Source organism: Choloepus didactylus, chromosome 5, assembly GCF_015220235.1.
Source record: "Choloepus didactylus isolate mChoDid1 chromosome 5, mChoDid1.pri, whole genome shotgun sequence".
Lineage (NCBI taxonomy): Eukaryota > Metazoa > Chordata > Mammalia > Pilosa > Megalonychidae > Choloepus > Choloepus didactylus.
The window spans coordinates 14,836,937-14,981,115 of record NC_051311.1 but is presented as its reverse complement, the minus strand read 5'-3'; the positions used below and the strand labels follow the sequence as shown (position 1 = coordinate 14,981,115).

Sequence of the window (144,179 nt, the reverse complement as noted above, 5' to 3'; positions counted from 1 at the left end):
ACACAGAGTTATCTAGAACGCTACTTCCTGAAAGAGGATACTGTATGCATAGGTTCTTCTCCCTCCTTTATATGTTAATGCGTGATGCGAAGCTCAACTTCTTGATGGACAATTTCTTCCAATGCAGTTTAAGTTCCCAGGAAGTGGACTCAGGACACTGACGTGGACTAACCAAAATCCTGATGACCTGAATCAAGATTTTTTGCGTTTTTTCCTTCTTTCAGAAACTAATGAGTTTCTGCTTTGGACTTTGGCAACAGGAAGCTCTGGGTTCTGGGACCATAATTTATCCGGGATAATTGCACTCAGGGTCTAGACACTGGCTTGCTTCCTAGATCCGGTAGGTGTGAAGCCAACGCTGTGATTTTATTACCTTTTTTGAACACTTCTGGACTTTTTAAAAGCAGGGCTTATGAGAGGTGAGTTCAACTTCTGGGGTCCAGAATGAACGACACCCTTACAGAGGAGGACAGCCCAAACCCACCTGCCGAGCAAGCCTCACTCTACTCATGTATGGAGGACACTCTGGTGATGCTGAGCAAAAACAGACAGTAGAAAAGAGGAGGAATATTGAACTTTAATTTCTTTGGATTTTTAATTCACAAGGTCAAGAACTGGTATTGTATCTTTTGGACATTAACTTAAGAATTTTGGACTTTGCTCTCTTTGGGATTCAATCTTCAAATGTTAATTTCTCAGGAGGAAAATCCATAACAGAAGAGGGGTGATATTGAAATTTGAAGCAACTTTATATTATTGGAATTTTAGGATTAAATGCAAACACATTAATGGCATATCTTAACTTCATTGAAAGACTTCTGACAAGATGGCTGGACATAACTGGAGTTGGAAAATAGAAGAGGAAGGAAATTTTCTTTTCAGCCTTGATGACAGATTGGCATAAAGAAAGAATTTATCGATTTAAAACATTTCAGACCAAATCTAAAGACGGAACCCAATTTTATTAATTTTACCCAGCTAGCACAATCTTAAAATCAAAATCCGATACAGAGATAGCAGATACAAATATATATGACAAAATTCTGTTCATGTTAGCAACAAAACTAATTGTGGACTGAGAACCCAAATGCAAACAATTATGAAATATCATTAAAAGACATTAAACAAGGCCTAAATAAATGGAAAGCCTCCCATGCTACTGGTGGAAAGACAATAACATAAGATGCAATCCAATCAGAATTCCATTAGATATTTTTTAATTAGTCAAATCACTTTGAATTTCTTGTTTAAAAACACATACACAAGAATTGCCAAAATTGTTTTTTTTTAAGAAAAAAATAGAGACTATTAAGATTTACTATGAAGGTACTATAAACAAAACAGTGTAGCACTGGCAGAGGAATAAAAAACTGAAGAGTTCAGAAACAGATCCGTGTATACATGGGATGGAATTTCAGAGCACAGCTGTATTTCACTTCACCAGGGGAAACGGCCATCTGCTTTATTGATGGCATTGTCATGATATACTATCAGAAGAAAGCAAACTGAGATCCCAACCTCACACAACATGCAAAAAATGCATTTCAGGTGTATTAAAATCCTTGATCTTTTTAATGGTAAATATTTTAAAAGAAAATTTAAGACATATTTCATAACCTTTTGGAGGTATAAGCATTTAGGAAACCCAGAATCCAGGAAGAGTCGACTAACCTAAAAATTAAAAACCTCTGATTGTCAAAGAAAATAAAGGACAAAGTTAAAAGACAGTCAACAATGTGGGAGAAAACATTTTTAACATGTGTGAACAACCAAGTGTTACTGGTAATGTTACCGAACTTCTACAAATTCATACAAAAAATAACAAACCTAATGCAATGAGGGGCATGAATGGGCTTTATGAAAGGACCATACACATATAAAGATATGCTCAACCTTGCACGTGGACATGCAAATAAAAATAACGAGATATCATTTTATGTCCACCAGACTGGCAAAAGAAAAAAAAAAAGAAGGGAAAAAGCACCCCATGATCACAGAAGTGTGGGGAAGGCACTTTCATCTATGGCTGTTGGGATTGAGACTTGTCAATACACTTTTTGAAAATAATATGGTAATATTTATTAAAATGTCTAATGTGTGAACTTGTAAATACTCTTAGCTCAGCAGTGGTAACTGTAGGAGTCCATCTTCAGACATCATGGCACCATTTGTAAATTTGTATGTGTCCGACAACTTATTGCGATAAAGTATTTAATAGAAAAGAAATAGAAATTACCCGAATGCCCATCAGTAAACAGCAGGGCCACCCCATGGAGCCATCCGCACCCACAGAAAACAATGCCAGGTTTTCAGCGACACAGACTTTTTCTCTCAACGTGGTGGCCGCTCCCAAGATCATGCCTCTAAGACCTGGCGAGATTTTGCTCTTTGTCCAGAAATTCCCTTGACGTGGCGGCGCTGGCTGAGCTTCAGATAGGATAGTATTACGGAAAAATCGTGTTTGTGATCTCGCATTTAGTAGCAAAACAGGTGTGCCTCTTGGGGGCCACCCACACGGTGCTGCTTATGTATTTAACGGGGTCACGGCTTTCGCCCCTCGCCCCCAAAGGGGAGGAGGAAATAGCGTCATCCTCCTCCCACGTCGTTTGCGGCCAACTGGCTCCACCGAGTGTTGCCCCCAGACTCTCAGAAATCTGGCTGCTTGCATGGAACCACGTTAAAAAGGGTTTTAAAATGATTTAAGAAAACCCTAGGGGGAGAGGGGGATAAAAAATATCGCAGTATGAGTTTTTCAATAGCATCTTGAACTTCTGACTCCGTGAAATACTGTCTTTGGACCATTAATGGAAGTCACATTTCCACGCAGCCTCGGCCCGAGCCCCGACGGGGCGGGCAGCTGTGCGCACCGAGCTTGGGCTCTGCGCTCTGCGCTCTGCGCTCTGCGCTCCGCGTGGCCTTCTGGGTCCTCTTGGTTTTGAAGACAACTCCTGGGGCTCCCACCGCTTGGGTGACATTCCCCGGGCCCACCGGACGCCCGGGGCTCCCACTCGGCTCTCACCGGTTTGGGGGACTGAGGAGTCCAACACCAGCACCCCGGAACAGTTGTCCTACAAATTACAGTTCTGCGAGGCCGAAAGGGAATTAGACACTTTAGAAGTCACCGGTTTCTAGGCTGGAAGAGATTTTAGCGTTGTTGTTGTTGTTGTTTAATCCACCCTCATTTACAGACGAAACGGAAATACGAATTCAGGAAAGACTTACTTTAAGCTTCTGATGGTCACTGAAGGCCGGGGGCTCCCCGCAGGCCGGCGCTTCTCTGAGTGTGTCTGTGGACATTTCCCTTCATATCGCCTAGGGAACTCGTTAAAAATGCAGATTTCGCAGAGACTGCAATGCAGTGGGTGCAGAAGGGGACCCAGAAACCTGGATTTTCAAGGCTTCCCGGTGATGCTTGTATTCTCTACAACGAAAGAACGAAAGAACAATTGCACTGGGGCTCAGTCCCCCTAGGGGAGGCGCCTCTTCTCAAGGCCGCGGGGGCTGGGGGCGCATGCAGCTGAGATTTGGAAACGAAGCCCCGGAGCCGTTCCAGACCTTGCCACTGAAAGGCCGAGCTTTTCTTCCTGACCCTTTAAGGGGCTGTGACTTCCAGTACTGCTAGAAGAAAGCTGATGCTTGGTCTCATTCTGTGCCCAAACACGCAAGTCAGTTATTCTGTCATGTGGAGAGTTATTTGTCTCCTTGGGGCGAGGAGATTTGATTCTTTGTACTTGGTGCGCTTTCTGCTGTCGGGTTTCTGCGTTCCTCTGGGTGTGGTTGGCTGGCATCCGGCAAGGGGTGGAAAGGGCAAGGCTGGAATGGCTGATGTTCTTGCTGACGAGAAGTGGCTCTTATATTCTGAATCTGGTGAGAAATATGGCCCTCCTTCCCAGGAATATGTAAAGACAAAAAATTTCCATGAATTCCTGAAGATGAAGGGACCTCCTGAACTCAAAACTAAGAACACTTGCTAGAGAAACTCTCCTACTTTAATTGACTCTGTACTCACCAAAGGTATATGTTACTGGACCTAGTGGATATTTAAAATAGCTAATTTTCAAGCAGGCAGTGTTTGGGGTAGAAGCCACAAATTTTGCAAAATGCTGATAATTATTGGAGCTGGGCGATGGTTGTACAAGAGCTCATTAATCTATTTTCTCATGGGTATGAAAATTTCCATAGTAAAAAGGAAAAAAAATCAAAATAAAATAATTTTCTTCCATCCAATGCGCGTTTGGGTCATGGTTATTGAGAGAATTGGGGATGCCAGCTGCATGCCAAAGAGGACTAATTGAGTTGCAGTGATACAATGCAATTTCCAAATTTTGCAGTCCTAAAAATTCCTGTTTTATACACCAAACATCAGGTTTCCACTGTTAATTTATAACCTCTTCTGTTTTCCCTGGGGGACTTACATCAGTCAACTATTGCCAGAATAATACTGCGTGACCAGCCACCCCCGTGCAAGGTAGTGTAAAAAAATAAACTTTTATTCAGGAGCAGGTGCCTGCAGGTCAGCTGGGGCAGGTTTGCTTCAGACTGTGGGCTGGTTGGGCAGCTCCAAATGATTTCAGCTGCTCAGGTGTGTTCCAGGTGTTTCTTGTTTTTCTAGGATTGTTGAGCTACCCAGGGTACGTTCTTTTCATGACAGGGACAGGGGCTCAAGAGAGCAAGCCTCTGTTTGCATCTTGTCTGCTAACATCTGGTTGGACCAAGTAAGTCACGTGGCGGAACCCAAAGATGGGGAAGAGAAGTGCATTCTGCCTTTAGTAGGAGGAGCCACTAGGTCATGTGGCAAAGGGAATGGATGCAGAGTGTCCAATCATCTATTCGGTAACAAAAGTGACTCCCCCCCCTCCTGCCATGGGCATTGAGGCCTTCCCAGCCCCCGTTTCAGGCAGGTATCCCTGCAGAGGGGTGCAACCCAGATGCCCCCCACTGGCTTCCCTTGGCTTTGATGGGCCCATTTCCAAACCAGGCATCAAATCTCCTAAGATTATGATGTCAGGGACTGAATGGTCGTAATATATAAAATCCAAAAAGCTGTTAAATTGGATCCAGACATCTAACGGATAAGTAGGCACATTAGTAGGGTGTATGGATATGGACGGAAACACGCCCGGTCTGTGTTATCAGGAAGCTGTATAATTCTGAATGGAAAATTACCCTCCCTTAACAGAGATTGGTGGGAAATCGATTTTCTCCTCCAGTAAAACTGCTTTTCTAAAAGGCCACATGGGGAAAGGGCCCACAACTTTAAACCCAGAACTAATGTGAAAGGTCACTATGTTTTTATTTGCTTTTACATTCTGCCCCAGTTAATGAAAAGATTTTGAGTCACTAGGAGGCGATAGTCCAGAACTCCTCAGGGGGGAAAAGAAAAGCAACAATTTCTCTTTTGAGACTTGGTGTTGCTGGCTTCCATGGCTGGTCAATTATTAGCTTTCATTTAGATGGGACAGGCATCTGGGGTAAAGTGTAGAAAGTTACCAGTTCCTTCTGAAGAGGTCACTTACATCTCGTTTGTCTTATCCATTTAGGGAAAGGTGTGTTGGATTGATTATATAAAAATGGCCCCAATTCTCCACGGATCCCTCACTGTTTGATTGTCTCTTGGCTGAAGCACCTCCTCCCACCAAGACATGGTAGTGTATTTCCAGCCCCTGAAGCCTGGGCTGATCCTAGGATCGTTTTGGCTAATAGAACGCTGTGGAGGTGAGGATGGCTTGTGTGGCTCCACTTTCGGAGTACCCTGCCCAGCCACCAGGCCACCAAGCCCAGGACACGACCATTGGCACAGAGACGGCTCTTGCCTGCCAGCCCCCAGCCGACCATGTGAGCCTGGCCGGAAGCTGCCAGGCCTGCCCAGATCAGCGGAGCTGCCCGATTGACCCGTAGCACTTGTGAGCAAGAATAAATGTTTACTGTTCTATGCCACCGAGGTAGTTTTGTAATGAATAAGGGTTTCAAGGGAGTGAGGGAGCTCATTAAGAAGTGAACCTGCTGAACTGGGGGAATGAGTCTCTTTTCTTGGTGGGATTAGGTAGAGAAAGGCCCAAAGGGGAAGATGCAGTAGAATGAAAATGGATTAATTAATTTTAGCATGCCTCTGGATTGCTTAATGACTATATTTTGCTGAATTAGACCATTTATTCCACAGTATTTTACAAATACCATATTATGTTGTATTATATTGTATATTAAGTTATGTAGTATTATATTTTGTTATGTATTATATTTTACATTACATTATATTTTTACTAAACTAAATCATATCATATTATATTACATTACAGTTGGAAGTGCTGTTGAAGGGGCACATTGAATTTAGGGAAGGGTGGTGAAATGGAGAGGATTGCCTTAAAGCCAAAGCCTTTGAACTATCTCATTCAGATCCACTGTTCCATCTTCAAGAGATACGTAAGAAGACTCAGGAGCACTCTTTCAACCAATTCTTGGTCCTTGAGAGCCTCCTTTGTGGGAGCCACAGCTCAGCGTGGCAGGGTGTGGTACAGGTTCCCTATTCTTGATGGGCTGTTCTAAGTCGGCCTTGGGTAAGTTGATGGGCTTTGCCTTCTGAAACGATGGGAAGTCAAACAAAAGACTGAGCTATCTCCTCCACGAGGAATAATTCCAAATGCCAGTCAACTTCTCTAGCTCCCTTTGATAATGGAAACAGGTGGGTCTGAAAGTGGGGTTGCAAGCATCAGCTGGTGAGAAGTTTCCTCGGGGTTTCCCACATGGAAGGGATGAGGTGCCATTGGGCAGCCCACTGACACCGCCTCGTCTCCAGGTGTGACTCTGAAGTGACACCAGGACTACGGTGGCCAACCCCCGGGCTCATTCCTTGTATGATCCCTCAACAGTCAGGTGGCTGGTTTTTGCAGTGTTGGCTCAGCCCATGAACTCCCTACCACTGCTCTAAGGTTGGAAGAGTTCTGCTAAACATCTTCCCAGAGCACCAGAACCTTCCTGGAGTCACTCTTTTCTTGCTAATCCAAAGCTTTCTGTTTTGATGCCTTAAAGTGAGTGACAGCAGAAGAAAGGGGCACAGTTTATTTTAATGCTGCTGAATCTAATGATGAGTAATCGGTTCCACAGGTTCTGTTTGCATTGACCTTCTTCCCCGTGGAGCTTTGAGGAAATTCCATTACTATTGATCCCCTCCAGTTTTAAGACTATGATGATACTGTTCCCATTCACAAGGGAAAGGGTTTTGTACTACAATTCCACACTCTGGATTGTGTGAATACATATTTATAGGCATATCTTTGTTGTCCTTGCAAAGTTCTCAATGCAGTTAAAATGATTTGTGAAAGTTTTTCCTAAATCCCCTCCAGATGTGTCAAACAGCATATTGTAAATTGAACTTTTCTTTTTTCGGTTTTTGTTTGCTGGTATTTGGTTTTAATATGCCAAGCACTTTGGATTATACAAAAGAGATTACTACAGAAAAGGTTTGTTCTCTCTCTCTTTTTTTCCTCCTCTTCCAAAGAACTCTTTTTAAATGTCAGCAGTCAAAAGCTTCCTGTGTTATTCTCTGGACTGCCCCCCACAACATTCAAACCTTTGTCTGGGCCAGAAGAGGAGTCGCGGGGGCTCCCCCCAGGCTGGCAGCCAGCTTTCAAAGTCTTCCCCTTCCAACCGAAGAAATAAATTAAAGCTGACACTTGGAGTGTGTGTAAGTCTGCTGCCTTCAGGTTTGTGCTCTGCATGAGCTTATTTATTTTTGCTCCACTGCAAAAAGATTTATGACCCCTAATTATGAATTCTGACACTCTTGTGCTACATGGATGCACTTAGATTGGTTTTCACTTTCTAATGGCTTTGAAAAGCTTTCCCTTTCGACTATAAACCCTCCAGGGCAACAGGGGTCCCTTTTGGAAAGAGGGTCTGGCCAGTTCCGCAGCGCCTAGGAAGGCTGTGCACGCACGGCGAGGGCTTGGGTGGGGCCTGGGGATGGATGGATGGATGGATGGATGGATGGATGGATGGATAGTAACCTTGGGCACAGCTTTATTTACTCTTTCTTGGCCCTTTTTCCCTTCCAGAGAATTGAAGTGAATATATAAAAATGTGTTTCTAAATAAAAACTGGCAGGCAGTGTCAGCCTGGAAATAACTTTTTCAAGATATCTCAGGAAAACAAGGGTTCTTCATTATTCAAAGTTTTTAAGAGATAAGAGTTGATGGCTGATTTGGCTGGGATTGGGTTGTTGGCGCAGCAAGTGAAAAATTACATTGAATTTGCAGAAACAGAAAAACCGACTTGACAGAGATTGTCAATTCATCCAAACAGACACAGGAAGGTGTGGGATCCTTATGTTTTCCCCACCTAAATTCACAGCTCACAGCTCTTTCTTCATAGTTAAGCAAGAAGAGGGATCAGGCTGATAGATGTCTTAGAAATTGGATGCTGCCCAGACCCCGTGGGAGGCAGAGGGCTGTAAATGAGGGTCTTGACCATCATCTAAAAAGCCAGCCCTGTTCTGGAACCTGAGCGGGATTCCTAGCCTCTTTCTGCTCCCAGATCCACGCCCCCGCAACCCAGCCTCCATTTCACACCCTCTGGGCATGTGCATTTGGTTCTTGGAGCTGGGTGTGGGGGTGCTGTGGACCCGGAGCCTTGCGCCTCACCCTGGAGAGCAGGCACCCCCGGGTGGGGGGCAGGCAGCAATGTGCCAAGTCATGGTAAGACCTCCTGCAGGGTCGGAATTCTTTTTTTCCAGAAGACTCTGTAGCAGAAGAGAAATCATTTAATTGGTAAAATATTTAAAGCACAGTTCTTGCCATGGGTCATGTCCCCCATAAAAGACAGGCTCAAGTCTTAATTTGCATTTCTGTGGGTAAGAACTCTTTTGTAAAAAGGGCCTTTGGAGATGCCATTGTTAGGTAGGATGTGGACTCATTTGTGATTAGCATCTTTGAAAGTCCTATTTAGATGAGATCAAATTGAATCAGGATGGGCCTTAGTTCATATGGTTGAAGTCCTGATAAGGAGAGGAAATCCAGACAGACATACAGACGACTGGGCAGGAAAAGGAGAAGACGTGCGACAGGGGCAGAGATGTGAGCCAAGGAACCCCAAGGATGGCAGCCAGCCAGCACCAGGGTGCTGCAGGCTCCAGGAGAAAGCATGGCCTAACGAGACCATGGTTTTGGACTTCTATCCTCCAAAACTGTGACACAATAAATTTCCATTGTTTAAGCCAACCCATTGTGCGGTATTTGTCATAGCGGCCCTGGCAAACTAAGACAATTATAATTTTTAAACTTTAAAACAAACCTAGGAATATTATGGAACAGGAAATAACATAGACATAACATTTGACATAAAATATGACTGTCCAATGTACAGGCTGAATTTCCAGGGAGTCTCCATCACTCGCCCTTGTGTTAGAATCCTTTGGTGATTAAGTCTGAGGAGCACTGGTTTCTAGCACTTTCTATGGTTGTCCCTCTACCCCTCCATCTGCTGGATGAACAGCATTAAAATAGATTTTCTTGCTGAAGAAAATAAGTGGAATTTATTGGTAAATTCAGCCTTGCAGGAGAGTGGCAAATCAAACAACCCCAACTAAGGAAGCCACCTTTTTCCACCTCCTCTTCCCAAATTTACCATCCTAAGTTACTGTCAAGCCACAATGGGAGCACTCTTAAAAGCCTGACTCAGTGGTCTGGTTTCCCTGAGGAGGCTCCAACCACTTCTGCATAACTGGCCCCAAAGACCCCACACTGTGAAGGGCTGTCTGGAAGACCCAACTAACCACTCCAGGAAACTTGCTGCTGTGATGTTCAATCCATGAACCAGAACACCCCTAGTCTTCATTACCCAGACCCATAAATCCCTCTACACAAGAGTCGGTGATCTTTGTAAAATGAGAACTAAATCATGCCACAGCCTTTCTTGCTTAAACCTCTCGGATGATTTCCCATGAACTCAGAACGAAGTGCAGACTCCTTGCCACGGCCTCCCTCACCCCCTGCGGTCTGCCCGCCTGTCTTTCCAGCCCCGTCTCCCGCCTCTGTCACCGTATTCCACTAAGCATCAGCCACAGTGGTTTTCTTCTTCCACGAATGTGCCCAGCTCACTTTGATCTGGGGGAGTATGCATGGCCTGGAATGTTCTATCACTGAGATTTTTGCTTCGCCGGCCACTTCCTGCCATCCTGGTCTCTGTTCAAACTTCACCACCATGTGCGGTGCCCTGACAATGCCACCTGACCACCTGCTACCTTCTCCCTGTGCTGCCCTCAGGAGCCCATCACCTTCTACTTGCTTCATGGAACTTTCCAGTATCTGAAGTGACTGTTCACTTAATTGTGTGCTTTGACATTGCCCAACCCATGGAATTAAATGACAAGGAGAGTGGAGAAGGCCTTTCTGCCTCATTCTACACAATATCCCCAGGCCTGGCAGTGCTCCTGATACACAGAAGGAGCCGAATAAACATTTGCCGAATAAACATTTGCCAAATGAATGAATGAGTGAATGAATGAGTGAGCCGGGCATTGTGCCAGTGGCCGAGGATCAATGGGGAGCAAAGACGGACCCCCTTCTGCCTTCATGAGGCTTTCAGACTGGCAGAGGAGGCAGAAATCGCAGGGCCACCCCACACCCCATTAGCCCTGATCCCCACCACCTCAGAACGTGGCCTCGCTTGGAAATAGGGTCATCACGGATGGAAATAGGTGAGTTCAGATGAGGTCCTACTGGAGCAGGGTGGGCCCTTCATCCATCGTGACTGGTGTCCTTACGAGAAGGGGCACAGACTGACAGACAGGCGGACAGAGAAGATGGGCATATGACAAGGGAGGCAGATGCACCTACAAGTCAAGGAACCCCGGGGCCACCAGAAACCAGCAGAGACGGGGCACAGATGCTCCCCTGCGAGTCTCAGAGGCTGCCTGGCCCTGCTGACACCTTAATTTTGGACCTCTGTCCCCTAGAACTGTGAGAGAATAAATTTCTGTTGTTCTAGGCCACCCAGTTTGTGGAGTTTTTGTTATAGGAGCACTAAGGAACTGACACATGCTGGGGGCGTCATAATGGGTTTACCTGTTCTAGTTCGAGGGTCCAGGAGGTGTCTCTGGGAAGGTGAACCTTGCAGATGCAATCTGAAAGATGAAAGAGAATTTTTATAATTTAGTGTTAATTTGGCAATTAGCCTGGCTCCAAGAAGATAACAGTGAGAGAAGGAAATCAGTTGAGAGTGGGTGGCTCCCCAGAAAAGCTGCTGGGCCCCTCCAGACCCACTGGACTTCATTGACACCAGCCACTTTACACATGAATTCACCACCTTCCTTTTTATGTCCTACTTTCTCTCCTTTTTTTCCCTCCGAAAAGTGTATCTCACTTAAAAAACGCTGCTCATGACGTACACTGATTTTTTTCAACCTAGGTTTGCTTCTTCCCTCCTCCCCGAATGCTTATGTTTCCAACATTGATAGTTGAAAAAAAAAAAGTCTCTTCCTGCACACTTTGGTCTTTCCTAGTTGTCACAGGGCGGTGAGTCCATGCATGATGAGTGCAGCTGAGGTGATCTTCCTTCCTTCCAAAGTGGGCCTTGCCGCTTTCTGCGGTAGCTGCTCCCACCCCCATCACCCCACACAGCTTTAGTCTGCAGGGGGCTGCCGGGCAAGGGGCCAGACCAGGGCTCAGCAGTGCGGTTTTCAGAACTTAAAGTGGACAAATCAGAACCCCACCAGGCTCTGCCAGGTACGTTTCTGATTCTCCTTAGGGAATTTCTTCTGCTTGCTTCCTCCTTATTTAAACCAGCTTCTGTATAGGGTGCTTGCAAGAGCCACCTGTGGCCCAGCAGTTGCGCTACACCTTTTCACCTTCCCCATCACAGAGCTGGTTGAAAGCAGTAAAATTCAGGGTTGCCTAAAGACTCACTGGCTGCTTGAGGTTTCAGATGCTCCCCCCTGGGAAAAGCCAGTCATTCCACAAGGCACTGCAAGGCTCTGCTCCTGGAGGGCGGGTCTTCTTTTAAGCTGGGTCTCTACCTCAAAGCAAATAAAGCACGGGGTGACCGTCTAGGAAAACTGCCCATCCTTGTCTTCCTTGCCTTGACATATGTTTCAAGGAAAGTACTTCCTGTCCCTAATCAGGTAGAAACTTCAGTTATGGGCAGTTAGACAAGGCCAAGTTCTCTAGACAAAGAGTTCAAGCTCCAGCTCCTGGACCAGATGCCTGTGTTGCTTATTTGTTTCTCACATCCCTGCTTTGTCAGCTGCCACCCTCCAGGGACACTGGAGGCAGGGTACCCATCCAAGGTGACTGCTGTAGCAGGGCCCAGCACAGCTCTCTGCCACTGAGCAACCATCTGCCTCTGAAATAGAGTGGTCCTTTCGGTGCTAGGGGGCTGTGAGCTAGATGCTGACTTCTTCAAGTAAGTGATGCGAGGGCAACGATGTTGTTTTAAAGCCATTTGAAGGCCTGCAAACTTTGAAGAAGTGATGAAACATGAAGTTGATCTGTAAAAGCACACATTTTCAGATAAAAGTTTACATCTTTGTAGAGAGTGATAATCACAAGCAAAAAGATCCCATTTTTGTGGGTACATGCAATTGGGAGTCAAGAAGAAAAAATATTCTGGGATGAAAGTTTTCCTTATATATGCTTTTAAGTAAGGCTTGTTTTGTGCTTTAGGTAAAACTTGAGATGGAAAGGAAGACATATACAGGGAAACAAAAAATTTATAGGAAGGTTTTTGGAAGGGAAGCATTTTAAAGACAGATGGATGCAATTTGGGACTTGTTTTTTGGAGACTGTTTTTTAATTCTTTGACCTGAAATTGTGCTTCAAATTTTTGCAGGATAAAGAAGCTTTTGGTGCTTGTTGTATAATGTCCTGTTAAGAATTCGGCATTCATTTTCTTGAGAAATATATGTGGTCTGATAGAATAAGAATATTTCTTTCCCTTCCAGTTTCACGCTGAGAGAATCTGAATTCAATAGGAGAAGAAAGCTATAGTGTTCACCCTTTAGGTGACAGCTGGCTTTTAAACAATTGCGTCTCAGATAAGAACTGAAGGCACAAATAAATAGGAAGTAAAAGATGATGCACTTTCTTTAAACCTTTGGCTCAAAATGAAGTTAAAGTCATAGGATTAGGGATAAATCCCCAATTCCCCATTTTACAAATTTATAAAATGGTGGAAATCAGGTATTTCTGAACAATTCCGTCCCCACTTTTAATGGATTAAAAAAATTGCGCTGAAGTTCTCCCACATGCTCGATTTCTCAATGTATGTTTCTTGTTAGATGTACTCAGTATGTTTTAGCTTTTGCTTGTTAAAGTTATTTACATGGCTTAAGGTCAAATGGCATTGTTTCACATTTTGCTTGACGGAAACATCACCAGACTCCATCGTCTTTATAGCAAAAGATCAGTTTCAGTGAGGTGGTAGAGAACTTCACTTCTAATAATGTCTGCTTAGCAGTACACTGGCCAGGCATTTGCATCTTCTGGAGAAGATATAAAGTCATGAGATCTGTATCTGGAGTTTTGACGTGGTGGTTCCCGATCTTAGCCAGGCTGGTTTGCACATTGTCCTGTTAGCAGAGCAGCGAGGGAGAAGGTCAAGTGTGGTATTCTTTCCAATGGAGGCAATGGAGCAGTGGGTTTGCTTGCTAGAGGATTGTGTAAGAAACTGAGATGTCTGGAGGTCATCGATGGTAACTGGAGGAGAAAAATTGAACTGAGCAGGCTGCTTCCAGTTAATGAGGCTCCTCCAAAAGATTATTTACAAGCCCCAGAGTCCAGCTCTGGTAGAGCTGAGTTTTACGGAGTTGGAGAAAAGTTGTAAAATAAGCTTAAATCAGCCCATCCAACATTTGAAAGACCAAGGGGGCGGGGGAGAGGGGAAGGGGAGAAGGAGAAAAGCGGGAGAAGAAAGAGGACTTGTTCCAAATGCTGCCTAATTTATTTTTTTCCTCTTTGTCTTCATCTCCTTGGCTCTCATTTCTTTCCCCGAGTTTGCAAGTGGAGCAAACGGGGAGAAATGGCCAAGATGGTAGCCATCTCTGCTCCTCTGGTAGCAAAGCTTTCAGACTTAGGCGGCCATTTCCCTTGGATCATGGATGCCCAGAGTCACATTCTATTAGCTCAGCAGCACGTGCAAAATTATAACTGTAAACCCAGAAATGTGCTGTGGAATTTTCTCCAGCTCTCTTAACGAGCTTTGCAAAGCTCCTCTGTCAAGGAGAGTGGGGAATGTGTAATTTCAAACACATTTTTAATAGTTTCTCTTGGCGCTCTCCGAAGAACAGGGAGGCAGGCTGATGCAGCCGTAGGAGAGGCAGCAACTTTACAAGAGCAAGTTAAACAAATCACCCAGGTGCTGGTAGCACTTTGGAAAGCTCCAGGAGCTGCCTGGGAAACCGTGGATCATCAGGCAGACATCAGCCTGGGTGCGTGGTTCTAGAAGTCAAACCGCTGGCGCACGGGGCAGGCAGAAATCACGCTCAGTTGCATCTGCTTTGGAAAGTCCTTTTCCGTCTATAACAAAGCAGGATTTTGAGAAACAGAGGGAAGAAGTAGCAAGAGTAGAAATGGTAGCAGGTGCCAGACCACCAATTCTGGGAACGAGCTCTTGGGTCGCGGCTGTAGGGGCTGATAGATGCCTGACATACCTGAACATATTGGACACGTCAAAGCAAAGAGGACTCCAGAAGGCCCCGGGGCCAGCGGGAGACACGTGTGACCCTCAAGCTTCTCTTTCTTGAGAACTTAAAACAGACATCCATCAAGACACCAAGAACTGACAAAAAAGCCTTACACCCAGGGCAAAAACTGGCATGTGATATAAGAAGGCTATGTCCAAAGACAAAATAAACAAACAAACAAACAAAATAAAATGAAAGAATGCTATGTCCTCCTACTTTCTCTTTATCCACCAGTACATAGTTTCTTAGCTGAAAATCAGAATTCATGGTAAGCCAGTGGGTCAGAATATTTGAAATCAGGACTATTTGGGGAAATCTGTGGTTGTGGTGACTGAAATACAGGTTCAATTCTATGTGTTGACTAAAGTAACTACGGTTTTCAAATTGGGAAATTCTCCCTTTTTGAAAAAAAAGTTTTTCTCTATTTTTTTATCCTATACCTGATAATGAAGACGTCATCTCCTCATGATCAATTTCAATGTGTTTTGCTGGTGTTCGGGAAGAGAGGAGTCAGATGATTGAATCACGGGGCTAAAAAAGAGGTGAGAATCATGTTTTCACCCCTTTGTTTTACCGAGGAGGAGACTGGGGTTCCAAGAGACAACAGGATCAGCGGCTGAGAAACCGGGAGCTTCCACTCCCACGTCCAGGCTGATGCCCCACTTCCCTGGCCCTCGACGTGTCTGCTTCATCTGGGACAGCTCCGCCTTGAGGAGTCTGTTCCCAGCCATGTCCCCTTCCCGGGCTCAGTGTCTCCCGCAGGACACAGTGCCATTTCTCCCTATATCCCCAAACCTTTCCCAGCATTGCAGCCCAAGTGGGATCCTTGGGAAGGAAAATGCTAAGTGGGCCCTGGCTCCAGTACAAGTCAGCTAATCACGGTGAGCGGCTGGTAGGAGCCTCGAGAAAGCACGAGCTCTCTCTGCAAGCCTCCTGCCGTCCCTCTGCTTTCCAGAGCCTTGAGGGTGTCCTCCCAGCCTTCTCCAGGTCATCTCTTCCTTCCCCAACAAAAACATCTGCTTGTTTCAAAACTGAAGTTTTCATGCATTTCAACTCACGCAGGAATGTAGAAAAGCTGTTCTGAAAAACATCGCTCCCTATTTCCCCCTCCACCTCCCGCCAAACCAGTTGGGCAGGAATGAACAACTGTTGTTATAAATCTCCACTCTGTCTTCTTCACCAGCCCGAGAAGGTACAAAACAGAGTGTTTCATGGGACCAGGCAGACGGATTAAATAAGACCTGACCAATGCGGTGGGTTAGCGGATGCCAACGCCCCTGTCCCTCCGCCCCACCCCCTCCTCTCTTTCTTCCAGACAATTTCTGGGACTACTGGCAAGAGGAGGGAATGTCAGGGTTCTCTGTGTTCACAACAAATTCTTCTGTGTCCTTAAGTGGAAAACTATTTTACGACATGGCAGAGCAACTGCTTGTTCTCTGAGTGATTCACAAAGAAAACGCAGCAACCTAATGATGTGTGTCTTTGCCAAGAACGAGGCAGGGAAAGGGATGAAAAAGTGACCCAGAATCAAAAAGCTCAGAGGAACTTGGGAAGTCATTTATGGTGCCGGGTTGTTTTTCCTCCAAGAACGCAGAACTTCTCCGCTGTGGACTGTGCAACCCTCCTCAACTGCTACCCATGAGCTCAAATCCAGTGAGTAGTGACCCTTGCCCATGGGGTGAAACACCCTTTCCCAAACCCCATGTGCAAACCCCCCTGTCCACGGAGGCTTTGCTTTAATGTTTTATTCCCTATTCACTATTTCCTAGGCAGGTTCAGATTCCCCACGACTGTCTGTTTTAGCTCCTACACCTAGAGGGCAGGGACTGGGTTTCTGTTCAGTCTCCCTGTAATTAGACTTATAAATAAAGGCTCCTTAGTCTCCCATTGAATCAGAGGATATGCAGACAAGAGGCCTGCAGAATGAGCTAGCTCAGTTTCCCACAATCTGCAGGATTTCTTCTTGGAAAATACCTGTCAGCAGATGACTCTAACCTGGTCTGGCCACGACAGAATGCTCATGATTTCCCAAGGCATCTTATGCCATTGTTAGACAGCTGTAATCGCTGGGAAGTTCTTCCTTCTATGGAACAAACCCTGCCTCCCTGTCACTCCTGAGCCCCCTGCCCCCTTCAACAACTCCCTCCTCTTTTTGATAGAAAGTCTTTTAAATATTTGAAGAGAGCACTTGCATTTTCCCACACTTTCTTTTCCAAGCTACACATCCATCTTTTTTTTCAGTCATTTCTCATGGTTTCCGGGACCACCCTTGTCAAGTCTTCCTCCTCTGCATACATTCTAGCTATTTTTAATCCCCAGATCTTTTTCCATATAAACTTATGCCTACCTGGGTATCCTCCATCCCATTCTTCTATGATTTATTTTTGGAGACGAAATGCAAGACTTCACATGTCTTCCCTGTTGAGTTTTGTTCTGTCAGTTTTAGCCAGTGTTTGAGACTGTTGACAGCATTTTGAGTCTTGAGTCTCTCATCTATGGTACTGCAAAATCTCTTGAAGTTTTTTACTTGCAGGGTTCCTAGAAGTCACTGATAAAAAGGCTAAAGTTCAGAAACAACTCTCTAGATGTTATCAGTCCACTCATCATGCTGTGGATTAATTGTTCAACCAAGTTTGAATTCAGCTAGCCTTGTTATTATCATGTATTTAACCCTATCCTATAAAAATTGTGTTGGCTATTTTGTCTCATGGTTTGCTGAAATCATTGTGTAGCGTGTCCTCTGCAGTCCCCTCATCTGCCAACCTGGAGAAGCTGTCAAAGCGTCTGAAGAGTCCCTCCAAGGGCACCTGCCCTGCCAGCTCATAGAGCAGCTTTGTTTTGTACACATGTTCTCTTGGACTGATTCAAGCAGCTGTGTTTATTGCTGGCATCCTCCTCGGTTTCCCATTGGGGGCCTCTTTTCTTCTCTTTTTGGGGTACCCAGGTGCCTTTCTTTGACTGCGCTCCCAATCAAAAAATTCACCTGAGTCATCCCCTTAGGGTCGGTCCTGCTAGGGGATGGGCCTCAGCACTCCTGCCAAGCTAACATGGGCATTTTCATGGTATCTGTGGTGGTTTGGAACTATATGTACCCCAGAAAATCATGTTCTTAAGCTAATCCATCCCTGTGGGTGTGAACCATTCTAAGTAGGACCTTTTGATGAGGTTATTTCAGTTAAGGTGTGGCCCAGGGTGGGTCTTAATCCTCTCACTGGAGTCCATTATCAGAGAATGAAACTCAGACAAAGAGAGAGGAAGTCAGGGAAGCGAGGAGCTGAAAGCAACGAAACCCAGAAGAGAAGGGAGAGACCAGCAGATGCCGCCATGCGCCTTGCCATGTGGCAGAGGAACCAAGGATCGCTGGCAGCCGGTCTTTGGGAAGAAAGCATCGCCTTGATGATGGCTTAATGGAGACATTTTTCTCAGCCTCAAAACTGTAAGCTAATAAATCCCCATTGTTAAGCCAACTCATTTTAAGGTATCTGCTTCCAGCAGTCTAGAAACTAAAGCAGGGTGAGTTCGGTCCTGGTCACTGGTGGGTCCCCATTCCCTGGGGGGGCTGCTTACCCTGTACCTCCCCTTGACCATTGCTGAGGCCTTTGGGAACTCTCCATGTGCATCCAACCCTCCAACCCCACAGGCACTCCCGCTATACAAAGGGAGCCCTCAGCGCTCTCAGCTCCTTTAAGCAGGATTGAAAATGGCCTCTCTTTTGCCTCCAAAGCCATGTTCTAACCCAGGATAACCCAAGTTAGACCAGCTGAGGTTTCCAGATCTCCCCATCTCTTTCCCCTCTCCTTTCCCAATGCTCTGCAATCCACGGTGATTTTAGAAGCATCTCCTTTAGCAGCCCAGGGGAGCCTTCCTTCCTTCCCTCACTCATTCCTTTAGGGGAGAGTCATTAGGCATCTACTGTGTACCTGCCTGAGACACTGGGGGTTCAGAGGCGAGTAACATTGGCAGACCCCACTCCAGGGGTAAGACAAGTGCTCGATGCATACAAACAACAGTGTGACAGGGGATTCACAGGAAGGACAGGGGGATAACCCAGCCAAGAGGTCAGGGCATGATGTGGGAGGTAAGCTAGGCAGGGCACTGCACACCCAGAAGCCGGCCATCCCTGGGGACCAGGCCCTGATTCATGGCCCCCAAACTGGTCTGAACTCCCCCCAAGGGTGAGCTCTCCATCTGCACCTTGGAGACAAAATCTCACAGGGTCTCGTTTCACAGCCCACCCCTATTTAAATTCTGGGGCTGTCACAGCCTTTGTTTATCTACAGAATATTTACCTAGCTGTGGGATCATTTATTTTTCATCGGAAAAACGTCTGCTGTGCTTCCCTCTTATTGCTGGAGCTGCCAGTTCACCCCGCCGCGTCTCCCCTTCCTCTTCAAAACACCAGCTTTGCCCAGAAGTGCCCTGAAGTCGCCTGTTATAATTAGAATTTCTGACTGTTCTGTCCCAAGGGCATTGGATTTAAAACTAGGTTTGGGAAATGTGTTTTTGATGTGCATAACCGAGGCTCCATTTATATGGCCCGGCAGGATCAGTGGGATGCACTGTGCTTCTGACCCCTCCTCTGGGGTGCGGGGTGCCTGGCCTGCCTCGTGGCACTCTGTTCCCTGCGATCTGCAGAGTCTGGCCAGAGAGAAGAAAAGAAGAGCAAAGCAATTATAATTACATGTGCAGCTCTGCTTCTGGCTGTGACCACCCCATGTGTAAAACTCTCCTCTCCTCCGCCTTGTCCCAGCCTCAGCGCCTTCTCCCTAAACAGATGAGGGTCTGTGTGCAGCCATCTCCGTCACCCTGCAAGGCACCCCTTCATTTCATGTTCCCAGGGCATTCCAGGGCTTTTCCCTCCACAAACACCTTGAATGGGAGCGAGAGGCTTTGCACAGTGACCCCGAGTTGGAGCGCCTCAGAATGGGTCTGCAAACGTGGAAAATTTCCCTTTTGCATTCTCCCTAAACATTTGACAAGAATTAGTGGTTCCCCCAAGGGAACCAATTTCACATATTGAAAGCAAACTTTTTTCCTTCTTATATTCTCTCTCTCTCTCAGTCTAGGATTCAAAAGGAACGATTTCCTCTGAAATGAAGCCACTTGCGCGCCAAGTGCTGTGGTAAACAGTGCCTGCTAGAAGGTTTAAATTAGGGGGCTGCGGGCTGCTGTTCGTGTTTACTGTTCTGAATGTGTTTCAGGCCTGTCACAACTCATATCCTACCGTGGCACCGAGTCCTTGGGAAAGGCAAAACCTGCTTTCCTTGGAAAAATAATAAAACGTGGAGCCGGATTCTTTAAAATGGCTTCTGTTTCACAATTCACATTGAGTTTTCTGTCAGGAAATGATTACCCATTAGGCCTATAAGGTGGAGGAATGGGGGGTTGGCGAGAGGAGGGGGCAGGACGGAAGTGGGGATCAGGGAAGGCTGAATTCCTGGGGTGCCCCTGGCCTGGGCCCAGGCCTCGCTGACATCGTCCACCCCTTGGCCTGGGTGACAGGGCCCGTCGAGGCCCGGGGCAGGCCCTCAGCACACCAGGCAGCAGCTGCTGGGCACTGTCTGCCCGTCGCAGGGTCCATCGTGCTGTCCTGGCACTGCCACACATCCGTGCCGAGGCCAAGCAGCCACTGGACGTCAGCAGCCAGGGTCATCAGGACCACAGGGATGGGCCACAGAAACCCCACACGTCCCGGGCCCGGCGGCTCCAGGAAAACAAACATGGAAATGGGGCCGGGACCCCCGGAATGGGGGCTTGGGGGAGACTGTGCAGGGCAGTGCAGCCATAAATCTGCAAGCCTGGGCAATGTGTGTTTCAAACTGGTAATTCTCGGACCCAGGGTATTTTGTAGCATGTTTTCAAACTTCACCCAAAGGGTGGAGAGCTCAAGCACACAATTGGAATTTTCATTGGAAACACATGCACAATTAGCAAAAATGAAAGCGTAACTGAGAACAAGGGAGCACGCACTGCACCTAAGCCATTAGCAAGTTTGTTCCTGTTGATGTGCTCCATTGCAGGGCCCATAAGCACAAAATACTAAAGCCGCGGAGGTGGTAGAAGTCCAGAAGGTTTTCCAAGATGCTCATCAGTGGCAGGGTTTCCAGATTCATGTTATGGCAGGAGGGAAGGAGGGAGGGCCAGACTTTTAAAATTTTAACACCCTGTGATTCCCAAGTTATCCAGCTTGGAAAAGGGATTTAAAGAGACATTATTCATTTTATTTTAAAACTTTTTTTCTAATATACATACAGAGAAGTGTACCTGTCAGCTCGACAGATTTACTCAGCTGTATTCTTAGCACTGAGATTGTGCAAAGGAAGGTCAGAAGCTCCTTCCGGGAGCGACCCCTCCACCCCCTTATTCCTTGCACTTTAAACTCTGTTTTTCTTGTGATCCACTAAAGATGACAGTGATTTATCCTGGGCCAGCCCTTCAGGGCAAAGCAAGTCACATCAGAGGAGAACCGCAGGTGCCGTGTCCTCCCTCATTGGCAGGAGAGGCTGCGCTGACCGGGCCACACCTCCATCCTCTCGGAGTCCCTGAGACCACCGATTCTTCAGGGTCTGGCTCTGAGAGCTTCTCCCCCGAATCTCTCCAGGTGTCCACCTCCTCGAGTTCAGCGTCCCTGGCATTTGTTCATGCACCAATGTTACATGGCCTGAAGACTTTCCACCCAGGATCTCTGTTTTCAGGGAACTAGCTCTCGAGGGGAGGAAGCCAGGTCAGCGGTGTGGGGAGGTCCCCACCAAGTCAAGAGGAAGGGGCACAGCTTGGTCTGAGGAGCTCAGGGAAGGCTTCCTGGAAGAAGCGGCATCCCAGCAGGGACCTACAGGAGGAATTACAGGCTGTCCAGAGGAAGGGGTTGTTGGTAAGGAGAATGGAATCCAAGGCAGTGAAGACCACATATGGGAAAACAGGAAAGGGGTGGGAGGTGAGGCTGGAGAGACTAGCTGCGATCAATCGTGAGGATGCTTTGTGGTCTGGTGACTTTATGTCCGGGTTTACCCTCGGAGAGTCTCTATTTACACCTGTTGTCTCCACATAACTCCTCCCCTCCTTCCCTTCCGGTGGTGACTCTTTTAAACAACGAACTATATGGCCATCCTACTCGTGCCATGCCAAGGAATTTGTACTTAATCCTCAGGGTCTAAGAGCCAGTGAAGGGCTTTGAGAAGGGAAGAAACATAATCACATGTGCATCTTAGACAGATAACTTGGCTGTGGTAGGAGAATGAAGGGAGCATTACTGGAAGCAAGAGATATTCCAGGAGAATATCGCATTAATCCAAGGTAGAGACGAGAGTGGCCAGGGTGAAGATACTGACGGTGGTGATGGATGGGTTCAAGCTAGATGAGAAATATTAAGAGGGAGGAATCACAAGAATTTGTGATTCTTCTAATTTCTAGGCTGCCTTCCAATTTTCAAATCTGGGTTCTGCTGGTAGGCCAGTGCCCAGGCTCCAGGAGCACAGAGCTCTTGCAGGAGCTGGAAGAAGGAATGAGAGCAGGCACCGGTGGGTGTCTCTGTCTCTGGACACAGAGACGTCTTGTGATCAGCTGGGACCCGGCTGGGGCCCCGGTTGAGGCTAAGGTCAGGGCTGGGGCAGGGTTGTGCTGGCTTGGGCGGGACAGACAGCTCGGTAGCAAGGGGATTCTTTGCAGAGACAGTGCCCTTTGGTTGGGGGTAGGTTCACAACCTGTGGGGTTGAAGAATGTTCCAGACTTGTGAATTACATTTTAAAAAATGTTTTATCAACACCTCTAAAAGAGTATAAACCCCAGGCAATGCCGCACGTGTTTTCCATGTGCGTTGTGCCTACAGAAAGTAACCAAACAACTCTGTATTGTTGAACTTGTCAGAATATAATAAAAACATCCACTAATTACTTCAGCGTACAGCCTCCTGCACATTCTTTCCTGATCACCGGGAGCAGGTCCCCACAGCTCAATGACTTGGCTTTACTGTGTTTCTTGGACAATGGCAAGAGCTGATCTTTCACTGTGAGCTTCTCTCTTTTTTGGAAGCTTTTTTCTCATCACAGGAATAGTTACTAACTATACCAAGAAGAACGCAGTGCTGGGAAAAGAACCACACGAAGACATTCATGAAATGCGAATGGATGTTCATATTGGAGTGCTGATTTTTGCCAGAAGGTTAAACTCGAGCAAATGAATGGATTTTTCTAGGCTGCTGGCTTCCCAGGCTAAGGAAGATAGAGGTGAGCCCAAGAATCCCCAGTATGTGCTTGCTGTGTAGGTTGCTTGTTTTATCTCTGAGAGGCCAGCAGTGGTGACAAAACAAAGTTTAAGAGGCCTTGAGCCCAGGAGGAGAAATAAAGAGGTTTTCAAAATGCACAAAGAAAAGCATTATTTCTCTTTTGCTCTTTTTTATGTTTCTCATATCCTTTTAAGAATCTGCACAGTCTGGGATAAAGGGAAAAAAAAATGGAAGTAAAAGTGGTGAAAAGAAATAGTAAGTTCTCAAATACAGAGAATACATAATTATTTAAATGGATATAAGAGAGCCATGATGAAGAGACTGTAAATGTTAGTATTTGGTTCTTAAAAGAAATATAGTAAGTCCCATTTACTATTCAGAAGTCCAAATTTCTAAAACAGATTTTTTTGTTACTGTTATTAATGGGAAGAGGAGGTGGAAATGGGTTATGATGGGAGTTTATTCACATTGCAAAAAAATTCTTTACTTTGCAAAATGATTCACTGAAAGCTTCCTTTAAATAACAACTCTGCTAATGCATTTATTTTACTAAAAAATGCATTTTAAACATTAAAAATTCATTTTAGAAATAAAGTGTGTGTTATGCAGTAGAAAAGTAGGCATTTAAAAATAAAAACAGATTGGGGTGAATATTAAAATAAACTTGCATTCCTTGAATAAATTCTTACTGTGCAAGCTGAGAGTGGGAGGGGAGAGTCAATTGGTGAGGAGGGGGAACCTGAAGAGGAAAATTAGGTAGGATTGGGGGAGGGGGCATGAAGTTACATTTAAAATCAAACATAGAAGTAATGAATGGATTTCAAGCTCAAGATGGCAATTTAGGCATGCAAGTAATTTCCCTTCTCTTCCAAATTTCTATTTCAATGAGCAAATTAATATATAACAGAGAGAAATCTGAATCAGTATTTACCTGGTTCTTACAAAAGCAAGTATGCCAGTTAAAAAAGAGGAGTGGCCCTGATAACTTTTGGTTGCCACTCCTGGGCAGATTGATAAAGGTCACTAAAAAGGTAATGTAAATGTAAAAAGTGAATTACTACTGAATGAAAGCTGGGTATTTAGAAAGATATCATTTGCAATAGATTGGCATGTTCTGTATTATGCTGAATTTTCACTGGACCTGTGATGTCATTTTACTGTACTGTTCGCATGTCATCTCTTTGGTGTCTTTTTTGTGCACAAGTTATTATGAAGATTAGATTGTGTTATCACTATGCTTTGTGTATATCCAGATAGTCCACACAAAGGCTGTAGATATTGAACATTATTTTTGTTGTTCTGTTATAAAGTGTTCAAGTTACCAGTTTCAATAAAGAATTGGTTACAAACACACACACACACTAACGTTAATGTAATATATAAATAATAACGCTAGCAATTTGCATCTAAAAGCTTAGATTATTTCAGCAGCAATTGGGAGTCAGGGGATATGAAGCAAAGGACTGTTCACTGTCTTGTCTTACCTGGGGGAGGTAGTCAATAGATGTGGCTTCTTGCTTGAGTGTAACAAAGAATTTAGGCTCAAATATTATTGAAAGGTACTCTGCTATAGAACAGACATAGGAACATAGAGAGATTTAAAAAATAATAGCAGATATCATGACAGTAGGGGGAAAAAGGCCTTTATATTGGTGCTTTCAACATACAGAGAAAATTTGGGGGTAAGACGGAAACTTGAATGCATATGCAAATTTTTGGTGTTGGCAAAGCATGAAATCCAGAAAAGATCTGTCCCTTTTTTAGCATCACGTGTTAACGAGTCTTTGGAGGTGAAATTAGGTAGGGATGGAGGGCTAAAATGTTGCTTATGCAAAAGTAAATGTCCACGGTGAGAAAGAAGGTATCTTAACCTAAGAAAACATTTCAGTGGAGAGTGTGGCCTTGTGAGAAATCTGTAATGTCAGAATGATCAAAGAACTTTCAAGAAGAGATTTGCCTTGTTTGATTTTATGTTTCTTCTGTAGCTGTATTCACAATTTCTTCATCACCTCAAATCTTCAGTCAAAGCTCTTCAGAAGGTTTGGAGTGGTGAAGAGGTTCAGGGCACGTAAAGGAAAGGGGAAGAGAGAACAAGTGTGGGACAGAATGAAGCTGTGGGAAGTGAGGCTAGAGGCATTGAGGGTGGAAGACCTGAGAATGCAGAAGGAAACTCACCATGAAAACCTAAGCCCCTATCAACTTGTCAAAATCCTGGAGAGGACGCTGGATTTCTCACTCATTGTGGTAGAGAAGGTGAATCGTTTTTGCTTTGTTTTTAGAAGTCAAAGAACCATATGACATCTGGGGTATAGAAAGTCTATACTATTAGATTAAAAATGTATAACTAAAAGTAAAATGAAAAATAGCAACCAAGTATTAAATAAGAGAAGTTAGATCAAATAAAGCAGTTTTCACATTAAATGTGAATACACCTCCTATTAAATGACAAAAAGTCAGAGACCTGAACTTCATGACAGGATGTAGTAGCCCAATGCTCTCACTGTGATAACCAGAAGAACCCAGGAAATTTCCAAAATCATATGTTTAAAGACATAGGAGATCTGTGGAAACAGAAAGAACTGGATGATTTGGCCTTCCAGAGTGGGGGGCCTTCTGAGGTGAATCGACAATTACCAGCTGTTTTCTTCCTGGTGCCCATTTGCCAACTGGGGCATAGACAGATCAAGCTTGGCCCAAGCAGAGGGAATCTACTTGGGAAAGAGAAAACAGTGAGGCTTTTGGTGATGATATAGGGCTGACACAACATTGGGAACTTGAGGAGACTCAAAAGTGTGGTTGGATTTCCCTAAAGGGCATTTTCTAACTCCTGGGACCATGAGCAAGAGGCTGGGGCATTTGACAAAGGGCTTCTAAAAGGAACTGTGAAATCTCCAGTAGTATCATGATGCTTAGTAGAACATGTCCCACTAGCAGGCAAAGGCCTGTCTCAAACCCAAAGTTAATCTATCCCCCCAAATTTGCCAGATTTTAAAAGTGTAGTGGCAAGAGGGGGGTATAAGGAGACTAATCTCAAAACCTCCAAAGGGAAAAGTGGAATCCCCCACCAGTTTTTAAGTCTGAGGAGGCAGAGACCTACCAGACTCACAATCAAAAGCTGAGGAAAGCCATATGAAGAACAGGGACCACATAGAGGTGAATTGACTAAAACTACCACCTTGAACCAGTTCAATCCATGATTGGATTAAAATGATCAGCCCCTTGCTCTATTGGTCTAACAGAGAAGAGGGAGGAACCTTCACTGATTGAAGGTATGTAACATTTGGAGTCTAGATGGTTCTATTCTCAATTTCTGGCATAAAATTACAAAAGATAGCCATTCAAAGTGACAGGAAAATGTGACCAGTAATCAAGAGAAATAGACAATAAGGAAGAGTTAGTTCATGAAGATAACTATGATTAAAATGTTAAAGACAATAAAGAAAAATATTGTGAAATGCATGAAATAATACAGAATTATATACACACACACACACACACACAAACACACACATGTACCTGGTATATAAAGAAGAATCAAATGAATCTTCCAGAACAGAAGAAGACAATGTCTGAAATTAAAAGCTCATTTGATAAATCTTAACAGTAGTATGGAATATAGCAGAATTTGGAATTAGTTTACTCAAACATGAGCCAATAGAAAATATCCACACTGAAGTGAGAAAAAAGAATGGAAAAACAGAGTGGAGCATAAGAGACACACGGAACAACATGTTCAAAAGCTCTAACGTAAGTGTCACTGGAGTCTCAGAAGGAGGGACGAGAAAGAAAGAGACAGAAGCAACATTTGAAATAATGGCTGGGAATTTCCAAAGATGAATGGCATCAACCCACAGATTCCAGAAGCTTGGTGAAACTAAGGTAGGGTAAATACAAAATAAAAACATTTTTATTTATTTATATATAAAAGTATTCAAATTGCTGAAATTCAAAGTCAAAGAGAAAAACCTTAAAACAGAAGGGAAAAATAAGACATAATACCTTCAAAGGCACAACAGTTAGAATGGCAGCTATCCTTTAAGTGGAAACTATGGAAACTGGAAGGCAAGGGAATCATATATTTAAAGTGCCGAAAGGGGGAAAATACCTATAAACCTAACTATATCCAGTAAAAGTATCCTTCAAAAATTATGGATAAATAACAAAGCCAAGAGAAATCATTGCCAACAGGAAATGCATTACAAGAAATAATAAATGGAGTTTTTTATGCTGAAAGAAAATAGCTCCCAAAGGAAGAACAAAATTTTTGGAAGGAATGAAAAATACCAGAAAGGATACATATGTGTAAATGTAAAAGATATTGACTGATTAAATCAACAATATTTATGATGATTTCTGGAGTTTATAAGATATGTAGAGAAAAAATAAATGACAACAAAAGCACAAAGTTCAAGAGGGGATAAATAGAGTTAAACTGCAGAAAAGTTCTTGAGTTATTCAGGAAGTGATAAAAATACAACTTAGAGTAAACTGCAATAAGTAAAAAATGTATGTTTAAAGTTTAGGATAAGCACTACTAACTACCAAAAATAAATATGACAAACAGAAAACAGAAAATAGACTTTTAGTCAATAACATATCACCAATTACATTAAATGAACACCAGACTAAAAACTCAAATTAAAGCAAAATATTGTCCTACCAGATTAAAAAAAGAAACCAACTATATGCTGTTTACAAGAGACATACTTTAAATATCATGCTGTTTACCAGAGACATTCTTTATTTATAAGGACACATGAGGATGGAAAAATAAAAGGGAAAAAGATATGCCATGTAAATACTAACCAAAAGATCACTAAAATAGCTATATTAATATCAAACCACAGGATTTGAGGCAAGAAATGTTAATAGAGACAGAGGGATTTTCATAATGACAAAAGAACCAATTCATCAAGAAGATATAACAATTTTAAATTTGTTTACACCTATTAACACGGCTATAAAACATTTAAAGCAAAAGTTGATAGAACTAAAAGTAGAAATGGTAACCCATAATTAAAATTGTGAATTTTAATACACCATTCTCAGTAACTGATGGTAATTGATGGTAATAAGCAGAGAAAAAAATCAATAAGATACAGATTTGAATCTAATGGACACGTATAGAACATTATACCCAACAATTGCAGAATACACATTCAAATGTGCATGGAACATTTACCAAAATAGACTAGAAGCTGGGTCACAGAGTAAGTCTGAAAAAATTTCAAAGGACCCAGGACATACAGAAAATATTCTTTGACCACAGTAGAATAAAACTTTCATATTGATAAAAGAAAGATAAGCAGAAGACCCCCAGCTTCAGTAACACATAGATCAAAAAAGAAATCACAGCAGAAGTGAGGAGATATTTTCAACTGAATAATAATAAAAATTAATAATAATACTATGACACATCAAAACTTGTGGAATGCAACTTCTGACCAAAGAGAAATTTATAGTTTTGAGTGAATATGTTAGAAAAAGAAAAATTGAAGATGAATGACTTAAGCTTCCTTCTTAAGAAACTAGAAAATGAAAAGCAAATAAAAGTCAAACTAGAAGGAAGGAAATAATAAAGCCAAAACAGAAATCAGTGATGCAGAAAGTAAAGAATAAGAGACACAAAATTTAACAAATTTAATTGAAAATGCCTACTTGACCAAAAGAGGGAAAAAAAGGAAGGTAACAAGCTGAGGTCACAGTGGCTGAGACATCCCAAATAGAGTTGAGAGGCTATCCTGGAGGTTTCTTTTATGCAAGCTCCAGCTAGACATCCAAAACGGCCACAGTACACCATGCCCTTACCAAAAGTAGTCCCCAAATACCTAGGTCCCTACCTGAGATTCTATAAAAGATTCACTCACTAAGTTTTATATTTCAGAAACTTAAATCCACCCGAGTGTTCCTATGCCAGACAAGTCCTAAAACCCAGAGGCAACAGCTTCTTTAAGATCAGCTATCAGATGCAGCCCTTGCCCCATACTGTTGACACTCCTTTTCAATATGAAAAGTTAGGGTGCTCACTGTTTAGACACCCCTAAAGTTGGAGAAAGAGATTAAGTGTGAGGAAAGGGTAGAAACAAACAAGGTAAGATTTAACAAGGGTCTATGAATACTGAACTTTGTATGATTCTAGATTTTTTTTGGATGCTGGGGTGTTGGAATGGCTGGAGGGGGTGGGTGACATGGTGGAACTGAAGCCTATAGCATCCCTTGGGACTTGCTCTATAGCTGCTCATTGAATTGTGCCTTGAAGGTCTCCACCTTTCTGTTCATACCTTGTATTGCATAATAAGGAAAAAACTGACTGTGGAACTGTAACCTTTAACAGTTTTTGAAATGACCTCTATGACTACTTGTTGAGCTGTACATCGAGAGATGACACCTTTCTGTATCTTGTATTTTACAATAACAGAAATGGCTGAAGTTGTGGAACTTTGACCCATGACATACTTTGAAATTTTCTCTCTACTTGTGAAATCATACTTTGAAAGTTATTGCTTTTATGTATATATGCTAAAATTCACAATAAAAAAAGGAAAAAAATACACTATTCATAATAGCCAAAAATGGAAACAACCTAATGTCCATCAATGATAGAATGGATAAATAAATTATGGTTTATTCTTACAGTAGAATATGATAGAGCAATGAATAAGAATGGCATTCTGCTACATGCAGCACATGGATTAATTTCACAGACATAATGTTGAACAAAATAAGCCATGGAAAACAGTATATGCTGTGTGATTCCATTTAATGAAATTCAAAATCAGGCAAAACGAAGGTATAGCAATACAAGTTAGATCAATGTTTGTTTTGGGGGGTATCGAAAAGGAGGGTTGGCGGCCACAATGAGGTGTTGTCCATATCTTCCTTTAAGGAAGGGCTTCATGGTCCCAGCTGCTGGGAGCAAGGTCAGCGAACAGCTGTCAGCTGTCAGTCCCTTCAGGGACGGCCTCAACGGCAGAGAGCTGCCTCGTGCAGTCACAGCCTTCCAGAGGCGTTCCACATCCAATAATCAACCAAGGTGGAGGTGTGTAGGCTAGGCCATTTTGACCCTAAAGCAGGATAATTGAGATGTGTCCTTTCAGTTTAAGAATTCCCAGGGTTCAGCTGAGGCTGTGGCTCCTGTATCACAACTTGACATCTCCGTCTCCCCACTCCTGCCTGCTTCCCTTCTTTCCATAGGTCTAGATCCCAAGGGTGCTCCCTAAAAAGGATCCTGAACCCTAAACTCTGTCTGTGAGCATGCTTCCAAGAAAACCCAAACTGCAACATGAAGGTAGAAGGGAGCCTGCTAGGTTGCTGGAAATGTTGTATAATTTGACTTAGGAGTTGGATACACAAGTGTAGCAGATGTAAAAGTCCATTCAGTTGGACACTTAAGATTTGTGCATTTTGGATATATAAATTGTACCTCAAAAAAAAAAAAAAAGGAAAATAACAAAGACTCTAATTGAATAAAAAGTACAGTGATTTGTGTTTAAAAGGCATACCTTAAAATAACTGTTTGAAAAGCTTAAAAATATTGGAAATGTATATATTGAACTAATGGGTTTATTTTCACTCTCTTTCCAGAAACCCCACTAAAATGACCATAAAAGAATATTCAAAAGACTTAAATCCACAAAGACAAAAAGAGCAGGGTAGAAAATGACAGTAAACAGGATATATCAACAATATTTTGGAAGTTGGAAAATGATGACTGACTTAACAAAGTAGAGGAAGTTTAAATCTAAGCCTACAGGCAGAGAAACCAACAGGAAGCAAGCCAGTTACCACACATAACCCAGGGAATCTAGGAACCAGGTATCTAGGAAAACAAGAGTGTAGGGTGTGGCTGAAATGAGGAAGATTGGGTAAAAGTCCTTATACTGAGCAGCTCAACTCCTAGATCCCTTCCCTACCCTGTACAGTCAGGTTCCTATTTTCATTTTCCAAGAAGACGGGAGATTTTCTCTTTGGAGAGTTTTAACCTGGCAGATCCTAGACTTGGGCCTTCCAGGCACAGCAGAAAAGGGAAAGTAAGGTGCTGTATTGAAAACAGAAGGGTCAACGGCAGCTGATATCCTGAATGGTGAGTCATCCAGGCCTCTTCCCTCACTTGGGTCTTGGAATACTGGCAGCTAGCCTTAACTCTGCAGGCATAAGATGAGTTGAGACTTTTCTGGGGGAACCAACCAGCCCCAATGAAAAGACTGCACTTATTCTTTCTCACAAGAGGGCTGGGTTCTCGGAGTCCAGCTGAGTTTCAGCAGAACCTGAGTGTGTCAAGTTGGCTGGAGTCTCCAGGCCATGGGTTCTCAGCAATCTGCACATCACCTGGGGAGCTTATAAACAGTACCCTGCCTGGCCCCAGTGTGTCCTCAAGGTCCAGCTATTGGATAATCCAGCACTGGACCCTGGTTTCCCTACTGCATTTAGGACATTTAATCTGATTGTCAAAAATTTTGCTGAGACATATGAGTTATACCTACATGAAGAGAACATAAGAAATTTACAAGAGGAAGATTTAGAAGATAAAATAGCAAAGATTCTAAGTGCACCCTAATTTAATATTTAAGTCCTGCTTTAGTTTCCTTGGTTGCAAAGGGATGGCTTAAACAACGAGAATTTAATGGCTCACGGTTTGAAGCCGGGAAAAAGTCCAAATCAAGGCATCATCAAGGCGATGCTTTCTTCCTGAAGACTGGCGTTCTTGGGCTGGCTGCCCGTGCGCCCCGGTCCTGGGCTCATCTGTCACACAGCCGTACACATGGCAGCCTCTCTTGGCTTCTCCGAGTTCTGTTGATGCTCAGCTTCAGCCAGTGCCCTCTGTGGCGCTCTCTCTTGCTGTCTGAATTTCATTCCATTTATAAAGGATTAAGTCCCATCCTGGGCCACACCTTAACCCTCATCCAAAGGTCCTACTTACAATCGATTCACACTCACAGGAATGGATTAAGTTTAACATGTTTTTCTGGGGCACATACAGCTGCACCACAAGTCCCAACAGGGATTTGAAATGAAATCATTCAAATGTTCATAAATTTCAACCACATTAATAAATGCAAAAGCAAAGACAATGATTTGCAAAGAGTAATGAAAGTGGATTTATCATATAAAATACTGTAATTAATCACAAAATTAAAGAAATTAAAAAGAGGAAGAAATTAAAAAGTGCAGGAACATACTGATCAGTGTAACAGATCAGCATTCAATATAAGACCTTAGAATATGACCAAAGTGCATTGCACATCAATAGGGAAAGGGTAGCTTGTTTGATGAGTTGTGCTGATAATCATTAGAAGAAAGGAAAGCAAAATGATTTTACTTCTTTTTCAATGGCTAACTGATGATGAGTTAATGATAGCTGGGCTTTCTGAGTCCAGGTTGGCAATTGCCCACTCCCAGTTTCCCTATTAGTAAGTAAATATGGTTGAATCAGTTGTCCTCTAAGATCCCTCTCAGCTCAAATGCTCTGCAGTCATTCTAAACTGAGGTGGTTGTTGCTTTTGTTTGTCTTTTTCTCAAAGCTCAGTTGAGCAGTGGCATTTGGTAAATCAAAATAGAAAGACAAAAGTAAAAATAAACTGATCTGGCTTTCTCTTTTGAACCTGACTGAGATGGGCCCATTCTAGCCCTAAGGCCTGAGGGACTCTTGGAGCTTTTTGACATGCACTGTTTGTTTTCAATGGGAAATTACTCAAAATGTAATAAGGAAATATTTTGCTGAGTAAATAGATTCATTTACATCTTGTGGCATGGATGGTTAAAAAAGAATCCTGGCCTTTTAGCTCATTTGGCTGAAGTCCCTCGTCAGAGGGATTTCTCTTTTCACTAGGATCTCTGTCTTTCCCAGGGGTTCCTCCACCTCCTTTTGAAATCAGATATTTTAAGACCCTTGAAATCCAGGGACGGGAAAGAGAATTTATTCTACTGTGATGGGGATGAAAATTATTCATGTTTTGGGGCCACAGTCTCTTCCCTCCCACCCCTGCTTTGTTTCTCTAAAGAGAATTCTAGTTTTGTCGGCTCAGAGCCTGGGGAGAGAGACCAAAACCCAACTGGGGAAGTCAGGATGGGTTTTACACTGGGACAAGATTATTCATGAGAAGGAAAACTGGAGATGAAAGGGAGGATGGATGGTGAGGAAATCCAGGGGAGTAGGACTTGGGCCACAGAGAGGTTTTGGATTGGGAGTTGAGGGAGGGAGAAGAGATTTCTGGGCCCAGCTGCCATTAGGGTAGTGGATGTTGAGAATGGGGTGTGAGGATTCGGGATGGCTGGGTGTGCACTAAAAGTGTAGAGCTCTCCACATTTCTTGGCAATTTCCCCCATCTAAGTAAAAGTTGGAACAAATTCCATTTATATTTTTCAGCAGAGTGTAGTTCTTTGAATGAAAACGTATGTGCTCAAGCTAGGCCAAGTGTATTCCCGTTATATTTGGGTTATGCCACAAACGCCAAAGGTTGTATCACTCTTGGCCCCTTTTTCCCACTTTTCTCTTGGCCTTGCACCTCATGAGGGTTCTCTCACTCCTCATTCCTGGCCCTTCATTGATTACTCTAACCACAATACAGGTAAAAATGCATAAAAAATATCAATCTAAGTTACTACCAGGGTCACCTCACCCTTATCCTCAGAAGAAAATCTGTGTGTGGGAATTATTATTCCTTTCAGAATGACTGCAGGATGTTCCTCCACCAGTGGGCTGGTTGGTACCATCTACAAACATGACGATATTCCTTCCAATTACAGAGCCCAAGTCAACTGCAGAAATGTTCAGTGCTGGGTCCTTCCTTCATCACATTTCCTTTTCTGCCTCCAAACATGCAGGCACCCACTTAATGGCAGTTGTCAAGTCTTATACGTGTTCATTCATTTAACAAAGAGTGTCTGAGTGCCTACTGGGTGCCAGGTGCTATTCAGGGTGCTAGGATATAGAAGTGAACAAAAAAGACAAAAAAAAAAAAAAAAAATCTGCTTCCATGGTGTTTACAATCCAGTGGTAAAAAATATATGTATAGTAAGTTAGATATGGGGAATGCTAAGAAGAAAAAAGAGACGCAGGGATAAGGATAAGAAAAAGCAGGGGGAGGTGGCTGAAATTTTAGAAAGGGTGGCCAGAGGAAGTCTCACTGAGGAGGTGATAAATAAAGAGCTGAAGGAAGTGAAAGGGGTTGTCTTTCAATAAACAGAGCAGCTGGAACAGGGTGTGAAGCAGGACAGTGCCTTCCAGCCTGGCTGGAGAAGACAGAGTGATGGGGGCGGGGGGCAGCACAGGAGGATTCCAGAGCAGTTATGGGGGAGTCTTGTAGGCCATAGTGAAGACTCAGGCCAGTGAGTTGGGAAGCCACTGGAAGGGCTTGAGCTGAGAAGGGACATGATCTGACTTAAATGTTATTTTAATGGGTCCCTTTGGCTGCTGTATTGAGAATTGGCTGAAGACAAGGGAAGATACAGGAGATCAGTCATGAAGCTCTTGCAATAATCTAGATGAGAGAGGATGGAGGCTTGCACCAGGGGTTAGCAGGGGTGGTGGTGAGAAACCAGATTCGGATTTGTTCTTAAGGAAGAGCTGGTGTTGTTTGCTGAGAGTTTGGACATGGGATGTTAGAGAAATAGAGGATTCAAGAATGATTCTAGGCTTTTGGGTGGATGGAGTTGCTATTAACTGAGAAGAGAAAGACCAGAGGAGCAGGCTGGGATGAAATACCAAGAACTTGGTTTTGGAAGTTTTAAGGTTAAGATACCCATAAGACATGCAAATGGAGAGATTGGATAGGTGACTTGATGGATGAGTCAGGGAAGTGGTTTGCACCATAGACAAAGCTCAGGGAGTCACCATTGCATGGACAGCTTACTTTCCCCTAGGTGGACAAGGACAAGGAGCTGGAGCACATCCATGCTCAGAAGTCAAGGAGATGAGAAAGAACCAGCAAAGGAGACTAAGAGGTGTCCTGGAAGGAAAGTGAAGGATAGAGTGATTTGAGGCCAAATGCTGTAGAAGGGGTGATATAAAATGAGGCCATTGGATTTAGCAAGGTGGGGTCATCAGTGATCTGGGAAGAGTGATTTCAGTGAAGTGGTGTGGGTAAAATCTTATTGGAGTGCTGGATGCAAATGATCCAACCCAGAGAGAAAAGTGATTGGAAAGAGGGCAGAATTGCTGAGCAATGCCCTTGACTAGGCAAGGGAAGGTGACACATATGTAGCACACAATGAAGGGTTGGCCTCAGTTAGGCATACTCTCGTAACAGGAGAGAAAGTAGAGAATGTGTGAACAAGAGAGGGTGTGGGCCAAATGTAGGAAATGCAGAGATTATACAGAAGGGGAGTCAAATATCAGGGACCAAGAACAGAGTCTGAGACAGGTGTGCGGGGATCACTCTCAGCATCCAACCATCTAATTCCTCGGAATGTCTTCTGTAGCTGGGATGCTTGAGGCCCTGCCCTTGACAATGCTTCAGTTCCAAAGGAGTCAGTGGCCGTCTGCAGCTGGCAAAATGAAGTTGCATCCCTTAGCTGGGTATTCAGAGGCCTCCAGGAGTTGGCCTTGACCTACCTCCCCTATTCTAGGTCTCATTAATTTCCTCCTCATATCCTGTATTTCAGTAGTGTCACTCACTGGCACCCATGCATATCCATGCTTTGTGACCTCTTGCTCCTTCTCATGCTGTACCTTCATCTGGAGAATCTTTCCCTACATTTTCATGTGCCTAAATTAAACCCAGTCCTCGAGGCCCAAACATCTTATCCTCTACAAAGCTTGTCCTCAACTTTGTAGTAGTGACCTTTTCTGAGTGCTGGCTGGCTTACTGGCATCCCCTCTTCTCTGTGAACTGCCCCTAAACCAGGTCTACCAAATTCTCTCCCAGAGATACCAGAATTCAAACGGAGAGATGGCCAGTTATTGTTGGCTGTGGCAGGAACTGGAAGAGGTAAACTCCAGAGCTGTGCGTATTCCATCAAGTTAAAGAAGCAAGAGAGTCAACCCAAAGAAAAAGAGAAGAGTGAATCGGATACAGGTGGAGAATTGCACTTGCAGTTGTACTGAAAAGGGGGGATTTCTTGAGTTTGCCAAATCCTGGTTCATGCTTGTCATGCCCACTTGCCCTTGAATTCCGTGGGCATATTTTTGTACTCAAGCCTTCCCTTTTTTAACTTAAGTTAACATAATTACTTTCTGCTATTTGTGCCCAAAATAACATTAGCAGTCCTTCCAATCAAAAGTAATTCTGCCTTTTCTTGAATCCCTTATGTCCTTCATCTGGTTCTTAGTCTTTTCTACCTTATATAACAGTTGTTTATATATACATTTTATCTCTTTTCATTATTGCTGAATGATACAATATCATTAATATTTTGGAGCTCTTTCTACAAGCTCTGGTGAAACAGGGTGAAGTGTAGAGGAAGGGAGCTTAAAATAAATTTATGATATTATCTCTTTCTTCCAGAATAATACACATCTATATGGGGAGACGACATATTATACACATTGAACAATTAAAGGAAAGTGAAATGATACAATTCAACTATTCACTGAACTAGAACAGTATCCCAGAAGTGAACTTCTTATAACTATTTGTCGAATGAAGGAATGAGGGCAACAAGGTAAATGCTGAGAATTCAGAAACGACTAGGACCCAGTTTCTATTCTGAAGAACTCTTTGTCCAGTGTAGGGGAAGTGTATAACCATATATGATCTGATAGTGGACTATCCTATCAGTTAGGTGATCTGATAGTGGACTATCCTAAAGCCCTGTGGATACACACAGGAGAAAGAATTTAGTGCTTACTATAGGCCAGGCACTGTCTAAACCTTTAGAAATTGTAATTCATTTGGTCCTCATGACAATCATATGAAGCATGTACTATTATTATCACCTGTCTCACAGATGGGGAAACTGAGGCACAAAGGGGCTCAGTTAGTAGACAGCAGAGTCAGGAATACAGGCAGGCTGAGTATGGAGTGTACGCCTTTAAAATTATGCTACGTTGTGCCCCCATCTTTGCTTAGATAGGCCAGGCAGTCTGGTGGCAGAGGGAATTTTCACTCTTAACCATTCTGCTAGAGGTAACAGGTAAAACATCATACAGATGTACTGGGGTGTGAAGAGATTGACAAGACTGAGAGTCATCTGGAAAGACTTGATGGAGAATTTGGAACAGAGAAGGACCTCTCCTAAGTCATGAAAGCATCATCTCTAACATCATCACAATGTTCTTTCAGGGTGCATTTGAAAAATCTCTGTTAAGTAGAGCATTTTTTTCTGACCCATTTTTATGATACTCTTTGTGAGTAATAAATATTAGCAGATTGATTGTAGATATCACTAAATGTAGAAGACTAAAAATAAAATTTTAAATAGAAAACCGCATTCTATTTGTAAAACAAATGGGAGCTTGTGGCCTCACCTACATTTTAGTTGGTTTTCCTCAGTGAGTGGCCTTGGATATTTATTCTACTGGGAAGTGGAGTAAGTTTGAGTGTTGGCAGATATTTTCTGTGTTGTCTTTTCTATTACTGTTTGGGAAGAACTTTTATAAAAACCTAATATTTGTGCTATCACTCTCCCTTTCCCCCAACCTCCAAGTCTTCCCTTCCTATTGATCCCTGGTTCTGGGAGTAAGGACCATTGGGGCTGCATAATCTGGACTTCCTTTTGCTCTGGCTCCTGTCGGGTACAGTCAGTGGAAGACACTAACAGGAAATCAGAGGTTGGGAAGAGAGAGAAGTAGGGTACTTCCCTGCCTCACTGCTGTTCCCTCACTGCTTTGCCACCACAAGCCATGGTTTCATTCTTCTCTGACTACATCTTTTGTTGAGTGGCCTTCCCCCATGGCTCAGCTCTCACTGGACTCCAGTTATACCATATCATCCCCTTGCCCCTTCCTTTGTTCTTAAGACAGTCGACTTAATGTTTTTGTCTAGTAAGTCCAATATCTTGCCTTCTTCAGGGCCAGTTTCTATTACTTTCTTTTTCTCCTGTGAGTGGACTACAGTTGTTTGTTTCTTTGCATGCTTCATAATTTTTTGTCAAAACTGGACATTTTGAATATTGTAATGTGGTAATTCTGGAAATCAGATTCTCTCCCCCTCCTCAGGGTTTCTTGTGGTTTGTTGTGGGTTGTAGTTGTCTATTTGTTTAGTAGCTTTTCTAAATTATTTTTGTATATACTGTATTTTTTGTTGGGTGTGGCCACTGAAGTTTCTGTTCCAATATCTTAGTGGTTAGCTAATGATTTGACAGAGATTTCCTTAAATGCTGAAATTCAGCAGTTTCTTTCTTCATTAAACATTCCTCTGTTTGTTGTAAGTTTTCAAGTCAGATTCCAGAATTATGAAAAAGTTTATTTTGAAAGTTTTTGCCAGCTCAATCATTGTTTTAATGGAGGGATGGAATTTTGGAGTTTTGGGGTTTTCAGTGACATCACTGCCTTGCCCCTCTTCTTTTGTAAGGAGTTTGTTTATGATGGCTTGGACGCTTTATGGACCCCAGAAGATCATGGTCTTAAAGATAATCCATTCCTGTGGGTATAAACCTATTGTGGGTGGGAACTTTTGATTAGGTTATTTCAGTTTTGAGCCTGCCCCAGGTAGGTCTTAATCCTCTTATAAAGGACTCCTGTAAGAGGACTTACTGGAGTCCTTTATAAGAGATGAAATTTAGAGAAAGACACAGAAGACAGAGAAAAAGACACAGAAGCAGAGAGAGGAAGCCACAGAAACTGAGAGAAAGCCACTGAAGCCAGAAGCTCGAAGCAACAAAACCCAGAAGAGAAGAGAGAGACCAGCCGGCGTCACCCTGAACCTCGCCATCTGACAGAGGAGCCCAGAGTTGCCTGCAGCCTGTCTTCAGGAAGAAGGTATCGTTTTGATGATGCCTTGATTTGGACATTTTCATGGCCTCAGAACTGTAAGCTTGTAACCTAATAAATCCCCATTGTTAAAATAAGCCAGCCCATTTCTGGTACATTGCATTTCGGCAGCTTTAGCAAACTGGAACACTGACTGATCTTGACCTTCCTATGCTCCAGGAGCATCGACAACCCTGGCTGACTCCCTTAACTTTACTCTATAAATAACCCCTTCACTACATTCTCCTCAGACTCCCACCTAAGAGACCTCTTGCTTCCTGTGGGGCCCTGACTCTTAGAGCAGTCCTTATCAAACAAACAAGGCTTTCTTAGCCTTTGGCTACAAGGAACTGATCTGGTTTTTGCCCACCCATAGGACTTCACTTCCTGCCCTCTCTGCTTTCTCCTCCTACTTGGATCTTCTCGTGGTTTCTAGGACACATACCCCTACCTCGAACTCGCTGGCCTCTCTGGCTGTAATACTCTCCCCTCCAATCTTCACCTGACTGGCTCCTTCTTGTCTTTTGGAGACGGTTTAAACACTCCTCAGTGAAACGTTTTACCTAAATATTCCTGACTACCCTTCTAATTGCACACTCTTCCTCAGCTCATCATAGTCTTCCATAACCTCCTGCCTGCAGTTTTTCATACCACTCAGCACAGTCTGAACCCATTTTGTTAATTATTTGCTTTACTGTGTACTCTTTCCCTCCCCATTAGGATATACGCTTGATGAGAACAGAGAAACCTTATTTAGCTTTCCACTTCCTACACCTTTAACAGTGCTTGGCATAATAAGTGCCCAATAATAATTTTTTAAAGGAAAAATGAAACTTAAGTAGTAAATCCATATTCACCTTACCATTACTTTCATTCTAGTATGTGTTTTTATGAAACAGAGCCAAAATATATTTCACATTACAAATTGCACGGAGAAGTCTTGCTCCATTTTGCTCCTAGAAAAACTCCAAAGAGACATGCCCTGAGCGCGTGCTCGTGTCTGCAGGAGGGCCTGCGAATCCTCATATAACTGCATCAGTGTTTCGCTCAGGCAGCTGCATAAGGCCATGCTCTGTTGGGAGCTGGTTAAAAAATATTTGTGAGAAATGTTTTCCTTAGCATTCATGGCTTAATGGAAAGTTGTTATTTTAAAGGTGCTGCACGAGGTCAGTCACGTTCCTTGAACAGGTCCTCTAAGAAACAGCTCAAAATGAGTTGCAGGCTCCCTGTAGACTTCTGTGATAGAGACCAAATTTCACGGTTCCCAGACTTGGCCGTGTTTGCTCAAGGATATAGTCTTGTTTGTCCAGCTCAGTAATTGTGAGCCAGAGCTTCCCAAGAAGCCAGCCGGTCCCAAGAAGGACTTCTGTGCATACAGGTGGACACTTCTGCTGCCTTCTAAAGGTGTTTTTAATCTGGCTCTGTGGCTGGGTGGCTCTGATGACCTGTAAACCTTTGACTTGGTGTCACTACAAGATGCACGCTAATCACAATCATCATCTGTGAAACTAACCTGTATCCCTGTCAGGATCTTGGAAACAGCACCTGGAATCATTTCCAAATAGTGTTTTCATCATTCTTTGCCACTTGTATCATACATCACATTATTTATATAGTATCATAAAATTTGTGAGTTTTAACACCGATATTATCTCGATCAACAAGCATCCTTACATTTGAAACTGCACTCCAGAGCCACAGAATCCTAGGAGATTTTCCACAGATGTTTCAAGCTCATCAAGTTCTAAAAGGAAATGCAATCTTCCCTCCCAAACCTAACGACCTGGTTTTCACTCACTATTTGCTACCTCAGGGCTTCTCTCATTTCTCCAGTCATCCAAGCCAGAAGGGCCTTAGCATTGTCCTTAATTACTTTCTTTCCCCACACCCCACACATTCAATCAACCATCAAGTTCTGCAATTTCTCCCAAACCATCCACTTCTCCCTGTCCCTTCTGTCACCACCCAGTCTGGGGGGCCTTTATCTCCAGCCTTGACCATTGCCACTACCTTCCCATGGGTCTCCCTGTGTCTGGACCATCTCCCTTCTCAACCATTTACTTACTGGAGCCAGAGAGACTTCTCTGTGGAACACAGATCTGAGGCTGTGACTCACGCTGGCTGCTGCTCAGCCACAAGACCTGATGTGCAGGTGTGGCATGGGGGGCCTCCATGTCTACTGCCCCATGCCCCAGGTCTCACATGGCACTTGGGTCCTGCCCCTCCACTCTGTCTGCAGTTGCACACAGCAGTCTTCCACCTTCTGACATCCAAAATGCTCTTCCCTTTCTCGTGAAGACCCTTCTTCTCTGCACCTCCCTCCTCCCACACAGGCCTGACCAATTTGCTCGACTTCCTGTTGGTCTCCCTTAGATGTGCTCACCCCGAGCACCTCTGCCCCTAAACCAGCGAGGGGCCCTCCTCCCCACATCCTGTGCACCCTCGGCTCACCCCTGTCTGGGCCTTGCACTGTCCTGTTAGTGCCCCTTTATTTGCCTGTCTGTCTGGTGGGCCACCTGCTCCTTGGGGACCAAGACTGCATCCTGTCCACTGCGTGTCCCTGGAGCTGCATGGCGTGCCTGGCTGCCCTGGTCTTGGAGGAAATAAGTAGAGAAGACCCCAAACCCCATGAACATCTCCTGGGTGAAGGAGCGAGGATAGATTACCAGAAAAACCAGGGCTGCCCCTCTGGGGGTATTTTTGGACACAATAAGGGGGCCTCAGTCCCCAGCAAATGTGTGGGAGCCAGGACGGCAGTGTTGGAGGAGGTCTCTCCAGAAGTTAGGGTCTTCTGTAAACACATCATCTTTTTGTAGGCTGGATCGGGGAGAGCAAGTCTGCACAGGTGGTCCGGGATGGGGCACGTCTAGTTTCTCAGGCAGCAAAAGCAGAAGAGAGCTGGACCAAAAGGGGTTGGCTGGGCTGGGCAGCCATGCAGGGGCCAGCTGCAGCCAAGGCATAGGCCTTGCCGGACTCAGGTTTTAAATCCAGCCTTGTTTTGAGACTTCTTCTCTAGTGCCAGTGTGAAAATGCCACATTTGACACCCGCCATTCAGGAGCACTTCCCCAAACATTTAGGCTCTTTGATGTCCAGACCAAGAAAAGCTGAACTCTCTTTCACGCCTCCCTAGATCTTAACTCCAATTTCTCTTTGAGGCTCAAGCTTCTTTTCCAAAGAAGATGGCCTAAGCATAACATCACCTTCCAAGTGAGAGTCCCCCTTACCAATGGGGTTGCAACTTACAAATGGGGTGTACTACAGATTCAAAAATTAAACCATACCAGACAACAACCCAACACTGCCAGTACTTGTTCTACAAGATACCCATGTACGGTAAAGAGTAAGAGGGATTTCCATTAAGTTTTCACACCTGCTTTTGTTTCTTATTTGTTTGTTTTCAGTTCCAGAACTCTGGCATCAACTTGGAGACACATTACCCAGTAACTACATAAAGAGGAAAAACAAGAGGGGAAAAGGGGAAAGGAGGGGGAGGCAAAGAAAAGAAAAAGGGGAGTAAGAAAGTAAAAACAAGGAGTGGGGCCCAGTGAGGGAACCACAAATTTGTGATATTTTGGAGGACAACAATGGCAAAAAGGAAAATGAAATGTAATTCCCGACACCTGAGTGTTGCTACACATTCAACTAATTGTGGTACAGGAAGCAGTGGGCTCTGCTCTGGTCTAATGTGATCGGAAGCCTTCCCTCTGGGATGAGATACTAAATCCACTGGCTCCTTTCTGAAAGGCCTTAATGAGCCAGCTTGACGCCGAGGCCGTTTCTCCACTGGTCAATGGTAAAAGTATGGAAAACTCCAGACAGTGGATAAACAAAAAAATTCCAACGTATTTGGCCTTGGTGGGCATGATATACGATGGCAGGGTTTTTGGTAGCAGTTTTCCTTCCTAATGATGTTTTTCTTCAGCTAATAAGGTGGTCCCCCTAATGTCCGGCACACTGGACCGTCTGCCCAGCCCGCACTGGCTAACCAGCGTGGACGCTTTGTTTCTTGCCACCTTCACCTGCTATGTGAGCTTTCCTCTGATGAGTTTTAACAAATTTAAGCCGATAAAGGCAATTAAACTTGACCTCCTCAATGTTCCCAGAGCTTAACTCTTGGAACTTGGAATTATCTGTCATGATGAGATAAAATGACTTAGCTATGTAGTAAATACATTGGTGAATTATCTATCATCTGCTGTGCCAGTGTGGCAAATACTATTTTCAGAGAATTCTGAAAATAAGCTTTATATCGACTAACATCAGTTCTAAGCGGGAATGATGGGGCTACAGATTAGATATTCACAAAAGCTTCTCCTACGCCCTGAAAATTAGTCACCTGCTGACCAATTTCCTGAATTGATAAGGATTTTCCCCAAAGTGTTGGGTTTTGCCCTGGCCTCTGTGTGTCTGCCGTTTTGTTTCCAAAAGGGCAGCTTTTCCTTAACTATGGAAGCCAGTCTCCTGTCTGCTCTGTTCTGGCAGACTTAGCCTTCTGCGCTGGTGTCTGCTTTTGCTGCAGTATCTGCCCCCCGCTTCTAGTGTTTTAGGACAATGAGTGATCGTCCCTTTAAATGCTGCTTCTAGAGTTCTCCATCTTTGCGGATTTATGCCACGAGGCTGTTCCTGCCCTGCCCTGGCCACGCCCTGACCCCTGCTCCCCTATGCCTGGCAGTGAAATGACAGCCAAGTGTCCAAGACTGCGTGTGGGGGATGTGGAGCTGCGGAGGAGGCCAGCAGGGTCACCTGCCTGATTGGTGACTTGGCCCTTGGTTCCGGGAACTGGTCTGCTCCCTGCACAGGCCGTGGGGCTGGGGCTGTGACTCCTCTAGGCCATGGCGTCCCTGAGGTGAAGTTTCCTGTTCCAGGGCTGTTCGTCCATTACTAAGGGCTATGAAGGGACATTCCCGTGTCCTGGCCGGGAAGGTTGTCGTGTCCAGCTCGGGAGCCAGGCACCTGCGTTCTGTCAAGTCCCAGTCAGCTGGGTTGGCGTGCAGCACCCACTTCCCAGCACAGGGACAGTTGTGGGCGGGAGTGTCACTCCACCCAAGGGGTGAGGCCAGTGAAGAAGGTGTGAGTGATGGAGGCAGAGTCAGAGGAACGTGGGGACAGGGACGGAGGCCATGCAGCAGCTCGGAGGTGCCCCTGATGGAGAGGGAGGCCCGGGAAGAGTGAGGAAGGCAACCACAGGATGTGGGTGACCCATCAGGGGAAAGCCAGAAGGGCTCAACATCCCAAGTGAGGACAGAGGGTCACATGGCAGGACCCTAAGGGTGGGCATTTTCTCCTGGGACCCTCAGAGTAAGTATGGAGGAAGTGAAAGCCCTGGAGTCACCTCGTGACTTTTCCTTCTTAACCCCAGGACATTCCCGCTTTGTATACCTCTGCAAAAACCCAGAATACTTGGTGAGATGCATGAAGCTGCACCTAAAATCAAAGACAGTCTTAAGAAAGGACACAAAGGCCAGTGGAAAAGAGAACATATCGGCGGTGCAGGCTGGGGAAGAAGGACGCTGCCAAGCCTTCCCTCCATGGAGGTCTCCTCTGCCTCCAGAACCGAGCACATCTGACCTTTTCAGTTGGGAGAACTTGGAAGGTTGATCTGCCAGGGAGTTAAGTATATGGAGAAAGATGACCCAGTATCCATTTTAATCTTTGCCTATACCTTAAAGGAAAATAAATTTTCCTAATTTGTGGTTATTTACAGCACTGTAAATCAAGCAAACACCATGGAGTGCCAATAAATTTTTTTTTAAATCAGCCTTAAATAGCTAAACTCTCAACGGCAGCTCATAGTGAGGCTTGGCAGTTGTTAGGTAGTTATGGTTAAATTGACAGTCCTTTGGGAGTTAAGATATCCAAAAAGCAGAGGTAGTTAAGAGTGTAGTGATAAATGGTTGGGTTTGCTGATTGAAGAGATTTTGTAGCACACATTTAAGCTTAAAGCTTGTGAGAAGGTGAACAGGAAATAGAGGTTATCACTTCTTCATAACTACTCCATTCATTTCTGACCTCGCGGGGTTTTGTGACACACTAGCAAAATCAAGACTCAGGCTATAGGAAGGAGGAAATAATTTCTAGGTAACATGATATTGTCAGGAAAAAAAAAAAGAAAAGAAAGAGAAAGTGCTATAGAGTTGAGCAAATCTAGCACAGGTACAAAAAAGAGAGTAAAAAAATGAGATATCAGAACAGGAATTTTTAAGACCATAAGAAAGAAAAATAGTAGGACTGTAATTTCCCATTGGACTTCTGGTTGAATTTGATGGTGCAAAGTTACACGACCACTTTCCCTTTGTTAGAGCTTCCCGTCAGCAAAAAGCAGCAGCAGCGCAGAGCGCAAGTTTCTGTCTTTGATGAAAGTTGGCTTTGGACCTGACTACAGAACATGAAGAATATCTGTTATTTACAGCAAAGTGCTGAACAAATTGATGGATAATGGAAGAGTTGCTGCATAACTTTCTACACCTCAGGCAGGGTATAGATTGATCTAAAAGAGAAGAAAAATCCTAAAATCTCCACCCAATAATCTCTTTCTTAAAAAGGCAAAGACTTGAGCCGTGAGTAGACCACAATAAAAGAGGTAAATCACAATGGGAGTTTCCTTCATATTACAGAAGTAGAAGAGAAGTGGAGCCAAGAGACTTATTTTGTCCTATTGAGAAATGGACGAGAAGGGAGACCTGCTTGATAAAAGAGAGAAAATCATAATCTGGTTTGCAGTTGCTGGCCTGAGTTGGTTAAGCAGAGACATAATGTGTGAGAGCTGCCACCTTCCCTGGAGGCACTCCAGTTCCTACTGCCTGGGGCACCCACCCATCCTGGAGAGGGAGCTATGCCCACCTGAAGACACAGAGCAGAGCGGCCACGAAGGACAGGTAGGTGTGCTCTGAAATACACATCTGTGCTGAAGCTGCCAGGGATCCTAAGCCCCACTCATCCATGCTACGCTTGAGTAAATAGTAGTACTAAGTATAAGGGACAAAAAGTGGGATCTGAATGCTATTCTCACAATCAGTGGTTTACCTACAACAAATGATAATTAAGCCTACAAAAAAATGGGAAAATCCCATTTACAAATGCAATCCAAAGATAAACACCAATGAACAAAACTAATAAGAAATATGAAGGAAATGTTAAAAATGCTCAGGAATATGAAACAAGAAAATTAGGCAAAATGTAAACTGATGTCTATATTTGTGCAATCCATTCATGCCAACAAGACTTTTTTTGCAGGGAGGAGACCTGGTAACATAATCTATCATGTTTGTCTTTAAAGGTTGTTTAGGTTTGCTAAAGCTGCCAAGATGAAATATATCAGAAATGGACTGACTTTTACAGTAGGAGATTTATTAGGTCACAGATTTACAGTTCTGAGGCCATGAAAATGTCCCAGTTAAGGCATCAACAGAAAGATACCTTCTCTGAAGACAGGCTGATGGCATCTGGGGTTCCTCTGTCACATAGGAAGGCACATGGCTGGCATCTGCTCATCCTCTCCTGGGTTTAGCTTCTGGTTTCCGTGGCTTTCTCCAAAATGTCTCTGGGCTTCTCTCCTAGCGTCTCCTGGGGGCAAACTCTGGATTACATTTCTTAGCTTCTCTCCTCATTCTGGCTTCAATGGGTGTCTCCAAAATGTCTCCAATATGTCAACTTGGCCAGCTGATGGTGCCCAGCTGTCTGGTAAAGCAAGCACTGGCCTATCAGTTGCTGTCAGGAAATTGTGTGGACTTCAATCATCAGTGTGTTGATTGAATCTATGGCTGATTACATTTGCAGCTGGCCACAGGGAGTGTCTTCTGCAGTGAGAGACGTTTAATCTAATCAGTGGAAGGCTTCTAAGGGGGATTTGACAACTTCAGTGGGCAGAAGAGTGCAACTTCGTCTCTACTTCAGCCAGCCATCCTCTCCTGGGGAATTCATTGAAGACCTTCACTGGAGTTGCCAGCCTGCAGACTGCCCTATGGAATTTAGACTTGTGCATCCCCACGGCTGCATGAGATATTTTTATAAAATCTCATATTTACAGATATCGCCTGTTGGTTCTGTTTCCCTAGAGAACACTAATATAGAGGTTAAGATAAGGAAAGTTCTGGGGAAGAATAGAAAGGAAGAGTCTTAATATCACTGTTATATTCTCCCTACAGTAGTGAGAGACTGCCCAAGACTTCAGAAGGAAATATTTCAGATTAGTGGACTATCTAGTAAATAGTTTTGAGGCAAACAGCTAAGTTTCCTGTTTGCTTAGGGATAGAAGAAGTGTTTGGAGAGTCAGATCCTTATCTCGCTTAAAAATAAAGGTAAAAGATTATTTTTAGAATAGTTTTAGGTTTACAGAACAATTGAGCAGTAAGTACAGAGAGCTCCCATTTACCACCCCCTACCCCCCCATTTTTCCTATTATTAACATCTTGCATTAGTGTAGTGCATTTGTTACAATTGATAGACCAGTATCAATATATTATTATTAAATAAAGTCCATAGTTTTCATTAGGGTTCACTGGTGTGGTACAGTTTTATGGGTTTTGACAAATACACAATGTTATGTACCCACCATTTAATCATTATATAGAACACTTTCACTGCCCTAAAAATGCCCTGTGTTCCAGCTATTCACCCCCCTCCCCAACCAAATCTCTGGCAACCACTGATCTTTTTTACTGTTCCCATAGTTTTGCCTTTTCTAGAATGTCATGTAGTTGGAATCGTGCAGTATGTAGCCTTTTCAGACTGGCTTCTTACACACTGCGATACGCTTGTAAAGTTCCTACAAATCTTTTTGCGGCTTAATAGCTCATATCTTTTTATTGCTGAATAATATTCAGTACAATATTGCTGAATAATGTACTACAGTTTGCTTATCTCTTCATTTATGGATGGTACCTGGTTGCCTCCAGTTTTGGGCAATCATGAATAAAGCTGCCAGAAACATTCATGTGCAGGTTTTTGAGGGTACCTAAGTTTTCAGCTCATTTTGGTAAATACATGGGGGTGTGAACATTGGATCCTTAAGGAAAGACTGTATTTAGCTTTGTAAGAAACTACCAGACTGTCTTCCAAAATGGGTTTACCATTTGGCATGTTTTGATTTGTTATTCCCTAATAACAAATGATGATGAGCATTTTTTGATATGCTTATTTGCATCTGTATAGCTTCTTTGATGAGGTGCCTGTTTAGATCTTTTGCCCACTTTTAAATTGGGTTTTTTTGTTTTCTTATTGTTAGGTTTTAAAAGTTCTTTGTATATTTTGGACATAAGTCGTTTGTCACATATTTGTTTTGTAAATAGTATTTCCCAATCTGTGGCTTCTCTTTTCATTCTCTTAATGATTTGTTTTGCAGAGCAGAGGTTTTTAATTTTAATGAAGTCCAACTTATTGACTATTTTTTAGAGCTTTTGGCATCAAATCTAAAAACTCATTGCTAAACACCAGGTCACCTAGATTTTCTCCTATGTTATATTACAGAAGTTTTTATGGTTTTGCATCTTACAGTTAGGCCTATGATCTATTTTGAGTTAACCTTTGTGAAAGGTGTAAGATCAGTTTCTAGATTTAGTTTTTGCACACGGATATCCAATTGTTCTAGCACAATTTGTTGAAAAGACTGTCCTTTCTCCATCGAATTTCCCTTGCTCCTTTGTTGGAGGTCAGTTGACTGTATTTGTGTTGGCCTAGTTCTTAGGTTTCTATTTTGTTCCACTATTTGTCTATTCATTCACCAATAGCACACTGTTTTGATTACTGTGGATTTCCAGTAAGTCTTGTTTTTAAAATTTTATTTTGAAATAAATTCGAAGTTATAGGAACTGTTGCAAAAACAATACTAACCCCATACACAGAACTCCAGCATTCCCTGACCCCCCTCCACCGATACCCCGATCCACCAACTTTACCATGCTGTCACACTGCTATTTCTTTCCCTCCCTCCCTCCGTATCTATCATCCATCATCTATTGCTCTGTCTTCTGAACATATGAGAGCAAGCTGCACACATCCTTGAACAAACACTATAATTCACATATACAATTCCCATGAACAAGAACATTCTTTTATGCAATCCCATTAAATGCAGCTAAGAAGTACAAGAGATTCACCATTGATACAAAGCTTACATTCTATATTTACTTTTTTTCCCCCCTTATGTCTCAACTGTGTTCCTTTGAGCCTCCTGTCCTCCATCCTCAGATCTCATCCAAGATCATCCTTGGCATTCAATTGTCATCTATTTACTCTTTTTTTTTCCCAATTGTGGAAACATATATACAGCCTAAATCTTCCCATTCCACCCCCTCCCTAGCTTTCCATTAGTGGGATTAATCACATTTAGAATGTTGTAGTGCTATCTCCTTCCCACCATCCATTACTAGAAATTTCCCTTCACCTCAAACAGCAACCCTACACTTATTTCTTAACTCCCCATTGCCCCTTCCCCCATTTCTCTTAACCCATACTCTACTTTTCATCTCTATGGTCATATTCTCTGATAATTTCTTTGTGTTTACTGGGGGGGGGGGGCTTAAAATTAACCTCTTAAATCCATAATGATCTTGGTTTTCTTTGATACCAACTTAACTTCAATAGGACACATAAACTATGTTCCTATACTCCTCCATTCCCCCACCTTTATATAGTTCTTGTCAAAAATTACATATTTTACATTGAGTTCAAAGCCACTGATTTGTCATTAGAGTTTGTATATTTTATATCATGTAGGAAGTAAACAGTGGAGTTACAAATCAAAAATTAGTGACTTCTATTTGTATTCCATTGTGATCAGAGAATGTGCTTTGAATACATTCAATTATTTGTTTTGTTTTTTTTTTTTAATTTATTGAGGCTTGTTTTATGTCCCAGCATATGGTTCATTCTGGAGAAAGATCCGTGATCACTAGAGAAAAATGAGTGTCCTGGTGATTTGGGATGTAAGGTACTATATATGTCTGTTAAAATGCTCTATATCTCTCTCTCCTTTCTTTGTTTCTCTGTTGGTAGGGCTCCCTTTAGTATCTGAAGTACGGCAGGTCTTTTATTGGCAAAATCTCTCAGCATTTGTTTGTCTGTGAAAAATTTAAGCTCTCCCTCAATTTGAAGGAGAGTTTTGCTGGATAAAGTATTCTTGGATAGAAATTTTTCTCTCTCAGAATTTTAAATATGTCATGCCACTGCCTTCTCGCCTCCATGGTGGCTTTTGAGTAGTCACAACTTAGTCTTATGTTGTTTCCTTTGTATGTGGTGAATTGCTTTTCTCTTGCTGCTTTCAGAACTTGCTCCTTCTCTTCAGTATTTGACAGTCTGATCAGAATATGTCTTGGAGTGTGTTTATTTGGATTTATTCTATTAGGAGTTCGCTGGGCATTTATGCTTTGGGTATTTATATTGTTTAGAAGGTTTGGGTAGTTTCGACCAACAATTTCTTTGAATACTCTTTCTAGACCTTTACCCTTCTCTTCCCCTTCTGGAACACCAATGAGTTTTACATTTGGATGTTTTATTTTATCTGTCGTATCCCTGAGATCCTTTCTATTTTTTTGATTTTTTTCTCCATTCTTTCGTTTTTTCGTTTTCTGTTCTGTGGACTTCTAGGACGCTGAGTTGTTCAACTTCCTCTAATCCTGTATTATGAGTATTCAGAGTCTTTTTAATTTGGCCAACAGTTTCTTTTATTTCCATAAGGTCTTCTATTTTTTTATTTACTCTTGTAATTTCTTCTTTATGCTCTTCTAGGGTCTTCTTTATGTCCCTTATATCCTGTGCCATGGTCTTCTTCATGTCCTTTGTATCATTTGCCATGTTTTCATTACTTGATTGTAGTTCTTTGATTAATTGTGCCAAGTACTGTGTCTCTTCTGATATTTTGATTTGGGTGTTTGGGATTGGGTTCTCCATATCGTCTGGTTTTATCATATGCATTAAGATTTTCTGTTGTTTTTGGCCTCTTGGCATTTGCTTTGCTTGATAGGGTTCTTTCAAGTTGTAAAAAAAAATACCAATCTAATTTTTCGGAAATACAAGTTGGTGGCATACACTTTAACTAACCAGCAGATGGCATCTGCGAGTCACCTATACCCCTCAAGTCAGTTCTCCTCAACTTTGTCTTTGCGGTGTGTGGGGAAATGATTCTTGTGGGGTTCAGTTGGTAAACTCAGTTTGGGTGTGTTGTTGGAGCTGTCCACCCTGAATGTGGGGCGTGTGTCTGGGCAGTTAGGGAGGCAGGGCAGCTTTAATATTCAAACCTCCCAGGTGTTCCTAGAGATTCAAGGCTGTTGCAAGAGTCTAAGCCTTCATTTCAGTTTTGCCCCAGATTTTCTCTGTCGCTGACCCACAAACCACCGGCATTGACGTAGTGTCCCTGGGTTCTCCGAGCGGGCCCCCCCTTCTCAGCTTTAATCTTCCAGGACCTCTGCTGAGGGAAGGCTGTGCTACATCACAAGTGCGCACCGTCCCTCAAGGGAAGCCTCGGGCCGCTGGGCCGTGCAGGGGCGCTCTCAGCCTGATGAAAAGATGGCTGAATGGGGCATCTCAACACCCCCCGTTTCACACAGCTCCACCTTTCCAGCTCTGGGACAACTGGCGCGGCTCTGGGCTGTGGGCACGGCCCCGGGCAGGGGTGTCTCCAGCCCGCCGGGGTGCCAGCTGCAAGCAGCAGGGTTTCTTTCTCCTTTTGGGTCTCCCTTCCACTCCCCTGGCCCTGAGGGAATCTGCCGTGGGCTATCCTCCATGCCAGACACTGAGAGCTTGGCTCAGCCCGCTCCTGCCATGCTTCACTGCGTGGTTCCCACCGTCGCAACTGCAGCCGCTCCTGGGTTTTTCCTTTTTTTTTTTTCTTTTAAAGAACCAGTCTATCTCCAAATGCCAACCCCCAGCTTCCCCACACCACAGCGCGGCTGCAGGTCTTTCAGCCAGCTTACTCACTCGTTTCAGAATGCAGACTCCTGGTTTCACCAAGTGCACGGCCCCTGTGGTTCTAGCAGAACTTGTCCAGCTGGTGCATCGCTGAAACCAGTATTCTGGGTTACCTTCTGGTATCTAGTATTTTTCACGGAGGTGTTTTTTTGCCCTGTCTCACCTAGCTGCCATCTTAGGTTCTCCCCTTTCCAGTAAGTCTTGAGGTTGGATAGTGTCAGTCCTCCACCTTTGATCTCAAAATTATTTTTCTGGATCCTTTTGCTTTTCCAGATAAACTTTAGAATCAGTTTGTCGATAACCACAAAGTAACTTGATGGGATTTTGATTGGGGTTGCATTGAATCTATAGGTCAAGATGGGGAAACACTGACATCCTAACAATATGGAGTCTTCCTATCCATGAATATGGACTAAATCCACATGTAATCAGAGTTGTATAGTTTTCCTTATATAGATCTTGTGAATTTTAGTTAGATTTATACCTATGTCATCTTTTTTTGGTGCTAATGCAGATTGTTTCATGCTTTTAATTTCAAATTCTGATTGTCCATTGCTGCTATATAGGAAACCAATTGATTTTTGTATATTAACCTTGTTGCTAAAGTCACCTATTAGTTTCAGGAGTTTGTTGATTCTTTGGGATTTTCTACATAGACAAGCATATCACCTGCGAATAAAGACTTATTTCTTTCTTTCCAATCTGTGTATTTTTTACTTCTTTATCATATTTTCTCACATTAGCTGGGGTTTCCAATACATGTTGAATAGGAGCAGTGACAGAAAACATCCTTGCTTTGTTCCTGATATTAGGGGAAAGCATCTACTTTATCATCAAGTATGTTAGCTGTAGGATTTTTGTAGATGTTCTTTATCAAGTTGAGGATGTTCCCCTCTATTTCAAGTTTGCTGAGAGTTTTTTTATCATGAATGGGTGTTAGATTTTGTCAAATGCTTTTTTTGCATCTATTGATCAAATGACTTTTCATATGATTTTTCTTCTTTAATCTGTTGATGTCATGGATTATAGTGATTGATTTTCAAATGTTGGAGCAGCCATGCATTCCTGGATAAATCCTACTTAGTCATGATATATAATTCTTTTTATACATTGTTGGATTCAATTTGCCAGCATTTTGTTAGGGATTTTTGCATCTATATTCATGAGAAATATTGGTCTGTAGTTTCATTTCCTATAATGTCTTTTATCTGGTTTTGGTATTAGGGTAATCTTGGCCTCACAGAATGAGTTAGGAATTGTTCCTTCTGCTTCTATTTTCCTGAGATGGAGGTAGAAAAATGGTAATTACTTATTCTGTAAGGGTTTCTGTTTTGGAAGTTTATTAATTATTGACTCAACTTCTCTAATAGATACAAGGCTATTGAGATTATCTGTTTCTTCTTGAGTGAGTGTTTGTAGATTGTGTCTTTCAAGGACTTGGTCCATTTCATCTAAGTTATCAAATGTGTGGGCATAGAGTTGTTCATAATATTCCTTCATTATCCCCTAGGTCATTTTTATGCCTAAATAAATTGCCAATGAATACAAGATTTAAAAATACAAAAATAGACCATAAAACAAGTAGCAGAAAACATGTATGAATCTTTTTATGGTCTTGGCACTAACCATGTACCTGTAAGTGCTTAATATATAATAACAAATTTAATCCCCACAACACCACTAGGGAGTAGGTATTATATTATCTGTATTTTACAGGTGAGGAAGCTGAGGCAGAGAGGGGTTAAGTGTCTTTCCCAAGGTTCTAGAGCTCGTAAGCAGAAGAGAGAGGATTTGAACCCAGCAGTCTGGCTCCAGAGTGTGTGTTCCTGCCTATTATACTACACTGCTTCTGTGAGGACCAAAAACTAGAAGACAGAAGGGAAAAAAAAAATATAGGTATAGATATAGATATATGCTCTCCAATGCACTTTATCTATACATAGACACGATATTTAAGCTTCTAAGTTTAAAAATATCATAAATGAAGTAAAAAAATACATATTACAAACTACTGTATTTTTAATATACAAAGCCCATACAAATTATTAAACCAAAAGACAACTCAAATTAAAAAAAAGACAACTAAACAGTTTACTGAAAAGAAATACCAAGGGCTGATAAGCTTATGCCCAGTGTTACTCTTTAAAAAGTGCTAATTAAAATAACAATATTACTTCTACCTATCATATTGTCAAACATTGAAAAGTTTAATAATACTCAATGTTTGATCAGGTTGAAGAAGAACAGACACACCCTATTTTTGGAAGTGTGAATTGATAAAATGGTAATTTGATAACATCCATCGAAATTTTTAATGTGCCTATCATATGATCCCTTAATTCCACTTCTAGGTATCTATTCCATAGATGGTCTTGCATAAGGGGCCAAAGTCATATATTCATAAGAATGTCCTTTGCATTGTCATTTCCTTTATAACTGTGCTTCTCAATATACGGTCTGCCAGCAATGGTGGTTCACCAATTTGTTTGTTACTCTGCAAGGAGATAAGGGGCTTGTGCCAGAATGCAAATCAAATACACCTGTCAGAGCACTGTCAGTTCAGTTGACTTTTCATTTTTTCAATATAAAGACATTCTTGGTGAAGAAAGCAGTGGGTTGATTTACATTCTGGTGCAAGCTCTTTATCTCAGTGTGAAACAGCACTCTGAATAGCACTAGTTTACAATAACAAAACACTGGAAATGACCAAATAGGCAGTAATTGGAGTGTTTGCTAAAAAATTCATATTGCATTCAAAAATAGAATCCTAAGCATTCATTTAGAATAATGAAACCTCTCTATATAATTACACACATATTATACATACCTGATGGAATAAAAAAAATGCCTCGGAGTAGTATACAGACAAAAAAATGAATGGAGTTTTGGGAAGCATGCACAAGAAACTGTTGACCATGGTTATCTTTGGGATTTGGGATTGGGAGGTGGTTAGATAAGGAGTGGGACTTTTTTTTATCTCATGAGCTTCCTTACAGCTTAAATTGTCCCATGGCTAGCAAAAGTTGCATTTATAATTTTTAAAACACTAATTCAAATTTCAAATTTTCTGCAAAACTCAAGGATACAAATTAGACTACATTCGTTGCAGCTCAAATGTCCAGAAACTGGCTTTGGGCTAAAATTTGTTTCAGAAGACTTCTTGAGAAACAATCTTTACATGAGATGAATTCCCGCCGTGTCATTTGTGTAAAGACGTAAGAACACATTTTGTTGTTTCAAACTCAGAAATCTGCTTTTCTTACCTTAAAAAAGAGTTTATTGTGGCCAATGCACACACCTTTCAAGCTAAAATCTTAATCCACCTCTGAGATGGGTTTCAAAGCTGGGAAGTGCTGAAGCCGGAATTGTATCCTAAGCCTGTGCTATAATCACTTAACTATGATCATGAAAATTGTTACAAAGTGCTCAAAAGGGCCTACAGATGGCAGACCATAAATGTGCATTTCACAAAATCTATAGGTCTCACGGAAATCACAACTTACATTGCCAAAAAGTATGGGCTATTAGGCCTTAAGGGGGCACCTGGAACACATGAATAATAGTTAACATTTGCAGGATGCTGTGCAGTTTGCAAAACACTTTTATAGCCACTGTCTTATTTAATTCTCGCAACAGACCCTGGAGGAAGTAACATTTCATAGGCTTAATTTTATAGATGCAGATGCTGGGGTCTAGACCGCTTAAGTTTGTTCCCCAAAGTGATTGAGGAGGGAAGAAGCAAAGTCAGGAGGCCTCGGCCGAAACCCTCACCTTCCGAGGCGCCCCTACTTAGCTGTCCCAGACAGAGAAGAGACTGGTCTGCTTGCTCTTAGTTTCTGTGTTTATTTGCATGATGTTAGGCCACTGAGCTGGATGAGCTTAAAAGCAGCCCATGGCTGCTGCTGCCACTGTTTGCTAAACATTGCTACTTGGAGCAGGCAGGGAGGACAGACAGCAGTTTAGACTTGAGTCATCTTGAACAGTATCGCACAGGACAGAGCCAGGGAAAAGCGAATGAAGGAAACTGTTGTGCACGTTGTGGGTTTCATAGCCATGTCTGTTCTTCTTTACCTTTCTGCTACTTTGTGCTTTTCTCCAGGAAGTTCAAAGTGATCATAAGAAAATGCTCTCCCTGGACACGCCCTCTAACCCTGATACCAACGTGCACCACTGATGACAGCTTTTCTCTTCCTGAGGCTCTTTGTTGACCTGCCCATATCGCCTGTTCCGATTGTCCTTCTACTTTCTTGCCCATCAACCATAAGAAGAGGAATTAAAGTTACCTGATAACACCTTCCATTGTTGAACACCTAATTCCTACCACTTGTATAGACTGTATCTTATCTCTGAACCTCATGGCAAACTCTACAAGGTAGAGCTCTCCACTCCCGCTTTGCAGACGGAGACTCTGAGCAAGACTGAGGGTCCGGACTCAAATACAGATCTATCTAGTTTCAAAGCCATGGTTTTCTTTCTGGCACCAAGTAATAATGCTTAATGGTAATAGCCACTGAGAGAAGGCATTTTGTGAAAAAGTTCATTTTGAAGTTATGCGTTTTAATCGTCAGCATCACAGGTTCTTTTCCTTGTCTCTTAAAAGGCAGGCTGGTGGTCTAGGGCGATGAAATTCAAACCTAATACCAATTCAGCACTGCCATATCATATCTCTTACCAGGCTAAGAAGAATTATGGCACAAAATGGGCCCTTCTGTTCTACTTCTTTTTCCACCTGGTCAACTCTCAAAGGAAAACAGAATTCATACGATCATTGAGGTCTAGAAATTAACTTTTATTTTAAGTCTGTCACGAACTCCTGGCAGGTATTAATTTTATTAAAATGATTACATATGGCAAAACACAGAAGAGAGGTAATTCTATTTCTCTACAACATAAATTATGAGTTAGATGCTCTGCTGCTAGCTCAGCATTGCTCAAGATTCTTTTAAAGGATCGGGGGTGGTGGTGGTGGTGGTAGGTCTTAATTTCCAGAAAATGTTAAAGCAGCAAAAGAAAAAATAAATTAAAGGTAATTGCCATTGGAAATATTGTCAAGGATGTGCTAACTGTAAAATCTTGCTGACATGCTTATAGGCCAAACTCCAAGCTTTGGTATTTTAAAAAAATCTTGTGAATTACTGTCCCACATTGGCTTGTCATCTGTAGTTTATAACACAGAACAAATTTGTTGCTTCTCTTTCAAAAGATGGCAAAAATGAACCATGACTGATTCAAATAGAAAACAACCAGTGTTCATTCATCTAACTGAAATACGTCAAAACAAAAAACAATTTATTAAAGTATTTAATATGAGAATAACTTATATTAGTATGATAAAGAGTGAAGTACTTGTCCTCGGTTTTCATTGACAAGCTCACATTTTGGCAACATCGGTTTATAAAGATTCCAAAGCTTTTATCCTGGATCTGTAACTACTTAAGGATGTAAATCAAAAGAACTCATACTTCATCTGATCATACAGTCATAACATACATATCTTGCTTTGTACTTACTGTTACTGCAAACAGCAATTTAGAAAACAAAGTAAAAATATATATATATACACACACACACAAAATATTTTTATATCAAACTATCTTCATGATACTAAATAAACCCAATCCCCAAATGCTATGTTACATGAAAAAGTGTCCTACAATTTATATCAAGACTGATAATTGTCCATGAAACAACTGGAGCAGCCTTTGGTTTTAAAAGCATTTTGCAAAATAAAAAATATCACCGCATGGCTGCACTGTTGGCTCTGAAACCCACTTACAAAAATGTTTTCCAGTTTAAAACAAAACAAAACAAACAAAACTACAAAATAGATTACATACCCAGAAAAAAAATCCCACCATAAAAGAATCAAATCCTTTTCAGTTTTCTGTAGCACATACATTCTGTTATATTTGGCTTCTCTATTGTTTATTCAAGTTTCAGGTTCTCCCAAGCTGATTAGACTATTATTGTTTGATTGAAAAAGATATTCCTCTTTTTTGTTATTGATTATTCTCACTCAGTGGTAGTCTAATTTAGAAACAAAGTGTTCTTTCTTTTAATGCATGATTTCACTTAATTTTTACTTTAAATGTCCTACTTGGCAAAATTCAGAGACTGTACAGTGTTTTGTTTTCCATATGTTTTAAATTTAAAAATCAACTTTATGTGCATACACGTATATTCACATAGAGAGACATTTCTTCCCAAGTCTTGTTCTCATTGCAATATAAATTGTCCATCTGCAATTGTGATTTGAAATGAACCAAACAAAAGGTTTTTTGGTCATTCATATGAATCAGTTTCCATCACACACAAAAAAACCCACTGAGCTCTAATGCCAAACAGTACCATGTTTTAAAACTAAACTATAGGTTTAGTTCTGCACTGGAACATGTTGAGTTATTTACATAACAGCGTCTTAAAAAACAGTAAAACTTGAGAGAGAGTCCAAATTAATCCTATAGGATGTTGTGTTTTTCAGCAGTGTTTGAAAAAGTTTTTGTGATCACGATGCATTCCATTGCTATTTTAAATTAGTCTTAAGAATCGTTTCTTAAAGGTACACATCATGTGGATCACTGCACCTTTCATTCTGGATGTTTGAGACCTATCAAATACGCGAGCAAGCAGAGGCATAAAAACCACACTGCCGTTCTGGACGGAACACTGAACAATTTAAAATACTGCAGAATTTTTTCAAAGGAGCATTTCACTGGGGCTGAACAGATTTCCAAGTTTTAACATGTGAGTTACTGAATACATTTCAAGGGCTTTCAGCAATTGAGGTTTCAGTCCTGGAACGGTTCGGCCCATCTGGGATGACACACATAGACAAATGAGCGTTACAGCGTTGTCATTTTGAGGCAGAGCTGTTTGGCTATGCCCACGTTGTAGCTTATTTGGGGGAAGCAAGGCACTTACTGAAATGGCAATGCAGACATTTTATGCATAGTTTGAGTAACATAAAATAAGTTAATATTATCGGTTAAAATAAGTTTTGTATAATTTATATGCTTTTTTTAATAGAAGCAATTAAATGATATATTTAGGATAATTAAAAATCAAGAAGTTCTCGGAAAAGGTCAACTGCTCTCCTGACCACATTGGCGAAGGTGCCTGTTTCACTCCTGCTTCGGCTCCAAGGATGAGAATTTACAAAACGTACCACCTTGGAGAATATCCACGCGATCTGCAAAGCGCTGGCTCTCAGAATGGCTGTGCCAGTGGCACTTTGACTGTCTTTACTTCTGCTATGTGCGACGACTTCTGGATGATGCAGCTGGTGGTTCCCTGCAGTTTGTCCTTTCCCTGGGCAAGATTCGTCAAGGCCATTGCTGCATTGATCTCCTTCCAGTACGTGTCATCCTTGCTCGCCCCCCTTCTGATAGATGCACTGGATTTAAGCAGAACAGAAAGACAGCGATCAAATTCAGGGCCGCCCAAGCTGAAAATGCCGTCACTGAAAAGCACGATAAAAACATATTGCTCACCTGTCACCCTTACTGGATCCATTTTCCAGAGTGTCTGTCAAGAAAAGCAAAAAATTCCATTACTTTTTTTTTCTTTCTTTTATTCTTTTTTTAATCTCAGGAGTTTCATCATTACCAGGAATGAAAGTTCATCAGGAAATATGATGGGAAATAAGGGCTATTTTTTTTACAAAGATATAAGAATAACTTAGTATGCAGAAAGAAAATCTCTTTGCAAAGAAAGCAGGGAATAACGTGCTTCATGAAAGCAGGTATAAAGAATTAAGGGAGCTTTCAAAGATACACAAAAATCTGAGGTCAATTTACTCTGAGAAACTGGGCCTTTCTGTCAGGAGGCCAAAGGAGCAGTGCCTGGACTTTGGGACGGTTCTGGCCTGGCCCTACCCTCACCTGCTGTGTAACCAGGCAGATCACTCTGCCCCACAGAATGGGACTCAGTTTCCTCAGCTGTAATGTAAAGGGTTCCCAGAAGATCTTAAGGGGCCTTTGGCTCTGTATTCTATGATTCCATAGCAATCAAACCTTCATCTCAGAAAAAACATGGACCAACAGTTCCCTTTGGCCAGTCAGCAGATGAGTACCAGATCCAACGCTGAGAGCAACACAGGATTTTAGAATAAACAGGCTCCAGTCTTCGTCCTCCAGACAGACTCCGCCATGCCCCTCTTGACCAAGCAACGGCAGGAAGTGGAAGTCGGGGTACTGGCTGTTGTCTTTGTACTTCACCTTTCGTTTGGGTTTGCTGCCTCACTCAGGACACCAGTCTCTACCAATACCACATAAACATGAAGAAAGATGAAACTGGTTCTTGATCTTGATGGAATCTCTCAGGTTTGGCTACTTTTGCTAAAGGAATATGGTACTGGGAACACAGAAACAGGCATATACCAGAGAGGAAAGCATTGGTGGTGAAGAGCTGCCAACATGGCACCTGAGGGGAGACGAAGGGTGGGAATGAGGCTCCCCATCAGTCTCTGAGACCCCAAAATGAGACAGAGGCTCAGTCCCCACCATATCATCATCGTCAACAAGGACAATGACTGGGCAGCCAGGTAAGGAGGTTCCACATGGAGCCCCAGCAACATGGAAGACACAATGGCTGCTCAAGGGCCCTGTGTAGTGGTCTGCAGCTTTGGAAAGCAGTCTCTTCCTGCCTTCTCAGTCCTTGTCCTTCCTTTTACCTTCTCCAACTTAGTATTTCTCAAGGCTTTTCTCTCTCTCTCTCTCATGCTCAAGGTTAGTCAGACAATGCAGGCTCAATTTCCAATTCTGGGCCCCAGAGAGCCACAGAACCAGAAGAGGCTGCAAAGAGGAGAACCAACATGATAAACGTGCAGTCCATCCAGGGCAAAGTTTCCCAGGGAAGAGAAAAACAATTAAATGGTCACTTAGATTAAGCAGTGAAGCTTCCAAGTGCCCGTAGGAAAAGAACTGCAAAAGGCCCTTTGCCTGTCCAGCCTGGGGTCTCACCGTGTGGACCATGAAACAAGATGCTCACCAACTGAGTGCTCTGTGCCACCACTCGCCCAGAGACCCAGGGAACGCAAAAGAAAAACAAGGGCAAACAAACGAAATGAAAAGACAGTGAATAACGACAAGGTGGTTGTGAAGGATAAAGGAGAGCATGTGGGCTTGGCCAGAAATGGAACCACGAATGTTTGCTCCTTTCAATGAATAAATACTCAGACCTCATTTTAAAGGGTTTGGGGGAAATGCCCAGGCCTGTGGGAAGCTGGACGGTCCCCCTTTGGAGCCCTGTCAGCCTCTGCAACTTCTGGTCCCGTCTTTGTTAGCTGGGATAGTTAGCGACCCCTCTGCTGCTTTTGATAATTTTGGAATCGCAAAATTGCCCACATAAATGGAGGAAAAGAAGGGTAATTTTTAATTCTCAGACCTCTGAAAATCCCAATTTAAAGAATGTTGCTATGTGCAGGCATGTCGCTAAGCACTTTGCATTTTAGCTTTTTTTACACGGATGGCAAGCCTCTTTTGTGGCCGTTAAGTCATCACTTATTTAGTATTGTTATCTGTAGATCTTTGCTCACTAATGGAAGAGGCTCCACCAGAACAGAGAACAAGTCAAGGCCTTTGTTTAGGGGGAGGAAAGCCAGCAATGTTGGACATTTTACAGAGAAAAAAAAAAATGAGCTAGGCCTTTGCTCAATTTTGCCCACAAATTGCAATAACTCTGTTGCCAAAGTGAAGCAATGGGTTACGGAGCTATTTATTCAATGGAAAGACTTGGCAGAAGCTGAATAAGTTCCATGAAGCTTGAATAACATCAGGGAAATAACAAAACATAACTTAGAAAAGACCATGTAACCAACGCACTGGCTTGCAAATGAACTCACAGATAACCGGGGCAGAAATTGCTTCCCTACCTGAATGGTCAACCTGAGTGTGATTATCGGGCAGACAAGAAGGCAGCCTGTGGCTGTTGAGTGCGGAATGGGTTACAGAACCCAGAAATGTCCTGACCAAGAGGGGCCTGCCTGCAGAAGACAGAACACATAATTCGCCGTGCAGGTCCACGCAGCGCTTCTACTTGAGATGCAGAGTTAGTTTGCATGTCCTGCAAACTTCGGAGACTCCTGGTCACAGCTAGCAGTCCCAGGGGCTGCCTCCTGGAACTCGTTCCACTGAGAAACGAGTTTGCTCCAGCCAACTGCGAAATTATAACATTCTGCTTACTCTTTGGGGGTGTATGTATTTTAAAGTTTGGTGCCTAGGAAAATACCTTTGAAGTGTGAAAACACACACTTCCTCCAATCCCTGCTCGGGTATTCTTAATTCATTTCACGAACTTCAACTTTGTACTAGGCAGGATTCAAAAGACCGAATCCTGTGTTTTATTTTTTAAGACAGATGGGCACATTTAATGTTAGCAGATATGATGCAGGTTCTTTTCCCAGCAACTGAAGAAGAGTCTTCCCAAAAAGTAATGAATAAAAGAAACATCTTGCTTCGCTGTCAACAGTCAATGCTAAACATTACCAGGATGGAACAAAGCTCAATCTCAAAGATTTTAAACCAACAAGAAAAGGCTGACTACTGCCGCTTTTGGGGGTCTCTGTGTTTAAGGGTGGTTTTGGTTAGAAAAATAAACTGGTGTTAGAGAGGCATGCTTTTTCTGTGGCTGGATTGGTGGGCTGCCAGTATCACTGGGATATTATACATCCAAGGGGCGTCTCCTGTGGAGTGGTGCTTTCCAGTTCCCAGAAGCGCTAGCAAAAGGAAGATCGCAAACAGGGGCGCTTTTGCTCTGGAACATTTGTGCTTTTGTAGGAAAGCAGAGGACCATACGGATCTGGTAGTTTGGGGAGATTTTCCTATTTGTTACCCTGAGAAGAAATCCTGGGAAATAGCTGTTTTAGAGAACCGATATCATTTGAGGGGAACTGAGAAAATTTATAGTCTACCCGTTATATTCAATGTTAAAAGCTTCTTTAGTATGCTCTTTTGCTTTGAAGCATAAACTTGCTGGCTTCTATCTGGTTCAAGTATTTTGTGTCTTTTCTGCCAATCAGCAGTGATTAGGGTCTGCTGTACCCACCACCAGTGCCCACCAGGCTCAGGCTGCAGCTCCCTGTTGCGTCCAGGGGGGTGTCACTGGCTTCTTGCCAGGAGTAGCACTGGTAGCTCAAGCAACGACTTAAGGGACTCTGAATCCTGCTGAAATGCGGGAAGTCACAAGCCCGAAATGGCTTTTGTCTGCAGAATCTTCCAGGCCTGTCCTACATTCAGCTCAGTTGCATCTCTCACTCTGCAAGTAGCTTGGCTGAGCCTCTCCAAAAGTCTGAGCTAAAATGACTTTTCAGATCCTAAGATTCCAAAAATCAGCTACACTGTCAATTACCATAAAAGCAACTGGTTGGCAGGAACAGCTTATTGAATCAGCCAAAAGAGTGTGTTTTAAGACCGAAAAAGAAAAGGAAAGAAAAAAAAGAAGTGCACAGCTAGGAAAATCTTGGATGCTGTAAAACCCAAATCACGTTGAAACTTAAAGTAGGGCTATCCTAAGTTTGGCCATGTGTTTCCTTATAAAGTTAAGTACAGAAACAATTATATGGAAAATTCAGTTCCACCGAGACTTGAGATGTGTAAGCACAAAACTCTGTGGGTAAAGTGTCTTCTCATCTTTAATATGTGCAATTTATGAGCACAATAATTCTGATACATATCCCTGAAAGTGACATCTGTGGGCACAAAAAGAGACAAAATATGGACAAATCATTTTCTCTGAGGTTTTTTCCCAAATTTAATCAATAAAACCCTAAAGTTAGGAATGTTTTTAAATACTCCACAAAATATATGTCATGCCACTTGAAACAGATAAAATAAGTAAAATTAAGAATATGGGTATTTTCAAATTAAATAATCTAAAATTACATCTATATATTTCCCTAAATTAAAATGGAGAGAGTAGAAGAGAAGAAACTTGAGGGAACATGGGGAAGGGAGATGAGTAAGTGAGAAATCGACACTGAAATAGCTTTGCCAAGAGGAAAACACCAAAGAAGGCCACTGGGACAGGTTGGGTGGGAAGAGGAAGTCATCCGATATTCCAAGACAATCAAAGAAGGCCTTCATGTCAGAGATCTTCAGGACCTGGCCGGTGGCCCTTGAAGAGATTAAAAGCAGGGGCCCATGGCAAGGATCCCAAGCAGGTCAGAGTGCAGATGCTTAAAAATGACGCTTCTGCAGGCTCGGTCAGTTTGGGGGCCGTTACTGGGAATAGCAGCTATAGACAGCCAGGGTTTAGTGTGCTCCTGATCTCAGAAGTCCAACGGGGTCCTGGGACACAGGGTCAGCTTCTAGAGTTATTTATACACTTGGAACCAGAGGAGAGAACAAGGCAGGTGCAAAACCTCAACGAAGATTCTGTAACACTGACTGCCCCAAATTTGCAGCACTTGACAAAACATGCCAAGCTTCCCCTAGACTCCTGCTCCCAGCAACCTGCATCCACTTCCCCAGGCCACTGGGTCCAGGCTGGTAAGCACACTTCTCCAGATCAGTTCCATTTGACAGCATGTTTGTTTCCTCATAAAAACAGCATTTGTTGTTTTTCTCTAATAAGAAAGCAATACAGTTTCACTGCAGAAAATCTGGAGAAAGTATAAAAAGAAAAACAAAGGGTACGTATGATCCTTCCATTTAGAGATGAGAATTAATGTCTGGATAAATGACCTTCTTAGTAAGTACATACACACTTAAACAAGTACATACACACTTCTATACATATGTTTAATAACCTCCTTTTCTCACTTAACTTCCACTTTCGCCTCACCCTTTGTCAATAAATAATGGAACAATCTACCATTTGGCTGCCCCTGCTGTGGCAGTGGGTTTGGCCTGTCAAATAGAAAACAGCACGCAAGAACTCAAAATCCAGCTACATCCAGGTTAAACTTGAATCTTGAGAGACTCAAATCACAAGAAGAGATTGACTTTTAAAGCAGCAATTACTAAAATTTATTGAATGCTTTATTCCCATGCCCGGCACTAAACCAGGAACTCTACACATGTTATCTGGTTACCTGCTTATAATAACCCAAAGAGGTAGCACCACAGCCCTCACTCACAAACGACACTGTAGCTCAGCGGGGTCAAGCAACTCACAAAGAAAATGGGGCTTGTGAGAGGAAGGTGCAGGGCAGCTGTTTCCAGAGGCCACCCTAACCACTGTATTACATCATCACAACATCTCCACTGATAAAGCCCCAGGCAGAGACTGCATCCTAATGCATCCTTTACACAGCAAGCCTGTGGAGTGAGAACCCATTGAAAACATACTCATACCCTTTCTATACTTTGCAAGTAATTTAGACATATTTATTGTTTTAATCTATAGCATCAAGGAATCTGTCCAAATTACAAAACAGGGACTCTAAATGAGCTCTCTGGAGCTTTTTCCTGACATCTAAACAGAGTGCTATTTTAATAGATGTGATCTCCCTGTAGTCACTCTTCTATGGCCCCAAGCGTGAGTCACAGCTAAATTCTAGTCAGCTGTTGCTCTGTCACTGTTAGAGGAAAGTTTCGTGGTTATCCTCTTTTTGGGGTAGTTAGAGCTTCTGAATAAGTAAAGATAAATCATTCTAAGTGATATTTACCAAAAAAAAAAAAAAAAAAGGGAAAGAGAACACCCGACAACCTGTCACACCTGCTAATGATTAAACCACTTCTTCCAGCTCCATTCACCAACACCGAGTTCCACTTCAAAACTTCAGTATAACAGGAAAAGATTCAACCCAAACTTGGCAAATACCAAGGCTACTCACTGATTACAGAAGAATTATAGGGAGGCTGGATCATGTGAGCCTAGAGGTGGGGAGGGCTTGGGTTGCTTTCTGCATTGGGAGAATTATAAAACGAAACCCACCTCATCATCATTGATGGATCTAGTATTTCTTTTTTTTCTTTTTCAATACAGTAGCTAAATTATCTATCCTGGGGCCTTATAGAATGAGTGGCTTCCAAAGCCATTTCAGATATTGCAGAGCAGTGTTTTCCACAAATTAAGCCAGCGTTTCCTCCAGCCATGGCCCAAGACCCTTCCCTTCCGGCCACCTCTCTGTGGGTTGGCCACGCGCTATGGCTGGGAGTGTCCTGGTGGGCAGGGTCTGCAGCGCCCCGACCTTCGGCTGCCTCCCTGTCAAGGCCTCGTGGCCCCCACCTGCTACCAGAAAACAAAACTTAGGAGCCATGCCCCACTACCTTGGGCCAACAGCGCAGAGCTCCCTGGGCAGGATGGGGGTAAGGTGGCATTTCAGGGCTTTCAGGATGGCTTGTTTCCATCAACAACACCACAGAATCAACAGGGCATCTTCATCGTCCCAGGTATACCCAGGTCAGTCTGTGGGTAGACAGGGGATAAAGTGCCACTTAGCTCCCTATCTGTTCCAGAAGTACGGCCTTGATGCTGTTCCCTAATACGGCAGAGGAGAAGGGCGTGGGCCTGGGGTTGCCTTATGAACCCCCAGTTGCATCTCTGTTCTGGCCCATTCTGACCTCATCAGTCTAGGCTGGTGTATTATCGGTGCAGGAAGTGGGATGTGTAACTTGAAAATAACCTTTTGGAATAAACAGAATACCACCCAAAGAGAACGCTTCGACTTCACTTTCAATCTTTTTTTCATTGACTGTCTTAAATATTTTATGGTTGACGCTAAGTGATTCCGCACAGTCCCATCATCCAAGAACCCAAAGGCTTCACCTTCCCCAAGTCGAAAACGTTCAGTCTGAAATTTCACTTTGAAGATTAGAATGGAGTCTTTAGGGGAGGAAATTGTTGGTGAGTGACCAGAAAGGGGATCTGGAAATGTTAAACCTCCTCAGCCCTAGCCTTGGCCGGCTGTTCTGAACTCCGAGGGTGGCCTGGGGGAGACAGAGAGGCAGGGGAGGGCAGGGGTTAGGAGCCCACGTTCTGGAACCTACCAGCATGAGCTGGATTCCTGCTGTGCACCCTGCTACCTGCTGAAGAGCTGGCCCACTGCCTGACCTCGCCGTGCTTCCCCTTCCTCGCCAACAGAATGGAGATGACAGCACCAAACTCATAGTGCTGTTACGAGGACTAAATGAATTAATATTTGTAAAACACTTAGAAGAGTCTGAACTCATACACAAAGAACTATATAAGTGCTTGTTAAATAAAAAAAAATTTTAACTTCTTCTTGCTTTATTTTTTTTTTACATGTAGAAGATGGGGCTGAACGTAGTCACCAGAAAAAATTTGTATTGTTTGGACATTTAGTATGAAAAGCACTTTGTAAGAACAAAATATTTTTACTCTGGGCAAAGCCCCTCAACTTAGATTAATGGATTAAGTGTGCAGAATCTTTCATCCTCAAAGACAATATGGCTTTTCTGATGTTGTTCTGTGTCAAAGTCCCACAGCATGCCAAGACCAAGAGTACTGGAGGCACATTAAAGAAGATCTATTAACGTTAAGTGTCTAATGGATTTTGTTACTTCATTTTCTCAAGGGGAATATTGGAGATGTGACCCAAACTGTTTCATCCATGAAAGCTAATTTCCAGACAAAGTCTCAAAAAATGACCTCCTAACTATGCTTAAATAACTTCTCTGTGTGTCTGTGTTTTTGCAAAGAGCAGTAATTGTTTGTGAAAGCATTATTTTTTTTCCCCCAAGGCAACTTGGGCTATTAAGTTCTGAAAACCGGATGTGCTTACTCTGATTCTTAGCTAAGCCTTAATTTTGTCCTTATCCCAATATGATATCCATCCTTGAAGTTCTTCAATCACACAAGGGCTTTTTCTCCTGAGATCAACTGCACTGAGGCCACACCGCAGTTCTAGAAGAGCTGACTTGTTTAACACACAGACAGCTGTGTGGTGTTAGGCTACAAAGTACTAATATGACTTTCTTCAGCAAAAATGCCTTTTAAATAGAAAAACGTGCATTTATCATAATCTAGAAATTGGTTAGCAAGTTCTGGGCCCCATCCATCTAATTTCAAGCTCTTCAGTATCTGTGAAAAGCCATCAAAAGTCTTTTTCCCTTTGATATATGAACCACAGTGTATCTTTGAATTGGCTCACATTCTTGCCATGCTTTTCAAGTTCCTCAAATTACAATCTCCAGAAATGACACTTCAGACTGGAGGATGTCGGTGTTAAACCTGTCTGACTGCGTTAACACCAGAAATGACACAGCAAATAGACGACATTCACAAACTTCTTGGCTCTTTCAAAAGAGTAGCGAGTGACAGTTTCTCGACTCACAGTTCATCTGCTGTGCTTATTAATAGGAAAAAAGACCCATATTTTAGACAGATGAACAGTGTTACCATCCTTCTTCTACATTTCAAATACACTGCGATGTTCTTAATAAACTTGAGTTTTGAACCGTACTGGCCTGCCAGTGCTCTATGTTCACACTTTTCTACATTTAAAGATTATGCGATTTTCTGCTTTTGGCTCAGAAACAGTCATTTAAAGTCTAAACTGGGACGGGAGAAAGACTTTGAAATGAAAATTGGAAAGATTTTTTGCGGCCAGTACTGAAGGAGGGGAGAAGTTAAGAAGGAACCTGGGAGGCCTGAAGAGAAGGGGACCATTCCTTGGCAGTCCCAGCAGCTGTGGCTGTAATCCTCTGCTGACCCATTTTAATCAAAAGAACACCAACAACTCCCCTCCACTTTAAATCTTGCCATATGGATCCACTCTAAATTTTATGCAGGGATCTATCGAGATCTACCTCCTAAACCACGAGGAAACAGAGTCTCCAGAAAAGAAGAGGCACCTGAATGAGAACCACTCCCGTGCTCCTGAGGTCAGACTTCCTGCCATGGAGAAGAGGATGTGGCTGCAGGATGCCACAGATGGGTGACGGGGGACAGGTCTTGCTAATGAGTGATTCGGCTGCACTCACGTTTCTTTTCTATTCATTTACCCAGCATTAAACTACATGTATTAAATTCCAGTGGCACACATATCCTAGTCTGCTTTTATCACTTAAAGTACAAGAGAGTTCCAGAAAAAAGTAGGGGATAAGTTGCTCAAACCTAACAAGATGATTTGTTTGGGGGATAACTGAAGACATTTTGTAGATCAAAAATCACCATCTTGCACAAAGATTTGTCCTAGGATCATGGGAAAATAATCAGCAGACTCACTCACTAGCTTTGGGATCCTGAGTGTGACGGTTAGGTTCATGTGCCCAACTTGGCCAGGTGATCGTGCCCAGGTGTCTGGTCAAGCAAGCACTGGACTGTTACTGCAAAGCCATTTTGTGGACTTAAATCATCAGTAAGTTGATTGCATTTATGGCTGATTACAACAATAGTCAACTAAGAAGAGTGTCTTCAGCAATGAGATGTTTCATCCAATCAGTTGAAGGCTTTAAAGGAGAAGTGGTGACTTAAGCCATCAGAATAGAGGATTTTCACCTCTACTTCAGCCAGCCAGCTTCTCCTGAATTTACTGAATACCTTCATCAGAGTTGCCAGCCTGTAGACTGCCCTATGGAATTTGGACTTGTGCATCCCCACTGTTGCATGAGACACTTTTATAAAATCTCATAATATTTATAGATCTCTCCTGTTGGTTGTCTCCCTAGAGTCTGCTTCCTGATTAATATGTTGGGTGAGGGATTTGTGCATGCTGAGCCTGAGTTACTTCCCCTACAAAATGGGGGTAATGGTGATGCCTGCTCCCCAGGGTTGCTGGGAGGATTACGTGAGGTAATACATCTAAAGCTTTGCAAGAGCGTCTGGCCACCGTGGGGGCTCTGGCACGGTGGTCCAGGGAGGGCTTAGCCCATACCTGGATTCTGCGCCCCTACCTGAGGCCTCTAACGCATCTGCTTAGGATGTTGGAGAGAACAAACCCACCAGGGAATTTCTTAAGAGGGCAGGTTCCTGGATTCCACCCTCGGAGACTGAGGGCCACAGGCCTGGCCTAGGAACCTGCACTTGAGCGAGCTCCTCGGCTGTTCTGATGGAGTGGTAAAAGGGGCTGGGGCTGCCCTAGAAGAGAAACCGTGTGGGGTGGGAGGAAGCAGACTGGTGTCACCAATGGCCCACACCAGACACCCAAGCAGGGCAGCACAGGGCAGTGTTCTACTGGCACACTTCAAAAATCTTTATAGGATTCCAAGAATTCCAACGAGGGTGGCATAGCAGCCTTAAGGCAGTATCTAACGAACCCAATTCCGTTCTACCTGAGGGTAAATAACAGAAATAACATTTTTATAAGAAAATACTGTTCAGAGAGGAGTGACTCCAGCTTCAAAAATACTTTTTATTGCCGATCTCTGCTTAAACATGACCATAAAACCACTAAAAACACTTTTTTTTTTGGCGGGGGTGGGGGTGGGTAGGAGGTAAAACACTTTACTTTCATTCCTTTCCCTGGTTATCTCAATTTTTACTATACTCTGAAGTACAATTCAGTGACAGTCATCACATACACAAACCTCAGAGAAAAGAAACCCAACATTGTCATTGTAGTATGTTACAGAATACTTCAGAATAATCAAATCGCCTTCCTTCATTTAGTTGGAACAGCTTCAGTATTAATATACTGTTATAAGATCTGTGCTTTCTGTTTTGAAAATAAACATGCTGGTCTGCAGCTCTACATTGCTGTGATCACGGGGCCTTTTATTTTTGTAAGTCTTCTATTTTTTTAATCTTTCCTTTGGGAAAATAAGGTGGCAAATACTAATCCACACGGGGTCATCAAAAAGTAATTATTCAACCTAACAGAGAATGTCTTTTTAGGGTAGGATAATAAGCTTTTACAAATGAAAGTAAACTTAGTCTCTGCTGCCCTTAGTAGAATACTGTATTCAGGCCTGCTTTAAAAAAGGACACAGCCTGGTTTTATTATACACTGACATAGTGATGGGGTTTTCCGAGCAGACTTTTGGTTATTTTTAATCCGCTATTTCTACAGCAGCCCTGAGAGGGAGCTGGAGCTTTTGCAGACCCCAAAGAAGAAGGGTAATGTATACAGAACCACCACGCAAACAACTTGGCCGCCATCTAGACCCAAATCCCTGCAATGAAGTGCAGCCAGCTGGGATGTGGGATTTGTGAAGGAAGACTGGACGGCCCCGGCTAGGCCTGCTGACAGCTTTGCTGCTGGGGAACAGGAGAACGGAATCTGTCAGAGCACCTGGGACCAAAGTGCTAACTGACGGTGGCTGTCTCGAAGCCACCGAGAGGTCTAGGACAGAGGCTGGGGATGTCTCCTGGTTGGGGGTCTGCCAAGGGTGGGCTGAGCAGCTCTGACCTCCCCCAGAGCACAGGGGCCCTTCTGTGTTGCGACCCCCGTCCCTGGTGCCAATACAAATCAGACGGAGCACGGTGAAAACAATTATCACTGCCTTAAGAAACATACTTTCAGGAGGGTTATTACCAGATATTAAAAATCCAGTACTTAAATATGAATTAAAGAAAGAGCAGGAGGGAGACAGCACCCTCATGACCTCAGGGCAAAAATACCAGAGCTAAATGACCACCAGGAGGGGAGAATGAAATACAGCAAGGGACACACAAAAGAATGGCATGCTCAACATAATTTACATATAGTTAAAGGCCCAGCAGTCACCATATGTATTGCCTGCATTGTACTGTATGTCTTATAAATGCCATGTGCCATAAGGAAAAAAGACAACTTAAAAATAAAAAGAAAAACGCATTTCTTTTAGTCATTAAAAATCACTGATTTCAAGAAAGAGCTAATGAACCTGATACTCTTTGTGGACTAAAAGCAATCCTCTCATACATTTCAGCCTTTGCCATACCTTTTGATGACATTAGAGAAAAATGCAGTATTCTAATAATAAATTATATAAGCTTACTAATTTCAAAATAAACAAAGAGAGGAAAAGGCAGAAAGGGAAAAAAGTAGATTACGTTTTCAGGACAAACCGGACCAGCTTAGCCACACATTTTCAGTTTGGTGATAGAATATACTACCCATACTCAGAAGTGGTTTAAAACATAAATTTCCCAATTCTAAGTGTTCTCCAGACATCCAGAAATAGAGGGTGAATGAGCAATGAGACAGAGATACTAGTTGTTGCTGGAATCAAAATATTATACAGAAGAGCCTGGTTCTCATACACAAGGATAAATTACACATTTTCGTCATGGAAGCAATGAAAAAAAATTTTTTTTTTTTTTTTTTTGGTTTTGTTAATAGCCAGGAAAACCATACGTTCCTCGCAAGGTTTTCAAGTTCCATTAGGGACGTGGCCTTCTCCCCATCTCCAGTAGGAAGGCGGTTCCAGTCACTCTTGCCCATCTTGGGAGGGGCAAACCAGCCTTGGATTCCAAGAACGAGAAACTAGGAGCTGCGAGGGCCCCAGAACCTTGCAGCAGGCCTCAGTGGCTCAGCTCCTGACGTCCTCTGTCACTTCAGATGGCCGTCCAGTCAGCCTCACCCCAATGGCCAACATGAGGGTGCATAACATACGGCATGCACATGGGTGTGGACCCATGGGAGACAAAGGCAAAACCAGCCTCCCAGGCCACCCACATGGGGAGCTGAGTGCAAGACGTGAGGAACACCCATGGAGAAGGGAATGACCGTTGCAGCATTTTCACAGCCCTCCGCATCAGTCCAGGATAGGAGGTGGGCCAGGAGGGGCGGTCAGAAGGCTTTCCAGAAAAATAGCATTTCTTTTATCTTCCAAGCTCTAAGCAATGGGATACGTTACTCAGCTGATTTTCAGCTCCCTTTTAGGAGGCTTGAGATAGTCTTCCCACAAGATAGATGGAAGCATTAGGCAACTTAATACAGAGATTCTTATTTGGACAGGAAGATGCACAAAAAATACTTTCCGAGTAAAAGAAACAAGGAATCTGAGTTTGAGTTGACTTATAAGAACTGACAGGAGAAGAATAAAGAAATGAAGGGCAGGTGGTGAAGAAGGGCCCAAAGGGGAAAATCCATTTAATTAAATATTCACATGACTAATCACAGGAAGACATGAAACACTTGGCAAGCACAGGAATAGCACAAAGGGGGCCCAGAAACAGGGAAAAAAATGATTTTTTTTCTGTCCTGAAGAAAAGATGAAGTAATGGGAGTTATGTGGGGCAAGAGTTGGAAGCATCTGTCAAAAGGGTGCTTTTGTATACAGATGGATGAGTAGAATAATGGGGACAAAAAACTAAATGAAAAATAGGGTGGGGGTATTTTAGGTGTTCTTCTTTACTTTTATTTATTTATTTATTTTTAAATTTTATTTTGAAATAAATTCAAAATTATAGGAACAGTTGCCAAAACAATACAAACCCCACACACAGAACTCCAGCATACCCCGACCCCCCCTCCTCCGATACCCCAATCCACCAACTTTAACATCCTGTCACACGACCATTTCTTTCTTTCCCTCCCTCTCTCCCTATCATCTATCATCTATTGCTCTGTCTTCTGAACATATGAGATCTAGCTGCACACATCCTTGAACAAACACTATAATTCACATATACAATTCCCATGAATAAGAACATTCTTTTATGCAATCCCATTAAGCGCAGCTAAGAAGTTCAAGAAATTCAACACTGATACAAAGCTTACATTCTATATTTCCTTTTTTTTTATGTTTCAACTGTGTCCCTTTGAGCCTCCTGTCCTCCATCCTCAGATCCCATCCAGGATCATTCTTGGCATTCAATTGTCATCTATTTTGACTGTCTTTTTTATTATTATTTTTTCAATTGTGGAAACATATATACAGCCTAAATCTTCCCATTCCAACCCTCCCTAGCATTCCATTAGTGGGATTAATCACATTTAGAATGTTGTAATGCTATCACCTTCCCACCTTCCATTACTAGAAATTTCCCTTCACCTCAGACAGCAACCCTACACTCATTTCTTAACTCCCCATTGCCCCTTCCCCCACTTCTCATAACCCATACTCTACTTTTCATCTCTATGGTCATATTCTCTGATAATTTCTTTGTGTTTACTGGGGGGCTTAAATTTAACCTCTTAAATCCATAACAATCTTGCTTTTCTTTTGATACAAACTTAACTTCAATAGGACACATAAACTATGTTCCTATACTCCTCCATTCCCCCACCTTTATATAGTTCTTGTCAAAAATTACATATTTTACATTGAGTTCAAAACCACTGATTTGTCATTAGAGTTTGTGTATTTTATATCATGTAGGAAGTAAACAGTGGAGTTACAAATAAAAAATTATTGACTTCTATTTGTATTCCATTGTGATCAGAGAATGTGCTTTGAATACATTCAATTATTATTATTATTATTATTTTAATTTATTGGGGCTTGTTTTACGTCCCAGCATATGGTTCATTCTGGAGAAAGATCCGTGATCACTAGAGAAAAATGAGTGTCCTGGTGATTTGGGATGTAAGGTACTATATATGTCTGTTAAAATGCTCTATATCTCTCTCCTTTCTTTGTTTCTCTGTTGGTAGGGCTCCTTTAGTATCTGAAGTACGGCAGGTCTTTTATTGGCAAAACCTCTCAGCATTTGTTTGTCTGTGAAAAATTTAAGCTCTCCCTCAATTTGAAGGAGAGTTTTACTGGATAAAGTATTCTTGGTTGGAAATTTTTCTCTCTCAGAATTTTAAATATGTCATGCCACTGCCTTCTCACCTCCATGGTGGCCACTGAGAAGTCACTACTTAGTCTTATGTTGTTTCCTTTGTATGTGGTGAATTGCTTTTCTCTTGCTGCTTTCAGAACTTGCTCCTTCTCTTCAGTATTTGAGAGTCTGATCAGAATATGTCTCGGAGTGGGTTTATTTGGATTTATTCTATTTGGAGTTTGCTGGGCATTTATGCTTTGGGTATTTATATTGTTTAGAAGGTTGGGGAAGTTTTCCCCAACAATTTCTTTGAATACTCTTTCTAGACTTTTACCCTTCTCTTTCCCTTCTGGGACACCAATGAGTCTTAAATTTGGATGTTTTATTTTATCTGTCACATCCCTGAGATCCATTTCGATTTTTTCAATTTTTTTCTCCATTCTTTCTTTTGTTCTTTCATTTTCCGTTCTGTGGTCCTCTAGGACACTGAGTCATTGTTCACCTTCCTCTAATCTTGTATTATGAGTATCCAGAGTCTTTTTAATTTGGCCAAGTTTCTTTTATTTCCATAAGATCTTCTATTTTTTTATTTACTCTTGCAATTTCTTCTTTATGCTCTTCTAGGGTCTTCTTTATGTCCTTTATATAACCTGTGCCATGTTGTTCTTCATGTCCTTTATATCCTGTGCCATGCTCTCGTTCTTTGATTGTAGTCCTTTGATTCATTGCGCCAAGTACTGTGTCTCTTCTGATATTTTGATTTGGGTGTTTGGGACTGGGTTCTCCATATCATCTGGTTTTATCATATGCATTAAGATTTTCTGTTGTTTTTGGCCTCTTGGCATTTGCTTTGCTTGATAGGGTTCTTTCAAGTTGTAAAAAATACAACTTATGGGGCGTGTGTCTGGGTGGTTAGGGAGGCAGGGCAGCTTTAACAATAAAACCTCCCAGGTGTTCCCGGAGATACAAGGCTGTTGCAAGAGTCTAAGCCTTCATTTCAGTTTTGCCCCAGATTTTCTCTGCCACTGACCCACAAGTCCCCGGCACTGATGTAGCGTCCCTGGGTTTTCCGAGTGGGGCCCCCTTCTCAGCTGTGATCTTCCAGGACCTCTGCTGAGGGAAGGCTGTACTACGTCACAAATGTGCACTGGCCCTCAAGGGAAGCCCTGGGCCACTGGGCTGTGCAGGGGCATTCCCAGCCTGATGCAAAGAAGGCTGAACGGGGCGTCTCAACCCCCCCACCCCCTTTTCACAGAGCTCCGCCTTTCCAGCTCCAGGACAACTAGCTGTGTATGCACCCAAGGCCACTGTCCACAGCTGATATTGTGGCGTGTGCACGGTGCCATAGGATACACTCCCTGTCACACTGGGATTCCTGGTGCAGCTCTGGGCTGTGGATACGGCCCTAGCAGGAGTGTCTCCAGCCCGCCGGGGAGCTGGCTGCAAGCAGCACGGTTTCTTTCTCCTTTTGGATCTCCCCCGTCCCCTGGCCCTGAGGGAATCAGCAGCGGTCTATCCTCCACACCAGACACCAAGAGGTTGGCACAGCCCGCTCCTGCCGTGCTTCACTGCGTGGTTCTCACCGTTGTAACTGCAGCCGTTCCTGGGATTTTTTTTTTTTTTTTTTTAAAAAGAACTAGTCTGTCTCCAAATGCCAACCCCAGTTTCCCCACACCACAGCGCAGCCGCAGGACTTTCAGCCGGCTTACTCACTCATTTCAGAATGCAGACTCCTGGTTTCACCAAGTGCACGGTCCCTGTGGTTTTAGCAGACCTTGTCCGGCTGGTGCATCGCTGAAACTGGTGTTCTGGGTCACTTTCCGGTTCTACTATTTTTCATGGAGGTGTTTTTTTGCCCTGTCTCACCTAGCTGCCATCTTAGGTTCTCCCCTACTTTTATTTTTTATTCTTACTTTCACTTTTTCTGGTACAAGGAAAATGTTCAAAAAATAGATTGGGGTGATGAAGGCACAACTATATGACGGTACTGTGAACAACTGATTGTGCACTTTGGCTGATTGTATGGTATGTGAAAATAGCTCAATAAAATTGAATTAAAAAAAAAAAGAATCACTGGGAGACTGCCTCAAACCTCCCAGATGGATTGTTTTGTCTATCACTCTTCTTGCATATTGACTGAATGATTATCTCTTTGTCTCTGAACCTGAGTATAAAACCCAACTGGAGAAACACTTTGGAGAGGCAGATTTGGGAAAACTTCTGCTTTCCACTGGTGTAAAATAAACAATCTTTCCCTCTTCAAATTAAAAAAAAGGGGGGGGCTTTAGGAACAGGAGCCAGAGTTTATGATTACTTGAGGAATTATTCACATGGAAATTCCATGCTAACTTTAGTCAGCTTACTGCACAGCGGAAGAGAATAATCAATGAGTTACTCAAATTCTTAAAGCTCCTTTCTTCGGGGACTCATGCCTCTTTTGATTCATCTTGAATTGAATGCACCTGTTCTCTCCTAATCAGTGCAAATTGTGAATGGGTGGTGCTATTTAATCACACTTCATTCCTCTGACAGCAAGGAACACCGGAAAGAGGAGAGATTTGGAACCAGACGGGGTCTGCATCCAGCTCTGAGGCTTAATAGCATGTGGTTTGGGACAAGTAACTTTATCTCTCTGAGCCTCATCTGTAAAAAAGATACACGAATATCTAACATTCAGGATGGTTAGAAATGAGAAACAATTATTGTACAACACCTGGCATCCAGTAAGACTCAATAAATAGTAGCTACTTTTATTCCACAGTTGCAAATACTCTTTGTAGTTGCAGGAAACCTTTGATGAATGCTGAAGGCTTACCTTGAAGTGGAACAGATGGCAAGTAACACAACAGTGCAAAATAGTATTGTTATTTCAATTGTCTAGGCCAGGTCAAGGGCAGCTCCAAATGTTATGTCTCTCTTGCTGTAGTGTAGAAATTCTCAAAAGAGCAGGGCTGCATAATGTGGAGGCGTCAGTTATGCAATGGCTCGGAGAAGGTCACTGAAGTTGCTTAGCAGCCAAATATGCAAAATCTTAGGATGGAATCTTCCACGAGACGGAGGATGAGCCCACTAATGCAGATCCGGGGTCCTGTCGGCATGGAGTTCTCTGCTGTTCACGCGTGGGGCTGTCCTATGCAACAGCTACTAGACTAGCAGCTTGCGCTGCCACCCATTTAATCATATAGGCATATGAACAAGTGTCTTACTCTGAATTGCCTGGAGAAAGCTTTAACTCAAGATAGAATATGGCATTTGAATTTGGGGGACTAGCTTTGGAAATTCCCAATTTTTAAAAGCTATTTCTCAAATATTTGTTATCAAGCATTTTCTATGAAGATCTAACTAATATACCTATTTTTTTACACATGGGCTAAAATAACTACTTAAAGCACTTATTATCTGAAAGACTTCACTTGTATCACCATTTAATCTTAAAGCACTATAGTTGGTATTCTTAGATTGACTAGAACAAGAATGTTTAAATTACTTCAAATACTCCCAATATTTTACAAATAGCAAGGCAATGACAATAGTTCTTTTTACTGCTCAGCAGAATGGGAGGAAGACCCAATTTCCTTGGAATTTTCTGTTACTTTTGGATGCCTGCTGCTTCGAATGAAGATGTGCAACCACGTTAGAGAGAATCTGAACTCACCTAAGTGTAAACCAAATTATCTTTTTCTAAGTGTCAAATGGAAAAAACTAGACTTTGTATTCAGCATTTTATCTTTTTTTTTTGAAGGGGGGCATAATTAAGAGCAAAACACAATTTGAGGTGATGATAATAGCTATTGAGCATTTTGCAAGCCATAAGGGTCTTTCACTTTGATCATTTTCCAAACAGTCCTATTTTACAATTGAGACTCAGAAAAGCAAAATGACGGGCCAAGAACAAACTGTTAGTGAACATTGGGGCGGGTACTAGAAGCCAGATCTAATTTCCAGTGCGGCAGAATCTGCCCTTCTGTGTGTCATCTTCCTTTATCTATCCATTGGCTCATTCGGGAAACATTTACTGAGTGCCTACTTATATGCCCGGCACTGTGACAGGCCCTAGGAATACAAAGTGTGATTGCAAATGGAGCTCATCCCCATGGAGGGCAAGGTTTGGTAAATAAATTAAACCATTTCAGTGTGGTAAGTGCTGTGGGGCAGCAGTGCTGAGAGGTTGGGGAGCGGGAGGTCTTCGTGAAAGTTCAGAGATCCAAGAAGGTAATGCCCTGGGGGCAGTGGGGTGGAGGCCCCGGGGCAATTATGTCCAGAAGCTCAGCGTCTCCTCCACTCACCCCAGTGTGCCTGACAAATGCGATCATTACCTGATGCTCAGACATGAAAAGGTGGAGACCGCAGGAGTTATGGAGGGGAGGAAGGTGGGAAGAGCATTGCAAGGACAGGGAACAGCTGTACGGAGGTGTCATGAAACCGCAGGAGTCCTTTGGGACACTTTTGGTGTAGCTGGAATGACAGGCGGGGACAAAGGGCAGCTGGGAAGTGAATTGAAGCAAGGCAGACAGCGGAGGCCGGGTCACTGCGGGCTGGGGGAGGGGGAGTTTGCATGGCAAAACAATCTGAGCTTTTCCTTAAAGCTATGTGTGCTACCAGAAGATATTTAACACTGACATGATGAGATCTGGATCTTAGAAAGATCCCTCTTGCCCTAGTGTGAAGACTAGACCGTAGGGAGCCAGGCAGGGCTAGGGCAGGAACTGAAGGGAGAGTTGAGGACCCCAAGGTCAGTGCAATGGCAAGTGCAATGGCAGGTGCAATGGCAAGTCTCGCAAGGCGCTGAGGAGGCGATGACTCAATGGGAGAGGGAGCAGGAGTCTGAAATGTCTCTCAGATTTCTGCCTTGGGGGTCTGGGCAGATGATGCAGTCACTGAGCCGGATGAGGGTAGGACAAAGGAGGAAGTGTAAGTTTCACTGTGAGAGAAGGCAGGATGTGTTGAGTTTGATTTGGGCTTATTGCAAGCAGGAGGTGCTTTCAGGACCTTCGAGAGCATCTAGAAAAACTCTGAGATGTGCCATGCAGCCTTAACAAAAGAGAGGAAAGCAAGATGCTGGATCTCTTAGCAACATATTAGGAAATAAAATTTTGATATTTTTGTCCCCAAAGCATTCCTTTTATAAGGGAATTCAGCATGTAGGAAAAAGAAGTTGGCAAATAAAGAAATGAATGAATGAATAAATGAATGAATGAAGATGGGTTTTATATAAGACTAATTACAGAGTAATATTTTAGCACGGATCTACCTATTGTCCCATATGCTCAGTTAATATTATTCAACATGTGATTAAAAAAAAATACAAGTGCAAAATGCCAAAGTTTTGAAAGATGAATTATTTTAAGATCTTTACTAGTCACATACCCTTCATACATACTGTGTTTACTCCCAGAAGGGAATGTACTTCCAAGGGGTGAAGGGGAAAGAAAGAGTTCCCGTGAGTGAAGAAACGGAAAAAGCAGAGGATCAAACTGGCTGGTTGCCAGTCACAGAATACTGTGCAAATGCAAATCTGTACTAATGCACCTTTTACCAAAGTTCTTACTTAAGATCCCTCCTTATGACATGAAATATTTAATAGGAATTTCACTTGAGCCACAAAGTACCCTAAAAAAATTTAATATTGGGCTCTGTACCAGGCTAAAAGAAGAAGGTATTGGGTGATTGGAAAGAAATATGTATTTTACAAAATGAGAAGAAAAAAGGGACTTGTGGAAAGCATAAAGCGGTTCGTGAGATTTTCTACTGAAAACCAAAAGTTAGACACAAAGTTCCTTTCCTACTGGGGACAGATGCTTCTAAAAGAATAAATAAATCACTAAAGCTCATTTTCTGGTGGCCTTTGCAACCACAATTTTAATCTGTTGAAATGGCACAAAAAAAAAATAAGAAGAACACAAAAGGTTTTCTTCTCGAGAGAAAATCCACGGAGTCAGTTCCCACTCTAGCTTCCCTGGGTGACACACAGCTCCACAACTGGGGAGTGATTTGCTCAGAAAAGGGGGCTTTTTATTGGGTACGTGCATAATGCTTATTTGAACTGCATCTAAAAATTAGAACATAACAAGCTTCTAATCATCACTTGTTAACGTGAAACAAAAAGAATTCATTTTTCCATTGAAAGCAGATTGTAGTAAAAAAAAAAAAAAGCAGCATTCGCCAAGGTCATATGCTGTTGGCAAAACTCAAAAAAACCTTGTAGTCCAACTTGCTTACGTTCAGCTGTGTTTACTTAGACTTAACTCAACAAAGTCTGCCTCTGATTATGCAGACCGGTCATCTGCCCACAGATAGATGGATATTACACAAAGTTTTGGAGGGAATGACATTTGGCCTCCATAATTTTGGAATAATTTACTACGTACCCTCAATTTAAAACACCAGAATGATTCACGGTATATTTTTTGGGATTCAAACCTAAATACTTCATTTTGCTAAGGGAGCAGTCTCCATGATCTTTATGGATTTTGGTGATTTACTAACAAAGTATGGTACTACTTTGGAAGGTGTAGAGTTGTTCTGAAACAAGCAGTTTCAGGCAACATTTATTTCAGTCTTTTCAATAACCGTCAAGATTTCAAGGAATTTCTGTAAACAAACTGTCACTTAAAGAAAATAACTTTCCATCAATTTGTGCAATGAGTCTCCAGAACAGAACAGGCATGTAAAAACAAGAGTTAACTAAATTATTTCCAGAGACCACATCTTGGAGCAATGTTTACACTATCAGTAGAAAGCAAAAGCTCCAAGTTTGACCACTCTATCTTACACTAAATGCAAAATTTTGCTTTTGGAGTAATGTAAACCTTTTCCACTGCTCTGACTGTTCCTAATTACCTAAGAATTGATTCAGTCCCATCACAGTTACTGTGCTTGCTGATATATTTACATTACAACAGAGATACCTACTTTCCTCTGCAAACTGAAAGTGTTTCAAAGGTGCAAGTACTTCCTCTATTCCCCAGCGATGATCCATCAATAAGCCAAACAATCATCCATCAATAAGCCAATCAATCAACAGATTGTTCCTGCACTTTGCTAACAACTGGCACAACAGCAGTGAGCAAGAGAGAGCTGATTCCTGTCCTCTGAAGTTTATCTAATGAGAAAATCACCAAATTGAATACACACTATCATTTTCTAGGTTACTCGTCTTAATTTATAAAATTATGAAGAGTGTATGTAAAACTCTTCCCCACTGAAATGCATACCTTTTCTCCCCTGCCTGGTGTTGGTGACTGCCATGGTTTAGGGATGACTGAAGCCTGGCATTGGAATTGGGGTCTGTTAGGGAAGCTGTGAATATTCTGCTGGGCAGATTCCTCTAGTGGTTCAGGCTATGGGGCTAGAGGGGTGAGTTTGTTGACTGATTTCATTTAATGCTTTCTATTTTGTTTGTTTGTTTGTTTGTTTTTTGTAATTCAGCAAATTTGCTCTGATAAGCACCGTGTAGAGTGAGCTGGGGCAAAGGATGCTATTGCTGCCACTGGAGAAACGGCTGTTGCAAAGCCTTTCCCTCTAAATAATTGAAGGGATCACTTTATGCCTCACTCCTCCCTGGTTCTCCCTCATTATGCTTTTGCTTTGAGATTCACAAAGGATGATTTTATCTATATGGAGGGAGAAAGGAATATGTTTGCAGATGTGCGTGCCTTTCAGGCAAACAATCCGTAGCATGAGCTGGAGACTACAGTGCCCTCCTCACACCAGCCTCCACCAGAGAATATATTAAGGCCTCGTTAGCTTTTATGCAAAACTGCACTGACAGTCATTCCAGAAAGGGCAGAGTCTCAGACTCGAAGGGCAGTGGAAGGGCCAAATCCAGGGAAATGAGGGGTTGTGGAACTCTGGTGAAGCCTGGCCACGCAACAGGGCCACGGCTGCGGCAGCAAGCCAAGGGAACACGGCTGCTGCTATTCAGAAGAATACTTTCATGGATTGATACCATTGCCCTGGGAGAGCTGTCTAGAACAGGAAAGTGAGTGGCATGGGGAAACCTCAGGGACACACACACAACCACACATTCAATTTTTCAAGTCAGGTGACTGCATGGAGAAGAAAGGGGACACTTGATAAACACAACTTGAAGTACCTAAAACCCTTTGAGGAGTGGAACACTTGCTGGGTGCTTTCTTACAAAGGCAAAGTAAAATTTGCAAATCTTATCAGTTTGACCCAAGATTCTGAGCAGGAATTGCACAGAAAGCAGGACAGAAGCTCATTTTTAAAAAGCAATCCCCAACTCCTACACATCCAAATGATGTCACCTTCAGTCAAGGCCACGGTGTTGTGTCCAAGGGAGAAAAGGAGAACAACCTTCTTATCTTCAGACAAGTACTTCATTGTCTGAAACACGGAATTTAACACAGCAGAAGAAAACGTCTGTTGTGGTTCATTGACCAGGATTAGTTTGGAGAACATCTGCAGTTGAATCAAACTTACATGGACTTCTCAATGTTAACCAAAGGAGAGGAAAAAAAAAAAAAAAAAAAAAAGAAAGCTTTCACAACCCCAAATCTTGAAAACTTTCCTATATTTTCTGGTTTCATTTTTCCCAGAACTGAAACACCACAAAATAACACCACCTCAGTGCACTCCCTTCCAGCCCAGTCAGGAAGTGCCGAGATACATAAACATTTTTTATTTCACTTTTTTACAAGTAGGTGACCAACATTTTCTTCGTCTTCCAAAAAACTTCAGGTTTGGAAGATACTTGGGTTAAATGTCAGAAAAGGAATCTGCTCATCGTTCAAAAAACACTTTTTCCTCCCAGCCTTGGAATATATGTAGACACTTGTGTTGTGAATGGAATAAGGGGCTCAGAGCCACGAAGGGAAACCCAGTATTACAATTCCTTAAGTCTCCTGGAGGGCAGCATTCTGTGCAGGAAGAAGCCGGGCTCACAAGCAACACTTATTTCAGCACTGGCTGCCACGTGCGTCCCCAGTCTTTATCATGGTCGTACCTCATGACAGCCCTGGAAGTGGGTGTTTTTATTTCCTTCATTTTACCAATAAAGAAATAAACCAAAAAGGTTAGGTAATTTACCTAAGGCTTCTCAGTTAACAGGTGGTAAAGAAAACTCTGAACCCAGATCTTCAAACCTAACCCCGTAATCTGAATGAGTGTCGACTAAACCAGAAAGCCAACACTGTACTTAATGAGAAAATACTAGAAACATTCCCCCCAAGGTCAGGAACAAGACAAGAATGTGAACTATCATCATTATTTTTTAACACTGTACTGGAGGAACAATTCAACACCATTACCTAGAGAAAGAAACCTAGGGCATAAAATTCAGAAACGAAATAAAACCATCACCATTTGCAGACAAGGTGAATCCACGACTAGAAAACACAGGAAAATCAATGGAAAAACTATAAAAAATCATAAGCAAATGTAGGGTGGCAGCAGAGTGTAATAGTAATACACATACAAAAATTAATGACTCTCTTATATAAAAACAAGTCAGAAAACATAATGGAAAGAAAGACTGTAACAACAAAAAACAACAAAAAAGATTAGCTAGCAAGGACTAAACTTAATGAGAAATGTGCAAGACCCATTGAGAACATTTTAAAACACTACTAATGGCCATAAGAAGATAAGAACAGACGTATGAAGTTTAGGGGTTAAAAGATCTATATCCTAAAACATGGCAATTTTCCACAGTTAACTCACCAAAGTAACACAATCCTAAAAAAAAACAGCTTTTGTGTGTGTGTGTGTAGATAAATTGATCCTGAAGTTAATATGGAAAAAAAAAAAAACAAACAAGCAAGAAAGTAACTAGAAAAACCAAGACAAAGAAGAACAAAGAAGATAAGCACCACCAGATATTAAACATATTATAAAGCCCCAATAATTAAAAGAATGGGACTCACTCATGAGTAAAAAGGAAAATCAATAGAAGAGAATAAAATGATGAAGTAGACTCTGTTCAGAATATATATTACTAGCTAGGGAGGGAGGAAGATGGACTGATCAATAAATGGTTTTGGGGTAACTGGGTAGCCACTTGAAAAAAAAGTAAAGTTGGACATTTTCCTCACCCCACATTACCCCATACCTTAAACTGAGATATGCACCAAAAAGATAAATGATTTAAGGTAAAAATTGAGACCATTGAAATTCTAGAAGAAAACTTGGGAAACTCACTTAAATAATTTCTGAGTGAGGAAGTTCTCTCCATCACTTAAAACTCAAAGGCTATTAAAGGAAGACTGGTAAGTGTTAGTTACATTTTAAAAGGGCTACACAGGAAAAAAACGTAAGGAAAATCAAAATATATTTACCTTACCACAACGAAATAGTTATTTCTCGCAAATATCACAGGCTTATCACCCTACTCCATAAAATGCTCTTTGAATTCATAAAGAAACATCAACAACATAATCCACAGGAAAAAAACATGAACTTATAGTTCACACAAAATAGAATACAAATAGCTCTTAAACATCTGAAAAGATGCTCAGACTCCTCTGTAAGAGAAATGATAATTAAAGCTGTACTGAAATATTTTTTTTTTAACCAATCTATGAGTTTAATGACACTATGTCAGAGAGCCTCTGCGTAACAGGTACTTCCATACACCGTTAGTGTGAGTGCAAATTGATACCAAAATCTTTGGAAGTCAATTTGGAATTGGCATGGAATGCTACACAGCTACAAAAAAAGAAAATTAAGAATGCTTTCCATGTGCTACTGTGGGAAGATCTCCAACACACACATGAAGTGCAAAAAAAAAAAAAATAAAAAGGTACAAAACAGTGTGTATAAGAAGCTACCTCTTATATAAAATGGAGGAAATAAGTATCTGCATTCATATTTGCTTTGAAACATATAAAGAATCTCTGTAATAATCTGTGTGCTTAGACTCGAGCCCCTATCTTATGGTTATAGCACCCTGCACTTCTTTGTAGTATTCAGCACGATTCTTTGTTCAATGCTTGTCTTCTATAATACACTGTCTTGACATGTTCACTGTGTTACCCCAACACAGAGCAGAAAAGATTCACTGTGAATATTTGTTAACATATTGATTAGCTGATGAAGAGAGAGTAATTTAACACATTAGAACACATAGATGTTATCAGGATACTAATCTGTCAGGTTACAAAATAATAGTGCCCCCAGGGAGTTACGGGATGGGGTCAGGGCCATGTTATGACTTTTGTGGGCCCTTTCTTCCTTAAAAAAAATATTAAAAATTATGTTTCACAATGGAAATGGTATAAAGTCATATATAAAATCAGGCTGTGTTCCTTATTAAATATTCATTATGGTTCTATTCTTCTGATTTTAAAAGGAATGAAGATGAAAACATTTTCAAGGGTCTTTAAAAGTATCAGGGGCCCAGGCACTGTTCCTGCAGTGCTTCATGGATCAGCTGGTCATGGTGAGGCAACCAAGGAAGAAAGGAATGAATGCGATGTACGTCTTGAAGCAGGCCTATGGCACCAAAGGCTGTGGTCCTGGGTGACCAGATGGCCGCATGAAGATAGAGGAGCCCAACCCAGCAGGAGTGGAAGGAGAGGTAACATAAACAAACAAATTCAATCACTTCCACACTCACTTTCCCTGCTTCCATGCCACCGTTTCTCTTTCCCCTGACAATTACTTACCACAGCTCTTGGCTTCCGTGGGTACCAAGTATGGGCTAATTCTACAAAACTAACTTAAGTCTTAAATTTCAAAAAAATAAAAATAAAAGTGAATTTTCCCCCACTCTGCCTTAAATGTCCCTCTATTTAAGGCACTTGAATTTTCAAGGGAAAATATAGTTTTAAGGAACATTTTTCCTGAATGTAAGTGTATGTCCTATAAACAAAATAATTCTATTTGAAAGCACAGTGACTCATGTCCTGCAGATTAAATTAATACACACAGATTAAAATAAACTGGCCTCAGCATTATTCTACCAGCAATGAACAGGTTAAACCAATGACAGCTCTGTACTCTAAGAAATATGGGAGAGTGGATGATGACATTATCTTTTATAAATGTTCTAAGTAATTTCCTTCTACATTCTGTCCTTAAGGAGGAAAACTATTACCTTTCTTCATTGACTTGAATAATTTTTTTAAAAATCTTAAAAAATACTTCCAATCAGAGAATATTAAAACACTTAAGAGTCAAGAATGCATGGACACCAACCCATCAGAGTTGAGAAGCTGGCTATGAAGAAACATCAGGGATAACATCTGACCACATGCTGTAGCAAGAGCTCTTCTCACTGGACAGATTTTTCTTGATTTAGGTCACCGATCACCCCAAGGCCTTCAATCATATACTTGAACATATATTTTCTCATGCACTATTCATTTATTTATCCATTTGTTCATGCATTCATTTCTTTTATTGCCTTAATGCAAAAAAATCTTTTTGTCAAATAATATGTTAGGTACCAGGCATGAATGAGAAAGAATCCATATTCCAGGAGTCCCAATCCAGTAAGGACCACAAAGTGGTTCTTTTCACCACCTCATTTCTGTGAGGTCTGGGAACAGGAGCAAAACAAAGGCAGGCAGGTAGGGGCGTGGCCCCTACGTTACATACATGACTGCGTATGAAGATGGCATGGCTTCCTAGAAAGTAGGATTCTGTGCTCCTCTGGAATGAGGCTGAAGGTCATACAGGCTAGTCTTCAGTCAAGGAGAACTCTGAGTTGCTTTCCCCTGACGCCTCTAGGAGCTGCAGTGAATCGCTCTTAATCTAGCTTGTTCCCGACCACCACCATTTTGGAAACTCTGCTACTCTGAGGCTGTGCTGTCCAACAGAAATATAATGTGAGCCACAAATACAATTCACATATGTAATTTTAAATTTTTATCTTTAAAAAAGTAAAAAGAAAAAGGTGAATTAATTTTAATAAATTTTATTTAATCTGGTATTTCTGAAGTAGTACCATTTCAACAAGTAATCAACATAAAATGAAATATTTTATTTTTTTCATAAGTATGAAACCTTCGAAATCCAGTGTTTATTTTACACTTCCAGCTCATCTCAATTCAGACGAGCTACGTTCCAAGTGCTCAGCGGCTACCATAATACAGGACAGCACAGCTCTAAGGGCCTCCAGGTAGAGAGGACCCATCAACCAGTGCGTAGAACCTCTGGGCCATTCCCTTAAATCTCATAGTGCTAAGCTCTACTCCAATTCCTTGAATTCTGGGGAATCTTTATTACTATTTTGTTTTCTTTAAGTAAAGGTTTCTTTAGAATTTTTTCAAAGCATGTTACTGATTCACTGACAGTGACAATTGAGGATTGATATGGAGGTACATTACAGTCTATAGTTTCCGTAAGAATCTCCTAGTCCAGTTTCACTACCAACTGGTCAAAATGGTCACATCCCCCCACACCAGCTCATTTTTAGTTTCTGCCAGAGCAGGGGCAGGAAACAGTCCCCGATGCTGTGGACTCGGGGTACACTTCAACAAGACTCTTTCCCCCAACAGTATCTTCTCATCTTGCTCACGGGCCCCCGGAAGAAAGCTGGACAAGGTATACAGATGAGACTCACAGCACTCAATAAATAAAGAAGAATACTATGTTAGGGAATCATGCAACACTACTCAACGTGGAATCCACATACTCTTTCAAGAGACAATTCCAGTTGGAATCCATCAATATTCACTTCCTGATACTCAAAGACTCTGAGCTTAACTCTGAAACAAGAGTCATTCTGTCTTACATTCTGATTCTCCCTCTTCTTCCTCTTGGGCAGCTCTAATCTCTAACTCTCTCCTTTCTCGATTAAGTTGACTTCCAAATATTCTTTCCCCAGATCACTACGAGGCTTTTTGGACCTTCCTCCTCTAGATTTTCTCTCCTATTACTCATTCTTTCTTTCCTATTACTCATTATTTCTTCATCATTCTATCTCTGACTTATCATTACTTCTCCCACCTGGCACGTAAACCTATTTACACTGTCTGTCTTTGTTCTGGCTCTGTTCTCTCTCTGAATCAGATCCTCTAACTCTTTAAGCAAGACTGATTTATCTGATACATTGTCAAATTCTAAGACTATCCACCCTTCCCAGGAGAAAACAAAATTATATATACTTAGCACCAAAGCACCCAATTTAGATGTTCAGTGATTAAAGTCAAGAGGCGAATCCAGTACCATTTGACCCCGGCTGAGTCTGCCTGTGAAAGCCAAAAGGACCTGGAGAAGCCAGTTCAATGTGACGAGGTGGTGAGAGAAGACAAAATGCATCTAAAGCTGCGCCTTCGATCTGGTGTTCTGATACTGCGTCTTCCCAGCTTTTCTCGATTGAGCAAAGAGGGAATGAGCAAGGTCCAGGCACCACAGAAGCAGAGCCAGAAGGGACCCCAGTGCTTGACAGAGGCACGGGCTGGTCCTAATTTCCAGTTTGAGACTTTCTACTTCTACACAGCCTCAGCAATGGCAGGTAATGTAGGTGTAATGACATTTCTGGGCTCTCCCTAACTGCAGACCTGTGCCAGTGCATCTCGACATTTGTATTTACTAGTGATATCTCTAAGACACATCACTGGTCTGAATAGAGAGCTTCCTTTAGAAATAAGATAAAGCCCTAGCCCAATCACAGCACTGCTTTTCAAGCAAAGTGCTTATCGTTTCATATTGCCCAGTCATAGATCAGAACAAAACTACACATGCTTGAATACCCTGGAAATAAACTCTTTGAAGTCACAGACCATTACCCACGAGGAAAACTCCATCACTAGAGAAAAAAATACATCTATTAAAATAACATGGTTTCAAGTTTGAATCACATAGAAGAAATCACTGAAAAGAGACTCCTTTCCTAGAATCACTATCCAATTTTCCACACCATGTTCTATTTCTATATCATGTTCTCACTTTTCCTTATAGATAACATGCGCCATTTCTTTATACAAGACAAGAAGTAGATAGATGGATAAGCACAAAGAGAAATGTTTTGTTGTTGCTGCTATGGCTTAACTGATCCATTTTTCATTTTCCCCAGAGGCTTCCATACTGCCCTTGGGTTCTAGACTGGCCAAGGGAATGGAATGGGCAAGTCGATTAGTCTCCTAAAGCATGGAGAGGACACTGCACCAGCCATCACAACATGGACACAGTCCTGCAGTGCTGGAAAAGGTGTTCAATGCCTCAAATCCACCCCTGTGAAAAAGAGGAGCCCAAAAAGAGTTCTGAACTCACACAGACCAAGACCAGAAATCCCAGAGACATCTGCAAACGGAGTTCTCAACCTGTGGGAGCACATGATTGGGTTCCCGGGCATCCCTGCAATCCCTAAAATTATAAACAGGGGTAGCTAAAATAATAAGTGCTGTTTAACATCCTGAATGACTTGGAAAGAAGGTGAAGGTTGTGGGCTCCAAGGTCCCTTAGATTTGCTTAGCCTCTTGGTGGGTGGGTCTGAGCAAAAGCCAGCCTGGAACAGAGAGGGGAGCTGAAGCTAGTGAGAGCTGAATCACGCTACGTAACTGCATGAAATGAGCTTGGAGATTTGGGGGCATTTGGGGAATTAGAGGAAAGAGCGGAAGGGGGAAGAGTGGAGCTAGTGGGGTGCTGGGAGCCACCAGCAGAGCACGCAGCTAAGAGCCCTGGTGGGGTGGCCGAGAGGAAGGAAAGTTGTGCTGCCAATGATTATTTGAATTGCTGTGATATAAGACCCTCCTCACTTCCCCTGAATTTTCAATAAACTCTACTATGCACACAATTCCTTCTGGGTGTGGGGGGCTCCTGTATCAACACCATGCAGAACAGGGACCACGTGTGTGTGGCAATACAATCCTTACACTTTGGAAAGTGCGCGGAGCCAGAGAGCCCTCCGGCGTGTGCAGAGACTTGAGGAGGGTTCGACATTCCCAACATGGAATACAGTATCCAAGGGAACCTGATTCAGATCTAAAGACACCCTTGCTGATATCTGGGTTACCCAAAAGTGCATGGGGGTGGGGAGAGTGGAGGGGAGGTGGATGCATGGTTTGGGGGAGAAGGAGCCAAAACTTCTATCCAATTTTTAAAGCAGTCCATATACAAAAGGAGAACCAGCTTCAAATAAGTTTAGAGTCACTGCTCAAAAGAGTTCTACTCCATAAAAGATTTTTTTTTTTCTCTTGAGTACACTTACCCATAAAACAGAGTGAAAGAGTTTGAGCAAGTTGCTGAGAGATTTGACTTCTTTTTCTGGCTCTGTCATTGAGTAGCTGTGCAAGAGCCGGTCACTCCCTCCCTGTCCTTCATGAAAGTGGGAATAATTATGCTTATTTTTACTTCATAGAGTTGTAATGAGGATCAAATACAATAACAGATGTTCGGGCACTTTCTAGAGCACATAGCGCAACATGGTGGAGATATTATTAGCTCTAATCTGGCATAGGTTTGCTAATCTAATACCAGAATAGTAAGTATAAAAATGACCTTAGTAGAAATATTTTTGCAATTCAATCATGGGTACTATCCCCTTTTCTTGCCATGCTAAACAACAGCGTTTTGCTATAAATGGTATTTTTATCGTGCATACAGCTTTCAGCGTTTCACTGAGTTCTAGGCTCACTTTACAACTTTCATTTCATGGCATCTCCTACCTATTGCTTTGCTCCTCCGTGGGCGAACACATTCCATTTGTGCCAAGGCAAAAAAAAGCTCCGTTTGCTTTTCCTACGTGTGGCAACAGGCATGGCATTTGATCTTACCCAGGGATTAAGTCATTCATGAGCATAGCCCAAAGCCAGGAGCAGCTCCAAAAAAACAACCAGCCTTGCTGATACTACAACATCCAGAAATTCCCAGTTATTTTGCTACAGTTCTCATTTGTAGTCTGTCTGGCACTGAGGCCTCTAACTGCAGGCTCTGTGGTTTACATAAAACGTATCTGTAGCAGCTTGGATCCATGTTTTAAAATGTTCTATGTTATTTTAGTTCAAGGACAAGCTTTTAAAATTAAAGGAAAACTTTGGCTTTAATTACAGATTAAAAATGAAAGTTGTTTAAAGGAATGTTGGAGAAAGCATTTGAAATGAAAAATTAATTCTTTTCCCAATGCAACAATCTTCACGAACATATGAAGATCAAAAACTGACAGAATAATTCACACACAAAGAAAACATTTTTGTGGTTTTTCGACTATGATAGTCCCAGCTCACCGACTCAGTATTATATGTTTCCAGGGATTTCAGTTACATTTTATAACCAGAATGCAATATATTAATAAGCGCTACTGCTGAGACGATGTTGGACCTAATAAAAAGCAGTTGATAATGTGGGTTAAACAGGAATTTAAGACAAACCAGTATCTTAAAATCTAAAACCTGCAAAACACAGAAGTTGAGTTGCACTGTTTCTACAACAAAAGGATTTGCTGCAGGATTATTTTAAAATACCAAGTGTCAGCACTGTCCGAAAAATTTTGATTCAATTTAAACCCAATGCTTTGGGAATGTATCCATTCTGTAAATCAAGGCACAGCACTGTTTCTGTGGATTTCTGGAGTGGCCTTAAGCACGAGCAGTAAGAGCAGGTTGGGAGGTGAAGGAAAGGAGCTGGAGGTAGAAAGAGACTTAGAAAAGGAGGCAGAAGGGTCTCTCAAAGGTAAGTTGCCATCACTGGAAACTTCCCCAGGTTTGGGGAGAAGTTAAAGGCAGTGGCCCAAGAGCAAGGTTTTGGAGTCCGACTTTTGGATGTGCACGGTGCCAGCGTATGTGGGCAAATTCTGCTATCTACATCTGGTCTCACCCCTGTAAAGTAGGGATGGCGACACACACACTCTGGAATTACTGTGGGGGACTGGATAAAATAAGGCAAAGCACTTAGCACGTAGTGAGCGCTCACGAGGTGCCACTCCTGTTGTGCTTCCTGATCAGTCAATCATCTGCCAGCCCCTTGCCGGTGCCGTCAGCTGCCTGGTGCTTGGCGGGATGTTCAGCTCCCTGCCTTGTGTTATAAGACAAAATCCACGTAACCTTAAGCAGAGCAAGATTCGCCGCTTGTATTGAGAGAATACACGTGTGCATTTTGTGCTCACATGTAAGGAATCAAAACTTCAATGAACTCTTTATTTAGACAGGATTTGAGTACTCGGTTTAGAGATTATCTATACTAAAAGTATTTAAAGCAGTTCATTCTGATACTTCACAATCAAAAGGCCACACTAACAATGATGCCTATTGTCTAAACATTTGGGATCGAACTGACCACGGGCCGGCACGAGCCCCACTCCCCCCGCTACACCATCTATGCTGCGGTGGTGGAATTTTGCCCCCGTGACCTTTGCCCCCAGCATCACAGCCGTGAATATGTTATATTACGTGGCAAAAGGGACACTGCAGATGTGATTAAGATTACTACCCAGCTGACCTCACAACAGGGAGATTATCCTGGATTATGTGGCAGGGCCAGTAGTCACGTGAGCCCTTACATGCAGAGCTTTTCCCCGGCCGTGGGGAGAGAGGGAAGGCGGGGATTCTACCACGAGGGCTCGGCAGCTGGTGAGTTTGGAGACGGAGTGGGGCGTGAGAGAAAGCCTGGAGGCGCCTCTAGGAGCTGAGAGATGAAGAGATATATGGACCTCAGTACTGCAACACAAGGCACCAAGTTATGCTTGTGAGTGGACTGGGCCCCGGTGCCATGGGCTCAAAGCCCAGTGTGACCTTGACTTTGGCCTTGTGAGAGCCTGAGCGGAGAAGCCAGCCACACGCTGCCGGACTTCTGATGGACACAACAGTGAAACAACGATGGGGGCCGTTGTTTAAAGCGGCTATGTTTGTACTGCTGTACACAGCAACAGAAAACCAATACGTATGCATAAAAATTATTTTCTGCTAATTAACTGAAAAACAGCACATCCCGTTCCCGGCCGCTGTACACAAGCTGTCCAGTCTTGGTAACATCTGTGCCATAGCCTCTAGCAAGCCTTCTGGCATTTCTCGCATCCTTCCTGGTTTCGGGGTCTTCATTTAGGATTGTCCTAGATTAAGAGCTTGGGTTCCTGCTGCCCACTGGTATCCCCAACAGAATATATTCAGGATCGCCTGAAAACAAAAACTCTGCCAATCCCTGTATTTCAGGGAAAGACGTGTGAAGGGCATGCTGCAATTACTATCTAAGACATAGGTCTAGATATTCACTATTCATGCTCTCTGCCGGCTGGCATGCTCAATTAGTGACAATCTATAAACCCTCTGGCCTCATCAGAATTATTCCAGGGCTTGAAGGATGAACCAAATCATTAGCTATACAATTCAGGGAAAGATCCGCCCAGAATAACAGATCCGGCCTAAGACAACAACAATAAATCCACTGCAAGGAAAGGATCCTGGAAAAGGCAGGCGCGCTAAGAAAAGGCTGGGGACTGAGCTGGGGGTGGGGACTGCACTGGTAAAGATATCAGAAAAAGTGGCCCATTTTTAATTCACGACTGCATAACCAGGCATCTCCACATGCTGCCAGCAGGATGAGCAGGCTGTGCCTGAGGGAAGAAAGAAAACTCATAGAAAAGCATTCTGTGGTCTGTGGCCCACCAGTGCCCAGCGATATAGAAATATGGTGAAATATTCTATCAGCTCAGCTACAGACAAACCAAGGGAGAATCTGAACTGGCAAACCCTGGACAAAGACAATGTGCTTTATTGGAGAGAGAGAGAGAGAGAGAGAGAGAGAGAGAGAGGTATTGGGGAAAGTAATATCTTCTGATTTGTTTAAAATAACTAAAATATCCTAATTTTAACACGTACTTTACTAATATAATGTCTTTGAAATACGATAATCCTTTTCCCCCGTGGTATCTTTTTATTTTGATGTAAAACTTTAATCAAATACATATGCAGCACCAACTATAAATTATTAAAATAACCCAAGTCCGAAAGGGTAAGAAAACAATGTGAAACATATGATGTTTAATGCAACATTAATTGATAATTTCACTGAAGGAAAGAAGATTGGCAAAAAGGAATGGAATTCTGAGCTCCTTGTTTTTATTTAAAAATTTCCACCAGTACTCAGTCAAACAAAGAACTTAACATTTCCACTGGAAAGAAAAAAGAAAAGTTGGGTCTAGCAGGCTCTGCTTCATGCTTAACTAGAGAGTTAAACAGTGTGCATCTGCATTCTAAACCCATTTCAAAAGTATACTATTGATTCGGTACATGAATGCCAAATAACACTATTTTATCTTATTATAATTACAGGCATTTTTTTATTTAACTAAATTATAGTTATCTCTTTATTTCAAGCACAGTAGTTTGTAACTCTAGCCATCACAACGTGGCATTAATGTACGTGGAGGCTAACAGGAATTTCTGGAGAGTTCCCATTGCCACATTCTGAACTACATTACTCTATTTACCATTAAGCATAAGTCTGAATTTGTGCAATTTGCCCTTAAAAACTATCAGAAAGAAAGGAAAAATCTATGATAAAATAATTTACTAAAAGTCTCAGTTTCAGAGTTCCCCTTTAAGAGAGTGCACTCAACAGGCTTAATTTCTTCACTTCTCTCTCAAAATCCCATAAAAATTACCGAACATGGATTTAAAAACAGATGAATGCCTAACAGTGCTTGCAAACAATAAAGGTTACCATCGCCAAATCAGAAAAGTCGAGAAATTCACAAAGGATAAAATGCATATGGCATCAACTTGTGGAGAAATCAAAACAGAAAAACCACAACTCAAAACAGGTGATGGTAAAAGTGCAGCAGAGTGTGACCTGCTTCTCCCAACAGGAGACAGAAGACATTCCAGAAGCACAGTTCACACGAGCAGAGAATAAGTGAGAATATTATCTTCAAGGTGACAGCGTCAGGACAGCAACTTATTTCCTAGGGCACCGTAACAGGGGACCACAAACCGCCTGGCTTCAAACAGCAGAAGGTTTGGAGGCTCCAAGTCTGAAGCTGGGTGTACTCCCGCTAGCGTCTGTCTGCAGAGACTGGTGGTGGCTTGCCACCCATTGGGGCATGTCTGTCTTGGCGCAGCCACATGGATTTCTTCTCTCTGTCTGTGCCCTACTCACTGCGCCCAGCTCTCTTCTCCTTAGAAGGATGCCCCATATTGGATTAGGAACCCCTAATCCAGATTGACCTCATTTTACCTAATCATATCTTCAGAGATCCTAGTTCCAAACAGGATCACACTCACGGGGTTTGGGGAGCGTAGGTAGGACCTGATGGTGTCTTTTCTGGGGACAACTCAGTCTGTAACTGACAGCCATCAGAAAAGTGTGGTCATGCCCCTTCTTCCTGAGTGCACAGGGTGGCATCTGACTCATCTGACCCCAGGACAAAGTGTCCACAAACATCTTCTAAGTTGGTCAGTTAGTGCCACCTAGCAAAGGCACCATGGCATTAAAAAGAGAGGTTCAGGTTACTTCTGGGCGCCATAGGGAACCTGGCTGCTATGAAAAAGGTGCAGTAAGGAAAAAAGGAATTGTTCTTGGGAAGTAACAACAAGACACAAAATTAAAAGAAACACTGCAACAGAAAGGATGATTAATGGAATGGATGGGGCAAAGCCGAAGACCAAATTAGTAACCCGGAAGACAAAGTTCAGGGAGCTTTCAGAACAAGCTTCTCAGGACACGGAGGAGGACAGTGGGAAAAGTGAGAGGGAAAGTAAAGAACCATGGACTCCCAGGCCAAGATGCTTCCCAGATGGATCTTCCCAACCTTCAAGATGTCAGGAAGAAACAACTCCTTACTTCATCTAAACTTTTCCAGAGCAGAAAAAGGCGAACCACTTTCCAACTCATTCCACAAGACTAGCGTAACTCTGATATCAAAATTGTGCAAGGGAGTCCAGAAACATATTGTAAGAATATGAAAATGGAATAGAATTTTCCCCAATAATTCATGACCGTTAATATTAGGAAATTTAATTATGTAAATAACTAGAGAAATAGATAAAAAAGAGCACAACCAGATGACGATCTGAGAAGTTGTAGAAAGAGCATTTGGTAAGATGCAATACCCTATTCAATTATGTGTGCATGGGGGCGGGAATCTCTTATTAAATCATCTAAGAAAGGAAGGAGAATTCTTTAACTTAATAGTGACTGCACCAGAAACCTTCTGTAAACATACTTAATGGCAAAATATCAGAAAAATTCCCTTTAATATCAGCCATGTCTGCTACTATTCAACATTATTTTGGAGAACCTGGACTATGCAATAAAATAAAAGAAGGAAAAAAATGAATGGCGAAGGGAGGAAAACAGGAAGGATGGGAAAATACAGAAAACTGTTATTTGAAGGTGACGTGCTTGTGCACTTTGCTGACTGGATATAAGAAAAATATACAAAACCCAACAGCTTTTCTACATATCAGTGATAGCTGCTGTAAAATATAACTGACAAAAATTTACCCACAATAGAAACAATAAGTAAAATATCTACTAATTAATTTAACAAGAAATATGTAAACCCCATCTAAATAAAACTATAAAAACCTACTGCATGTCATGAAAGATGACCAGAATAAGTGGAGAAATATATCACATTCCTGAGTGGAAAGACTTGATATGAAAATTATAAAAATTTCCACAAATTAATATATAAATTCAAGGCAATTCCAAATTAATTGCCAATGGAATTTTTGTATGGAACTTGTTAAACTTTTTCTAGATTTCAACTGGAAAATTAAATTCAAGAGCCCGGTCAAGAATATTTTGAAAAAATTGAGAGCCATATATCAAAATGCACAATAAAGCTATAATCATAAAAACAGTATGCTTTTAGTAAAGGGATATTTTTTAAGTCTGATGGGCTACAACAGAGTCCAGAAATAGGTAGACATATAAAGAAAAGTTAGTATATGTGCTGGTTTGAATGTATTCTGTCCCCCTAAATGCCATTACCTTTGATGTAATCTTGTGTGGGCACACCTATCAGTGTTAATTAGATTGTAATTCTTTCAGTGTTTCCATGGAGATGTGCCCCACCCAACTGTGGGTGATGACTCTGATTGGGTAATTTCCATGGAGGTGTTACCCCACCCATTCAGGATGGGTCTAAATTAAATCACTGGAGCCATTTAAATGAGCTGACAAACAGAAGGAACTCAGTGCAGCTGAGAATAACATTTTGAAGAGGAGCTACAGCCAAGAGGGACACTTTGAAGAACGCACTGGAACTGAGAGAGGAGCTTCAGCTTAAGGGACATTTTGGAGACGGCCTTTGAAAGCAGACTTTTGCTTTGGAGACGCTAAGAGAGGACAAATGCCCCAAGAGCAACTAAGAGTGACATTCTGGAGAGAAGCTGAAGCCTAGAGAGGAACGTCCTGGGAAGAAGCCATTCTGAAACCAGAACTTGGAGCAGACGCCAGCCACATGCCTTCCCAGCTAACAGAGGTTTTCCAGACACCATTGGCCATCCTCCAGTGAAGGTACCTGATTGCTGATGTGTTACCTTGGACACTTTATGGCCTTAAGACTGTAACTGCGTAACCAAATAAACCCCATTCATAAAAGCCAATCCATCTCTGGTGTTTTGCGTTCCAGCAGCATTAGCAAACTAGAACAGTATATTAAAAAGGTACCATTTGAAATGAGTAAGGAAAGGTGGAAATACTGTGCTAGGACAACTGGCTATCCATTTGGGGGGAAAATGGTAGTCAGATTATACCACATCCAATCTATAAAAATGTAGGTAGATTATAAGCACGTAAATATAGAATTAAGATAATAAAAGTATTCGAAGAAAATATAGAAGCATACATTGATAATCTTGGGATAAGTCTTCCTAAACATGACAGGGTCCTACAGAACACAGTGACAGAACTGTCCCTGTGTCCTTCCTGCTCTGAGCCTCCTAACCCACCCTCAGGGCCCCACACCACCCCTGGGCAGGGACCTTTGTTCGCCACCAGGTGGGCTTCCTGTTGCCAGGCTCCCCAAGTTTCCTTTGAAATGTTCTTGTCCTGTTGCTCAGAACCCAAGTTCTGTTCCTAACAGAGATAATATGATGTGCATTTAACCAGAACTTTCTGTAAACTATGGGTCACCATCTTCCCCCGTGCATTTCAGAGTCACAGATTGCCAGATGTAACAGATTCATGGATTATCTTGTCACAAAACCTTCATTTTACAGCTGAGGAAATCGAGCCCCTGGTTAATAAAGGGACTTTTGAACGCATACCTGATTCCTAGCAGATCTGCCTGAACAGGGGGCTCCTGGTTTCTAGTGCAATGCTCTTTGACCTTTCCATCTGATCACAGCCTTTGGCCTAATCCACAAGTGGGTAATTTCAGGTCAGGTAAGGAGGCTGATTACAGAGAAAATTTAGGCCAAGCGGAGTCATATTCCAAATCACAGTTGAAGTAGGAGGACTTTATAATCAAAATATAGATTAAACTGTATCACTTCATTCAAGTGCCTACCCAGACCTTTATATTATCCTTTTAATCAAAGCACCTGAGAGCCAGGTGAGGGCAACAGGTATAGGCAGATCATGTGCCTTTGTTCTTCCTGTCTGAGCTTCATATTAGCATTTCACCCAGTGGGTGTGTTGGGGGGGTGGGGGGGGGTTAGGGACGGTATCTGGGGCTTGGTAATATGTCACGAAATCATAAAGTTGAGCTTTTTATATTTTCCTAATGAGAGGAAAGTTATTGTAACTATAAACTAAATTTTACTGCTTCAATCATAGTAACCATGAAATAATCCTCAAACACCTTTCAAGATAGTTGAGAATTACTATTCCAGATGATTTATGTTTACACTTTTAAAGCACATCTTAAGAAAAAAAAACAAAAACAAACAATTCCTAAAAAAAAAAGAAAAAAAAAATCTTCCAGAAGAGAACAGGACACAGGTTAGATAAACTGCAGGCCCCATGGGTTATGAGGAAGTCTGAATTGGTGTCATATTTCTTAAAAGGACTAAAATAAAGGAACCCAGGAGACACAGTAAAAACTAAAACAAGACCAGTTGCACTACTGACAAAGCTGTGAAAAACTCCTTGATCCAGCTGGATGGATTTAGCAGCTCAGAAGAGAATTGAAGGAGAAAAAAATGAAAGAGTAGAGGCATGCAAAGACAACGATGAAAGAAAATGGAGGAAAACACCTGCACTCAACCTCATCTGCAAGCTAGAGAGGGCCGGGCGCATTTGGGGGCTGCCACCATACCCCAGCCATATAGCTTCATGCTAGACGAAGACATCAGAGTGAAGGCACTTGGCACCAGGCAGCTTCTGGCCAGGAATTTTACGTTTAGAAATGTAAGACCCAGTACACTGAAGGAATTCTCGCTCCTGCCAGAGGACCATTCTCTTGCCCTGAAGCCATGGGACAAACGATCCTGAATACCATTTGCCTTCTGTGCATCTGTTGTCTAAATCAATGGAGAAGCTGGAAGGAGAGACGCTGAATTTTGGCCCTTAGCAAAAGGGTACATTTTACTGTTGTAATGACAGTCTTGGCAGAACAGGGCATTCTTACTTGAAATGTCTCTGCCATACTGAGAGATCTGTTCAACATAACCTGCCTCTGGCTCAAATGAAGGCACCATCAGTTCTGAGTTTTTAACACGCAGTCCACGATGTGAAAACTTAAAGAGCAGACTGTTTCTTGGATAATCCCACATTACGAATGGCTGTCTCTGACTACCTTTCAGCATTTTAAAAGGTTTTGTTTTCATCTGAGTTCTCTGTCCATTTGAATGTTCTAGTACCAAAATGTTCCTCTCTAAATCACTGTTCTTAAAATCTTTGTTCTCATTATTTAAATGAAGCCTAATTGAAAGCGAAATTGCTTTTGTGTGCAGTATATATACATAATGATACCAAAAAGGGAACTCGTGCTTTCTATCAAAGATGTACATACAGCTCACTATTTCAAAGGTGCACCAAAGCAATGATGTCAGAGGGCCTGAGGCAACTTTTAACCATGTCTGTAGTCCCATGATTCTGGAGGATACAACAGACACTTTGAGCACTCGGGCCACATCGCCATCGCTAAGGCGCTGCAAAATCTGTGGGACAGAGGATGTCCACACTTCCATTTGTGGTTCCTAGGGGCGCCTGCCGAGACACCTGCCCTGAGGACGTGCAAAACGTGAATTAGACCTCACGGCACCCAGCGTATCCTATGCTGCACGCCCTAGTCAAACTGCGTTCGGAAAAAAAGGTCACGACTTGCTTTAACTGTTGGGAGCGGACGTTGCTTCAAGTCTAGACTCACTGAAATATCGTCCCCAAACCACTTTCCAACCAGATCGCTATCACCATCAAAACTGTGTCTGACCAATTCCAGGTAATGATTCCAATGGTGCCGGAGTATGCACAGACAGAGGGAAGACACCAGTAGCCATTTTCAGATGCTACTTTATTTTCACAACAATGTCCAACTTGTAAATTCATCTATCACTGACGCCTCTGCAGCTGTCCCCGGCCCCCCCCACACACACACACACAACCCCCTACCCCAACGGCAGTATCAGTGGTTGGGGTTTTCTGCAACCATTTCCCACTTCCCTTGGCACTGTATGGCCACTACCACCTGCGACTCATAACAGCACGTGGGAAGACCTTTCCACTGCACTAATTAAACCAGAGAATTTTTAAAAAATACACACCACCTACCCCAAGTTCTCAAAAGCTCAATAGTATGATTTAAATATTTTAAAACTAAAAGTAAGTACCTGAAATTGGCATTTCCTACAAAAGCAATTTGATTCACTGTACTGAGAATCAGGATCACATCTCCAAGAAACCAGGCAGCTCGTCTCCAAAAGACCAACAATTTCAGCTCCCAGTGTAACGCCTATGACACTTTCTCAATATGTAAAATAAGGGATTGAACTAGGGGATCCTTTAACGTTCACTGCTGGATCTGTAAAAACCGCTTATTACCTCTTTAGTACAATAAAAATGAAAGAAATTGGGTAGCAAAGTTGTCAAAGGGGAAAGAGAGAAAGTGTTTTTATACAACCCTTATTTAAGCATGCCATTCTTCATTTAAACTAAAAACCAAGAAAAAAATTCAGATTTGTGAAAGCAATTGGGCAAAGCGGACAAAATTATTGATTTTTTTTTTTTTTTGCTTTCTCAAAACTCACAATTATAAATATCAGTTCTAATAGGAAACAAGAACAGAAGCTTCCAAAACTTAAAAGTTTCAAAATTTTGGACTAGAAGGAAACAAATATTATCCCGAGTAAAAATCCTTTTACATCAACAAGACATATTTTGACATAGAAAAATACCTGTTTAATTTTAGAAACAAAATAGGGAGGCAGAAGGGAAAAACTAACTGCAACTAACTGGGGCGGCAGTGGGGGTGGGGGAAGAAACCACTTCCATCTTCATTAAATGGAATGTCTTATTATTTACACAGACAGTAAAAACTTTGACATCCTTTTTAGTCCTAGGCTGAAGAGGTGTCAGTGGATCTCATTTGGTCTTGTTAGTGTGTAAACAGTTCACAAGCCTCACTAAATTTAGAATTACTGGGAGTTACACACATATATTTCTCATACATAGGAGAAGGAAAAAAAGACCCTTTTATGCCAGCTTTGAGTTTGGCTTGAATTTTTATGGCTTATTTAGAAGCTCCAGGGAATGAGAAAGTCTCTTAATGGAAATATTGACACAGTCTTAAATATAGTGACATGAACAAGCACTTCTATGAAACTGCACCAGCCTGGGAGTGACAATTCAGGCCAGTCTGCAATGCACGGAGCCCCAAAAAATCAATTACGATCGATTCAGTGTTAAATGCCTATGGAACAATAATGCTAACATATAGAGAATGCCTCTGCACAGTCAAATTTTCATGTTGAAAAATTTGTTTTTAATAGGAATATATGTAAAAGGTATGGGATACTTACTCTTCTACATGAAAGAGAGAGAAAGTGTAAAGTTTCTGCATATACTTCTCCTTGATTCTGGCATATAAGTAAAAAATCATCATTCTTAAAAATGTCAAAGGTGTCTTGGTAACTCTGACACTGAAAGTGGTCACCGTTAGCACAGAGGAAGAGACATTTAAATCAGTGGGTCTAAATCTGAATTTTATTTAAGTCTCATTGAAACGGCTCTGTCCTAGACAGATCGACAATAAATACCATTACATAGTGAAGTCAAATTTATAAAAGTCCACCAGTTTTCATTTGTCTATCTGCTATGTTTTTATTCTCTGCTGGCTCTTCTTTAACCTTGCTAACGTTTGCCCTTTACCCTTGAAATTTCTCTGGAAATCACCCTTTTAGTGAATGTCTGCTTAGTTTCATTTTATACTTTCTAAGATTTTATTCGGAATATTTATAATATCTCATTGTTTAAAGCTTTATTTTGTTTTGGTTTTGTTTTTTCCTCTGGTTTTTATTTTTTTTACATTGGCCTTTTTTTTTAATCCAATTTAAACTCCGGGACTCTTTCTCTATTCATATTCACGGACATAGATCAACATATAAATATGTACATTAAAATGCCTTTCCTGATTTAAGAGGCAGACAGACTAAACCATTATAACACTAACTCATTCACTGAACAAACATTTATGGAGCAAATATGTGAAAAACACTGCATGAAGTGGTACAGGGACCATAAAAATCACTAAAGCTCCATTTCAAGGCCTCAAAAAGCTTTTAATCCAAACGAGGTAGCTAGTGACAGCCCAAAGGAAGAGAGAGAACGCAGTAGTATTTTAAAAAACAGTTTGTCTACATTCAGACATAAATTTGATTTTCTTTTTTTTTTTTTTTTTGCCTTCCTTCTTAGGTACCACACAAGGGAAACATAATATAAAAGGACAAAAATGTCAGGTCAGGACCAATTGCAACCCTGAAGAGTTTGTGTATTTTCTTAGCTTGACTGCATTATACTTTCTATTTTTTTTGTAAGCCATGTTGTTATACATTTGTTCTATATATCAGCACCTACATTTAGACTTTTTCTGGCCCTCGCGTGACACCAAATGACAAAGAAAAGTGACTGCACAGCCATCCCTACAGGACTCAGCAAATTGCTCATGCCAATATTTCTTCTTTTTTTCTCTTTTTGTCTGCCATTAATCTCTCAGTTCTTAATAGTGGGTGAAATACATGCAATTTCATTTAAATTTTGCAAGTGAATCTTTGTAAAGAAAATTTAATTTTCAAAAAGAAAGTTAATTTGAATTTAAGAAATTATTCCTGTAAATGTGTTTGCCATCATCGTCACTGATATTTATTAGGAATCTATGATGTTCAGAATAGTGCTTACACTTTCATATTTCTATAGTTAATCCCATGCATACCCAAAGGTCAGAAGTTTTACAAATCTCATTTAAATGATTACTGCTTTGAAATAAGTAATTAGGAAAGAACTTTTCAAAAGGAGGCTATCAAAAAGACATCCTTCTTTGCTCAAAGGAGTTTGGGGCAGTTTAGGATTGTGGTTAACCCTAAGTTTACTGGTTTGAAAGTTGGATAAACAGAAAAGAAGCAATAGGAGGAAGGAGTTTAGAGAAGAAAAAGGATGTTAGAGCACATCCCAAAACCTGTTTTTAATATTTAAAGGTTAGGAGAGCAAAAAACTCTGTATTTTTAAAATTGGAACTTCAACTTCTGCTATCTGGAAAACACATTCCCAGATGGTGTCTGATAAGTGAGGTATTATAGTAGTAAAGACACAAGACAAGAAAGCTTGGATAACCTTTCAAGGATCCTTTAAATGTCACTAACTGGGCTGGCCACGGAGGGTTTTATTATTTTCCGCGGCAGTCCATCAACAGTCATTTATATGCCAGGAAAAGAATGTCTGGAATAATCCAAAATGGCAAAGCTTAATTCTTTCACTGAAAACAAGGACGTGACAAACACACAAAGGGAACTAAAGTAAGAAAAAAGTAGCTAAAGTAGACTCACTGGTCAATAAAACCCCACAGGAAAACCTGGCCAGCGCACGGACACACTCACCCCATCCTTGGGGCTGCATCTGAACGCAGTCCCCACCCCTCCTGAGCGCCATGAAGCTTTCTTCAAACTACTTCCAAATAACAAGACCTGAAACTGATGAAACAGATAAACGAGGGGAAGATGATTCACTGTTAAGAAGGATCTGCCAAGGGTTCCCTTAATTCTTTCTTCGGCTGCATTTAAATGTTGAGAATGGGCCCCAGCAGGGGGCCCCCAGGGAGCTCTAACAGGCTCTTAATCATATTTCTGCTTGTGGAACAAATGCATGAGGCTAGCCCCTCACCCATGACGGATGCTCTGCCAGAAGGGTCCTGGTTAGGTCAGTTGGGTAGAACCAAAAATTCATGTCTCCCAAGAATCCATGTGGTAAGTTGAGGTTAAATCGCAGGCTACCCCAATCGTCAGCAAACCTGGATTTTACTACTGAAAATGCCAGCTTAAATTCCTAAGGAACATGAGCGTGCAGAAGAGAGAGAGGAAAAGAACATTTTCTCCCCCTGGGGTCTTCACCAGTGAAGAAGTGATGTTTGAAAATGGCAGCTGGCATTAGTCTCCTTCCCAAGCTTTCTTTGTACTCCCTACTGCCTCTTTCCACACTAACCAAAATGCCCACTTCTCTCATTTTACCCCCATTCCCCAGGTGTGGCAGGCCAGCCACATGGAGCCCACCTCCCAAAGCATCCCATGCATCAAAGAAACAACTTCTTTTTTCTCTCCACCGAAATCACCATTTCTTCAGGGATATTCACCTCAGTCAAGTGGAAGGGGAGCTAATCCGATTAATTCACCCTCAAAGAAGAGTCCTTTCCGTTTAGATACCTGTTACACCAGATATATTGAATTAAGAGGCGTTTTAAACAATTTAACAAGATGAAGCTTAAAACTGCCGTCTTGTGGGAGAGGGCAAAATGGATCAAGTATGTCTCCACCAGGGTCTATAAAGAGGCCGTTGATCATATGGGAGCTGCAGAAAGAAAGAACTTAATAGGAACTCGTCCTCAAACTGAGTCAAAGAAGGGAGTGCCACCCGTTTTCTTTCAAGACTTGCTCGATTTTTCCCTCATCAGTACACTTCTTAGGAGCCTCTCCTTTCTCCATCAGCAGATAAGAGAATTTAGTAGGCTTGGTTCAGAGGATAAACCAAACTAACTCCAAGACAGGAAAGACTACACTGAGGATTCACTGTGAAACACGCCTCAGATGCGCAGTGACTTCTCCATGGATGGTCCCCAAGGAGGCTGCCAAGAAAAGCATCTGGAGAATTCGAGCCTGATTCCACATGAATGGAGGTGGTCAGTGTAGCCAAGAGTTCTTATCCTGACGCCTCTGAGAGAGGACCCACCCAGGGGTCCGGGCCTGAGGTCAGGCTGTAATGGGAACCCACTCTGCCAAACACCTGAAAATTATCATCTGTTCATCTAACATGATGAAAATGGATTGTAATTTTAATTGAGATGACTTGGTAACGAATGGCACCGAGAGACCGACTATCCTTCGTGTTACTTGCATTTAGCAGCAATCATCTTAATTATTCTGATCAATGCTAATGTCATAATTACTGCTGCCACAAGTATTTCCACCAATGTTTACTGAGAGTCTATGGCGACCTCAGCCCCATTCCAGAGAAATGCTCAAAGTCTGCATAAATTCAATAAAAATGTGTTTGTATCTGCTTGGATGGTTTCTAGTAATAACTTCCATTAGGATTGCTACTTTATAATCGGGCAAGCTTCTCTTTCCTAGAATTTAATAAGGAAAAAGGAATTGAAATTCAGTGATTCATTTTCCTTCCACACACCAACTCTCTCATTTGGCTTCTTGATTCGATACTTTTAAGTGAAGTACACTGTGAGGTAACAACTCTTTTACAATAGATACAAGTATAAAATTTCTTAGCAGAGATAAATCAATAAATTGTACTTAAAGTGATCTGTTCTTGAAGAGGAATTTAAAAGTGAAAATCTTTGTACTATGGCAGAACTGGTTTTTTTTTGGGGGGGAGGGGTGAAGGCATATTAATAGCAGTTGATTTCTATTTAGGCGAGGAAAGATATAACCAGAAGGAATTGAAGGAATTCGGAATAAATGTGTTACGCCAGAGAAAACCACAGCAGTTACTCAGAAAGTATTTATTGAAATCCCCTTTTCTACTGTTTATGCATGTGTTAAACCTAGCTACAATAGCAGCAGCATTGCCAGTCACTTTCCATACAACAGAGCCACTTGTTGTTTTGGTCTGAAACTCAGAAGACTACCAGCCTTTTTTAATTCTCCATCCACAAAAACAACAACAACAAAATAGTCTGTGCTTTTTAAGTTTATACACATGTAGAAAAACTCAGAAGTTTACATGCCTACACTGCTTTCTCACTACTTACATAACTTTTTAAAAAAGTGTTTTATTTAAAAAGAAAACTTGGCAAATGACTAGTTCATAATATGGACCAAGTGTATTTGGAATGCCTTCATAAAAATAAATGACCAAGAAACTTAACTTTGAAAAGCATCAACTCTGCAGGCCCACATTCCCTTTTGGCCATTCTATTCTGCCACCTTTAAAAAGAGCATGCATTTTCAGAAGTATCACCATACCAGGTAAATTTCATAGACATATGACCTTGCTTCTACTGAGTAACATACAGACATTTATTAAAAAGTTGAAAAGAAACAACAGATCTTCAACTACCCTACCTCATCAAAAGTAATTTCTTCCCTCTGCCCCCCCCAAAACCTATCTTGTTCTTGTCCAAAACATTTGTGTTGTCTTAATTTTATTCAGTTTTTCCACAGTTTTGAATTATTTTTCACCTACCTTTATATTAGCAATACTTCTCATGTTGTTTCATAGCCAGAATCAGTTTCACAAAGAAAAATTTTGACTTTTATGCTATCTTACTGTAGTTTGGGATTAGGATAACATTTACATTTTTTAAAAAAACTGATAGACTTTTCATATTTTATATACCCCAGCAAAACTTATAAAACACAGAAATTAATTATTTCTTAAAAGTTTGAAAAGAAAATATTACCAATGAATCTATCAAGACACATTTTTGGGGTGACTGGTTTATTAATAATCTTATTCACTTTTCCTGAGTCTTTGGCTGTTTTTAGTTAAGAATTTATAATCCTATTTGTGTAGACAACACCAATTCATTTTATTCAATATTTAAATATATTATCAAACAATTTTGCATATTACTTCCTTATCATAATTTTAAAAAACCTTTTTTCCTTAGTAATAATTTGTATTGATTGATGTATTTCCCTTCTCATCTCCAACTTTAACTTGTGTCAGTTTTTGCTTGTTTATTTTATTATTGCTTGCAAAGACCCAATTCTTGATTTATCTGTTTTTCAGCTTTCCACTTCACCTTCTTCGTCTCATTTTTTATTCTATTTTCAGTTATCTGTATTTGGATGTCTTGGTTTTTTTCCTTTCTCTGAAAATAAACCTTCATACAGCTCTGAATTACCTTTAAATTCTGCTCTAGTCACACTGCTGAGATCTTAATATGTAGTTTTTCCATTTTCATTATTTACTACATAGTCTTATTGTGCCTTTTACTTCTTTACAGCTCCAGTTATTACTTAGAAGACTATTTTCATATTTCTGAATGTTTGGAGGTTAGAGGTGGAGAAGTGAACAGAGAGTGAGGCTGATTTAAATTTTTGAACATTTTATTGAGAATTTATCTGAATCCCCATAAATCTTGTACCTAGTCTGTAGAAGCATGAAATTCAAATTACTAGCTAAATAATTTAATGCATGTATTAAACAGACCAGATCAGGTTCCTTTGCAAGGGCCTATTGTTCACCTACCACATACTTTGAAATTATGAGAACTACAGGTCATAACATTTGTGCAGTATTTAGCACAGGTCCTAGCCCACCAAACTACCCAACAAATGGCTGGTGGCAGTAGTTGTAAAATAATGCCAATAAGAGGAGTCTACTAGTAGAAAGGTGCCTCCTACATGTTGTGCAGGCTCAGTTGCACTGCTGATCTAAAGAGTAACCAGCTATGTGCTTTGGGTCTAAGATTTCTTATCTGTGACACACCACAGTTGGATCAGATGCTTTCTGAAGTAACTTCCAGCTCTAAAATTCAGAATATCATTTATTGGCATTTTCAAGACACAGACTTGCTCTACACTGGATGCACATAAGGCACAGCCCTTAATCCTAAGCAACTCGCTCAAACCCTAATTCAGAGCAAAGGTCTCTGAGGACTGAGATCACGATACAAAAAAATTTGCCAGACTTGCAACTCCCATTGAAAGTCTGGGGCAGGTAGGGATTGATTCATTATATATGGAATGGAAGTAAAATTTTCAAACTTGTGCTTACCAGGAATGAAAGAAAAATTTCTAAAGCAATTTTAAGCCAGACCCTCTTTTTTCCTTCCTGAAAGCCGCGACACCCATGCTAATTTGTGTTCATTTCCCAGCAGTATCAGCAATCAAAAAATTTAAGTGAAAAGACTAATGCAAAGTAATGCCTCGCTACATCCAGGACATTCCTCCATTATAATTATGCATAAATGCCACCTCTAAAAAACTTATCATTATGATGAGAAATTATCATGAAGAATGAAAGTCTAATCATTACTACTAAGAATGAAAATTCCCCAGTGTCTGCAAAACCATCATCTACCAACAAAATACTGATTGGCAATTAAAAACAAAACAAAGCTTTGAAACTGAATTATGGGCAATAGATGAATAACCAATGCAAAAGCAATACAAATTACGCCATTTTACCTGCACCCCCCAAAAACAAATAAATAAACCCTTACTGAAGTTTTAATTCTCTTGCATACAGGGTATGGTGGTAACTGCCATAAAAAGCCCAGACTCACCTGAACGATAGATGAAGTTGCCTTCGGTTTCCGAGGATGACGATGGAGACACCAGTTCTTCCTCAAATTCATTGGAGCTAAATGACCCTGAATGGTTCCTTTGCCTGGTTTTCCCCATCATGGCGGCGTTTGTGGCCATGACATGTCTCAAAGAGTCATTAAGGTAACGGTTCAACAAGCTGCTCTTGTACTTTGGGGGTGACACGTAGTCCTCGTTGGCACCTGACTCTGGTCTCACACCAGCTTTTATCACCGAACTCTCGCTTTTCATCACAGGGTGGTGAACTGGCTTGTTATAGCCTCCCTCATTCATGTGGTTTCTTGGAGGATTCTCTCCATCTAAGGCAGACAAATATCCTTAAGTAGCATTTATCCATACTTTTACCCAACCACTCAATTGTTATATTTAATCATGTAAAACATACAAAGGAAAAATATTTAAGGTGTAAAAAATTATCTGTGCCATCCAGGATTATGAATGCAGGAATTGTATGTCATTTCCCCATATGGTAGTTTAATTTTAATGGATTTTACAGAAAATGCTATTCGGACACATGATAAATCCATAAACAAGAGAAAAAGGCCATAATTCTGTTGGTCATTTGCAGTATTGTAAAAGTGAAGTTACATCATGCAATAAAAAAAATCCGTTACGGCACCACCGTGTTTTATGAGATCAAACCTAAAAACAATAATTGAGATGAAGCAAAGAAAATGAAATAAAAGTACAAACACACCTTCAGAACAGGAATCATCACTGCTTACGCTGAGCCGCTCAGCATTTCCTTGAACATACTTGTTGTATAATTTTATCCTTAAAGCCCAGCTTAAATCTGGCTGCCGAACAGTATTCTTAAGCCGACGTCTTGCGTTAGCAAACCAATTTGACACCTAAAAAAGTATTAGTTTTCAATTAACAAAACATAAAAATGTAACCCATCATAGGATTATTTTCCCATTATTCTCTCAGCATCTCTAATGGTTAAATATACTCAGGACTTAATGGTACCGGATACTCATATTTCCATGGTCATTCACTTATTCAGCAAGCACATTGAGCGCTTGCTACAGAGATTGAATACTTTCTATATTATGGGAATTAAACAAATGAAGAGACCTTGCCATCAAGAAAGTTTCAGTCTACTATGCGAGGTGGGACAGTATACAAAGAACACTTTTATATAGGACATAATGTGATGAATGCACAAGGGGCATGAAAATAAAATGACAGAGGAGTTTAAAGGAAGAAGGCACTACCTACATGGGACTCAAGATGGCATAAGGAATTCAGGCTGGGCTCTGGAAGAAAGGCAGAACATGGCAGGGAGAGGGGGCAGGTAAGTGTATTCCCAATAATGAGGACACGGGAACCAATATAAGTCAAATTCAGGAGACTCTGTGGTGGCTGAAGAAGAGAACACATTAAAGAAGGGCTTGGCCGATCAAACCCATGTAACCAAGAGATGGGTGGCACCATTTTGAGAAAGAAAGAAAGTGATGAAAGTGAAAGAAAGTGATGCGTTTAGACGGGGGAAAGTTTAGTCTGAGGTGTGAGGAAAGCCAACAGGGAGACATTTAGCAAGAAAATAAAAATATATGTGGCACATAGTAGGGAGATCAGATGTGGGAGTCCAGCAGAGGTGAGAAATGAAGCTGGGAGAGTAAGCAGAAAAGAAAGGGGGTCAAGGACTGAGCTTCAGAAACCACCACCAGTTAAGGAGGCAGGACTATAAAAAAAAAAAAGCTAAAAATGCAGTCAGAGATAGAGCAATTAGAGAAGTGGGGGAGAGAAAAAAAGGCAAATAGCATTGCTCTTTAAGTTGGAAGTCAAGTGCTTCCAAAGCAAATATATGATGGCAGAGAAATGAAGAAAACACCCAAAAATAAAGAAAAATTATTCTCATCTTTTTTTAAGGTGCTATTGGATTTCTAGAGGCTAAAATAGTACTTGAGGTTTTTTCCTATTAGTATATATGTATATTGTTTAAAAACTGAAAGGGCAATATTTGTCCTTAAAAGAATGAAATGCGGAAAGAGAATTAAACATCTTTCTGCCAATTTGTTCCAGAACATGATTCCATGTTACTATAATAATTTATGTGGCAGTGTTTGCACTGGAAGTTTCTTTTTTGTTTTTCCATATTTATACTATAAATACACTTATTTTTTGCATGTTGCTCAAGCCCGAATTATTGAATGGACTTCCAGTGAATTCTACTTAAACAAACAAAAACTACAACTTTTCCCCACGTCCCCATGAGTAAAACACCATAGCTTTCCCCAGTTTATATAACGATGACCTACTCAATATTGCCTCCTTTGCATCTTAAACAAGTAATGGTCCTTTCAAATTATGTGCAGTCATGTAATATCTCACCATGGCATTTCAAAAGTCTTCATCTTCTTCAAATCCTCTCCCTGTCAAGCTGTTGTGCTATTACTACTATGAGTCACTCTGATTTTAAATTCTCAGTCTTCTGTATCCTCCATAGACTGACAACTCCCGGGACTATTCATTTCACAAAAATATACCGAGTAGCTCCTGTGCTTTAGCCACTGTGTTAGGTGCTGGAAATGGAAAAGCTTGTCCCTGGGATGCCCAGACGGAACAGCAGTGAAGAATTAGACGTGAACATTCAAGGCAGAACATTCCCTACAGAAGCATCAACTTGCTGCCAAAACGTTCATTCCAGGCCTGGTTACTAGTAACCAGGAATTTAAGAAAATCCTTCATTCTAACTTCTTTATCTTCCCCTGTACTCTTGAATTGATCTGAACAACCATCATTACATTCAGGTGTCGATGCATCATTTTGATTTAATCACTAAGCTTCTTCAAATTCTCATTAAAATCCATTATCGTATAAACGTGGTATCATGGAAAGGGACCTAGTTTCCTGCTCTGTAGCTACCAAAAACATGCTGTGTGACATTAGCAGAGTCACTCAACCTTCCTGAACTTTAAATCCTTCATCTATAAAATGGCAGGGCTCCATCAGATGGTTGAGTTCTTGGCCAACTCTAAAAACTAAGAGCTATGAACACAGCTCAAACGCCCCTAACAGGACTGATAGTTCTCTTTTATGGTTGGTACTATCCTGCCTTCTGCTCTTGACCACTCCTCTCTAGCAATCAGATATGTGTTTCTCATTCTCTGCTCCTCCCATGAACAGAGGACAGCTTGCCACTTTCCCTATGCACCCACCACTCAAATTCATTAGAACCCAACCCCAAACCTTCTTTACCAAACAGCACAGAATTCAGACTAAGCTTAGAACTTAACACAACCACCCCATGGTACAGTGTAAAATCAAATTTCAGGAAACTCTTCACATAATAAAAATGCAATGGCCCTCTATTTTAAAAACATATACTTATTACACTATAATCCTAACATAAAAAACTGGTAGCTTTAAATGTTATGGTAGGATAAGCTAGCTTTTCTATTGTTTTATGTACTTGTAATTCTTATCATATTTTAATAGTTACACACCAGGAGATTTTTCAGAAAAATTTGCTGCAGTCTAACATAGACTGTTTCTAAACTGATATCGTAAGTTTGACTGGCATCCAATCTGCTGATTTATTTACTCAACCGATATATTATTACCAGAAATTTACAACTATAACCTAAAAGCTGGCTATAGTCCTCAGTGTTTAATATCTACTGCATTAAGTTGTGCAAACAGCAGACAAATAGTTGGTTAACTAATTTGCATAAATAATTTTTTTTCAATTTTTTTCCTGATGAAGTAATGCAAACTCCATCTGTTTCACTGAAGATAAAAACATCAGTTTAGATTTTCAATCTATAACCAACTTGGATTCCTTCAGCTTGTCATTCAGAGTCTCTTTAAATTCTATGTTAGAGGCCTCCTTACCAAGGGTAGGTTCTGGAACAGCATTTTAATGTCATCTTCAGAGCTTTAAAAACCCTGTATTTTATAGTGAATGCTTAGGGAACCCAATCTCTAGAAGCTGGAAGAGAAAATTAAGTAAATTTCATCAGACTAGCAAAGGTGTTGCCATTGCACATACTGACAGAGCGGTCATTGGAGCCAGCCCAAAGGGGTACACTGGCCTCTGTTCACCTACAAATACACTGAATTGATAAACTTTTTCTGGTTTATTCAATGGAAATATGGAGCACGTCATTTCCACAAATCAAAGCACTTGGAATAATGCAGAAGGCGCAATCTGAGATTTTGTCTGAATATTTAACAGCCGCTATAAGCTTTGCAGTTGTTAACTGGGTTGCACATCTCAGCAGAAACACTCAACCCAAGTGAAACCACACACATATCAACACAGGAGGCACGATGTGCAACACAGCAGTTCTAACCAAACGGTACATGGACATAGAACAGGAATTGGAAACTTCTACTTTAAGAGGAGGAAATATTAGCATCCAATCATTTTAATGTAACCTCAGACTCGATCTGCACTATACTCTTTATTACGGTCATGAAAGAAATCATCCCAAGAATACAATTCACTATTATACTCCAGAAAAACTATAAATCTATTTAAAGTATATAAAAGCGTGAACAATGGGAAATATTGAAACCAGATTCAGCCCCCATCTACCTTTCTTTTAAAAGCTTATTCAAAGACAATTATTCCTTGGTAAGCTTCCTATCTTATAATATTATAAAATACCAATAGCATTCCACAATATATTATTCCACAATAAAGCTGTTTATATTTTGGGAGGACAGAGTGTGTTTTCATAATGTTTGTATAATGGACAGTGATAGGATCCAAGCACAGTGGAATGTTTTGCTTGGTTAAAATCAAGACACAACCTAAACTCATCTTCTCGTTCATTTTATAAAAATGCTTACTCTCATCAGGAAATAAAATGTCAGATTGACAATGCAAATGAAAGTCAAGCATAGTCACAGTAAATTAAGATAAGCTGCCAAGTCTACTGAGTAGAAATAAATGAAAGTTGGATAAATGGTTCTTTCTGCTTCATTTTAAGGAATGAAAGAATGTAGCTGTTAATGCCCTTGGGGCTTCTATTTATCAGAAAAAGTACTATGGAAGTCCTAAAAAGTATTTCTTCCACTAAAATTTAAGCTTTTTATTTCTGGGTTTCAAGGGAGCTTGCTGTCCAGGTTCCTACCCTTCCTTATTCATTGAAGAGTAGTGAAATATGGCATAATTACATCTTAAGAAAAGTTTGACAGTTTGACACACAACCAAAAGGAAAATGCTCAGTGTAAAAGACATTCACAAAATATAAGATACTGCTGTAGTTAAGAAATAAAGCAATTATGCTGATAGCTTGTTAATTTAAGCCAGGGGAACAAAAGATAGGAGGCATTGCACTAAACAAGAGACAGGAATTTGGAGACAGAAAAAAAGGGGAATACACCAGATTTGTCTTTAAACATAAAAATATGACACATTTCCAGATACTTCTAAAATGAGTTATACTTGTGCTTGTGCTCTGCAAAACCATCCTATGACACTCAAGATAACAGGCTGCCCTCTGTGTACTTCTTCCAGTGGGACAGAGTTTAAAGCTAGAACAACTTTGTCAGATCTCATGACATCCTCTGGTTGTCAGGAAGGTGTTCTGGAAAGCTGCGTGGTGTTCTCAAAGGGATTTATTCACTCTACAAATAGGCAATGTGGAAAGCACAGGACTGGGATGCTCCAGAGATAGGAAGATGAATAAGACAGGAGCACCCTCCTCCAGGCCTGACTCCACAGGAGCAGTTTATGCCCTGGGAGAAGCTGACTCAGTAAATGGGGGTCTAACTGGCAGAGATCAAAAGCTTTATTCAAATCCCCCCAAAGCGTACAGTATTTACATAATATATTTGATTTCTCAGAGAGTCAGAATTTGCTTTGAATGAGCAAAGTATTTTTGACTTACACAAACACCTCCCCTGTGTGAGTGTGTGTGTGTGGGTGTGTGTATAAACATATAATAAATATATATAATTTATTTACTTAAAGACATTGCATTGGCCTAATTGAAAAAAAAATGGACCTTAAAATATATAGATTATATACATGGTCCTTTGGTTATTCTAAACATTTTGATTTTTCCACTTTTTACCCCTCTAAAATTCCAGAAATCAACTTCATTTACTGTACAACTTGGAAATCCTTATACAGGTATCACTTAATATGATAAAAAATTATCTTTGCTCCACTTAAAAAGTAAGTCTTTCTGCACATTTTTATTTTCTGAAGACTAGTGCAAGAAAAAGAAAAAGATTATGAATAGAAAGGGAATTTTGTGTAAATGAGAAAAATATAACAGCTTTACCAATAATGCAAAAAAATGTGAAAAAATTATTTGTATTTGAGCTATCATATACGGTAAGAGATAATTCTACTGTGTTAAAATTATAACTACTTGTATAGCAGTTCAACAAAACTACGAAGAAAATTTAAATGTCTCCGATAATGACAAATGTTAATTTTCCCAATTAAAAAATGCCTTAAGATACATCCTAAATATTATTTGCTTTCTGCATGAAAGAATGCCAAGCATTAAATATGGAACTATATAACCTATCAAAATAAACTAATGTGTTATTGTTGGCGTCACTGTGAAATATCCAAATAGCTCTATATTTCAAAATAAATAGCATACCTGTTTAAACTGAATTTTGCCAACATGCATTTACTTGCAAAAGTCAAGTTTTTCTAACCTTGAATAATTAATTTTAAAACTACTTTCGTAAATCATCGAAAAGTTAATAGCTTTATGTTACACAGATATTAAGCCAAGAAGACTAAATTAATTTTCCCCTCCAGTGCTGCAGCAAATCACTATTAATACTATTGCCTGTTAAATATGAAGGAAAACAGATGTTTTTCTCTACAATTGTATTCTGAAAATAAGCAGACAAATGTACATGAAAATTCTGGTAAGCCTGAATACAAGTCAACTTTCATTTCCAGTATTTCCTAAATGACAATTTTAAATACCCTGGAAAGCAACAAATAGTCAAAATTTGCTTTCTACACCAACCTTCCCCTTACTGTAAATTAATGAAATGGCCAAAATTCCACAAATGCAGTGATGGAATGCTACTATAAAACACATCCAACTTAGCAGCCCATCTTAGCCCATCTTAGCTCCTCCTCCTTTTCCTGAACAAATTTATTCTTTTTCATATCACCATGTCTATTAAAGGAAACAGTGGCCTGATGGAAATGGCATTTGATCCGGAATTATATCATTTTATTTCCAAGCCCATCTCTGCCCCTATCAACACTTAATTTCCAAGGGCCTTGGTTATGTCATCTGAAGGGAACTGATAACTGCTCTACCTCACCATATCTGTCAATTATCAACTAAGATTCTGTAGAGAGAGGACAGTCAAATGCACACAAGTGCTGTTCCCTAGAAGGGAAACAAACCTGCACCATTTCACTGCACATAACAAAGTAAAACAACCATGTGAGCTCTGCCTCCTCCTCCTAAGGCCAGCTGACACATGCAAGCAGCACATTCTGTGGATTATGATATCTCCTATTAATATATTATATACATAAACACACATACACAACATATACATCCCCAAACCACTTCTTGCCCTTCCACTCCATCCCCTAGCTCTGTAGTAATGGTGATTCTGGAAGTTACTCCATATGTGAATTTAGGGACCCTAAAAAAGGGCTCCATTCTGTATGGTTCTCCAAGTGGGGTCCAAGGCCAGAAGTTTCAGCATCTGCAAACTCGTTAGAAATGTAAATTCTTGGCACTCCATCCCCCCACCCCACCCACCCCCAATCAGAAACTGTTTTAACTACCCCTCCAGGCAATTCTGATCGCCCTAAAGCTTGAAAATCACTGCGGGTGGTAACATCTGTATACATGTACATACGGTTCGTGAGCCCATATTCGCAGCCACCTTCCCCAACTCCGCAATTAACTTTCTACGCCCCTCCCCCGCCCCACATCCTGCAGGCCCCCCTGGACACAGCAATTGCGCCAAGACAGAGGGGAGCCCCAGAAACTCCTTGCCGGCCACAGACCAGCTCTGCACCTGTGCCAACCCCTCATCATTCTTCACAGCAGGAAGGAGCCGTCCGAGCATCGGGGTCGCTCTGCTCCACCTCCATCCTTCCCCCAGCGAATGGCGCCACGGGGAGAACCTCAGCAACGCGCAGTACCGCGCGCTCTTCGGCCCCTGTCCGGGAGACTCAGCTTGGTGGACCCTGATTACCTGCACTAGCGTCATCTGCGAGCCGAGGGCCAAGAGTATCTTCTCGGTCTTGGTCGGGTACGGGTTGTCCCGGTGCTTGTACAGCCACTGCTTCAGGGGCCGAGCCATGTCTTGCAGGGCCTGCCGCTTGTGCCTCACCTTGCCGCCGTTCTGCCGCGCCCTGGGACGCGGGGAGAGGAGGAGGCCCCAGTGAGCCGCGCGGCCCACATTTGGCCGCACTGCAGCCGCGGCCACCCGCCGTCCTAACGACCGCGGAGGGACGCAGAGACGCGAAGCCCCAGCCCCGCACCCCAGAGTCTCCATCTCAAAAGCCGTGCTCCGCGCCCCGCGCTCTCCCGGGGGCGCTGAGCTTGGGGCGAGGCAGGGGCTGGGAGCCACCCGAAGGCGTCTGCTTCTGAGTGAGGTGTCGTTTTCCCGGCTCCCTCCTTGAAAGAGCCTGTCGCGGGGGTCCTGTGGCAGGGAGGACGCTAGGTTTATCTTGAAAAGGGGGCTATCCTGAACCCAGTAAACCGAGTTCAAAGGTTTAGGAGACGAGAGTTAAGTGATTTAAAGAAAAACATGATTCGAGTTGCAGATCTGGGTATCTAGGCCCACTGTCTTCCTTCGCTTGCCTGCCGGCACCACACGCCCTAGGGCAGTTTCGTCCTCGTGGGCTGGGTCGGGGCTGCCGCGGGCTCTCGAACATTCTTCAAGAACCCCCCACCTGTGCTCAGGGAAAAGGTCACTCTCTGGACGGCAGGTATAAAGCAAGGGATGACGACCGCCCCACCACCCTCGTGCTCCTCCAGCTCCCTCATATTTCCTTTGACCCTCTAGAAAAGGTGGGGGGGGGGAGACTTTCCAAAGGAAGGGGGTTTGTAGAGGAAAGACGCAGAACCTAAGAAAATACTCTAGGGGTCGTTCCCCGACAGGAAGAATTAAAAACTATGGAAAACGCTGTCCCAGGTGGTAAAGTAAGAAGACCTCAGGGAAAAGCCTATTCAAAAGACAGGAGGCAGAAGCGGCACCGGCCGGGAGTCGGGCGGCGGTCCCTGCGCTCCCCGGCGGCTCCGGGAGGTGTCGCCGCGCCGCCGCCCGTCACCCCGCGTCCCCCAAGGCCTTGCGCGCTTGCGCCGCAGCCTCTCGTGCTTTGGCCTCTTTAAATACTTTGAAATGCAATCCCACCCGAATGGATGTAGTAACATTTTGACGAAACCTAATCTCTACTTTACTGAGCAGCAGTGCCGCAGAACAAGCAGCTGATGCAACCGTTCAGGTGGAAGGGGCCAGAAGGGGCGCCCCTCCCCCAGCGGGCGCTCCAGGATTCGCCAGGACCCAGGGACAGCCTGGCAAGGGACAGCCCTCTGCGCACAGGCAGCGCTGGCAGCTTGCCCGCCCCCCACCCCCAGCAACCCCCTCGCCCCGTTGCCCGAATCCCCGGCTCTCACCGGGCTCCTAGAGGTGCGTCCGCGCGCCCGACCCCTTGGCGCAGGCGAGGTGACCCGCGAGAATGTGCGATGCCCTCTCGGGAAAAGCAGGCGGCCAGAGGGTTCAGCCCGCGCTGGCCCGGTCTGGGAACTCCCAACTGCCTCGATTATCCCGCAGGGACCCTGCCTTTTCCTCCCTGCCCTGCTCAGTCCTTGCCGCTTCGCCCTCCATCGCCCGCCTGCACGCGGGGCTCGGAAGAGGCAATGGCCCCGATCCCGAAGGCCAGGCCCCAGAGGACTTAGGGGCAGTTCCTAGCTGGCCTCTTTTGAACTCCTCCGACCGACTGACCCCTTCATATTTTGAGAAACTAATACCTTCACATGATAATGCGCGGGACCCGGAGGCGGAGCCCGGCCACCGAGGAAAACTGAGGTCCCCTACCGCGCAGGCTCGCCTTGCCTCCCCGCACTCCCGCGCCCTGGCCGCGCCTACTCCTCGGGATACAGGCCGGTCCCGGGCCAGGGACCCCGGAAAGGCTGCGCATACCCATTCCTCCGGTGTCTCAGGCCGAGGTTGTCCTTGAGGGGCGGGCCATCGGCAATGCCCACCTCGGGGCAGGCGTGGGGACCGTCCAGGATGCCGCCGAAGGGCCGGCCGCCCCGCTCGCGCCCCGGGGCGCTGCTGTCTTCAAAAAGCACCGCGCCGCTAAGCTTGTTGAAGACGATGGTGTTCATGGTGTGCTCTGGCAGGGGCGCGCGGCGTGACCGTAGCGCCTCCGGGCCGGGCCGCCGGTAGCTCCGCGGGGCTTGGGCTCTAGGAGATGAAGGGGCATCACGTTACTCGCGGCAAGCGTTCAGGCCCGTGAAGCGTCCCGGCTCCGACCTTGGCCGAGGCGCGGAGCGGGAGAGACGAGCAGGAGCCGCGCGCCTAGGCTAGGAAACCCCGTACATCCACTCCGCACGCTCCGCGACATGCTCGGGAACTGCACCCGGCCCACTCGCGGTGTCTCCGCGCCCGTCCTGATCCCGGGAATCGAGTTGACTCCAGGGAACCTCAACCAGGGCTTATCTACCCGCGGGAGGCCAAGGGAAGTAATTCACAAACGAGCGTCCGGGGATGCAGAGAGAGGGGCCGGACAGGGGCTCTTCACTCACAGCGGAGACGAAAGCCTCTCCGAGCTCTCACTCCGGAAGAGATGGATAGAAGGGAGATGAAAAGGGGATGTTTTTGGTAATACGAACAACCGCATCTGCAGAGCCCAGTTAATGAGCCCCAGGCCAAACAGGGATTTGGCTAACTGGTTTGGCTGAAACCTCTGCGTCCTTCTGGCGGCCAAGGTCCCCCAGGGTGGGGGTGAAGGCAGGGAGAGTTAGAAACGGACTCTGGAGCAGGCAAGTTAAGTGGCGTCAGGGACAGATGCACCACAACCCCCTCCCCCCATCTACACAGTCTTTTTCCCATCCCCCAGACCCGCGCCTGGACGCGCCGGGTCCGGTCACGTCCCCGGAGCCTCTCCACAGCCACCACTCTCTGGGGTCCTTGGGAAGCGCTGCAGGGGCTGGGAAAATGTTAGAAGCGGAAGGTGTAGCGAACGCGGTGCGCATCCTGTCCGGCCCAACTCCTCCCGGGCCCCGAGCGGCCACCTCTGGAGACAACCTCCAGTTCACCCTCGGGGACGCGGCGGCCGGGAGCCTCTGCCCACTGCGAGCGGGCGTCCGGGGCAAGTTCGCGTCGCCGCGGAGCAGCCAAGTGTCCGCCCCGAGGCATCCGTCCCATCGCCCTGCCTCGGTGCAGCTCCCGTTTCACGCATCGGCCTCCTTCTGGTGGCCCCAAGTCCCTCTCCCCGCCACGCGCTGCGCCCCTAGCCGGCGCCCTCCGCCCCGCCCGCCGGCCACAGCAGCAACGGCCTCGCACATCTCGGACCGTGACCGCAGCGATTAATCAACAGCTACCGTCACTGTTGGTGGGGCGGTGAAAGACCTCGGCCGGTAGCCCGTGCCACCTGGGACTGGGTCCTCCGGCGCCGACAGGTACGTGACAGGGGGCTGTGCACGACGTCGGCGGTGAGTGTGAAACTGAATTTCCTTGCTTACAGCCCGCGTCCTACTGGCCAGATTCTCCCGTGTTTTCTTTTTCAGTTAGTGCGCTTAGAGATTTGCATTCACACTGCTGCTGGTAAAACACGCCCTCCCACAGCCCCGCCACCCCCTACCCAGCCCCGGCCTCCTGTACGCATCCGAATGTTTTTCCCAGCGAAGCCGCCGTGAGAGACGCCATCCGGGATCCTTCCCATGCTGTCCCGAGAGCCCGCAAAGAGATGTCCACAACAGTCTCCCCAGCGCGGTCGGGGGTCTGCGCAGAGCCCATGTGCCGGATCAGGCGCGGTGAGCCGGGACGGGAAGGTTCGAGAGCTCGTTCCCTACAATTTGGTCCCTACGCACGCGGGTCCGGGGGGCGTGCGAACCTCGGGCGCCCAGCGGGCTGCGGCTCCATCCCTCCCACCCCGAGGGGAGACCGCGCACAGTCTCCAGCGTTCTTTTACGGGTCCTGTTCGCCCCACTTGACCCGAGGACTCCAAACCGCCGCCGGGGAGCTCACTCCCTACGGACCCGCCCCGCCCAACCCCCGCGGGTAATTTCAAAGCCAAGGAGGCGCGGCCAGGTGGGCCCCGGGTTCCTGGCAGACCCCAGGGACCAACCGGGACCGCCCACCGAGGCGCGTCCCCGGGGAACCTGGGGGGGCGAGAGTGGGGGAAGGGCAGGGACGGAGCGGCGCGGGAGCGAGAGCGACCCTCGTGTCGCGCGGTCGGGCAGGACTCCCCGGCGTGGGGGCTGTACCTGTGGCGGCGGGGCCGGCGGCCTGCGGCTGGGCGGCTGGCTCTCCCGCGTCGGGGCTAGGCGCGCTCCCATCCCCGCCGCATGTTCTCTGCGCGGGCTCCAGCGCGCTCGCCGCCGCCCGGCCGGCGTCTCGGCTTTATTTACCCAGACGGGCGCGCGCGGCCCGGGAACAGGAATACGAGGGCCTTCTCATGTTTCCTGAGTGCGCGGCCCAGCCGGCGAACATCCTGCGGCGGCGGCATCCACGTTCCCGGGCCGGCGGAGAGGAAGCCTCAGCGCGCGCCCGGCCGCTGTTAACCCCCTCGCCGAGGAGCCCCCGGCCTGCCGAATGCTCCCCGCCCGGGCGCGGCTCCCACATCCGCCGACCTCGCAATCCCGGAGCAAAGGGGGCGATTTCCTTCACACTTAGGCAGAGAAATTGGAGGCGCCGGCCGCAGCGCTCGGCTCTAGCTCCGGGAGCTGGGAGGCTGCGGTGCAAATCCGGTGTCACTGCTGGCTGGAGTTCCGGGGATTTCACTACTCGTGGCTAGGCGGGAGAGGCCACCGCGACGCGCCCCATTTTCCCCGGCGATTAGCTTGCGCGAAGTTGGTATTGCCTGGAGCTGTTTGCGTCCCGGGAGCCTCTTTTATGGTGACTGTGGGCTTCTGAGGTCCTGGCTGCGTAAAGTACACATTCACCTCCCTGGAGGAGCGCTGGAGAGGCCGTGCTCGCCGCGGGGTTTTAGGGGTGGGGGCGAGGGCTGGCGAGGCGAGCTCAGGTGTGGAGGACACAGCGAGCCCAGACCCAGAGATCCGCACGGAGCAAAGGGGATGGAACTTGGAAAAATCCTGAAGTGGGACACAGTGCAAAGAGAGAGATGGCTGTCGGGTTTTCTTATCCCGGATAGTTTTGCTTCCTACCATCAGCCCCAACTATGAGTAGCGAACGCTGCGGTTTAAAGCGCAACTGGAGAACTCAGAGCTTCTGGCAGCCTGGAGGATCCCCAAGGTGCACGAAGCCGCCCCGGCCCGGCAGTCCCGGCAACACCTTTCCTCTTTTTTTGAAGAGCGAAAGTAGATTTCCCCAAATCTGAAAGATAGAGCATCTTTTTTCTAACTCTGGAGAAGTGATTCACCTAAGCATCTTCCCTTACTGTGGCCTGAAAGTGGTTGAAACATATACTTACACCATTATTTCCTAGACTAATAACACCCCGAATTTTCAAGTAAGTTATCTCCCAAAACACGCCGCAGCACACCGGGGCACTGGCATACTCTGAAGTCGAAAAGGGCGGAGGCTTACATTTTTGCGCACCAGACAGATAAATATTACCATTTCTTCACGTTTCCGGCTGGCCTCCATGCTCCTTATTATATAACTTGCGGTTGCAGCGCTTGCACCTTGTCATTGGCGCGGAACTTGAGTTGCTGCGGTGTGGTTCCGCGGAGGCTTCGGTCTGCAAACCTCGTTTTAGGGACTTAAGGACGGGGGTATAGATACCCTGCGGTTTCAGCCACCGACTTTTAGCGAATAAATTTCACAACAAACAGCAGACTTGATTAATAATTTATAGGACAGTGACGCTTTCCTCTATAGTCTGTGAGGGATGATGGTCACCAGAAATTATAGTGAAATAGACTGTAACAGGCACCTCTGACATATTTTTCAGTCAGCTGTCCGAGGTAAAGTGGCAGGCGTTTTTACAATACTCTTGATTTATTGGGCTGTATAAATAAGTTAGTATAGGACAAAGGAACTGTGTTGTTTTAGTGTTTAACTGTATTCTCACGGTTTGAAAATGCATTTGAAGGACTTTGATGTAAAATATCTTTGCATGTAGGAATATTTTCTTAAAGTCTGGTAGCAAAAAATCTTTCTGCAAAATATGTTTGATTTGTTTTAGGAATAATATACATCTTAATAGGTCTCAGGTTGTCGCTGAAAAATTAATATATGATAATGCCTTTAGACTATGGTTTAGTAATTAGAATCAGTCAAGGACAGAAAGAACAATGGAAAATCTATTCAAAAATGAAACCGTATGGAGGATACCTCTATAATATAAAGATGAGCATATATTTTGTGACAGACCCAGATTTATCTTGTATCCAAAATGAATATTACTCAGCTTCTTATATTTTATCCCAATCTCAGCATATAAAATGTTGTATTATAATCATGAAAATAAAAATTCCAGATTTAGAAAGTACTATTAGAAGATTTAAGAAAGTGTCAGTAGTTTGTGGGCCATGGCCATAAAAAGAAAAACAAATAAACCATAGGCTAGAAGTCAGAAGACATGAGCCCTGGTCTTAATTCTGATTAATTTGATGTTGGCTTATTGTGAGTTTTCTGAAGTATAAAACGAGGGTAATAAGTGTTCCCAAAACATTCCTTACATTGTTAATTGTTTTCAAGGTGAAAGTAATGTATTATTGTTATTGCCAAAGTTAGAAAGATGCTAAGAACATTTGGCAAAAGTCTTGATCCATTCTATTGAATTTGTAAGTGTAAATAATCTTTACTTTCTAGTAAAGAAAAGAAGGCTTCAGTTTTAACATTTTGATATCTTATCAAGGCACTCTGCCATTCCAGAACAAGTTATTGGTCAAAGTTTTTGAAAATAATGAGTGCTATTAACTTCCTTTCCAGTAAATACGTATAGGCAATGCAATAAATTACAAAGACAGGAGATGGCTGTCAGTTCCCTCCAAATGGTATAAAATAGTAAATTTGTGAACAAATAGCAGGTTCACACCACACTTGTTCAATTTGACTCAGATTTATATTAGAGTGTGTAAATGGGAAACCTACAAGTGGCAAAAGCACATCTACGGAAACATTATAAGCTAACTAGTGGAATGGTTGGCATTGAAGCATTTCACAGCGTTTTTGCTTTATTTATAAATTAATTTAATTGCATAACACAATTTTCTCAGAGAGAGCCTTTTCCAGAAATTCATTCTCAAATAGGCGAAAGCCCTCCTTTCGCCACCTCCGTCCGATTGCATTCCTCAAAGGCAGTCACCCAGGGGTGGCCCATTGATGGTGTGAAGTGCTTTCCACCTTTTTTCTGCATTGACATGAACACTATATATATATAGTTTTATTTTATGATGTTTTTAAAACATAATTGGGATCACACTGTAAGCATGACACTTGCTTTTTTCATTTAATAATTTCATAGAGAACTTCCTACTAGTACATATAAATGTAACCCCCTTTTTCACTGTTACATAATGCTTCATAATCTATTTCACCATCCCCCATGAACATTTTGGGTCTTTCCATTTTATCCATGATTATAAACATCAAATATCCTGTATCTGACTCTTTCTGCTAATGCATAAGCATTTCTCTAGGAATAGCTACACAGAAGTAGAATTGCCAGGCTGAAGGAAACGTTATTTTTAATTTTTGATAGATACTCCCAAATTGCTTTCCAACCTGTACCTCCATCTACAAATACGCAACAGTCCCCTTTTCCTCACATGCTACACAGCACTGCATATATTCAGTTTTCATGTTTGCCTCTATGGTGAGTAAATGAACATCTCATTGGTTGAGAACCTCTTCATTTATTTATTCATTGAATTCATTTAATTTCCTCTTTGCCTTTGCTTATATTCTTATTAGATGCCATTTGATTTATAAAGGTTCTTTATAAATTCTTTTTCCATGTTATGTATGCTTGATGTATTGCAAATATGTTACCTGGTCTGTGGCTTTAAACGTGAATATAGGTAAATATGCCTGTCTTTTCCTTTATGTATTCTGGAGTTTGTCTTGCTTAAGAAGGGTTTTTCTATATTTTCTTCTTACACGTTAAAAATTTTTTTCGCTTGGCTCTGTAACCCTTATGAAATTCAATTACATATGTTGTGAGGTAGGAATCTTTTATTTTTTTTCTTTTCCAAGAAAAATATTATTCTCATGGTATTTATTAAAGAGTTTCTCCCCACTGATTTGATGTAACTTTTCTCATACATATGGTGAATTCCTTTCCATATGTAGGTTGTTCTAACGAGGATTTGAGAAATGTTGGAAAATACCCAATGTACTCTAATAAACTTAATCTTTGATTTTTGAAAACCATTTTGCACTCCAAAGGCTCCCCAAATTATGCTATTTCTAATTTCAGAACCTGTCAAGTATTGACATAGCTCTGTGCATTGCTTGGTTGTGGTTCTAATTGAGATGGCTGATTCGGAGCTGTTCTAGAATAAAGTTGTCACTATTCTACTCACTTGTGGAGGAACTCAGACTCTAGAGGGGAGGGGAAGGGAGGGGAGGGGAAGGGAGAGGAGGTGAGGAACGGGTCACAGCTCATGGCTTTTGCAAGACATCACATAATGAAGAAGTGATCACCTACCATGAGCAGTATAGGATTATTTATAAAAGACCCTGCATCCATGGTTTGAAAAACCAAAATGCATTTCTCTTTTTGCTCAATTCTTTATGGAACGTGAATTAAGTTTTTCACAAAGAAGCTGGTCATAATAAGAACCTCCTATGTGACTGTGTATGAATTGAGTTCACTCTGAACAAAAATACAAGTACTTTGTGGCAGCAATTTAAAATATTAGCTATGTATAAGTGCAGAAAATACAAATAATGAGCAATTGTTATGGGTTGAATTGTGCCCCCGCCCCAAGACATGTTCAAGTCCTAATCCCCAGGCTTGTGAGTGCGAATCTGTCTGGAAATAGGATCCTGGAAGATGTGATTGGTTAAGATGGGGCCAGACTGGATTAGGTGGTCCCTAACCCTGTGTAATTGGTGCCCTCATGAGACCGGGGGACAGAGGCACATAGATGCAGGTGGAGAAGGCCATGTGAGGATGGCAGCAGGGAGTGAATGCTGCAGCTACCAGCCAAAGAAAGCCAGGGATTGTTGGCAGATCACCAACACTGGGAAGTGGCAAGGAAGGAGTCTCCTTTACAGGTTTCAGAGAGATCATGGCCCTGCCGACATTTCTGTTGTTTGAAGCCCCCCAGTTTGTGGTACGTTGCTATGGCAGCCCCAGGTAACTAAGTCAATGGAACTGAGCTCCAGGTGGCTTAGGGCTCTCTCTACTTCACAGACCTTGAGACGGGACCTGAAGTGGCACTGGAGGCCTAATGCCCCATCTTTCCCCTTGATATCAAAGTACCTTTGGTAACCTTCAACAATTGTCAAGTCTTGACTGGATTACATCCATGAAAATACATTATATATTGGGATTCCCAGGGGAACCTGGAGAACATTTCATCCTTAAAATGTGCATTTGAACACTAGAATTAGTCTCTGGAGTTTATTCTGGTTTGAAAATCAATTTGCATTCACATCGAAAATGGTCATTTTAATAAATTTATTGATGAATCTGACCATAGTGTTCTCTGTATTTGGCACCTAATGGACTCGATGTGCTCAGTAGATTTAATTTTTTTTGAGCTGGATTTTTTAAAAATACTTATTGTGATAACATATATACAACAGAAAATTTCCCATTTAATTGTTTTCAAGCGTACAATTAGATGGTATTATATTCACGGTATTATGCTAACATCTCTGCCATCTATTACCAAAGCTTTTTCATCACCTCCAACAGAAACTCTACCCATTAAGCCATCACTCCCCATCCCACCCTCCTCCTTTCTATTCTCCATCTCTGTGTAGGATGTTTGAATAAGTTCAAAGGAGCGGGAGCAAAACTGATGTGTGTACCTTCTCCTGGACAGGCTCAAGAGGAAATTGCTTGCCTCCTCCTTTAACTCTTCCCTGTTTCCAGGGGCTGGAGTTTGGATGTGGCAGTGGCCCAGCGTCAGCTGAGAAGATAGCAACCCCGGGGACAGCGAAGCCACCAGTGGAGGGGGACTGGGGCCTTGGTGTCCAAGAGCTGCCTGCCAACCAGAACTGGGCCTGGGAACCTTGTCTGTGAATGTCCAGGCTTTGTGTGCCATGTGGTTTCTGCCACAATTGTTCATCTCTGTTGTTGTAATGCAAAAGCAAACACAGACAATGACTGGCCATGAATGAGTCAATGAATGCGTGTTGCTATGTTCCAATTAAACTTTATTTAATGGATACTGAGGATTGAATTTTACATAATTTTCATTTGTCTCAAACTGCTATTCTTCCTTTATTTTTCAACCATTTAAAGCTATAGAAACCATTCTTTTCTTCTGGGCCGTACAGAAACAGGCAGCTGGCCACATTTGGCCAGAGTGTTGTGGTCTGCTGACCCCTGACCTAGACTACTCAGCTCTGAACTGTTACGGGAGAGAAATCAACTTCCCTTTATTAAGTTATGATATTTTGGGGTTTTCTTGCCTGAGGAATTTAGCTGTACCCCAAGTTATGCACACGTATACAAAGATGATCTTAATTGTCACAGGTAAGCTTAAGAACAGTGCTTTTGAGATGATTAGATGCTGCCACAAGCTGGGAGAAATGGAAAGGAGATTAAATAGAAAAGGGCTTTCACCCTTCCACTCCTGAGAATACACTGCATGTGCTTACAGAATCAGCCTAATTAGTTTTCCTTTGTGTATTGCGCATGTGTGCATGTTTGGTGTGTTTCTTTTTTTTTTCATTCCGACCACATTTTTTAGGTATTGGTATACCTTTAGGCACAGTTGTGGTGTTTGGGTTTTGATGCTTATTTTTTGTAATCATGAAAATGGTGATTAATTTTCAAGGATTCCTGTTTTCTAACTGACCACCCTCCCCCTCAAGAAAAAAAAAACAACCACGTTTGAACCATTTTTCCATTGTTTTCTTTTTAATAATCAGCAGTAAATATTTATGGAGCACCTGCATGGAAACTCCTGGGCCAAGAACTGCATCATATTTGATTTAAAAGACATGATCCTTGCTGAGCTTACAAACCTGTTAAGAAAGCACAGGAAAACAAATATACCTCATCTAAAAAGTTTTAGGGTATCTGATATAAAGATTGCTTGAATCCAGTAAATCGAGAAATCATCTGTAGAAATGCGTGAGGGAGCTCGGAGACGCTAGAATGACCATTTTATGTGTCTGCTAAAAATTTTGTAACCATATTACCAACATCCTTCCTGAAAACATGCAAAAAAAGCATGGTTTCAGAAATTTGAGCCTGATTGAAAAACAGTATTTTCACCTCTTACATCAGGCTTTTTCAAGTTTTATGCTGAAAACCTCTGGGTTTCAAGAGAGATTTTTAGAGCTTCCATTGGGGAAAAGAAAAAATCTGGTAACAGGAACCACTCTGAGGTTAGCACATGCTCTTTCTTTCTGTCCTTGCTCCCTTCTCCCTCTAACCTGTCTGCTCACCTTTCCCTCCAGGCTCACACGCCTCTTTTGGAAGGGTGCTGAAGGGAGGGGGGTTGGAGCAGGGGGGTTCTTGTGAATGAATTTGTCCTGTATGGCGGTGAAGTAATTCTGGGGGCTTATAAGGTGCAGCCTCTACCAGCCTCAGCACGAAGAGACTAATTCTTGCCCAATTACTGCCACAGGCCAGGTAGATGGCAGGGAGGGGTCTTCAGGTGTGCTCACTGGAACAGGTAATTAGGCGATCCTCAGTAATTAGGATCTTCTGGTTTTGGTTTTCTTTAACCTTTGTTAAATGTGGTTTGGTGCTGTAGGCTGCCGCAAATCCCAGTTAGAAGGATGTTGGGAGTAGGGGAAAGGAAAAAGGAAGAAGGTGTTATGGCAATTAATTGTGTCATTTAAATAGCCCGAAGTCTAGGGTAAGTGGAGACTTGCAATGTCCAAATGTCACCATTGTTTTTCCCCCCCCGCCCTGCAGTAGCTCAAGGGTATGTCATCTCAAGACATGTGCCCTGATACTGCTTTCTACACTTTTACAAGTGGAGACTTCATGTAATTTAAAAATTTACATAATACTTACCCGCTACTTCCTATAAGCCAATACACTGTCCTGGGCACTTAACTCGTGCAGTTCTCACAAGCACGCTTGGACGAATACCCATTTTGTAGACGAGGACCCCTCAGCATAGACTCGTCCTAAGTCACAAAGGTGGAGCAGGGATTTTAACCAAGTCAGGTACGAGAGCTTGTGTGCTGAATCACCTGCATGTGTCACCGTGAAGGTACATGAAAATGGTACGGAGAAAGAATTTTACAAGCTTGCTTGGATAACTACAGGTACAGCTAGACATGTAGTTTTACACATAACGGCAGGGAATTGAATGCCAGTGTGTTTGTTTTCCATCTGTATAGGACACTTTCCCAGGTGGAGAGCAAGTGGAATTTGTGTCACCTGGCATAGAAGCTGTTGCACAACTCCAAAGTCTCAACGAAAAGCTGTACTTCGTGTTAATCTTCACCCTCAAAAGCCAATAACTGTTGGATATTCTGAGGGTTCTCACAATCTGGGGACCATCCCTTCCACTGGACAATCAAGGAGTTCAGCAAAGAACGGCATGCTTTGGAATAGCCCATAAACCCAGAAATTTTGCTGTATTTCCAGAATAGACACAGCATGATTGCAAGAGACTTCTCTGGAGTGGGGTGAAAGCCAGTCATTTAATTATGGAGCCTAAGGAGGTGATCCTGGCCAGGACAGCTTCCTGCTCCTCTCCTTATTGTTTTGTCTCTGATTTGTTTTGTTTTGTCCTGTTTTCCTTGGTTGCAGTTGTCAGGACCGCCCCTAACATTTGTGTAGCCCTAGGCAGGAGTGCATACCCTAAGTCTAGATATTTTAAAATAATAAATGAAGCTAAAGAAACTGTTAAATAAAATGTCACATCCTTTTGCCTTGACAAATATACCGTCATAAGGAAAAACTGAAAACGATATGTAAAGCTATGATTTTTGTTGTTGGAAAAATATCAAAGAAAAGTAAATTTGTTAACTCGTATGTCTGCATATTCCATTCTTGGGTTGGCAGTGTTTAGACAGCAATAAGATGAAGGTGACAGAACATAAATTAATATGATTTATAAATATATTATTATATATTTATCCCATTAAATTGATTTTTTTATTTCAGTGAAAATCACTAATTATGTTATAATAAACAATATTCTCTCAATTTGTATTCTGAAGGATTACAAGTAAGACATAATTTTGTTAAAAGTGTCAAAAATTTGAATATATTTTCACCAAGAATGTGCATTAAAGTATATGTAGAAAATTTTTAAATTAAATTTATTTTCATGTTACGTGTGAAATGTCATTTTTATTCTAAAATATTCAACTTATGTATTTAAAGGGAAATATAATTAATAAACAAAATTTTTAATAAAACTGAAGTTTTTATAAATTTCTTGGGAAATTATTTAAAAATATTTTCCTAAAAACACTTTTTTTGCAATGATAATGTTCAGTGGTCAGCTAGTTGCCAGTGTGAAGTACGGGTATAAGATTTCACAAATGACTTGTCTAGACTTAACATATAGGCAAATTTAACAGTAATATGAATTGTTTGATATTGCAAAATGTTCTTTTGTTGTCATGTGCAACTATTGCAAAGACTTCGCTAAATATTGAATACCCCCAGAACTGGGTACTGGAGAAGCAAGAAAATGTATGGCAGGCACCACTCAGAAACAACACTCCAGGAGGCAGGAACGTAATTGCGTCCTGGCTATCTGAGAAGGAGGATCTGCCAAGCTGATCAATTTGTCTTTTCTTCCTGTTCTCTGAAACAGTGTCCATCTCTAGTGTTCTTAGCCTCACAGCCCAAATTTACAGCATTTGGATGGGATCACCTTTTGCTTCGAGAACATAAGGCAAAAGACATGTCGATCGATGCATTTCCCTGGGACTTAACTTGTGTGAGTCACAGGAGCAGAGGATTAGGTTTAAAGTTGCACTCCTGCCTGGCTGGTGGTGGCACCTATGTGTTCTTTAATACATTTAGGTGCACACGTGCATGCAAGTGTGTCTCTGCATGTGCATGTGGGTTCATATAAGTGTGTGTCTGTGTGTGTGCGTGCCTGTGTGTATATGTGTGCATGTGAGTGTGACTGTGTGTGCATGGATGTGTGTATGTGTGTGTGCACATGCATGTGCAGGTGTGTGCATATGTGTATATTATGTAGACCCTTTAAAGAGCAGGACTCAGGGCAATGGCCCTTTTGCCTGGATCTAAAGATGATACTGGTCATTGGCAGTGTTATTTCTCTCTCTCTCTGTCTCTCTCTCTCCCTCCCGCCCTCTGTCTCTCTCTGTCTCTGTCTCTCTCTAACTTTGCTCTCTGATGAATCAGAATAAAATCACACTCCCAGAAGCCTTTTTGCTAGTTTATCCTCCGAGGATCCCACACTGATTAGCACATGCAAGCCCACCTGGAATTGCAGATAGCAGGGCCATTATAAAGCCCTGCCAGGGCAACATACATTTTTTAGCAGAGACAATTAATATAGAATCATCCTTTATGAAAGACCAGCAAGAAGACAGCTGAGTGTCTGTGGGGCAGAAAGCATGGGGCTGCCCCTTAAACACCTTGGTTACAGGCACTGTGACCACAATAGAATGCTTTTTATTTTCTTTGAAGCCTTGTTTTTCTGCTTGCAGCCCAGGAACCACCTTAAGTAGGGTTGTCTGGGTTCAGATCCCATGGTGGTTCTGATACAGAGTCCCCTCAAACCATACCTTGAGAAAAATCGGCTCAAAGTTTTTGATCATGCACTCCTATCAGTAAGAATATTTCAAGCTGGTAGCTCTAATATATATATGGTCATTTATTTGTGAATGGTATGCATGTATGCTTGTGCCAATTTCTTTGTAAATTATACAACCCAAAAAATAGAAAGTTAAAAGGGGCAGATGAAATAAACAATATTTTAAAACTATTTTGATTTATCTATCAATGGTACAAAAATATCTTTTGCTCCACTAAATATTATTGATAAATAATTATTAATATTATCTACAATCTTATTTTTAGTGAGAGTCATGCAATTTGACTTGCTTCACACTTTTAAAAATTCTTGGCATAAAGTACAATGGTTAAAATATTGGGGTTTGAGCTCAGTTTGATTAGGGGATTGATTCTGATGTTATCTCTATCAATGTCATCTCTGAAAGAGATGTCTCAGAAAAAGGCATAGATCCACATGGAAGAAATGGATTTCCAACTGTATTCAGCACTCATTTTCACCAATTATGCAAAGGGTTTGTTGAAATGTTGCTTATAAATCCTCCTTGATATCAATTCATTTTTCTTATAAATTAGTTAGAAAATGTCACATTTTCTTTTAACAAACGAGTTTAAATATTCCCTGAAACTCTTTATTTGAGATCTTCAAATAGTTTTGAACATTTTGTCTCCAAAGTTTTCAAGTGTGATAAGAATTTTAATAGATGATACAAATCATATTCAAGAATGAAGTCACACGATGCTGGATAAATTTCCACATTGTGAGAATCTTTTGGAAAGCAGCTACTTTTTCAATCATTGTTAAATGTCATCCTTCCTGAAGGGGGCAGATGAAGAGCATTTGATTTGTTTGTTGAGTTTCAAAAAAATAACTAAGGTGGATTTTCCTGGACAGCCACATACAGGAGAAGATGAACAGATTATCGTGGTTTAGGCAGAATTAGGGGACATGAGGGGAATGGCGGAAATAATAAAGCTGCCAGGGGAGAGGCAGGGCCTGGGTAACGGGGGCCTCGGCCTTAAGCCCAGCAGTTGGGGACGGAGCAGTGGTAGATGGCGATCGCGGACAGCCCCATTCTGCTGACCAGCCCTAAGGCCCGAGCTGAGAGTGGGAACACTGGCTGTGAGGGAGAGTAAGAGCAGGGAGGGCCACCTCGGTGCCAAGCATGTTCAGCAGCCTCTGCGTGCCCCAGGCAGCGTCCTGGCACACAGTCTGCTTATCAGCATCTTATTAGGAGTGTTCCGAGTTCGAGATTACATACAGCTAGTAAGTGAAGGAGCCCGGAGTCGAGCAAGTCTGGGGGTAACCGGGGTAGGGGGGTGACAATGACTGCAGCTGTGGACACAGGAGTCCTGCTGGCCTGTCCCGGACCCCCTGATGATGCTCCAGCTCTGGCTTCCTAGTGGTAGCGGGAGGGGCGCTGCGGGCACGTGGGTGTTGGGTGCTGCACACTTGCAGAGCTGCCCTCCCAGCCTGGAATGTGCACCGAGCAGGGGTCAGACCGCCCGGAGTCATCGGCTGAGCTGGCAGAGCATTGAGTTCCTGAATTCTAGAGCCTTTCAGGCAGGAATTCTCTGTTTGGTTGTTGTGGATATCATTTACTTCAGAATTTGCTTCTTAATTCCTGTGACATCTAAGATACAATGTCGGTGGCTGGGGCATTGTCTCAAACCTTTATAAATATTGGTTTGCATTCTCTTGGAGAGCTTCAAATGAGTGAGTCAAGATGTATTTACAAACATCTGTTTGATTCAGGCATTGTGCTAGATTCTTGAGCTACAGTGATTGCAAAGATTTGTCCCTTACCCTCAAGAAGACTGTAAACTAGAAAGAAAGAGATTAAGTGGACAGGCAAATATTACAGTGTGATGTGATTGTCTGTAGGGATAAAAACGGCCGTGCACAGACTCAGGAAGACAGAGAAGTTTTCCAAAAAGAATGCTTTGGAATTAGCTAGGCAGAGCCATGTGGCATGGAGAAGAGGGAATACAACACTTGAAAATGGACATCCTGCTATTTCCCTCTCTCTCTCCCCTCCTCCCCCCCCCCATAAATTCCATCCATCCATCCTTCTGTTTTTGTCTTTCTTCCTTCCTTTAAAACAGACTCACTTCCTTATCATCAGAGGATGTATTCTTGAGTAACGGAAAACAAATAGGATACGAAGACGGTCACCACTGGTCCTTACTTAGGATTAAAAATTCTCAGTTTAAATTCAACAACAATGTTAGCTGTCTTCAGCCCCAGATGCCAGAAGGCTCTTCAACTCCCACCTCACCGAACCGTGGCACTCCCATCTGCAGCAAACAATTCTCTTAGTTTTTTAATAAAGAACTATGTTGTTTTATTACAAAAGCCATGTATGTGCATTAAGAAAGAAAATAAGATGACCAAAAATAAGAACAGAAGAGCACCACGTTTCCACCACCCAGATATTATCTATTAATATCTTTTTGACTATTCTTTCAGATAATATATATGTATATTTTTAATCAAAATGAGGTAATACTGTCCCAGTAACCTGATCTTTAAGTTAATGATCTTTTATCTTGTAAACCAATGTATTTTTATCTAAACTTCCTCTCTTAATCCAAAATACCCTTTAGAGCTAGTCTGTCCAAGCTAGAGTGTAATCTAGGCTCACATATTGAAGCTAGTTATGTCTCAGCTCTCTTCTAACCCAGCATCACCCCTAAATTTTTTCCCATTACACGCCGACTTGTTGAATAGATCAGACCAATTACCCCACAGAATGAGTCCCCTTCTGAACATGTCTGGTGCTGGCTTTTAGCTTTTCCCCATGCCCTGCATTTCTTATAAACTGAAAGTTAGGTCTAAAAAGCTTGCTGGATCTGTGTTAAACATTAGCGGGGCTCAGCTTGACTGCTGGATTAGGGTGATGCAAACCCCATCCTTCCTTGCACACTTGGGCTTCTCGCCGTGACTGGAGACGGATCTTTGTGGAATTGCATTAGCAGCCTGTGAACGGCTGATCGTGCATCAGTGAGGCACTTAATGCTTTTAACACTAGTTGGTTATTCTTGCCTGGGTCAATAACTTCATTAGGAATTGACAATGATTATAATCTAATTCTATCCTTCCTTCTTTCTTAACAGGTGGCATTTCTATAAAATAGAGCTACTTCTCAAGTGGGGCTTTTTGCAGGATTAGCCTGAAATCGTCTGGAAAGGCAGGATATATGTTTAATTTTCCCTTTAGATACATGTTTCCAAAATAAAGAGTTTTTTTTTTTTTAAATGCCTGCCCCAAATAATAATTTGTGGGGAGGGCTTTCTCCTCTTTGGGCATTATCAATTCATGGATTTACGTGGATTCAATCTGAAAAAATCGCATAGTTGATAGACTTTGTAAAAACTCCCCCAAGATCCTGGCAACATTTTTGGCCTCAGAAGCTATAAGTTGAACAACTTGGTATCAGTTATTTTATACAGCACTATCATTTACAGGAAGCAGATATAGCCAATTCTGCAACATTATGAACATTTTTAAAAATGAGATTGACAAGAAAGTGAAAGTCCCATTCATTACACAGGGTGAACTGCGCAGCTGTGGTATACAAAGTTCAGTCTGTCAGCCTTCATGATTAAAGACTGACTCGTTCCCCAAAAATGGACTTACTGAGGCTGAAAGGGAAGTACCATTTCACCTGCCATATAGTCAAGGTAACGTCTCTGCTTTGAGAATTTTTCTTTGGCAAAGATACTTCACTTCAGATTTTTTTCCTTCCTTTTTTAATGAGCTGGTAAATAGCTAATTACTGGCTTAATAACACAGTTCATTACATATTGCATAAATCAGAAAGAGATATATTTGTTTGATTATTATTCTATCTTCTAAAGTGAAGTTAAACCCAAAAGAAATGGGTAATGATACATGCTTTTGTGCAGGCACACACATACACAACCACAACGAGAGACGTATTACTAAACTGTAGGGTGACAACCGTCTCGATTTTAGCAAAACAGGATGATTGGCCACCCTAAAATTGCCAGATAAGAAATTGCATGGGGTTGAAGGAAAAAACCTCCAATGAATCTTCCTGTTTCTGATTCAGACATTTAACTTTATTCCAGATATGACTTGATATGCCAAACTGCCAAGAAAATGTTTTTTCTTTTTAAGTACACAAGGATGTAAATTCTGAGAAGTATCAGGACTGCACTAAAACTGCCAGCATAAAAGGCCCAGAACCTCACTACCTATTTTTGTTTCAGAAGGGGTCATAGAGTTGCCAATATTTCTGAATATTTCAGCCAAAGTTTATAAAATGGTATGGTATAAGGTACAATGTACTTGAGCTGATTTTCACTATGAAATTCTATTTACACAAACCCTGTTCATTGAATGGTAGGTCAAAAGGGAAGCTGTAGAATCTATCCTTCCACATCTAGTCAAGGCCACAGTAAAGCCTTGATGGGATTGTATTCCATATATTTCTAAATAACTTCAAAAGAGGGGCTATTTCATTATTATTTTTATGTCTTACTTAAAATTCTCAAGCTTTCTATGAAATTCATTTTTTTTTCTGGTTGATGCTAGAAATTGTGGGAATGATTCTTTGACTAAGGTTAGAAATAATTTTATAATTTTCTTTCAGTGTTTTAATTCTAGAAGCTTTTAACTCTTCTTCAAAGTTTGTATTTTCAAATTTTTCATTATATTCATGGCTCTTCTTTGAGTCATTGAAGAATAGCCAAGTAGGACTACCAGCAAAGGTTTTTCTTTGTTGTGAAAATAATACTATATAATAATTGATTGTTGCAGACCCTTAATAAAATTGGCAAATCGATTAGCTTTATTAATCAGGGCTTAACAAACTGTAAGATCGCCAAGTGGCTTTGCAGATGTGGTATCTTATAGTTATGATTTATCACTAAAATCTCATTCTTTATCCTCAGAACCAGAGAAGAGTCTAATCCCAGACACTTTCTAGTAAAAAGATGTGTTTTGAACCCATAAATGGGAAAACAGGTGATGCTATGAAACATATTTTAATTTTAGTCCTTCTTCTGTTTTCCAAATCTTTGGCCTGAGTTATTGTGTTTGATGGGTAGTTTAGGAATAGAGCGGTATTTTATCTTGGTGGCTAGTATTTTTTGAGACTGAAAAAGCCAAGAGAAGTTAAAATGTATTTGCTACTTGAGGTCAGTCAGTGCAGAAGAACTGAAAAAGCTTGTATTCTCAAATTTTAACATGCATACCAGTTACCTGGGGAACCTTATTAAAATCAGATTCTGATGTGTGAGTTTGGGGTGGGGCCTGAGATTCTGCATTTTTAAGAAGTTCCTAGATGATGCCGATGATCCAAGGACCACACTTTGAAGAGTAAGTTTGTAAAGCGGGCTCCTGTAGCTCAGTTCAGACTTTCTCCTTTTAATCTAGAAAGACAAATAGCATCCAATGAGATCACCTCCTTATAGGCGGAGATGCAGACGTGGGCAAGGAGGAGAAAACTACCTGTGTGGTATTATTTGGAATGGAGAAATATTTGCAAGACTAATTGAGAAAGCTCTTTCTGCAGTCCCTTGGCTGCAATATGGCTATAAACTTCAACACTCTGTACGATGGCAATTTAATTGCCTAAAGCTGCTCAGTATTTTAATCGTGAATTTTAAAACCACATTTTATAACTAGATATAGACTTATTTACTCCCTTCTCATAAAATTTATTTTTCTCTCTTCCATATCAAGAAAATACCAAATAACTTTCCACAAAGAAATTTCATATCTGGAAATTTAGTATTGCAAATACCATAAACCAAGTAAATTTTTCATATTTTGTACCAAAAGCTGGCATTTAGATCTTTTGGGCCAAGTTGCAATAGCCTTACTTCACATAGTGCATAATTCAATTTGTGATAATTTATTAATTCAGCAAAACTTACTTATTGAGCAGCACCTCATTCATTTACTATGCTTTTGAATTTTTTTCTGCTCTGTTCAGGTTGTGTGTTTGTAATATAAAAACCCAAAATCAAAATGGTTTAAACAAGATAGTAGTTTACTCCTTTCTCATATTCAGTAAGTCCACCTGACATTCCAAGATATCAAGGACCTGATCATCTTCTGCCTTGTTGCTTCCTCAATGCATGGCTTTCTGTCTTAAGCTCATTATCTTATCCACAGTGGCTGCTGGAGTTCCAGCCATTATGACCACATTCCAGCCAGTGGAAAAGGAGAACAGGACATAAAAATGCATGCTCCTTCCATTCCCACCATTCTTTTAACGATCCTTTCTGGGAGCTGTACACATTACATCTCTCTTTGCATCTCATTGGTCCCATTTAATCACATGGCCATGCCTGGCTGGGAAATGTAGTCTTTATTCCAGGTGTCCATGTGTCTATCTGCAAAATTAAGGATAACCTTACCATGGAAGAGGGATCGGCAAACTATGATCTGCAGACCAACTCTGGTCCACTGCCTGTTTATGTAAATACAGTTTTAATGGAAGATAGCAAGGCTTATTCATTTCTGCATTGTCTATGACTGCTTTGATGCTACAATGGCAGAGTTAAATAGTTGCAAAAGGAACTTTGCTCACAAAGTCTAAAGTATTTTCTGTCTGGTCATTCACAGAAAATGTTTGCTAATTCCTGCTGCATAAGAAAGGGAACGATGGCCTACAGTCTCCTTATTTCTCCCATATTTCTTCAACTGTTTTCCTCTCTTCTCTCCTCTTTAGCCAGGTTCAGCTCATATATAAAATCCAGCCTCTAAAAAATGCAAAGTAATAGAATCTGAGTTTGGCACTGCCTTACCCTGGTACAGGGTGTTAGGGAGAATATTTGATTAAGTTACCAATATGTTCCCACATATTACTGTCTTTTTCGTTATATTATCAAGATACTATTCATCATTGTTTCACACGTGGGTCTTGTATCAATCAGGGATTAGTTGAGGAGAACAGAATCTACTCAGCTAGTTATAGCAGGAAGGGATTTTTTACATTAATTGACATAAAAAATCATTGGGTGCTAAGGAGCGGTGGGGTGGGCAGTGGGCAGGTAGGAGATGGTACATAGGTGAATTCTAGACTGATTTTTCAGAACTGATTCCCTAAGTACATGCAGAGCAGGACTGAGGAGGAGCTCTGACTTCTTCTCTTCAGGAAGCCACAAGGGTGTGTGTGGCTCCAGAACCACCACCGTGCCGCCGTCAGGAAGTGGCTGTGGTTAAGAAGCCCCTTCTCTCCTTCCCGTGCTGGCTCCAGAGCTACAATCCACACCTGCAGCCTTGATGCCTTCCCACCTCTGACACCCCTCGAACGTGTGTGTGGAGGCTGGGGTGTCTGCTAATGCTGGCAGGAAAACCCTCCACCCTCTCCATGATGCAGCTGCCAGAAGGAGGAGCCAAACAGGAGCGAGGTGCCCACCTGACTTCCAGGTTCCAACTCTCACCTGGGATGCATCTGCTTTGTCAAATCCAAATCACATCCAGAATCTAAGCTGCAAGGGAGTTGGGACGTGCCCACCTCGGTGTTCCAGCCCGGGCAGTCCAGGAAGGCATGCTAGAAAGAGGGTGGGATGGTTGAACCCAGACTTCATGCCTGCCACCGCCGTACAACAGAAAGCAGCATCACTGCGTGAGACCAAGTCCTTTCTTCTTGATTCTGGCACATCAGTAAGTCAATCTGTTATCAGCGATCTCCCTCAATTTGGTCAAACCACAAAAGTTTTATGTTCTTAGAAATACACCCAAATCTGGCAACGTTGGATTTGAAGTGGTCATTTTTATTGTTGGAATAGATCCTTCAAATTTTTTTCAGCCAGGGAACTCTTTCTTCAGATAAAATACTATGCCAGTTTGAATGTATTATGTCACCCAGAAACAGCCATATTCTTTGATGCAATCTTGTGGGGCAGACATGTTAATGGGGATTAAGTTGGAATGTTTGGATTAGGTTGTTTCTGTGGAAATGTGCCCCACCCAACTGTGGGTGATAACTCTGATTGGATAATTTCCATGGAGATGTGGCTCCACCTATTCAGCATGGGCCTTCATTACTTTACTGGAGCACTATATAAGCTCAGACAGAAGGAGTGAGCTTGCTACAGCCAAGAGGGACACTTTGAAGAATGCACAGGAGCTGAGAGAGGAGCTGCAGATGAAAGACAGTTTGAAGACAGCTAAGAGAGGACAAACACCCCAAGAGCAACTGAGAGTGACATTTTGAATAGGAGCTGTGGCCTAGAGAGGAACATCCTGGAAAAAAGCTGTATTGAAACCAGAACTTGTGGCAGACTCCAGCCATGTGCCTTCCCAGCTAACAGAGGTTTTCCGGACACCATTGGCCATCCTCCACTGAAGGTACCTGATTGCTGATGTGTTACCTTGGATACTTTATGGGCTTCAGACTGTAACTGTGTAAACAAATAAACCCTCTTTATAAAAACCAATCCATTTCTGGTGTTTTGCATTCTGGCAGCATTAGCAAACTAGAATAAGTACCCTTTGGCAGCATTATACACAAGTAAATAAGTAAATAGCACTCTCATGGAAGCAGGGGTAGTGCCTTATGACAGAAATATTCTGCGCTCCCTGCATAGAATATTTCTGCCTCCCAGCCAATGCCCAACTTCTGAAATTAAAATTACTTCAGGCGCTAACTCAATTACCTAGAAATAGATTATCTATTTGTTACACAAATAATATTGTTATTCAGATAAATAGGAAGACGTATTAACCAATCAGGGAACGTTATATTTAATCGAAAGTAGTAACACACACTGTACCTAACCCATCATCAGCCCACAGAGAGCAACCCCATCAACCAGGTCCCAAGATTCCAACGGGCTTCTCTGAGAAAAGATCGACAGGATTTGGGGGTGGGACTGGCACAGGCCTTGGGCACGTCTGACCCAGGCGTTTGGTTACTTCCTTTGCTTCCTCCAACAGTCCCCTGTGATTGCCTTAGGATGCAGAGACAGAGCAGTTGCTCTCTCCAAGATGCTGGAGGTTGGACTCTGTTTCGGCCCCTTCCTGGGGGCCCTGAGCTAAAGTGTGAAAGGACCGAAGGCAGATCTCTCTGCCTTTGCAAGGGGGACTTCTGTCCATTCAGTCCTCAAACGCCCCTCCTCAGGGAGCTGTCCCCTGACCATCTTATTGAAAAAATCCACATCCCATCTGCTTCCATCACTTTCCAGCCCTTGCTTTACCCATCTCTTCATGTCACTTATTGCTAATTGAAATTACATCATTTATCGAACTATTTCCCCACCAGCACGTAGGCTCCATGCAGGCAGAGATTTAGTTTAACACCACAGTATTTCCAGCAAATAGGAACTTTCCTGGCACACAATAGGTACTCAATAATTTCAATTGATAAGTGAGTACATGCTGTAAGAATGTGCAGGTATCAGTGGGTTAACTACGATTTGTTTGCACTGGCTTCAAAGACCTCAATTTTCTTTTAATCAGTCACAATGTAATTGGAAGGGAAGAATTTTCATACCAATGAATGGTACTTGCCAAACATGATGGTGATCCCCAATGATTGGATTTTTTATAACAGATTTTGTATAATGCAGAGACTAGAATACATAAGTTATATTGCTCACCAGTCAATAATGACCTAAATTGCAAGCAACCATTCCTGTGTTGACCATGGTGCAGGCCAAACTGTGGTAACCTCCATAATTCACTGGTTCAAACAGAATAGAAGTTTCCTTCCCCCTCATACAAGCAGCCTGGAGGGAGGTGGGTGTGCAGGTGGGATGGGGAGAAGATCGTGCAGGGACGCAGGTTCCTTCTGTATCAATAATCCTATGGTGTTCTTATCTGCGTGGCTGAAACTGTCCATAATTCAGGACAATTAGATGGAATAATGAGAGCTCTAGAGAGCATGCAATTTTCTTTTAAGCATATGATATGGAACTTGCACAAGCATCTCCACTCATTTAATGAGCACAAGCTTAGTCCTGGCACAAACTTCATTTCATGGTCAGCTCGCTGGAGGATGCTGTGTGTCTAGACAGGGGAAGGATGGACTGAGGGGTCCCTAAGCCATCTTCAACACTGTGTGACTCCAAGGTGGGTAGAAAGTAACCCTGATTAAGAGTTTTATAACACATTTTTAAGTCTGCCAAAAATCAAAACACAGGAGATATCAATTTTAGCAACTTCTTATTCTTGAAAAGTGTTTAAGTGAAAATCTCACACTAAATATATGGAAGATAATCCCAAAAATCAACCTTAGTGATGTTACTGAGCATTGAACAGTAATTAATAGTGTAATCCTGTTGCTGGTCATTTTGGGAAGAAAGACTGTATATTATCCAAATATGAAGTGTGTGTGTGTGTGTGTGTGTGTGCGCGCGCACATTGGGGGCTCATATGAAACTTTCAGCATAATATTGCATTTGAAGAGATAGGCTCTAGCAGTCAAAAGTAATTTAAAAAGAATTTTAATTTTATCTGCATTTCTAAAGTAACCCAACAACAATAGTTTCCCAAATATCATTTCTCCCCCTCACTTCTTTTTTTTTTTATTAAATTCAGTTTTATTGAAATACATTCACACACCATACAATCATCCATGATATACAATCCACTGTCCACAGTATGATAACATAGTTATGCGTTCATCACCACAATCTATCTCTGAACATTTTCCTTACATCAGAAAGAACCAGAACAAGAATAAAAAATAAAAGTGAAAAAAAACACCCAAATCATCCCCCCATCCCACCCCATTTGTCCTTTAGTTTTTATCCCCATTCCTCCACTCATCCATACACTAGATAAAGGGGGTGTGATCCACAAGGTCTTCACAATCACACTGTCACCCCTTGTAAACTACATTATTATATAATTGTCTTCAGGAGTCCAGACTGCTGGGTTGGAGTTTGGTAGTTTCAGGTATTTACTTCTAGCTATTCCAATACATTAAAGCCTAAGAGGTGTTATCTACATAGTGCATAAGAATGTCGACCAGAGTGACCTCTCGACTCCATTTGGAATCTCTCAGCCACTGAAACTATTTCGTCTCATTTTGCATCCCCCGTTTGGTCAAGAAGATACTCTCAGTCCCACGATGCTGGGTCCACCTTCATCCCCGGGAGTCATACTCTGCATTGCCAGGGAGATTTACACCCCTGGGAGTCGGGTCCCACGTAGTGGGGAGGGCAGCGAGTTCACCTGTCGAGATGGCTCAGTTAGAGAGAGAGAGGGCCACATCTGAGCAACAAAGAGGTACTCAGGGGGAGACTCTTAGGCACCATTACATACAACTTTAGACTCTCCTTTGTGGTAATGAGCTTCATAAGGGCAAATCCCATGCTCGAGGGCTCAGCACATCAAACCGCCAGTGCCAATGTTTGTGACAACATATGCTAGGGGATCAGCATCTCAAAGTTTAGAGATAGGCCTTACAATTCAGGGATAGAGTTAACTGCTGTAAGAGCTTACAATCTAGGGACTTTTACAATTATTGTGTCCACGTTAGGCTATGTTCTAAGATTCAATTCTGAGTTTACACATTGTAGTTAGTCCATATTGGTGAGGCATCATCCCTCTCACCATGTTTTCTCCAACACTTTTATTCCTATATATATATTTTCCTACAATTTTATAGAGTTATATTCACATACCATACATTTATCCACAGTGTACAATCAGTTGTTCATGGTATCATCATAAAGTTGTACATTTATCACCACAATCAGCATTTGAACATACTGATTACTACAAGAAAATTTGTTTTTTTGTTTTTTTTTTTTTTAGCAATAAGAAAAAATGATAAAAAGAAAAATAACATGTCATACAATACAATATACTACTAAGGACAGCAAATAACACCACTACCAAGAATCCCATATTACTCCCCTATATCCCCTTCTCATATACATTTAGCATTGGCGTATTGCCTTTGTTACATTTAATGGAGGTATATTACAATGTTACTGTTGACCATAGACTCCAGTTTGCTTTGATTATGTTTTTTCCTGAATACCATCCCTTTTTCAAATTTCTACATGGTTGACATTCATTTGCTTTCCCACATGCAAAAACATTTTTGTATTTGTATATTTAGTAACAGTCATTGGCCACTCCAGTTTTTGCCACGTTTTACAGTCCCAGTCTTTATCATCTATCTTTACCTCTGGTGTCATACATTCTCCTATCCCACCTCTTTCAGCTTTACTCACAGACATCTTTGTTCAGTGTACTTACAATACCATGCTACCATCACACAGTATTATGCTCTCTATTTCTGGA

At 42.2% G+C, this 144,179-nt stretch overlaps 1 protein-coding gene across 1 annotated transcript; it reads right to left on the bottom strand.

Annotated features, from left to right (window-relative positions):
* Nucleotides 1-56,427: 56,427 nt before the first annotated feature.
* MKX (mohawk homeobox) lies at nucleotides 56,428-121,408 on the bottom strand. Its single transcript, XM_037837372.1, has 7 exons — nucleotides 121,368-121,408; nucleotides 119,077-119,343; nucleotides 117,124-117,283; nucleotides 109,664-109,817; nucleotides 108,927-109,265; nucleotides 59,137-59,170; nucleotides 56,428-59,039 (listed from the first exon to the last, which is right to left on the bottom strand). Exons 2-7 carry the CDS (start codon nucleotides 119,262-119,264, stop codon nucleotides 58,853-58,855), a joined length of 1,062 nt encoding a protein of 353 aa, XP_037693300.1. The 5' UTR covers nucleotides 119,265-119,343; nucleotides 121,368-121,408; the 3' UTR covers nucleotides 56,428-58,852.
* Nucleotides 121,409-144,179: the final 22,771 nt, after the last annotated feature.

What these genes read in the sequence shown, in the direction of transcription:
- MKX (XM_037837372.1), bottom strand. Translation starts at nt 119,264, where the DNA reads ATGAACACCATCGTCTTCAACAAGCTTAGCGGCGCGGTGCTTTTTGAA. An exon ending in CAACTTCATCTATCGTTCAG is followed by an intron (nt 59,171 to 108,926) that starts GTGAGTCTGGGC and finishes TTTTCTTGACAG; the next exon opens with ACACTCTGGAAAATGGATCC. An exon ending in GGATCCAGTAAGGGTGACAG is followed by an intron (nt 59,040 to 59,136) that starts GTGAGCAATATG and finishes GCTTAAATCCAG; the next exon opens with TGCATCTATCAGAAGGGGGG.